The 143,359-nt window shown below is 50.8% G+C and overlaps 1 protein-coding gene across 8 annotated transcripts; it reads right to left on the bottom strand.

Annotated features, from left to right (window-relative positions):
- Window positions 1–79,481: 79,481 nt before the first annotated feature.
- Window positions 79,482–128,662, bottom strand: TLE3 (TLE family member 3, transcriptional corepressor). 8 transcript variants are annotated; one of them, XM_043919766.1, is made up of 20 exons: window positions 127,562–128,662; window positions 126,899–126,999; window positions 126,293–126,356; window positions 125,262–125,306; window positions 105,611–105,673; window positions 103,584–103,658; window positions 96,063–96,267; window positions 94,496–94,512; window positions 90,518–90,637; window positions 89,610–89,660; window positions 88,836–88,988; window positions 88,302–88,443; window positions 87,541–87,740; window positions 86,876–86,952; window positions 85,860–86,109; window positions 85,209–85,456; window positions 84,506–84,653; window positions 83,511–83,661; window positions 82,485–82,561; window positions 79,482–81,473 (listed from the first exon to the last, which is right to left on the bottom strand). In XM_043919766.1, the coding sequence occupies exons 1-20, from the start codon at window positions 127,583–127,585 to the stop codon at window positions 81,366–81,368; spliced, it is 2,319 nt and encodes a 772-aa protein (XP_043775701.1). In that variant the 5' UTR covers window positions 127,586–128,662; the 3' UTR covers window positions 79,482–81,365. The 8 variants fall into 8 exon arrangements, with proteins under 8 accessions (XP_043775701.1, XP_043775703.1, XP_043775702.1 ...); XM_043919768.1 differs by having other exon boundaries at window positions 87,556–87,740; XM_043919767.1 differs by having other exon boundaries at window positions 88,311–88,443.
- Between the last annotated feature and the right edge of the window lie 14,697 nt (window positions 128,663–143,359).

Below are 143,359 nucleotides of genomic sequence, written 5' to 3'. Positions count from 1 at the left end.
ACACCTGTTATCAGGTACTTTTATACTTCTGAGTCCCCTGCCCTGGGCCACTGTATTCACTCCAGAGTCTAGCAAGTACTTGAAAGTGAAAGAAAGTCAAAGTGAAGTCGCTCAGTCGTGTCTGACTTTTTGCGACCCCGTGGACTGTAGGCCACCAGGCTCCTCCGTCCATGGGATTTCCCAGGCAAGAATACTGGAGTGGGTTGCCATTTCAGTTCAGTTCAGTCGCTCAGTCGTGTCCTATTCTTTGCGACCCCATGAATCGCAGCACGCCAGGCCTCCCTGTCCATCACAAACTCCCGGAGTTCACTCAAACTCATGCCCATTGAGTCAGTGATGCCATCCAGCCATCTCATCCTCTGTTGTCCCCTTCTCCTCCTGCCCCCAATCCCTCCCAGCATCAGGGTCTTTTTCAACGAGTCAACTCTTCCCATGAGGTGGCCAAAGTATTGGAGTTTCAGCTTCAACATCAGTCCTTCCAATGAACACCCAGGACTGATCTCCTTTAGGATGGACTGGTTGGATCTCCTTGCAGTCCAAGGGACTCTCAAGAGTCTTCTCCAACACCATAGTTCAAAAGTATCAATTTTTATGCACTCAGCTTTCTTCACAGTCCAACTCTCATATCCATACATGACCACTGGAAAAACCATAGCCTTGACCAGATGGACCTTTGTTGGCAAAGTAATGTCTCTGCTTTTTAATATGCTGTCTAGGTTGGTCATAACTTTCCTTCCAAGGAGTAAGCGTCTTTTAATTTCATGGCTGTAGTCACCATCCACAGTGATTTTGGAGCCCAAAAAAATAAAGTCTGACACTGTTTCCACTGTCTCCCCATCTATGTCCCATGAGGTGATGGGACCAGATGCCATGATCTCAGTTTTCTGAATGTTAAGCTTTAAGCCAGCTTTTCACTCTCCTCTTTCACTTTCATCAAGAGGCTTTTTAGTTCCTCTTCACTTTCTGCCATAAGGGTGGTGTCATCTGCATATCTGAGGTTATTGATATTTCTCCTGGCAATCTTGATTCCAGCTTGTGCTTCTTCCAACCCAGCGTTTCTCATGATGTACTTACTCTGCAAATAAGTTAAATAAGCAGCTTCATTTAGCTCAGCTCAAATACAGCCCTATCCTGTGCCTCTGTCCGTGGTTCTGAAACTTTTTTTTTTTTTTTCAGTGCACTGAGACAAGGTTAGTTCTCCTAACACTGGGATTCTTGCTATTTCATCCAGGTTCAGTTCATTTCAGTCACTCAGTCATGTACAACTCTTTGTGACCCCATGGACTGCAGCACACCAGGCTTCCCTGTCCATCACCAACTCCCAGAGCTTACTCAAACTCATGCCCATCGAGTCGGTGATGCCATCCAACCATCTCATCCTCTGTCTTCTCCTCCCACCTTCAATCTTTCCCAGCATCAGAATCTTTTCCAATGAGTCAGTTCTTCGCATCAGATGGACAAAGTATTGGAGCTTCAGCTTCAGCATCAGTCCTTCCAATGAGTATTCAGGACTGATTTCCTTTAGGATTGACTGGTTTGATTTCCTTGCAGTCCAAGGGACTCTCAAAAGTCTTCTCCAACACCACAGTTCAAAACCATCAATTCTTTGGCACTCAGCATTCTTTATAGTCCAACTCTCACATCCACACATGACTACTGGAAAAACCATAGCTTTGACTAGTTGGACCTTTGTAGGCAAAGTAATGTCTCTGCTTTTTAATATGCTGTCTAGGCTGGCCATAGTTTTTCTTCCAAGGAGCAAGCATCCTTTAATTTCATGACTGAAATCACCATTTGCAGTGATTTTGGAGGCTAAAAAAATTAAGTCTCTCACTATTTCCATTGTATCCCCATCTATTTGCTGTGAAGTGATGGGACCGGATGCTGTGATCTTAGTTTTCTGAATATTGAGTTCTAAGCCAACTTTTTCACTCTCCTCTTTCACTTTCATCAAGAGGCTCTTTAGTTCTTCTTTGTTTTCTGCCATAAGGGTGGTGTCATTGGCATATCTGAGGTTATTGATATTTCCCCCAGCAATCTTGATTCCAGCTTGTGCTTCATCCAGCCTGGCATTTGGCATGATGTACTCTGCATGTAAGTTAAATAAGCAGGGTGACAGTATACAGCCTTGACGTACTCCTTTCCCGATTTGGAACCAGTCTGTTGTTCCATGTCCAGTTATAACTGTTGCTTCTTGACCTACATACAGATTTCTCAGGAGGCAGGTAAGGCAATCTGGTATTCCCATCTCTTTAAGAATTTCCCACAGTCTGTTATGATCCACACAGTCAAAGGCTTTGGCGTATTCAATAAACCAGAAGTAGATGTTTTTCTGGAAATCTCTTGCTTTTTCTGTGATCCAACAGATGTTGGCAATTTGATCTCTGGTTCCTCTAACTTTTCTAAATCCAGCTTGAACATCTGGAAGTTCACAGTTCATGTACTGTTGAAGCCTGGCTTGGAGGATTTTGAGCATTACTTTGTTAACGTGTGAGATGAGTGAAATTGTGCAGTAGTTTGACTATTCTTTGGCATTGCCTTTCCTTGGGATTGGAATGAAAACTGACCTTTTCCAGTCCTGTGCCCACTGCTGAGTTTTCCAAATTTGCTGGCATATTGAGTGCAGCACTTCCACAGCATCATCTTTTAGGATTTGAAATAGCTCAACTGGAATTCCATCACCTCCACTAGTTTTATTTATAATGATGCTTCCTAAGGACCACTTGACTTTGCGTTGCAGGATGTCTGGCTGTAGGTGAGTGATCACAGCATCATGGTTAGGTCCACACCATTTCTGTCTTTTACTATGCCCACCTTTGCATGAAATGTTCCTTTGGTATCTCTCATTTTCTTGAAGAGATCTCTAGTCTTTCCCATTCTATTGTTTTCCTCTATTTCTTTGCATTGATCACTGAGGAAGGCTTTCTTATCTCTCCTTGGTATTCTTTGGAACTCTGCATTCAGATGGATATATCTTTCCTTTTCTCCTTTGCCTTTCACTTCTCTTATATTTACAGCTATTTGTAAGGCCTCCTCAGACAGCCATTTTGTCTTTTTACGTTTCTTTTACTTGGGAATGGTCTTGATCACTGCCTCTTGTACAATGTCACAAACCTCCAGCCATAGTTCTTCAGGCACTCTATCAGATCTAATCCCTTGAATCTATTTGTCACTTCCATTGTATAATAGTAAGGGATTTGATTTAGGTCATACCTGAATGGTCTAGTATTTGATTTAGGTCATACCTGAATGGTCTAGTTCATCCAGGTATTCATTTCATAAATATCTTCAGTTAGCTTTGCTTATATAATAAACCATCCCCAAACTTAATAGATTTTTTAAAAATGGGGTTTTTTGCATAATTCTATGGGCTGCCTAGGCCATTTTTGTTTGGGTCATCCTGGCTGATCTGTGGTCAGCTTGGCTGACGCTGGATGAGCTAGGATGCCTCGCTCAAATGTCTGGTGATTGCCAAGCTGTTGGCTGGGGGCACTTCAGTATCTTCAGTGCAGTCTCTCCAGCATGTTAGCTCAGGCTTGTTTGTATGGTGGACTCAGTGCCCCGAGACTACAAGAGAAGGCAAGCTCCGATATTCAAGTTCTTTTCAAGTCTCTGTCACACTTGCTCATGTTCCGTCATCCAAAGCAAGTCACATGGTCAGGCTCTGAGTCTGTGGGAGGGGAGACCCCAAAGTCTCAGACACAGGGAAAAGAATAATTGTTTTTTTTTTTCAATTATTTTTATTAGTTGGAGGCTAATTACTTCGCAACATTGCAGTGGGTTTTGTCATACATTGACATGAATCAGCCATGGAGTTACATGTATTCCCTGTCCCGACCCCCCCTCCCACCTCCCCCCCCACCCGATTCCCCTGGGTCCTCCCAGTGCACCTGGCCCGAGCACCTGTCTCATGCATCCCACCTGGGCCGGTGGTCTGTTTCACCATAGATAATATACATGCTGTTCTCTCGAAACATCCCACCCTCGCCTTCTCCCAAAGAGTCCAAAAGTCTGTTCCGTACATCTGTGTCTCTTTTTCTGTTTTGCATATAGGGTTATCATTACCATCTTTCTAAATTCCATATATATGTGTTAGTATGCTGTAATGATCTTTATCTTTCTGGCTTACTTCACTCTGTATAATGGGCTCCAGCTTCATCCATCTCATTAGAACTGTTTCAAATGAATTCTTTTTAACGGCTGAGTAATATTCCATAGTGTATATGTACCACAGCTTCCTTATTCATTCGTCTGCTGATGGGCATCTAAGTTGCTTCCATGTCCTGGCTATTATAAATAGTGCTGCGATGAACATTGGGGTGCACATGTCTCTTTCAGATCTGGTTTCCTCAGTGTGTATGCCCAAGAGTGGTATTGCTGGATCATATGGCAGTTCTATTTCCAGTTTTTTAAGAAATCTCCACACTGTTTTCCATAGTGGCTGTACTAGTTTGCATTCCCACCAACAGTGTAAGAGGGTTCCCTTTTCTCCACACCCTCTCCAGCAGTTATTGCTTGTAGACTTGGATAGCAGCCATCCGGACTGGCGTGTAATGGTACCTCATTGTGGTTTTGATTTGCATTTCTCTGATAATGAGTGATGTGGAACATCTTTTCATGTGTTTGTTAGCCATCTGTATGTCTTCTTTGGAGAAATGTCTGTTTAGTTCTTTGGCCCATTTTTTGATTGGGTCATTTATTTTTCTGGAATTGAGCTGCAGGAGTTGCTTGCATATTTTTGAGATTAATCCTTTGTCTGTTGCTTCATTTGCTATTATTTTCTCCCAATCTGAGGGCTGTCTTTTCACCTTACTTATAGTTTCCTTTGTAGTGCAAAAGCTTTTAAGTTTCATTAGGTCCCATTTGTTTATTTTTGCTTTTATTTCCAATATTCTGGGAGGTGGGTCATAGAGGATCCTACTGTGATTCATGTCAGAGAGTGTTTTGCCTATGTTCTCCTCTAGGAGTTTTATAGTTACTGGTCTTACATTTAGATCTTTAATCCATTTTGAGTTTATTTTTGTGTATGGTGTTAGAAAGTGTTCTAGTTTCATTCTTTTACAAGTGGTTGACCAGTTTTCCCAGCACCACTTGTTGAAGAGGTTGTCTTTTTTCCATTGTATATCCTTGCCTCCTTTGTCAAAGATAAGGTGTCCATAAGTTCGTGGATTTATCTCTGGGCTTTCTATTCTGTTCCATTGGTCTATATTTCTGTCTTTGTGCCAGTACCACACTGTCTTGATGACTGTGGCTTTGTAGTAGAGTCTGAAGTCAGGCAGGTTGATTCCCTCCAGTTCCATTCTTCTTTCTCAAGATTACTTTGGCTATTCGAGGTTTTTTGTATTTCCATACAAATTGTGAAATTATTTGTTCTAGTTCTGTGAAAAATACCGTTGGTAGCTTGATAGGGATTGCATTGAATCTATAGATTGCTTTGGGTAGAATAGCCATTTTGACAATATTGATTCTTCCAGTCCATGAACACGGTATGTTTCTCCATCTGTTTGTGTCCTCTTTGATTTCTTTCATCAGTGTTTTATAGTTTTCTATGTATAGGTCTTTTGTTTCTTTAGGTAGATGTACTCCTAAGTATTTTATTCTTTTTGTTGCAATGGTGAATGGTATTGTTTCCTTAATTTCTCTTTCTGTTTTTTCATTGTTAGTGTATAGGAATGCAAGGGATTTCTGTGTGTTAATTTTATATCCTACAACTTTACTATATTCATTGATTAGCTCTAGTAATTTTCTGGTAGAGTCTTTAGGGTTTTCTATGTAGAGGATCATGTCATCTGCAAACAGCGAGTGTTTCACTTCTTCTTTTCCTATCTGGATTCCTTTTACTTCTTTTTCTGCTCTGATTGCTGTGGCCAAAACTTCCAACACTATGTTGAATAGTAGTGGTGAGAGTGGGCACCCTTGTCTTGTTCCTGATTTCAGGGGAAATGCTTTCAATTTTTCACCATTGAGGGTAATGCTTGCTGTGGATTTGTCATATATAGCTTTTATTATGTTGAGGTATGTTCCTTCTATTCCTGCTTTCTGGAGAGTTTTAATCATAAATGAGTGTTGAATTTTGTCAAAGGCTTTCTCTGCATCTATTGAGATAATCATATGGTTTTTATCTTTCAATTTGTTAATGTGGTGTATTACGTTGATTGATTTGCGGATATTAAAGAATCCTTGCATTCCTGGGTTAAAGCCCACTTGGTCATGGCGTATGATTTTTTTAATATGTTGTTGGATTCTGTTCGCTAGAATTTTGTTAAGGATTTTTGCATCTATGTTCATCAGTGATATTGGCCTGTAGTTTTCTTTTTTTGTGGCATCTTTGTCTGGTTTTGGAATTAGGGTGATGGTAGCCTCATAGAATGAGTTTGGAAGTTTACCTTCTTCTGCAATTTTCTGGAAGAGTTTGAGTAAGATAGGTGTTAGCTCTTCTTTAAATTTTTGGTAGAATTCAGCTGTGAAGCCATCAGGTCCTGGGCTTTTGTTTGCTGGCAGATTTCTGATTACGGTTTTGATTTCCTTGCTTGTGATGGCTCTGTTAAGATCTTCTATTTCTTCCTGGTTCAGTTTTGGAAAGTTATACTTTTCTAAGAATTTGTCCATTTCTTCCAAGTTGTCCATTTTATTGGCATAGAGCTGCTGGTAGTAGTCTCTTATGATCCTTTGTATTTCAGTGTTGTCTGTTGTGATCTCTCCATTTTCATTTCTAATTTTGTTAATTTGGTTCAAGAATAATTGTTTTTTAAATAATCTGCCACTTTTCCCATTATCCTGAACCTCCAAAGCACTCTAAATTTACAAATAATGGGATGACCCTCTGGTGAACCCATGGAGAAATGAATTTGCCTCTACACCTGTGTTAAGCTGAGTGTCCACTTGGCCTCTGCTGCAATCACTTTCATAACTGTATCAGGAAAAATTAAAAGTCTTTCTGAGCCCTCCTGCTAACATTCAGGGCCACAGTATCAGATCTTACTGTATCAAAAAAGAACTTTTTTTTTTCATTTCTAAATTTTTTTTAAAAGTCCTTCTGAATTGCAGATCTTTTCAACAATATTCAGCAACAATTTTTTGAGTTATGTGTGACTAGGCAATAAATCCTTAGTTACCTTCTTGCTAAGTGGTTTCTGTCGTGTCCCACTCTTTGCGATCCTATGGACTGTAGCCCTCCAGGCTCCTCTGTCCATGAGATTCTCCAGGCAAGAATACTGGAGTGGGTTGCCATGCCCTCCTCCAGGAAATCTTCTTGACCCAGGGATCAAACCCACATCTCTTACGTCTCCTGCATTGGCAGGCAGGTTCTTTGACACTGGTGCCGCCTAGGAAGCCCCTAGTTGCCTTCTTGGATGAATATAAAAGTACTCTAGAGTACAGCAAAGTTCCCTGGCCCCCAACTCTCTGAAAGGGAGGAGGTTATAGAGAGCGCAATCTCAGGACCAGATCCTTACAGAAATTCTCACCAAATCCCCATGACAGTCCCTCCTTCATAGTGTTGCCATCTCCACTTCAAAGAGAAAGAAATTGAGTTCGAGGAGATTAAGTTTCTTGGTCAAAGTCCAAGAGGTGACAAGTTGCATGGCCAGAATTCAGACCCAGGAGTTCTGACCTCAGAGTCTGTTCCATCAGCCATCACCTCAGGGCTGCAGAGCTCTTAGATTCAGGATCTGGGGCACAGAGGCTTCGCTTCCATCTCTGCCCCCAGCTCCTGTGTGACACCAAAACCCCCGCTATCCTCTTTGAGCTGCCGCCCCATCATCCCACGGACACCAGAATACCTGCACCTGCTAACCTTATCTCAGACAGGACAAATGCAAACATCTCTGGGCTGCCCCCTACCTTCTGGAGAGAAAGGTCAATTGGCCTTTATGGAGAGTGATTTGGGCAGCATTTTTCAGTTTTAAATGTGTGTTTGTGATCTGGCAGTTCTACTTCTAAAAATCACATAAGCGATATACATCTGCAAGTGAGTTAGAATATACGTATAAAGGTGTTCATTTCAGCATTGCTTATTATAGCCAAGAAAAGCCTAAAAATAATGTAAATGCCCAAATGGATTATCCTAACCTGTGATACCAAAAAAAAAAAAAAAAAAAACTATTTACCATTTTAAAAGGAAGGGGAAGACCTACTGATAAAAAATTAGCCCAAGATATATTGTGTAAAAAGAATAAAGTAGATCTATACAGGATGACACAGGAAGATCACTGAAATATATTTTTCAGTACAAAAACAATTTTTTTAATTTTTATTAGGTTAATAAAACTTACATGTGCTTATTTATATTGAGAGAGAGAGAGAGAAAATCATTTGTAAGGAAACATACTGAACTATTAACAATTTCTGCATCTAACAATGGTAAGAAGATGAAGAGCTGGTTTTTTAATTTGTTTTACTTTTCACATTTCTATGTTGTTGAACATGTTCATAATAAGTGTGTATTATATTTGTAGTGTAAAGAGAGACCAGAATTCTAGAGCTAGAAGAAACTTTGAAGATGACCACAGCCCATGGAGAGAAGCTGGCTTACTGCTGTCACAGAGCCAGCCACTGGTAGAGTCAGGCTGAGACCTTGACCTCTAGATGCCCAGTGCAGGCTGGTTTCAATCATAAGAGCAAGTCCTTTGAGAGCATATAGCCATAAAAGCAAAGAATCACTGAGGTAGCATGAAGGGAAAATCCTGGGCAAAGTGCAGAGAATGGCGTTTGGTCTTAGCTCTGTCAATTACCTACAAGGCAACATCACTTCACTTCTCTGAACTCTATTTCAGCATCATAAGTTGGGACTGGTGATGTCTATCTCCCACAGTTATTCAAAGCTTCAGATAAGAAAGGCAGAAGGTCCTGACAGCAAACACTTGAACTTGCACCCTATACAGGTCTGTGTTCAATTATTCAGTCTCCTTCTCTGAACACTGAACCTAGCAAAATGCATCTCACTTGGTTGTTGGAGAACTGAAGTGACGAAAGCATGTAGAACAACTGTCATAGTCTAGGGACTCAATATAAGAGCCATCGTCATGATATGAAAGCTCTGTGAAGACCGACTGGGGCTTTGCAGGGTTTGGCATTAGACCGCATGTAACAGGGTCTTGTGATAATTGGGCTGGCTTCTCCTTCTAGCTTCTTCCCATTCTTTCTCACCTCCCTGAAGTAAAGTGAAATGAAGTCACTCAGTCATGTCCGACTCTTTGCAACTCCATGGACTGTAGCCTACCAGGCTCCTCCATCCATGGGATTGTCCAGGCAAGAGTACTGGAGTGGGGTGCCATTGCCTTCTCCAGGGGATCTTCCCGACCCAGGGATCAAACCTGGGTCTCCCACATTGTAGGCAGACGCTTTACCCTCTGAGCCACCAGGGAAGTCCCTGAAGCAGGATACAAATCCCCTGAGCCCCAGTCTCATGGGAGAACTACTCCCCGACACAGCTGTTCCATGGCCCAAGTTCAGAAGGCAGCTATACACTTACAGTCCTCACAGACTACAGAGCCCCACTGTGGGCAGACAGACACTCTTGGGGTCAGGAACCAGAGACAGATTCAAATCCTGAATCAGCCCCTTACAGGGTGATTCTGCAAGCAATAGAGAACCACGGCCTGATGTGAGAGATTGGATTCATTTCTCTGTATATGAACTCATGTTTCTGTTCACAGCCTCAGAAATGGAAGAAAGGCAACCCTTCCCATGCCTCTTAGGATGGAAGAAATCTACACTGCATCTCTTCTTTATCCAGTCCAGAACAGACTAAATGAGAATGGGAGGTGGGAGACCGGTAGGAGGATACAAAACATCAGAGAGTCACCACTCCAGGGGCTCAGAGCGGGGCGGGGTGGTGGGGGTGCTTTTCCAACCCCCTCCCGATGCTCAGTGTAAACACTGCCCTGGATCTCTGGTCAGGCCTCTGCTCAGCACATAACCTTCATGCCCCTCCAGAAATCCTCCCTAAACACCCCCAGGTCCTGGCTTTGCCCTCCATTCTCAGCATCTCAGGCACACCAGAGGCACTGAAGTCTACAGGGAGGCCAGGAATTGCTGGGTGGCATGACCTGCCACCACCATGAAGGGAGGGATGCTCTCTGGGCTCAGAGGCTGACTCGGGTGGGGCACAGCTTGGCATGCAGCTGGAGCTCTGCTTTTTCAGCCTGAGCGCGAGCAATCCGTCCCAGTCACCGCAGAGCCACAAAGATCAGCCTCCTCCACACTTGCCACCAAGTCAACTTCTCCTCCTTTCCTGGACGCAGATGTTTGTCAAGGGCCTGCCATGGCCTCAGCCCTGTATGGGTCCCTGAGGAGCAGCCTTGCTCCCCTCCCTGCTTTCCAAGCACCCCACACTCCCCCACACATACACCCAGTACTATTAGAGCTTGTGACTCCCCGTCCCTAGGAAAACACGAGACGAACCATGAAACTGCAGTGAGTCAGTGGTTGGTGTGTGGTTCTGATTGTGAGCGGGGCGGGAGGTCACAGAAGGGGAAAGCCTGAGCAGTCCGGCCTCCGGAGCCCCAGGGTTGTGTCTTTCTGCAAAAGCCAGGCCCCGGGCTGCAGGCAAGGCTGGCATGATTTACGATCAAGGTCCCCATTGATGGTGTTCTATGCTCAGGTCTGTAAGTAAAGGTGGGAGGTGTGAGGACAGTCACAGCTGTTTAATCACTGAAGCCATAGCTTCAGACAACCATAGCAGAGACAACCAGTTCTAAGTGCATAAAGATAAACATATATTTAGGAGAAAAGAAGAAATAACAACTCTCTGAGTTTTCTGCTCCTATTCAGCCTTCACTTCTAAGTTTGGCTCCGGGGCTTTGCATTTCATTGCAAAAGTTTTCAAGAAGATCTGTTGCTTTGTTTCTATTAACGTTCTTGCCCCACCCTAGCACGTGAGGGCTGGAAAACCCCGCGAACACTCAGTACTTACAATGGGGTATGGGGAACTGGGACCTGACGGCTTATTAGAAAGCAGAGTCTCTGGCCCCACCCCGGACTTCCTGATCAGAATCCCCATTTGTTTATTTATTTTTGGCTGTGCTGGGCCTTTGTTGCTGCCCGGGTTTTGTCTAGGTGCGGGGAGCAGGGCCTGCTTCTAGTCATGGTGCACAGGCTTCTCATTGCGGTGGTTTCTCTCGTTGTGGAAGCTTCTCTCATTGTGGAACACAGGCTCCGGGCGCACGGGCTCCAGTAGTTGCCCCGTGACATGTGGAATCTTCCGAGACCAGGAATCAAACCCGTGTCCCCTGCATTGGCAGGCAGATTCTTAACCACTGGACCACCAGGGAAGTCCCAGAACCTGGATTTTAGTAAGTTCCCAAGGTGTTTCTGGGCACACTCTGTATGAAGGGCTGCCTCAGCTCCAGGATGGGGGTTTCCCTCTGTGGGATGCACTCACGGCTCGAGCAGACACAGCCGCTGATCTTTAGGAGGCATGAAGGTGAACATTCACTATTTTAACAGCTAACTTAACTGTCCATTTATAGCAAATGATGCATCATTTACAGAAATGGCAGATGGACATGAATTGGTGTGTTTTAAAAAATGAGTCGACTTAAAGGAAAAACTTACTGAGTAATAGCAAGGGGTGTTCAGACAGGATGACGCCTTCCGAGAGGGGATGAGTATGACTGTTTCCAGAAGTGCTGATCCCGGGCAGGCCCTCACATGGGTTGCAGCGAGGAGACAGTGGCAGAGAGAGAGAGCCGGGGACTTGCCAGCGAGACTGTGAGGACAGAGGCAGGACTGGAGCCCAAGGCCGCATCCAGCTCTTGGGCCAGCCCTGCAGATGAGAAAGGACCAGGGGTGGCTAAGATGCTGAACAGGGGTGTCAGACTGGAGTTCAGCCTGAGAAGAAGAAGCAGGGTGGAGAAGCCTGAGCCAGACACCAAGGAACAAAGGAGAGAGGAATGGATTCGAACCAGCCTCTTTAGAGAGTCCCTGGATAGGAGGCAGAGGACAGGCCAGTTAACAGCTACAGGAATAAACAAGGAGGCAGGACCTCTCAAGAGTTCTCCAGAAGCACCTGAATGAGGGCGGCTCTCTTAGCATCCCCACTTCACCACTGGGGTCAAGGCAATACCCACTGGCTCCGTTTCAAACACCACTGAACCCTACTTGGTCTAAAAGAAAGAAATCCTGCCGAGTGTTCAGTTGTTGGTGGGATGAGGGAGCAGGGCTGCACAAGCCCAGTCCAAAACACTCATGGTAAAGTCACCCCTCTGGGTTAAAAAACTGAGTAACCCAGTCAGAATTCAAGGAGAGGAGGGGAAGAACACACCATCCTAGCTCCTCTCCAGGACGGGCACGATCACATATGACTCCTGCCCTTGCCTAGCAGAGTTCTGGGGCTCTGGGTTAGGTCCAGATACAAACAGCAGGGTCCGGCTCAGGAGCATGGAAAAGTGTTAGTCACTCAGTCCTATCCAACTGTATGCAACCCCATGGACTGTAGTCCACCAGGCCCCTCTGTCCATGGGACTTCCCAGGCAAAAATACTGGAGTGGGTTGCCATTGCCTTCTCCAGGAGATCTTCCCAACCCAGGTATCAAATCCGGGTCTCCTGCATTGCAGATGGATTCTTTACTGTCTGAGCCACCAGGGAAGCCCCCAGGAGTGTGGAGACTAGACTCCACACTCTAAAAATCCTTAGAGGCCCTTGGTTAGGGGGAAGATCTGGGTGGTTTTTCTTTTAGCTCAGTAAATTCCCTATTTGAGACCAGGATCAGCAGACAAGGTGAAGATCAGAGCTGTCAGCTCAGCCTGTCCCAGCAGGATTTTACCACGTATTTTACTATTTCAGTGGTGCCAGATCAGGCAGAAGTTCATGGAGAAGATAGGTTGTAAAGTCAAGCACCCTATTATGTTGTAATGGCAGACTTCATCTGGAGAATTCCTGATTTTAGTTGGTATGGGAGACTGATGGCTTTAATGGCCCCAACTGGACACACACATACACCTTGTATCCTTAGCCATTGTCACATGACTTTGCAGCTCCTGTCACCAAAGAGCTGGAGGTGACGTCTGTATCCGTAAGTCTGGGCTAGCCTGATGACTTGCATTGGCCAGCAGAATGCAGTGGAAGTAACAGGTTGTCATTTTAGGGTGAAAGTCTCAAGAAGCCTCATACCTCTGTCACTGGCATGAGTGGACATCCAGGCTTGCCTGCTTAGAATAGAGACACAAGAAGCCAAACCCAAGTACCCCTAGTTTCCAAATTGCCACGGATGAGGTCATCCTAGATCAGCTGACAGCCAACCAACTCCAGACATAGGAGAGAGCCCACCAAGAATACCAGAGCCTCCCGCCTCCCTGTATACCTGAGAGCAATAAGCAGTTATCTTGCACCTCTGAGGTTTTGTGGTTGTTTGTAATGCAGCATTATTGGGTAACAGACAATCAAAATGGTTAGTTCATTTGTTTTCATCTGATAATCTGTCATGAAGAGTTGTGGTCCCTAATGCTCCCTCATCTCAAGTATGGATTTCAAAGAAAACTTAGCCAAAAAGGAGTTGGAAGAAAAGCTATCTGTTGACTTCTGAATTTTAAATTAAGGCAAAGACACTTTCTCTTCATTCAGAGATACAATATGACCTAAAGAATCAATTTTACTTTCATGAAACTTTCTTAAATCAATTGGATTCCCAGCTCATCTTGCTTCCTCTCAAAAAACCTTATTAAAATTATAGTAGAGAGGTTTTAAAAGGATAAGAACCCCCCAAACAGGAAAGATGAAAGAGAAGACCGTAAACAAGAGGTTTCAAGAAAATTTTGGAAGATGAGAAACAGCTGAACATCTGATGAAATGACTTCGATTTCAGCTTTTTCTCTCTCTTCAAGTACCTATCAGGGCTAAGTGAGAAGTAGCAAGCTGATTTATATACTAGAACCCTAGGAAGTCTCGGAAATCAAACACTAGCATTCCTAAAGGCAAAGGTGCTGGAAGGGACTGAAAATTACAGATGTAATTAGAAACTATACTTAACCACAGTGAAGGAGAAAAGAGAATGGAAAGATAAAATAGGGGAGCCAGCATAGAAGAGAGGCCCCCGAATAAACAAATCAAAGCCACCAAGAGGACAGTGGAGGGCAGTCCAGGATGGGAGCTACACAGTGGACTTGGAGACCCCCTTCCAGATTGGAGCAGAAGGTCGTGTTCCAGAGAGGGTGTCTCCATTGGGGGAGGGGGGTGGATAGAACTGAACTACTATCTGATATGTCTGACCATATTTAGAGGAGTTTTACAAATTTTTTGGAAAATCTAGAGATAAATTAGGATTCCCTGGTAGCTCAGCTGGTAGAGAATCCACCTGCAATGCAGGAGATCCCAGTTCAAATCCTGAGTCAGGAAGATCAACTGGAGAAGGGACAGGCTGTCCACTCCAGTATTCTTGGGCTTCCCTCGTGGCTCAGCTGGTAAAGAATCCACCTGCAGTGATGGAGACCTGGGTAAGTTAGTCTGGGTAAATTAGAGATAAGTTACTGACAGAAATATAGAAAACCGAGCAAACGACAAAAAAGAAGCAATTATTAACCACAGAAAAAAATTAAAGTTAAAAAAGAAAACCTAATCATAGTACACTACCAGCTCAGCCATAAATAATATTCAAGTTTCAGGTTGTCATAATTGTATAAATGTCGAACACTGATGTATTATCAAAGTTTGTGATAGACAGAACTGTATTGGGAGAGTGTGAGAAGAAAATGTGTGTATGTGTATGTGTCAGAAGGCTAAATTCTATCATGCAAAGCCAGTAATACTTAAAATGGAAAAATCAGAAAATATAGGTATGATCATATTATTTTAAAATATGGAGATAAAAATACAGAGAAAAGAGTTGAAGTGATTGCCTCAAGAAAGCAAGACTGAAGATGTAGAATGGGAACAGCTTTCTTCTGCTAGAAGCCCTGTCATAGCAGTTAGCTTTTTGAACAATGTATTGAGTTGGCCAAAAAGTTCATTCAAGTGTTTCCACAGGATGTTATGAAAAATCCAAAAAAACTTTTTGGCCTACCCAACCAATCGAAGACCACATGTATTAAAATTACAGATTATAATATACATTCATTAAGCAAACATTTGATAGTCACCTACAGAAACATCAGAGCAGGACATATCCCCCACTTCCTGAGCTAAGCGCCTAGTAGGGAAAACAGGCCTACTAAGTGTCTGTGACTCTATGGTACTGTGACACGACGTCACAGTGGCAACGATTGGGAAAGCTTTGTAGATTTCATCAGTTGTTCATCTATTTCCTATCTTCTAAAGTTTTCGTGAAATCTCTTGTTTGCTCTTTTCTCTTTCATCTTCTCCATTTGGGGGGCTCTTATCTTTTGAAAACCCCTCTATTGTAATTTTAATAAGGTTTTTGAGTGGGAGCAGAGATGAACTAGAAATCCAAGCTAATTCTGGGTGTTCTTCTTCTACTGTTCTGCTTCTCAACCAAAAAAAAAAACCTTAAAATCTCTTTACTGCTGTATCACCTCCTTAACACGGTTTGCCCAAAAGAAGGGCTGATATCCATCATCATCATAGCATATCAGCATAATGAAGGGAAGGCCCTCCCCATCTCTAAGATGTGCAGAAGTAGAGCTGGAGCAAGCTTCTGGGCACAGAGAGGTATCCAGGCTGAGCCCCAAAGGTCAGTAGATATTTCTCAAAAGGTCTAGGAACAGGTGAGTCGGGGGACACTGCCTGGTGAGAGACTGGACCCACAGACCCCAGGGGCCTCCATGGATGGGAGGGTCAGCACAGGCCACACAGAGCAGCCTGCCCTCTGCCATCCCTGACAGTTTTCTGAGAGACCGCCGGCAGAAGCAGCAGCTCCTGACCACCAGCCCTGACCGGGACAGCAGCAGGTCAGATTCAACATCCTAAAGCTGTCCTCTTGTTCACTTCAAAATCAGACATCCTCCAATTGCTCCCTCCTGGGGAGCTGTCAGGCCAGCTGCTTCCTGACGGCACCAAGGGAGGGGAAGCAATTCATCTGCTGGGTCTGACTGTGGCTAAATGAGACTGAAGGCAGAGCGGGGGCACCTTCTGCCAGAGACCGTTCACTCGGGGCAGCTACGAAGAACCTCAGAGAGGATAACAGGAAGAGAATGCATCGAAGGAAGGGAGGGCCTTGGAAATCCTCAAAGCAATCCCTCCTCACTTCACCATGGAGAAACCCAGGCACAGAGATGGGAATCAACTTACTCAAGGTCACACTGTAGTTTAGGGGAAGACTCTGACTTAGGGTGATAAAACCCAGCTTTTCTAGAATGCTTGTGGTGTGCTAAACCTTTATCTACATATACTCCCCAGAACCTGTGAGATAAGAATCCTTGTATACTATATGAGGATTTCCATTTTACAAATTAAGAAACTGAGGCTCAGAGACTTTCCTGGTGGTCCAGTGGTTGAGAATCCGCCTCCCAATGCAGGGGACGTGGGTTCAATCCTTGGTGGGGGGAGCTAAGACCCCACATGCTGCCGGGCAACTAAGCCCATGCCACGACTACGGAGCCCACACAGCGTAGCTGCTGAGCCCATGCTCCACAACAAGAGAGGCCCAAAGGCTGCAACGAAGAGCCTGTGTGCCACAGTGAAGACCCGGGGCAGCCAAAATCAGAAAATAAAGTAAAAATATAAACAATAACCTAGGAAAATAAACTTTCCATTAAAAAAAGAAAGAAAGAAACGGAGGCTTAGATGTTGAATTAAGTAGTCCAAATCAACTCGTACATGAGAAAGCTGGGACTTGAACTCCATATGACCATTCCAATCTAATTCCTCACTGTGGATCTTAACCATTGGACATACTACCTCTTGGAGTTAGAATCAAGGTCCCTTATTGCAAACGAGGGCCCAGCCTGCTGCCCCCTAATGCACAATCATGCCCAAACTCTGCTTGTTTATGCCAGTGCCCTCCTGCTCTGACGAGTATCAGTTTTCCCCTCCACCTCTGTCTCTCTTCCCCTTGAGTGTCTGTCTCCATCTCTGTCTCTGTCTCTGCACTCTGTTTCTCTGTGTAAACATCAGTGCCTATCTTTGTTCTGTGTGTTCCTATCTCTGGGTATGTATGTGTATCTGTCTGTCTCTCTCTCCCACTGAATAGCTGAGAAACAGAATTCCACAGTGGATGGATGGATGGACGGATGGATGTATGGATGGATGACGGACCGCATCCATCCACAAACAGAAGACATGGTAATGAGCAAGCACATCCCCACCTGAGCATCGCTGGCAGTTAAGTCTCTCAGAGCCATTGATCTGCCTCCCCATCTAATGCCCTCCCTCCCCAAGGCCTGTGCATTCCATTTCCGTCTTAACCCAAAGCTGCTTCCCTAGGGTTTGGTGGCTTGTATCCAGTTTTATTGTTGATACAGATCTTTATCTGCCCTGGGCTTATAACTGACATTTAAATTACTCTGCAAACAACGAATCAATATTTATGGATTCTCGGGCCAATGTATTTGCCAAACCTGATGTCCCATGTTTCTCCCAGGCCATGAGTCAAGGTCAAGACTTTGTCTAATTAGAAATGGGGGAACTGGGTCTGCCTCTAAGCAAAGGTCTCAAATTAGAATACACCAAAGCAGCTCCCCATTGGAAAGTCAATTCACTTCACAAACACTGGGCATTTCCTGTGTGTGCAAAGCACCATGTTAAACCTCAAGGAGAGACCAGAATGAATAAATCAGATCCCCAGCCTTGAGAGGTTCTCACACTAGGAGGAGACAGAGGCACACACAGGTTACTACAAGAAGACTGCACCCAGGGTTGCAGCAGAGATCCAAACACAGTCCGTGAAAGGAAAAAGTAATTCCAATAAGTGGAACTTCTTGGAGGACTCCCTGGAGGAGGAAGGGCATTCCAGGAGGGGAAAACAGCCAGCCAGGGTCAACAAGAACTGGAGGTACAGTACAGGTTTCAGAGCTGGAAGAAAAGGTTCACAGGAAAGAATCACAGAATGGTAACTGAAGGCCTGGTGCCTGGAAAGCTCTGGAAACCTACCTGAGGCCTGTGGCTTTCCTTCTGCAGGTAACGGGGAGCAATCACAGGTCTCTGAGATAGGGAGGCACCCCAGTAGAGCTGAGCCTCTGGGAGCTCCCTAGGAGCAGCAGGAAGCACGTGAATCAAAGGGAAGCAGGGCCTTAAACTGCAAGAATGGAGGTAGGATCTGTGAGATGCCCCAGTGTGGAATCCAGCATCCCAGGGCCTCCTTCCCGAGGGCATGGCAGGATGGCTTGGCCATTTTTTTCTCACTCTTTTAAGCATGTCTCTCCTCCACCTTCAGAAAAACAACAAACACGAGACTGATGCTCCTGGGCCCTCTTTGGCGCCGTGAGTTATAGAGGTGGCCTTAATCGTGGAGGCTAAACCGTTTATCACCCCAGTGAATTTAAGCTCTGGTTCCAGGAAAACAGACAAGCAATCGCTTGTCCCTGCATCAGCACACACACACGTTCCCAGGCAGTGATTTATCTGCCCAGCTGCCCCCACCGGCTCCACTGCAGAAACCCTGCCCTCAAGATAAAGCTTCCTGGTGGCATCACCCCCTGCATGGGGCATGGTCTGGGCACTTTGGCAGTGGGATGTGAGCTCCTGGAGTCTGGGGAGGTGGCCTTGGGATCGGAAGGAGCTACAGAGCACCAGTGAGGGGTCAGCAGGGCTGCTTCGCCACCAGGCTCTGTGGGGCACCGGAGTCCACCATGCACCCGGGGTCCACGAGCATGTTGTCAATCTTTTCAAAATCAGGAGAAATGAACATATTCATCTTTATAACACCACGGTCACAAAACATAATTTTCAGTAATTTTTTAATGGAGAGGTGGGGCCCATGAAGGCAAAAGGCCCAGAGCCCATGAAAGTCACACCATGGCCCTGCCACCCTGAGCTAGGCCCTGGGTTTCCATTCCCTGGCAGTGGAAATGGATAAAGTCAGGCAGAGCCAGGGGCAAATCCTACCTACATTACTCAGTGGCTCTAATTCCTGCTCTGTACCTCAGTTTCCTCATCTGTGAAATGGGCTGATGATCTGAACCTTGCAGATAGATTGAGAGGGCAGGAGATGTGTGTGATGTCTAGCAGAGAGGCACTGGTACCTACAATTATTGCCCAAACTCAGTTTACATTCTCTTTTCCCTAGAAAGTCCTCTCAAGTCTTGCCTTCCCATGCCAGGCCTCCACATGGCCTCCCCCTAAACAACTGTGCTATGGGCCACAAAGAGGCCCCAGGAACCTCAGCATCTCTCTGAAGTTTTCAGCTGGACCACACTCAGAAGCTGCTAACTGTGGAGAGGCTGTTCAGGTCAGGGCATTGGTCACTGGCTTGAGGGCAGGGACCATTCCTTACACTTCATTCTGTCTCCCACAGCATTAGGCACGGGGCCATACCCAGGAGGGCTCTCTGAACAATAATTGGTTGAGGATCCTTGTAGTTTTCTCTTGTTACTTCCACTCTAAACTCTAACAATTGATGTTCATTGGTTCACTCAACTTCATCCTCATGGCTGCACATGCAGGCCTGCCCAACTTGCTTAGCCTGCCTCATACCACTCTCTCCTCCTCCTGGCCACACGTAAACCTCAGGATTCTTGCACATGCTGTCTGCTCCAGCCAGACACAAACCCCAGGACCCTTGCACATGCTGATGCTGTCTACTCCTCCAGGAATTCTCTTCTGCCCACAGTCTGCGTGTCAGATTTCTCATTCATTCTTCAGGTATCATTTAGACATCACCTCCACAGGCAGGCCTTCCCTGACCACCTCGCTAAAATGGATTCTTCCATTGTTTCTTTTAGCTCTGAGCCTAAGTTCTCCACATGCTTAACCCAAATATCTTGTCTGCCATCTCTCTCAACACATATAAATTGCTTGAGAGCAAAACACTTGGCCAATTCAACTCATTCCTGTGTTATACAATACCTAGCACAGTGCTGGACTCTGAAGAATGCCTGCAAATGAATGACTGAGTGGATGGATAGATTAATTATCTCATTAGGAAGTATTGGGTGCTCACTGTATACTGGGCAGGCACTGAGGGGCCAGCGGAAGTAGCTGTGACTCAGCAAGGTGACTCTCACAGCCTGGAGTGGCCGGGTGTGGCAGAAAGAGCAGAGCATCCCTGTGGGAGACTCAAATGATACCCAGACAACTCACTTACAGAGCTGATCCCCCAGGGGGGACACAAGACATCTTTAGGGCCTAACACAGGCCTTCCGTGCGTGAAATGAAACACTGGGATTTCCATCAAACTTTACCAGAGCCTTAGCCTGGTAGGATTATCACATACTTTTTTGAAAGAATTTGGTTTCACTCATTCAGACAACAAATATGCATTAAGCTCCTCCGATGTACCAAACACCGTGGTTAGGTGGAATGTTCAGTGATGAACAAAAGCAGTCACTGTGTGCGGAGTGAAGAATAGAGAAGGACACATAAGCTAAAAATATATATTTTTAATAATTAAAGTGGCACAGTGGTAAAGAATCCTCCTGTCAAAGCACGACATGCAGGAGATGCAGGTTAGATCCTTGGGCTGGGAAGATCCCTTGGAGTAGGAAATGACAGTGTTGCAGGAAGGGTGACCCCTTCCAGGGCCCAAGAGTGGGCTCTTATCTAACACTAGGAAATGAATTGTCCGAGAAGACATATGCGCAGACAAAGCAAGAGATTTTATTGCGCAGGGGCCCCCGGGTGGAGAGCAGTAGGGTGAGAGAACCCAGGAGAACAGCTCAGCTATGTGGCTCCCCATCTCAGGTTTTATGGCGGTGGGATTAGTTGCCGGGTTGTCTCTGTCCGACCATTCTGACTCAGAGTCCCTCCTGGTGGTGCACACATTGCTGAGCCAAGGTGGATGCCAGTGAGGAGGATTCTGGGACGTGGTCTCACACGGGGTGCCTCCTTTTGACCTTTCCCAAACTCTTGCGCTGGGTGGTGGCTTATTAGCTCCGTATTCCTTACCAGGACCTCCTGTCGTAAAACGACTCATGCAAATGGTTGCTATGGTGCCTGGCCAGGGTGGGCGGTTTCAGTCAGTGTGCTTCCCCTAACATCAACCCACTCCGGTATTCTTGCCTGGAGAATCCCATGGACTCTCTCCCATGGAGGAGCCTGGCAGACGACAGCTCACGGGGTTGCAAATTGTTGGACACGACTGAGCAACTGAGCACACATGCACAAAGTAGGGCCAGACATCTAGAACATCAGTTCTAGAAGGATCTCAGACATTCAACTAGTACGCATCAGAACCGCCTGGAGGGCCTGTGACCCTCTGGGTTATTGCTCGCCCAGTACTTTCCACCTGAGATCACTAGACCACCAGGCGGTGTAAAAAGAGGGGGGTGTCTGACAGCAGGGGCAGAGGACACATCAGAGGCATCTACATGCCCCACTTCAGTGAGGACAGATCTTTGAGAAGGAGTTACTGCCTTGGGGGCCAGGGGTGCTCTCCATCCTCCCACCCAGCCCAGAGTTCTGCCAGCATGCGGGTGGGGTGGCAGGAGCTTCAGCACCTCTGCCCACAGCATCCGCTCCCTTGGGGCACACACAGATCAGGGAGAGGGTCTTGTCCTGCTTCTCAGAGACAAATGTTGCCTTAGTCCACTACCACCTGATGCTAAGAGCCGACTCATTGGAAAAACCCTGATGCTGGGAAAGATTGAGAGCAGGCAACAGAGGATGAGATTGATGGATGACATCATCGACTCAGTGGACATGAATCTGAACAAACTCTGGGAGATGGTGAAGGACAGGGAAGCCTGGCCTGCTGCAGTGCATGGGGTTGCAGAGCCAGACACAACTGAGTGACTGAACGACAACAGTCCACTGCACCTCTAGTGTGTATGTGCAGTCATATACGTGTGAGTGCAAATGTGTGTCTGTCAATGTGTGCAAAGGCGTCTGAGTGTGACTGCACGTGGGGCGCACAGATGCGATAGTGAGCATGCGAATGTGCATGCGTGTGGCTCTGAGTGTCTGTGAGTAGATCTGGATGGATGCGTGTGACCATGTGTGCGCTCAAGGCAGCGCACGTGAGAGTGCGCCTGGCTCCGGCCCAGCGGGGCCCCGCCCTCGCTCGCTCCCTCCTCCCAGGAAGGAAGCTGCAGGGAAGGGGCCAGATGGTCTCCTCTGACCTGCTATTTATCATCCCGGCAAAAGCTTATTCAGTTTAATGCTCTTCGGCAATTCATTTAAGGGCTCTGTTTGTTTCTGCTGATGAGGACTGTTAATTTGCACAGCGGTCTCATTAGGCCTAAACCACCAATTAATTCCTTTTGTTCTCATTAAATGGCTGATTCCTAAACATTTCGTGGACAACAATGGGCCGCCCCGGCCCAGGCGCAGCTGACAGGGCGGGGGAGCAGGTACGATGGGGACTCTCCTGAGCCCCCACGGCCCTGACACAGCCACCCGGGGCCACCCCGGCTGAGGTCTGTAAACCCCTGGGTCCTGCCACCCACGCACCGGGCTGCAAATCAGGGCCTCAAAGCCCAGCGCCTGGAAGGGTCGGACAAGCCAGGCTGAGCAGGAGCCTTTGTTTGCTGGAGGTGCCAGCTGGCTCCTTCACCGTCTGGAGTCCAGGGGGGTGCAGAAGTAGGTGGGGTGGGAGGGTGGTGTCCCCGCTACACAGAGATGCACTTGAGACCCCGCTGCACCAGCAAGATCACCCCCCACCACCCGAGTCAGGGGAATCTGTTTCCTCCCTGGAAAAGAAGGGCGCTGGGCTACCAGCAGGGTGTTTGTTTCCAAAGACTCTGAGCCGTTTTGTATTCAAATACAGCCTCTCACAGGGGCCCAGGACAGAAGCGCTTCTCTAGCTGGAGTCCCACCCCACAGTAGGCCGCCCCTTCGCAAGGCTCCCCCATCTCTCCTCTCCGTGTCTCCCCCTCCTCTTCAGATCACCCCTCCCCAACCCCACCCCACGAAGCCAGGACCCTTAAGGGCTGCTGGGTGCCCAGGGTGGAGGCCTCTGGACTCGCTGTTCTCTGAGAGTCCAAGGGCCACATTTTTAAGGAGCTTAAATGGCCTGGGTCTCTGTTCCTGCTCTCCTCTGTTCTGGCAGCTGTGTGACCGCCAACCCTGCAGGGTCACAGGGGGCTGGTGAAGGAGAAGAGGCACAGCAAGGCCGTGGAAAGTCCCAAGAAGGCACAGCCGGTTTACACCAGAGTTTGAGTCCCCACTCTACCACTGCCTAGCCATCATTTGGCCTCATCTGTGAAATGGGTATAACATAAGCACCTCCCTCCCGGCGATGGAGATAGGATGACAGGAGTCAGTATTGGAGTTCCTGGCACACAGCAATTGGCCCCAGTAAATGTTAGATAATAGCTAATCCTGATTCCTATTAACTGGACAATGACTTATCTGCCTTGCTTCCTCTTCCAGCCTCACTCCCCTCCTCCCTGCTCCCCACACTCCCTCACTTACCTCCTCGATCAGATCATTCCAGCTGCCTGGTTGCTCCCAGCTCCCCAACCCTAGGGCTTTTCTAAGTCAGCTCATTGCACACACACTGTCTTCATCCCCACATAGGGTTACCAGATTTAGCAAATAAAAGTGTAGAACGATATATTTGAATTTCAGAGAGATGACAAATAATCTTTTTGTTGTGACTCTTTGAGACCCTGACTCTTTGCAACCCCATGGACTATACAGTCCATGGAATTCTCCAGGCCAGAATACTGGAGTGGGTAGCCTTTCCCTTCTCCAGGGGATCTTCCCAACCCAGGGATCGAAGCCAGGTCTCCCTCATTGCAGGCAGATTCTTTACCAGCTGAGCCACCAAAGAATGCTGGAGTGGGTAGGCTATGGCTTCTCCAGCGAATCTTCCTGACCCAGGAATCAAACTGGGGTCTCCTGAATTGCAGACGGATTCTTTACCAACTGAGCTATCAGGAAAGCCCCAATCTTTTAGTACACATAAGTTTCAAATATCATATGGGTTGTACTTACCCTAAAATGATTAGTTGTTTATCTAAAATGAAAATGTAACTGGGCATCTTGTATTTTATTCTGGCTCATTGCATGTCTAGTGAACTAGCCCCAATCCATGTATAGTGAACTTCTACTTATTCTTCCAGACTCAAATCAAGCACCACTTCCTCTAGGAAGCCCTCCCTGATCCCCAATTAATGTAGCTGCCCCCTCTCCCCCGTCAGTGCTCTCATAGCTCCGTGGGCTGGATGACCTCGACCCAGCTCTGATCACACTTTTCACAATGTTTTGTGATCAGTAATGCACTTATCCATCCCTCCTACTATCTTATGAATCCCTTGCAGTGGTGGGGAGGGTATTTCATCTAGAATGCCTTTTTCCAAACCTGCTCCTCACTATCTCCTCCCTCCCCAGTGAGCACTGTACTCAGATGAGGAACTCTTTCTTATCCCCACCAGCAGACAAGGGAGGGCAGGCAGGAGGTGGGAGTGGGACAGACAGGCAGCTGCCACCCAACACGTCTGTTCTCCCGTTGCCTTAGTAACAAATCCCTGGGGCAACCTTGCACCCAGCTTTAAGACATTTCCCAGCCTCCTTTGCAGCTAGGTAAGGCCATTCACTGGGCTTCCCTGGTGGCTTAGATGGTAAAGAATCTGCCTGTAATGCAGGAGACCTGGGTTCAATCCCTGGGGTGGGAAGATCCCCTAGAGAAAAGAATGGCTACCCACTCCAGTATTTTTACCTGGAGAATTTCACGGACAGAGGAGTCTGGCTGGCTAGAGTCCATGGTCTCACAAAGAACTGGACGTAACTGAGCGACTAACACTTTTACTTTTCACTTTTCAAGGCCGCGCACTAAGTGATGGCCAATGAGAGTTGTGTAGGACTTCCAGGAGAGCTGGGAGGTGGTGACTTTGTCCTTTTCCTTTGCTCTTTTCTGCTGCATGGAATGCAGATGTGCTAACTGGAGCTTTACTATCCTGGACAGCAAAGAAATCTCCCTTTGACACAGAGAATGGTACTGTATCTCTTCCAAACCTATGCACTATAAAACATCCATAAAAAAACATGTTCTGAGAACAAAAGCTGCCTGTGGCTCTGCTTATAAGATGCCTGAATACACAAGAGGCCTGCAGAACACTGTCTTACAGTGTGGCAACCTCTCCACGGTGTGGACAACCTGCTCATCTGTGAATATATGGTTCCTGATTGGGCTTTAAGGAAACTAGGAATAATTCAAGAAAGCCCCATTGCAACTCTGTTGACACTCCCCGGCTCCCCGTAGCATTACTACTGTTACCTGCCTGACATTCCCCTCTTTCTGGCAACAGTATCCTCACTTCTTTGGGGAGCTCCCTACCTCTCACCTGCCCACCAGTGAGGCTGTCAAAGGGGCCACCCTCCAGAGCACCCACCCCAGCCACAGACGCCAATATAGGACTCAAGCTGGGCCAAGTGAGCCCTTCTCAAGGGTCTTTCAACTTGGGAAGAAGCTAGAAAGCTCTGGATGGGAGTCACGGGCAGTCAGGATGCTCCGTGTTGCAGAGAAAACTGGCAGAGGAACAAACGCTGACATGAGATGCGATACAAGTGGAGTTCATATGGGTGGTAGTGGTCTGCTGCCTGGGAGACCACTACCTTGTTCCTTCCGTAGGTCAGTCTCTCAAGTCAGTGAAGCCCTTCTTCTGCCCAGCTAGTTTGAAATGGATTGTCAGGAACCATAGCTTGGAATCCAAACGACAACTTCCCCAGTTGGGAGACCTAAGACCAATGGGCCTCTTCTGTGTCCACTCTGTATCAGCCTTTGGGAGAAGGAAAAGCAACACCCAACGAGCCCACCCACCTGGACCATCTACACACAACGCTATAGAGACCCCACCAGTGGAGGGTGTGCCTCAGAACACACGGTTAAAAGATCAGAAAGCCCCCAACCCTTCTCCATCCCACGGCTAGACTGAGCCAGCAGAGGGAAGCAGGAAGCAAAGCCTCAGCTGACCTTTGCTACCTGCTGGCGTGTGAACAATCTCCACCCAAGCCCCATCAAAGCTGCCCTGAGAAGGCAGGTGCCGCCTGCCCTCGCCACATTATTAGAATTCATTTCCATATGTTCATTTCGTCTTCTCTCCAGGATAATTGTTCTTCTGGGGCTCAGGGTGTGGGAGGGCAGGAGGTGCACTCCTGTTTATCAACTTACTAAATGCTTGCTTTAAATTAAAACCCACACCACATGCTGGCTCATCCGGGAATAATACGAAGACCGACTGTTCCCTGCCTTCTGCTCTCAGTGCCAGTTTGATTTACACCTGCTCTTCTCACTTGGGGACATCCCTTCTGGAATCACCCAGCAACAACCTAGTTCCTACAGCTCCCAATCCATTCTTCCCCTCTTCAGCAGAAGAGGACGCACGGACGGGATGGAGCCTTCGAGCCCTCTACCCTGGCAGCCCGCTCTGTTCAAACAGTGGGTCTGTTTCTATCAGTCAACAAGCCATTATTGTACCTTCTCTGTGCCAGGCTTAGTGCTAAACCCTTCACATACATTATCTCATCTAATCTGATCTAATCTTCCTAACAAACCTGATAGAGGTATGATCATCCCTTTCCCAGAGGAGAAAGCAGAGGTTCGGAAGGAGAGGCAGAATGACCCAGGCAAGGTCAGACAGCTGCCAGGCAGTGGAACCAGCACTCCTGCCTAGGACTGTCTCACTTTAAAGCCACACCCACCACACAGCTTGCTGTTGTTTAGTCATTCAGTCATGTCTGACTGTTTGCCACCCCATGGACTGCAGCACGCCAGGCTTCCCTGTCCATCGCTATCTCCCGGAGCCTGCTCAAACTCATGTCTATTGAGTCAATGATGCCACTTAACCTTCTCATCCTCTCCTGTCCCCTTCTCCTCCTGCCCTCGATCTTTCCCAGCATTAGAGTCTTTTCCAGCAAATTAGCTCTTCGCATCAGGTGGCCAAAGTATTGGAGCTTCAGTTTCAGCATCAGTCCTTCCAGTGAATATTCAGGGTTGATTTCCTTTAGGATGGACTGGTTTGATCTCCTTTCTGTCCGCATAGCTATTTATCATCAATCTAGTTTCCATTATCCAACTGCTCCCCTCCTGACCTGTGGCCACTAGGACCAGATCACAGTTGTTTTGTATGCATATTGAATCCACCCTCCTGGCCACTCATCTAGCAGGGTTTGATTAACAGGAAGAGGGATTCAGCTTCTGCCCCAATCTGCCTTACATTGACTGAAATGTGTCCATTAATCCCTTGGGTTAAGGCATGTGGTCCCTAGATATTCCCCTTTAAATGTGCATCTTCCCAATGTATTAGTTATCTATTGCTGCCAAACAAACAAGCCCAAAACTCGGTGGCTTTAAACAACCACTCTTCTGTTTGCTCACTAATCTGAGGGTCAGAGATTTGAGCTGGACCTTTCTGGGCAGGACTTCTGCTGGTTTCATCTGGCCTTGCTCACACAGCCACACTCATCTGGTGGCTGTCTGGGGCTGGACGATATAAGATGACCTTGAAGTGGTGGCTGGCACAGGTGATTGTCTGGAGCTCTAAGCAGGTGACAGTGGAAGCTGTAAGATCTCTTGAGACCTATACTCAGAAATGCCATAATATCACTTCCATTGTATTTGGTTGGTCAAAGAAGCCACAGGGGTGAAGAAATAGATTCCCCTTCTTGATGGGGTAAAGGGACACACACACAGAGATGGGAGAAATTTGTGGCCATTTGTTTGCAATCTGCCAAACTTGGGAAGGTTAGTGAATTAAGGTGCCTCTAAGCCAGGTTTTCTCCATCTGGTACTACTGATGTATTGGGACAGGTAACTCAGATGATTCTTTTATGGAGGGCTGTGCTGTACATTCGGAGAAGGCAATGGCAACCCACTCCAGTACTCTTGCTTGGAAAATCCCATGGATGAAGGAGCCTGGTGGGCTACAGTCCATGGGGTCACTAAGAGTCGGACACGACTGAGCGACTTCACTTTCACTTCTCATTTTCATGCATTGGAGAAGGAAATGGCAACCCACTTCAGTGTTCTTGCCTGGAGAATCCCAGGGACGGGGGAGCCTGGTGGGCTGCCGTCTATGGAGTCGCACAGAGTCGGACACGACTGAAGTGACTTAGCAGCAGCAGTGCTGTCCATTGCAGGATGTTTAGCAGCATCGCTGGCCTCTGCCTACCAGATACCAAGAGCACCATCCCCAGCCCCCACCCAGCTGTGACAACCGAAATGTCTGCTAACGCTGTCCAATGTCACCTTGAGGGCAAAGTCCACTGCTCAAAACCGAGGGCCCCCAAGAGGCTGATCCTAAAACCCCTCTTAGCAGGCCCCTTTGGCTCCTGTGATAAGCAGTTCTCAGTGCTGAGCAGCTGAGAAGTGGCCCTTGGAGAGTGGGAAGCAGGAGGTACAATTTGGGAGCCCAGCCCCACCTTCGCCAGCCCTGCTCAGCATGGGCGCTCCTAGTCGGGCCAGGGTCACCAGAGCGTGGTCAGTCCCGCCAGCCCACGGCAGGCAGAGCAGCCCTGATGCAGTGGCTCTGACTCCAGCCTGTGTCCTTGGTCCCCATGTGCTCACTGGGCTGTGGCCTTTCCTCGGCCACCCTCCTGGCTCACTTGGCAAGACCAGAGCTCGTCTAGCCGGAAGGATTGGACTTCACACTTGCCCGGCTTCTGCCAGCTCCCTCCCAAGGCGGGAGACGCTTTCTAAGTGGATAGACTACTGGAACCACAGACCTGTAGCCCATCCAGCCTGAGCAGCACCGTCACCTGAGATAGCCCAGCAGATCTCCAGGCACACGCAGCCAGCTACACGTGCTTTCACACTGTACCCAGGATCTGACCACCTCCCACTCCGCCTGCTGCTACCACCCTAGACCCGCCACTGGCACTTCTCACCTTTGTGGTCCTTCCCTGGGTCTCCCATTCTACCCTGGCCCCAACAGTCCAGGCTCCGCCTAGCAGCAGTGTGATCCTATTAAAACACAGGTGCAATCCTGGCGTGGCTCTGCTTGAATCTCCTATGGCTCCCATGTTCTCAGAGGCAAAGCCCAGGTCTTTGCTGGATGCAGCCTACGAGACCCTATGGGGTCTGGCCCCTGCTGCTCTCAGCCTCATCTCCCACCGCTCTCTGTCTTGCTCACTCTGCCCTAGCCATGCTGTTCACTGCTGCTCCTGAGACACACTCCTGCCTCAGAGCCTTTGCACTTGCCCCTTTGTCTAGCGAGCTCTTCCTCTGCACATTCACAGGCTTCCCCTTCATATCTTTCAGTTCTTTTCTCTAAGGGATCATTTCCAGGGCATCCTCTGGTCATCCATTCAAAAATATCAGCCCCATCACGCCTATTCCCTCTCTCTGCCTTATTCTCTCCAAGCACTAATCACATTCTAGCATGTGACCCATTTTACCTTATGTTGTTTATTGTCTATTTCCCACACTCATTGACTCTGTGATGCTATGGACTGTAGCCATATCCTCTGTCCATGGGATTCTCCAGGCAAGTATACTGGAATGGGTTGCCACGCCCTCCTCCAGGGGATCTTCCCATCCCAGGGATGGAATCTGCATCTCTTATGTCTCCTGGCAGGCAGGTTCTTTACCACTAGTGCCACCTGGGAAACACTTCCCAATGTATACATATATCAAAACAATACACTGTATACCTTAAAAATTAATAAAATTAAATACATTCATTTTGTCAACCATACCTCAATAAGGCTGGGCAGAAAAAAATCTAATGTTGGTTGGGCCCTCAGCCAACCTTCAAGAAACATTGAGCTAAGATGTGTGGCTAATGCAGCTCTACAGTGGACTGAGTCATTCTCCCTGACCATGGAGGGTGGTCTCACACCAGAAAGGGTCCATATGGAGGCTTCCCAAGGCAGGCAAGGCTGGTGGCTGAGCTAAGATGGATGAGTCATTTGCTGTGCCCATCACACCTCCTCTCCAGGGAGCTTGGGACAAATAGATGGGCCCTGGGACACCTGGACCATTTAAACAAGAGTGTTGGGCTTGTGGTCTGAAGAGGGATAGAGATCACCAGGATTTTACTCGGCTGTATCAGGAGCTCATTGATGACCACCATGTGGGCCTGGGGCCTGGGAAGGTGAAGAAACACAGCCAAGTTCCAGCAGAAAGCAGGGCCGTGCCTTCAGGACAGGCGGACACTATCATCAGAGGGTCCGTGTGTGGTCCCACGATCCAGCTCTACAGTCATGGCTTCCTTTTAGATGCTTGCCAAGAATTCAGAAAAGCTCCTTTGGACAGTTCCCTCTGCTTTTTCTGCAAGGCACTAACCACGGAGTTATTTAATTAAAACCTTTTGTAATCAGTTGCTTAGTTGAAAGTGAAGGTCTGCCCACTCACAATCCATTCCCACCTCCTGCTCCGACAGGTCCTTCCAAGAGAACAAATGCCTACACGCACAGAATCCCTTGCAGCTAGGGTCCCATGCTGACCTGGGTTCTACCGATTGATGTACTCATCTGAAACTCAAATTCAGAACAAAGGCAAGAGAGGAGAGAGACAATCATGAGGCTCCTATTTTGTAGAAGAGGCATCAGTGTTCTAGAACATGCAACACTGACAGCAGCTGCCCAGATGTGGCCTGAATGGGACATTCTCGGGGGCCTAGGAGCTCAGCCTAGTTAATGCCTGTTTCCCCGACCTTGCAGCAGTTCTAAAAGCCACTTTAATAATACATTTTTAACAAAACAAAATAAAAACAACAAACATAAAATTAAAAATAAAAGTTGTATATATAGATAGATAGATATAGGCTACTTAATACCCTGCATTAAGTCCCTTGCTGCATAAATAGCCAGAGAAGATTCAATTCCTGGAAGCTGAACCCTGATTGATTCAGTCATCCAATGCCAGAGTCTCCATGAAGACAGTCCACAGCTGTCTTGTCCACCACTGAATCTCCAATCTCCATCTGGAACCTGGAATATAGTAGGTGCTCAGGAAATACTCATGATGGACTGACTAGATGAATGCATTTCCAGGCTACCTTACAGTTGCTCAGTGAAGTTCAGAGAAGAGGGATGTCGCTATGGGGGGGTCCAACTTTCCATCCAGTGACAGCCTCCAGGGTCTAAATGGGACAGCTTGGCAACCAAGCCTTTCCACCTGCTGGCTTTGCCCCTTACTCACCCAGCATCATCTGCATATATGAGATTGTTGATACTTCTCCAAGCAATCTTGATTCCAGCTTGAGATTCCCTTCACTTCATGGAAAATAGAAGGGGAAATGGGGAAATAAAGTAAAACAGATTTTATTTTTTGGGGCTCCCAAATCACTGCAGACAGTGACTACAGCCATGAAATTAAAAGACACTCACTCCTTGAAAGGAAAGCAATGATAAACTTAGACAGCATATTAAAAAGCAGACACATTGCTTTGCCGACAAAGGTCCATACAGTCAAAGCTATGGTTTTTTTCAGTAATCATGTATGGATGTGAGAACCGGACCATAAAGAAGACTGAGTGCCAAAGAATTGATTCCTTTGAATTATGGTGCTGGAGAAGACTCTTGAGAGTCCCTTGGACTGCAAGGAGATCAAACCAGTCAATTCTAAAGGAAATCGATCCAGAACATTCATTAGAAGGACTGATGCTGAAACTGAAGCTCCAATACTTTGGCCTCCTGATGCAAAGAGCCTACTCATTGGAAAAGACCCTGATGCTGGGAAAGATTAAGGACAGGAGGAGAAGGGGACAACATAGGAAAAAGATGGTTAGGTGGCATCACTGACTCAATGGACATGACTTTGAGCAAACTCTGGGATATAGTGGAGGACAGAGGAGCCTGGTGTGCTGCAGTCCATGGGGTCACAAAGAGTTGGACATGACTGAGCAACTGAACAACAACCCTACCAAGCATCAGCCTCCTTATGAGAGCTGAAGGATAAGGAGTAAGGAAAGGAACCAATTCCTCTCCATCCCTGGTCCCTGCTCCTCCTGCCACCCATGAGTGATGGTTTGAAATGTTTGATTTCACCTCACCAAAAGTCTTCTTCCCACAGGCCCCTAAACACTTTACAACAAAACAAACCCAGCTAGGGTGGGTGCAAACTAGTTCTATTGATTTGCAATTAGAAGAATCAATTAGGAAAAATATTACAGCAGTTTCTAACCCCTGCCATTAAAAAAATCACTCCACTTGGAAGGTTCTGAGTGGTCACATCCTTCCCTGGGCTTCAGAACTACTCTCTGTGCCGCTGTACTCAGAGACACAGCCTGGGAAACCTCAGCTTTCCCTCTGGAGCACTTCCTCTGGTCATCTAGAATGATAATAAAAGCCCGACTCTCTAGTTCTGGCGCTCACCTGGTCCTCAGGCATGTCCCTTCATGCTTGCAAGATACCTGCCACAGCTCCAAGTATGAGAGGTGTCCTGTACAATTCTTGTGTTCTCAGAACACTCTGGGCCAGAGTGTCCAGAGGCAGGAAGCAAGAGGTCTCTTCTTGGCACAGATTTTTACCAACAAGGTAGCCACTTTCAGAAGGCCCCACAGAGTCTCTGCCCTGAGGCCAGAACTATCACAGAGCCCCTTCTTACCCACCACTGGCAGCGGGCTTGAGCAGAGAGGGACCCATACCACCCCTCGGGGCAGAGGCTCCCACTTTGCTCTGCCAGCAAGGATGGAGCAGAAGGGATGGGTACTGGGTAGGCCACTGGTGGGTGGTCCTCTGACTTCTGTGCCCCGGTGGGAAAAGCCTGCGACTGCTCATTTTCCCCAGGCCAAAAGTTGCTTAGGGAAGCCCACAGTCACACCCGGAGGCAGGCCAGAGTCCGCTCTTGGTCTCTGATCAGATCTCCTTCTCTTACATGAGGGAGCGCAATACTTCCAGGCGCAGGGGCAGGAAGTAAGCAACGCACCGCACCCCCGCCACCACTGCCCATCACACTTGACCCCCTCGATGGCATGAGCCACAAAGAAGAAAGGGTTACCCCAGATACGAACACACTTCTCCCAGACATCCCTGACAGGTGGAAAATACTTTTTGAGGAGCACTGAAAATTCCTCTTGTCCTAATGAAACGGCCTAACTTCCTTGCGTGGATGCCCCGCCCACCCTGCCTCCAGGCCCCGCCCACCCCGCCTCCAGCCCTCTCATGCCCTCCCAGGGAATGTGTCCCTGCTTTGGCTCCAGCAAGTCGGACAGTGTAAACTGTCCCCTGGTACATTAACGTCCGCCCAAGCAGTCATTAACAGAGTCACAATCAATTTCTCCAGAATGATTGCTATTGCACAGGGAACTTAATGGAATCTCAGGGTCATTTGTCACTTAAAAAAAAAAAAAGAAAAAGACGGGGAGGGGGGTGGGTAAATGGAAAGGAAGGAAAGCCCGCCGATAGCCAGCACAGGGCTGCTCCAACCACCCCTCTCATGGCGATCTCCAAGAACCTGTGATGGGAGCGCGTGGTATTCTAGCTGGGTAATCACCCAGCAGAATGGAGACGGAGGCTTATTAGGCAAATAAAGCATGATGGATGTTTTATTTCAAAAGTGGAATGGGGAGAAGAAGGGAGGCAGGGAGGGTCCTGCAGCAACAGCTGGATAAAGTGAGTCAGGAGGGGCCAGGTTCCCGGGTCTGGGCAAGGGGAGGGGGCACTGGGGACCCTAGCACCTAGCACCCTAGATGTAAGCAGCAGGAATTCTAGGTCCAGCTCACAGCAGTACCAGATCTTCTTTATTGAACAGGAAACCTTCCAATGATACTTTGGGCCCATATACACCTGTCCCAGGAGCTAAGACTTAAACCAGACCGGGGACAACACATGCTGAATACCTCTTGTTCCCCAAGAAAACCCCATGGGCTTATCCTCTCCCAGAAGGAGCCCTGCCCTGCCAGAGTACCCTTCTCTTCAGGAAGTGGGACAGCTCTGGGTTGCAGTGAGCTGCAGGGTGGGCATGGAGGCTGTGGCCATGGTCTTGGGCCAACCAGGCTCCCTGCCAACTGCCTGGACAGCGGTAACTGAAGGCTGTGAGAGGCGAGCCCTCAGTAACATCTTGGGGTGGCCTCTACTGGGCGCTGGGGGTTGCTCAGTGATGGCTGGAGGAGCTTGTTTCCCAAGGGCTCGGAGAGGCTGGCAGGAAGTCCTCTGCGGAGGGAAGCAGGTCAGTTCCAGCTGCCCTTGAGCACCAATCAGTCCCCGTGTCACCTCACTGAGTATGCCCCAGCCCCCTGCCAAGTACCATGGCCATCTGAAAGGTGTCATTATCGTCATTGCACAGATGAGGAAACTGGGGCTCAGAAAGCTCAAGGGACTTGCTCAGAGTTCCTTGGCAAGCGAGTCTGGGCAGAGGCAGACATGGGCCCTTAACTCTGTCTTGGGCACAGATGGCAGGGCCACCTTAGCAGGCTCCTGGCAGCAGTTCATGTTGAGTCCTTCTTTCCCTTCCATGTCTCCTTCGGGAGATGTTGGCCCGTCCAAGAGAAGGCTCCTGGGGCTTCTGCTCTCACATGTGTTTGTTCATTCAGTCAACTTGAACCGGCCAAGTCCAAGTGCCTGGCATGTGCACTTAAAGTTGAGCCAGACACAGGCTCTCAGGGGTCTGACAGCCTGGGAGGGCTTCAGAGGGGACTGGTGTGGGATCTGCGATGGGAGGCAGGGACTTAGGGCTTGGCTCTGCCACTGAGGGTCTGTGGCATCCAGGACAAATTCTCTAACTCCTTGGAACCTCGATCCCTCTGTCTGTACAATGTTCACCTACTTCCCAGGATTATTGAAAGAATTGAAAAAGATCTCAGGGCCACAATCCCTTATCTTAATTCCTTGGGGCCAGATGTATTTCTGGATCCAGAATATTCTTTTTGGAATTTAGAAAGGGAAGATCGTGGAAATATCACATACTTCATATCACTCCAGCATGATCTGGGACAAGGCCCCGTAATCAAATGCATTAACATTTCTTCAGGAAAGCGAATGAATATTCACAGTCCATGGGTAAATAAAGACTAAAAATAGTTGCCAAATGAATCTTTAAAAAGCTCTTGGTGTTCAGAGCGTTTGGGAGCTTAGGCCTGTGGATGAAGGGTCTGGATAGTAATGATAGTTATAGTTATTATTTACTGAGCATTTGCTGATTAACATGGATTAACTCATGGAATCCTCATGGGAACTCCATGAGAGCAGGGACCATGATTATCCCTGTTTTACGGTCAAGTCTGACAGACCAGAGAGGTTGAGTCACTTGCTGTTAAATACACAGATGCAAAAGGGTAGGGCCAAGTTGGACCCAGGGAGTCAGGCTTCTGCATGTGTGTGTTTGCTCAGGCTAGAAATGAGCAACTAATTACAACAGATTACTATGGATAATCTGCCAGGAATACCCTGGCAGTCTAGTGGTTAAGACTCTGAGCTTTCACTGCAGAGGGTGTGGGTTCAATCCCTGGTCAGGGAACTAAGATGGCACAAACCATGTAGCATGGCCAAAAAATATAAATAAATAAGTAATTTTTTTAAAAATTGAGAAAGGTGGAGGAGCTTCTGGAGGACTTCAGACCACACTAACTGATCTTCCTGATGTGACAGGCTCTCCTATCCTCCTTCTATCTGGGCTGGGAATAAAGCCGTGTTTCCAGACTACCTGTCCATTCTGCTTCACACACATACACACACACTCCCTCTCTTGCTCCCTCTTTCTCTGTCTCTGTCTCTCTTTGTCTCTCTCTCTGATCCCACCCTTTTGGCCTCCACCTTTCCAATGACCCCTCCCCCCACTCCCTCCCTACCCCCCCAGAAAATATGCTTACCCAGACTAAGGTGTTAGGAAGGAAAGCAAGCCCATGACATACACAGCACCTGGCCTCCTTTCCGCCTCTTCTCTCCCGCTGTGTGACACGTCCCCCTCCCCAGAGGCACCCACCTGCATTCCCCAGGGATCAAAAGTGGGCGTGGCTATAAGGTGACCCCAGGCAGCAAAGGCCCCCCTGGCTCCTGACCCATGCAGCCTCACATCTGCTGGACCACATATACACAGATTGAGGTGCCGGAGGCCCAGAGATCAGACCTTGACTCACACAGGCCTGAGTTTAAGTGATAGCTCCTCTCACTAGGCTGCTGACTGCTGACAGCCCCCTGAGGCCTCGAAAGAGTGGCAGATACCTCTCGGGAGTTGGGGCACATTCATGAGGTGGTGCTGGTGGTGAAGAATCATCCTGCCAATGCAAGAGACCTGAGAGATACGAGTTTGATCCCTGGGTTGGGAAGATCCCCTGGAGGAGGGCATGACAACCCACTCCAGTATTCTTGCCTGGACAATCCCATGGACAGAGGAGCCTGGTGGACTACAGTCCCCGGGGTCACAAAGAGTTGGACATGACTGACCATACACACACACACACACACACACACACACACACACAAACAAGCTAACACGGTCAGCTGGAGCCTGAGTGTCCAGCTTTCCTCCCCAGGAGACTTCCTGCCAGCTCCTGTGAGCACCAGGGAAACACGTTCCTCCAGCCTGAGCAACCCCGGGAGCTCAGCCCAGGTCTTCACAGGATGTTGCTCAGTCACTGTTGTGCCCAGCCAGCCACAGTCCCCATTCCCCTCCAGCTCACTGCAACCCAGAGCTGTCCCTGCTCCTGAAGTGAAGGGCACCCCAGGAAGACAGGACTCTCTCCCTGGGAGGAAATACCCCCGGGGGGATTTCTCTGGGCAATGAGGGGTGTCATTCAGCATGTGATGTCCCAATTTGGTCTATACCGTCAAAGTGATGGTTTTCTCCAGTAATTATGTACAGATGTGACAGATGGACCATAAAGAAGGCTGAGCACCAAAGAATGATGCTTTTAAACTCTGGTGCTGGAGAAGACTCTTGAGAGTCCCTTGGACTGCAAGGAGATCCAACCAGTCCATCCTAAAGGAAATCAACCCAGAATATTCATTAGAAGGACCGATGCTATAGCTGAAGCTCCAATACTTTGGCCACCTGATGTGAAGAGCCGACTCATTGGAAAAGACCCTGGCGCTGGGAAAGATTGAAGGCAGGAGGAGAAAGGGGCAACAGAGGATGAGATAGTTGGATGGCATCACCAATTCAATGGACATGAGTCTGAGCAAACTCTGGAGATAGTGAAGAACAGGGAAGCCTGGTATGATGCAGTCCATGAGGTCACAAAGAATCGGACACAACTTAGCGACTGAACAACCACCCCCTGAGACATGTGCGAGGCAGGCTCGGTAGTTCCCCGAGTCCTGACCTGTTAGCCCAGGGCCTCTTGGGCAGTGGCTCAGTGGTGCTCTTCAGAAAGCTGTGAGGCTGGCCTTGGGGACCAGCCATCACCTTCTCAAGTGATGGAGTGAGCTCAGGGCTGTGAGCCTGCAAGCTGTGGTCCCAGCCTTCTGTCTGCCAAGAGAAAATAGCTCTCTGGCAGGATGGTTGATGGTTCACAGTCCAGGTTGATGGTTCACAGTCCACAGTCAGGAGTCTGAGTGTGAATCACTTGAACAGCCTGAGTTCCACCACTTCCTTGCTGCATGACCTCGTTCATCGCTCTGAACCTCTGTTTCTTATCGGTAAAATGGGGAGGATGAGTTCTCTTACTTCAGAGAGCTATTGGGAGGATTAAACAAGATCAACGATTGAACAGCAAAGATATATTGAGCCCCTACCATGTATCAGCGCTGAATGTTTTGAGTGGAGGGTTCAGCAAACAGACACAGCTCTGGCCTCCCTTGAAGCTTTTAGCCTGGTCAGTGAGTGGACAGTCAGGGTGCAGTATAACAAAATATGATGAAAAGAACTTGGCTTCATAAGTAAGAGCTTGTATTATCTACCTTTGGGGGTGTGGCTGTGCTTATTTCACATTCATTTATTAAAAGCATTGCTATATATCAGTATTCATTATTTATTTGTGGGCTGTTATGAAAGTTAAGTGCATCCAAGGTGGCCCTAGTGGTAAAGAACCCCTGCCTGCCAATGCAGAAGATGTAAGAGATGCAGGTTCAATCCCTGGGTCAGGAAGATGCCCTAGCAGAGGGCATGGCAATCCACTCCAATATTCTTGCCTGGAGAATCCCATGGACAGAGGACCCTGGCAGGCTACAGTCCATGGGGTCACACAGAGTTGGACACGACTGAAGTGACTTAGCATGCATGAGAGTTAAATGAGATTTTATATATAAATACATAATATAACCATATATTTTGTGTATGCAGAATCTCAATGAACCTTCATAAAAACCTCATGCATTAATATTTTCTCCATATCTCAGATGAGGACACTAAAGCTTAGAGAGGTAGAGAGACTTGCTGAAGGTCACACAACATGTGGACCAGAGTGGAACAGAGACTCCAGTCCAAGTCAGCGTGCCCCAGAGCTGGTGTTCTTGTCTGTAGGGACACTGCCTCCTCTTAGCTCCAAGGCCATGATGATGTGAAAGGGTTCTCTGTAAATTACAGAGTCTTGGACAAGTGTAAGGGGTTGTTATGGCTCCATTCCCTGAGTCACATCTGATCCCTTGAACACTAGGCAGATGAACCCAGGGTGGGAGCCAGGGAGATGAGCCACGTGGGAATTCTGGTGGAGGGATTAGTTTCTCTTGCCAGTGGGGGTCACCTGGCATATAGAGGTGGCATCCTCCCAGTTGGAGCTTCTTTAGGGTTTCTTAAAGCCACTTAGCCTCAGAAGAGCCATCCCCAGAGAAATTCATGTTGTCCACAGAATCGCCTTTAGCTGGTCACTCTCTCCATCATTGCAAGGCCAGTTCCAATCCCAAAGAAGCCCCTAAACCCTAAATCTGCCATCTGGGAGGATGTATGAGCTTTAGCGAGAGACACACCTGGTTCTCAATCCCTGCTCAGCATTTCCCAGCTGTGTGACCTCAGGCAAGTCACCTAACCTCTCTGAGCCTTGGCTTCCTGGTCTGCCAGGTGGTAGAAATGTGTCTGCAGGGCTCTTGTCAGGATTGAAGGTAATGTCCCCCAAGCACCCAGGATGGTACCTCACACCATCAAGACTCAATAGATGGTAGGAGATAAAGTGGCTTGGGGCGAGGTGCCACCACATAGAAGCAGTGTCCCTCCTGGCTTATCTACTAGGCATACTTGGAAGAAATGGGGATGACATTGAATCCAGCCAATTAGGAGGATTTCTCATAAAATTTTAATTCTTCAATTAAAAAAAAGTGCAAAATGACATAGGTGAAGTATTTTTAAACTGTAAATTAATGATCTTTGGTTATAGCCATAATAATAATAATAGCTACCAATTATGGAATACAGAATCTGGACCAGGAGCTAAATACACAGTGCCCAGACCCACCCCTCTTCCGACACAGGGACTCAGGCATTTTGTAGGCCAGGAGAGCAGAGCTTGGTGAGGTCAGTGGTTTGCCCATCACCCCACTGACACCCTATGGCAAAGCTTCTCACTCCTGCGTTCTCTCTCCAATGACCAGGCATCTTCAAATACACTTACAACAAAAATCCAAAGAGCAAACAGAGCAAGAACCGTCTCTCATTCAGTCTAACTCTCTCCAGTCCCAGTTTAAATAGAATTGAATCTTTCCTCTCCAGTCCTCTCTTTCCTCAAATTAGTTCTGCTTCTGTAGCCTCAGGCTCCTCCCTGCAGCCCCTGAAGAAGGTCAGTAAAAGCTGCCAAGGTTTTTCTCCTGCATCTTTGTGAAGTCAGAAATCAATAGCCTAACTTCGCATGTATTCCCCTCAAGATCCCCCCTGACCCCAGATAGATGTGCTCTCAGGGCACCCTTTAGAGTCTTCTCCAGTCTCCTCTTGTCCTCATGACTCCTCTTCAGGGTCTAAAATAGACAAGACACTGCAGCTGGGGAGCACCTGAATTTGCGGATGCTGGAGCCAGGCTAGAGGTCCAGCCCTTGACTTGGTCCTTACGGTGTGACTGCAGGAGGGGTACTCAGTCTCTCTGTGCTTCGGCATCTCGTCTCATCTATAATATGAGGCTGATGATAATAGCACTACCTTCCAGGATTTTTGTGAGACTAAACAAATGCAAAGCACTTAGAACAGTGCCTGGCACTTAGGAAGTACTTAGTTATTTCCCACACCTTAAGTGTTTATTGTTACCCACGGCTACAATGATTTCCTCCCAATACCAAAGATGAGAGGCAGGGAGCTCCCCTTGACAAGGCCACGGACTTCCCTGGTGGCCTAGTGGATAGGGATCCACCTGCCAGTGCAAGGGCCACGGGTTCAATCCCTGGTCCATGAGGACTCCACACACCACAGAGCAGCTAAGCCCAGGCACCGCAACTACTGAAGCCCACACACCTAGAGCCCATGCTCTGCAGTGAGAGGCCACTGCAATGAGAAGCCTGCGTGCCACAGCTAGAGAGTATCCCCCACTCCCCACAACTAGAGAAAGCCTGCATGCAGCTACGAAGACCCAGTGCAGCCAAACATGTTTTTTAAAAGCTCAAGTCTATGTTGTGAAGTAATTAGCCTCCAACTAATAAAAAAATTAAAAAAAAAAAAAAAAAAAGTTAGCTGAAAACTAAAAAAAAAAAAAAATAAAAAAAAAAATAAAAGCTCAAGTCTAAAAACTAAATAAATAAAAGCTAGACACATTACACTCTTTAAATGCATCAGCTCCTAAAAGTGCCAAGCACAGTGAACGAGCTGTTGTAGGTTCTCAGTAAATGTCAGGCTCTCTGAGACCCAAGTTACTTTGTCACTCAATTAACTTAGAGCCCTTTTCCTTTTTGAAAAAACCATAATTCAATTAGAAACAGATTACATCCTAGAAGAGAACATAGACAAAACATCCTCTGACATAAATCGTACCAATGGTTTCTTGGGTCAGTCTCCCATGGCAATAGAAATAAAAGCAAAAGTAAACAAACTTACAAGCTTTTACACAACAAAGGAAACCAAAAACAAAATGAAAAGATAACCTATGGACTAGGAGAAATATTTGTAAATGATGTAATGACAAGGGATTAATTTACAAAATATATAAAGTTCATACAACTTAATAACAAAAAAGCAAATAATCCAATCAAAAAAGAAAAAATGAGAAGACCTGAATAGACATTTCTTCAAAGACCATCTACAGATGGTCAAGAGGCACATGAAAAGATACTCAGTGTCTCTAGTTATTAGAGAAATACAAATCAAAACTACAATGAGATACCACCTCACACCAGTCAGAAGGGCCATCACTGAAAAAAATCTACAGATAACAAATGCCAGAGAGGGTATGGAGAAAAAATAACCCTCCTGCACCGTTGATGGGGATGTAAATTGGTACAGCCCCTATGGAAAACAGTATGGAGGTTCTTCAAAAAACTAAAGGTAGAATTGCCATATGATCCAGAAATCCCACTTCTGGCCGTAAGTCCAGATAAAACTATAGTTCAAAAAGTACTTCTATGTTCATAGTAGTACTATGGAAACAACTTAAATGACCTAAATGACCATCCACAGATGAATGGATAAGAAGATGTGGTGCATATATACAATGGAGTATTACTCAGTCATAAAAGAGAATGAAGCAATGCTATATGCAGCAACATGGATGTACTTAGAGATTATGACACTAAGTGAAGTCAAAAAGAGAAAGACAAATACCATATGATATTACTTATATGTGGAATCTGAAATGCACCACAAATAAACTTATCCATGAAACAGAAACAAACACACACACATAGGGAACAGACGTGTGGTTGCCAAGTGGACTTGAGGTTGTCGGGGAGAGATGGAGTGGGAGTCTGGGATTAGCAGATGCAAACTATTATATATATGTATAACTGAATCACCCTGCTATGTACCAGAAATTAACACAACATTGTAAATCAACTATACTTCAATAAAATATTTTTTTAAAAAAAGAAGCAAATTACTTAATGTTTGAATCACAGTCTTCTTTTATCACCAAATCCTTCTCCTGGAACTTCAACAAGGTCTTTCTGCTCTGCACATCTTTGAGACTATTTAGCTGGTAAGATTTAGATCACACTTGCTATGTGCATCCAGCTATTTTTCTTTACAGCTTGTTTCTTAAATTTACCCTTCGGATGCATCTTTATCTACAGTGACTTCTGTTTAGAAATTGAGTATTATGAATTTCAAGGATATGATTAAAGAAATTCTTCTTTAAAAATAGACCATTTTTTAAAAAACAAATTACACTTTGATTGCCTTCAACAATGTGTTTCTTAAAGAAAATAAAACTTTACACTTTGGGGGACATATTTTTAAATGGATAGAATCATTTTACAAGTCACCCAGCGATTGACTCACCCAATGATCTCCCAGGGTAGCCTTTCTTTGGGGGACTTCCTTTCTCCTAAATGTTGCTGCCCACAGATACAGTATCCAGCCAACTTCCAAGGCCTATTGATTTCTCTTTAAATGTCCCCCTTTCCCAGGTCTTGTCCAGGCTTCCCCTCATCTTGAACTGTGACAAGTCCCTCCAGGGCTTCTCCTTCCCAACTGACCCCACATAATCAGTCTCCCATTTCTGGGCATCGGTTCCCCCCACAGCAACCATGGGTGGCTCTTCAGCCTGCTCCACCCCATCCTCAGCCCTCTAAGGTCTGTTTTCTGCGCAATCTCATTCTGGGTAGTTCTTGCTTTCCCAAGCCTGCTGAAAACGCTTGGAGGTGGGACTGTGTTTTAGGTGCCACATGGATCTTCCAGGTCCGGCAACTAACACAGGGTGAGCACACTTCCTGGTGATCCACGGAGCGATGGAGTCCAGGCTTCCAGATTCAGTTCAGCTGGCTCTGATTCTAGTTTGAGAAATATTCCGGGACCTGAGTTGCCAGTCTGAGTAACTAGGTGTGGTACCAAATGTCAGCAGCTAATTACTTTTAACCATTATTAATGGGTCTGCACTAATTATCCCCTGCATCTAGGCAAGATTTTACAGATGAGGCTGAGCACGAAGGAGGCGCAAAGGACTGTGCTTGAGGCCACAAGGTGAGTGTGTTGTCAGAATGGTGCTGAAACCCCTGGGGCCCTCCACAGGGACCTTGCCCCCAGAAGAGGGAATGGGGCAGAGAGAGGTGGCTTTCGGACTGCAGGGCTAAGAAAATGGGACACGGTTCCGCCTGGGGAGATGGAACGACTGTCTCGCCTGTCTCCTCCCCCACTCCCAGAATGCAATCTACCGAAACCTCTTATTAAAAGTATTCTGGAGGTGATAAAAGTGTCACCAAAGATTTGCTCATTTTCTAAACTGTCATTAAAACAAAATTTATTGTCAGGGGAAATATAGGCAGTGGAGGAGGAAGGGTGGGCAGGGAGAGAGGGAGGATGATTTAAAATCAGTCCCTTAATAAATTAAAGACATTCACTCACAAGATGGGGGCTTAGAGAGGGAAATCGCTAAAAGGTCATCGCTTTCTCCACGCCAGCTGGCCGGGTCCTCACAGACTGTCATATCCTGCAGTCTCTTCATCCCTACCTACGCTCCATCCCTCTCCTAACCCGACTACAGGGCCAAATCCTCCCTCCCTTCAGGCCCACCCCATCCCTCTCTCTCCTCCAGGGGTCTTCTCCAACACCCCACTGCAGCGCTTCCATTGCTCAACTATCTGGCTACTAACTGGAACCCAAATCTGCCTGGAAGTTTATGTGGCTGCTTCTTACCTGCGCTGAACTGTAAGGTCTTTGAAGGCAGGAGATCAGCCTCTAAGTGTCACTTGATTCCAATTCCTCCTGATGTCCTCAGGGGGAGGGGAGAGAAGGGTGTGACCTAATTCCCTTAGAATGAGGACAGTCAGCCATGAACGGGAACACAGAACCCAAAGAGTTCAAACCTTCATTATAGAGACCAGGAGCCCACACCTCAGGGGGAGATGGGACTCACCCAAGGTCACATAGAGAGGTCACCACCACTTCTCTGGCTTCCAACTCAGGGACCCAGGAGCCTGCTCAGGAGCTCAGAGTCTGGTTATAGCCCACCTGAGTCCAACGGAAGCCCCCCTCCACTCGCTAGCGGGGTAACCTTGAACAAGTCACTGAACTCCAGTGCCCCAGGCACCTGTCTGGGTTGTTGTCGGGACCAGCTGGGAGAATGTAAGTGCTTTGCTCAGTGATGTTGGTATTTATCATCGTCATTGTCATCATCACCCTCCTGATGAGGGGAGGGCCGTACACTTCCAAGCTGTCAGGGTTTCTGCCTCTTGTCTGGGCCCATGCCACCGCTCAACAAGTACCCCCTGCATCCACTGTGCCAGCATTTCCGGGAGACAAACAGGTGTGGCCCCAGCCCTGAAGATCCTTCAGCCTGGCAGGGGGAGACTGAGGTTCTGAACGTGGCGGTCACTGGGGCTGCTCAGAGATGTCCAGCCCTTGCTGCTTCGGGCCGGTGGCCGGCTTGCATTGTCCCACCCCCTGAAGTCAAATGGCCATGTGTCTTGCTTCGGCCAAGCAGGACCAGCCCAGAAGGAGGTCTCTGGGGAAAGGAAGAAGGTGTGGCTGGCGAGGGTGGGAGCGAGGGTGTGGGGTGCGCCGCAGGTGCTGACCCACTGAGAAAGGGAAGTGAGAGCAGGTCAGGCCAAGTTGCAAGCTGGGCCCTTTGGGATGCACTTTTGGGTCTGGGCCATGCCAGGAGGGGCCATGCCCCGGTACCCCTTCCCATCCCCCACCCCCTGCAATGAGGCCCCTCAGCGCTTGTCTGGAGCGAGGCTCAGGAAGAGGGGCTGGGGGCAGGGGAGAGCCTGTGGTGAGCACCAGGTTCTAGGACTGGACGCGCTGCATGCCAGCTCCGGGAGCTTGGCACACTCTCAGCCTGAGCCTCCGCTCCCCTCTGCCCACGGTCACGCTGTCCTCTGATTCCAGCATTCCACACTAAGGAGCAAGTGCCAGCATCCACAGGAGCAAATTTGGAAAATAGCTAGCACAGTAGGAATCCAGGTATAATAGCTCATTTCAGAACCTCTGGGGCATCTCTCTGTGCACACGCCTGGGCGGGGAGAGGGGAGGAGATGATGGAGAAGAGGATTTTACATCCAGAAGGAGGGATGGGAATAGAGAATTTACATGCAGGTCAGGCCAAAGAAGTCCAGAGAATTCCCTGGGGCTGTTAACTCCTGTGGGCTTCTTGGAGGAAGAGGAGCCTGGCTTGGGCTTTGACGCCACAGTGAGCATAGGAGGAGGGGAGAAAGGAAAGTGGGGGTGGGGTGCAGGAGGAGCCTGGGCGCATGGGGACCGTGGCCACTGCAGGCTGAACTTACCCTCTCTGAAGCCTGAGGAACCAGGACCCTGCGGGCATCCCAGCCTGGGGAGCCCCCTCCAGCCTCAGTGGGGGCTTTGTTCTCAGCCTCTGCAGGAGGCCTTTCCCTCCAAAGACCACAGCTGAGGAAGAGAGAGCAGAAGGTCCAGCAGGCTGGGTGCTTCATCTAGAAAGCGGGTCAGTGTCCACATGGAGGGAAGGAGGCCAGGTCAAGGGGCTGTGCCGGCTCCACAGGGTGTCCTGCCCCGGCGCCAGACCCTTAGTGGTGGTCCTGCTACTCCAGGCTCTCCCTGGGCCCCCCTCATTCTCTGTTTCGGGGTCTGTTCCCTGCTGACACTCTCTTTGCACGCCTCAGTGCCTCGCTACCTACTAGGGCGCTGTCTTTGTTTTGCTTTCTGTTGTTGTTTTTATCTCCGTTTCTCTCTCTGTCTCTTTCTGTCTCTCTCTCTCCTCTCTATGTGTCTCTGCCCTGCCTGCCTCTCTGGATCTTGCTCCCTCTGTCCCTCTCTTCACTCTCAGCCCTCCACCTTACCTCTCTTTCAGGCTCCCCTGCCCTGCTCCGCATGTCTCTGTCCGTCTGTCTGCCTCTGACCCACTCTCTGTCCCACAGCTCTACCTGATAGACACTGGGATTCCCAGCTACAGAGCTCTGCTGAGGTTGGGCAGGCCTCCTGCAGACTCCCGCCTGCGGGGAGCTGGCTCCTCTTGCTTTAATCCAGGGCTGATCTGACTTGGGCTTCTTTTACCTCCTTTGCCTTTGATCTTTATCTTTCTTTGAAACCCTATGTTGTTAGACACCTATTGACTTCAGATGTCCTCATCCTTCCCGGGTAGCAGCCGAGGCCACACTGAGTCAGGGGATCTGAGTGGGTTATTCCCCAGAAATCATGCGGGAGAGATCCTTTCAGAGCTTGTGTTGCAGCTGGACACCTCCGCCAGATTAAATGAGAGGTGACTCAGGAAGCCTGCAGCCCTGGGGTCCTGGAAGACTGTGTGGTTGGCAGAGGGGGACGGGGTGCCACACTGGGGACAGGATGAGAGAGGGGGACGGCATGGGACAGCGGGGTCTGCATGATCTGGGGAGCCAGGGGGGTACAGGTGGCACAGACTGGGGCAGAGCACTGTGGCATCAGAAGACAGACCTCCCTGAGCTCTGCCATCCCTTCCTGTGTGCCTTTGGACCGATCATAACTCCGGGTTTCTGTTCTCCCTTCTGGAGTTTTCGTCGCTCTCCTCTCTCGGGGATAACACTGAGTATGAGACTTCTGCATAGCAATATGTGTGAGATACATGTGCCGGTGGATCACCTGGAGCATCGCAAGTGCTGCGCTTGGCTTCTACCTTGCCCTCCTTGAGCGTGCCTTCATGCAGGGCCAGGCTCATGGCTGCCACACGACATCCCCGCCACAGAGACAAGGCCCCACTCACTGCCCCACTGAAGCGGGGAGCCGAGTAGGCACAGGGATGTTCACGTTCGCAGGCTCAGCCCACAGCCCTGCCCTGTGAGTTGGGACCTCGGGACTGTTCTCCCAGCGGCTCCAGGGCTCTCACATCTGCAGGTTTACTCCCCAGGGGCCCCAGGGTGCGGCAGGCCCAGCAGAAGTAAGGACAAGTATAAAAGCAACAACCCCTGTCATAAAGCAGCCACCTCGTGGAGAGCCTTGGAGCCTCTCCCCAGACATCCCTGTGCTCACTTCCCATGAGACCCTCAAGGTGAGAAGGTCCCAGATGAGTGGCCAGACTGACTCAGGTGACCTAGCTGGTAAGGACCAGAGCTGGGTCTGAACCCTGGTCTGTTGAAGCACGGACCAGCCCCCGGTGGGTATCCCAGGAGACCCCAGAGACTGGGACTCAGCTTGGGGGGCTGGCGCCTGGGACTCTGAATATCAGTCAGCCCTGGGGAGCTGTGACACAGGTGGGTTCCCCCAGTCTGAGAACACCCTTCCCCAACATCTGCATGGAAGGCAGTGACCCTCGCTCAGCTGTCTCCCCAAAGAGGCAGAAGCTTGGTTCACAGTTACTCACCCTGCCACTTACTGGGGGCAATTTGGGGTCAGGGGCTTATTAGACAAGCTGGAGGGAGACCAGCTGGGCCTGGAAACATGGGCGCTGTATCTGATGCTGGGGTGCCCCCTGTAATTCACTCTCTGGGGCTTCCTTGCCTGGTGATGAAATGATTGAGAGCCACTAGCTATCAACCCTGAGTGGACACTGAAGTAATCTGGGGGCTGTTAATAATGTGATGCCTGGAAGGACTTCTGACAGTCCAGTGGTTAAGACTCCGCGATTCCTCTGCAAAGGATGTGGGTTTGATCTCTGCTCAGGGAGCTAAGATCTCACGTGTGGCACAGCACAGCCAAAAAATTGGAGGAAAAAAAAAATTACGCCTGGAGCCAGCCTGCAGAGAACGCCATGTGATTCTTCTAGGGTGTGGCCTTGGCTCTTGGCATTTGTTAAAAGCTCCCCAGAGGATTCTAATGTGCAGCTAAGTTTGAGAAGCGCTAAAGCAGGCCATGAGGGTCAGCTCTATGATGTCAGAGCTTGGAACTGAGTGGAGAGCAGGTGTGACACAAGAGGTATTGTCTGCATGTGGGTGTGAGTCTGTGTTTGTGAATGTGAGTCTGTGCGTGGGCTGGGGTGTGTCCATGTTTGGGTGCGTGCATGCACGCTAAGTTGTTCAGTCGTGTCCGACTCTTTGCGACGCTATGGACTGGAGTCCGCCATGGCATCCTCCAGGCAAGATTACTGGGGTGGGCCGCCATGCCCTCCTCCAGGGGATCTTCCCGGCCCACTGATCTGAACCTGTGTCTCTTAGGTCTCCGGCCTTGGCAGACAGGTTCTTTACCATGAGGGCCGCCTGGGAAGCCTGCGTCCATGTTTATGTGTATGTAAACCCACGTGTGCGTGTCTGTGTATGTGCATCTGTGTGCATGTCTGTGTCGACGTGTGTCTTGTGTGTGTGTCTACGTCTCTGTGTATCAAGGGAAAGAGACCAAGCGGGCAGCTCGTGGGGGAACAGGAGGGGCTGCAGAAGGGAGGAAGGATCCCTGGGATATGTTTCCTCACTCTACAGACAGGACCCGGCGAGAATAAATGGTTATTCCAGGTCACAGGCCCAGGCCTCCACAGCACCATATCCGCACCCCCAGACTGAAAAGACGAGGAAAATTCAAGCTGGTCTGTGGCTCCAGGTCTTGTTGGCTCAGGCGAACCTCTGTGTTGCTTCTTCACCTGCTGCAAATCGCTAGGCCCAACCTAACTGAGCCTGTTTGGCTGACCTGGGAGGGCTGGGCCAGCCTTCCTCAGATCTCTGAAGCCGCTTCACCACCAGCAACTGCTTCCCACCGCCCACGCCGGGCAAGACTCCCAGGCCAGCCAGGGCCTCCTCCTCCCCTCTGGGTATTTCACCATGTGCAGGATTCAAGCATGAGGAGCAAGCATAGACCCCCACATTCCAGGTGACCTCCCCAACATCTTGGCGCTGAGGGTTGAGATCCGGAGCTCACCCCATGGTTACCTGGAGAGACCCTGGGAGCTGAGAGTGCTCTGGGTCAGGGCCTGGAGGCACTGCCTCTTACCAGCTGTGCCAACGGGGCACAGGTGAGCCCTGCTTTCCTCACCTGGCAAATGGGCTGGAAGGACCTGCCAAGCGTCGGGGAGCAGGTTGGCTGGAGCACAGACAGAAATGCAGGTGAAAGTACTCAGCAGACGACAGCATTGGCACCCGGACCAGATGATTCTGGACATCATGGGAGGCGGGTTCAACCCCTCCTGCCCCCTAGATGTCTTTCACACTCGCCGCCGATACCTGTTGTTGCCACCATTGGGTCCTACCTCCTGTGTGAGGGGTGTTCAGAAGGTTTCTACTTGGAGAGGGCAGGGGCAGGGACACACCCATGTGCCTGGCTGTTGGCCCTGCAGCCGGAAGTGACGAAGGAGGCAGCAGCTCCCGCAGGCACCGGGGCCTGGAGGCCTCGGGAGCAAAGGCCAAGGGAGGGGGCGGCTGGTCTCCCTGAGGCTTTCTGGACAGCAGGGGTGGGGTGCTGGCATGAGTGCCCTGGGCACCTGGGAGTGACTGGTGGGGAAAGGAATCTTGAGGGGTCAGATTCCTTTCTGTGGGGACCACGTGAGTCCAGGGCTTGCTTGACCTATGGCAACTGTCTCAGTGGAAATAACCCAGGATCTGGAGCCTGACAGATCAGCACACATTTCTTAACCTCTCTGAACATCATGTTGTCATTAGTAAAAGGGAGATAAAGAACAATTCGATTTTGGAATCATTTAAGGATTGAAATGCTTCCCACGTTGCTCAGTGGTAAATGAATCTGCCTGCCAATGCAGGAGGCACGAGTTCTATCCCTGGGTCAGGACGATCCCCTGTAGAAGGGGATGGCAACCCACTCCTGTATTCTTGCCTGGAGAATCCCACGAACAGAGGAGCCTGGTTGGCTACAGTCCATAGGGTTGCAAAGAGCTGGACACAACTGAAGCAACTTAGCACGCATGCACAATTTTGTTGGGGCCTTCGCACAGGCAGACTATATATTCTCCCCCATATTGAGGTATTTACTCCATCCTTGCTGTGTTATCTCCTCCAGACTGGAATGCAGTGCAGCAGACGGGATATGGGGTTGGTGGTCAGAAGACCTGGATTCAAATTCTGCTCTTGCACTTGCTGGCTGAAGGACCTTGAACAAGTCCTCTGGCCACTCAGAGCCTCACTTGTAAAATGAGAGTAAGGAATGGAACAACAGTCACTAACTCATTAAGTTGCCATTGAGGATGACATAAAGCTATATATTGACAACAGTACCCACCTGTCCAGCACTTACAGATGTGCCAGCATTAGTTCAATGGACCCTCGCTACAATCTCATAACTATCCCTACCTCTATAGGTGAAAAAAAACTGAGGCTCAGTGTGAGTAAGCAACATGGCCAAGGTCACCCAACCTTCAAATGAAGGCACTTGAACTGGAACCCAGGCAGCTGCTACTTCCCTACTTTATTGGGTACAGAGTCTAAGCACATTCAAGCTGGAAGAAGCCTTAAAGCACACACGGCCCGACCACATGTTTATTGATAAGAAATTGCCCCTTCACCTTGACGTGCATCAGAATATCGCTGATGAGTCCCTGTGTCTGACAGGTCTTTATCAGCCTTACGGCATCTACAAAGCAAGTTATGGTTCCCTTCAGAGGGCACTGAGACCCAGAGAAACCAAGTGACCCGCCCAGGGCACATAGCATGTGTGAGGCCAAGCTAGGGGTCTAGCACCTTCCGCAGGCTCTGGCTGCAATGCCCTATGCCATATGTTCTTGGTGGGCTTTGGGGCTTTTGATGCTGGGTGAGGGGTGGTTAGTGTTTCTGAGACTTCTTTGCCTTTCTAAAAGCATGCAGGTTTGACCTTTGACACTTTGTGGTCTAAGTTCTGATGAGACGTGGGCAGGACTTCGTCCTCCCCTTTCAAGAGCTGGCCTGATGTGGGGCTCTACATAGTAATGGCAGCATTCCTGCTGTGTCCATCCCAGTGCCACACACAGCCAAGATAGCACAGGGGCGTAGCACACACTGTTGATTGCCCGCTCAATACTCATTCAGATTTGTGCTCAGATATAGGCATCCCCAGCCCCAAGTGACAAATCAGTTATGGTAATCCTTTTCTTCTGCCAGTGATTGGCTGGGCAGTGGCCAAATGACCCACTTCCAACCAACACAAGGGAAGGGAAAATCTACCGGGAACCTCTAAGGGGACATTTCCCTCCCTGAATAAAGAGGCACGTAAGAAAAGAGCCCTTCTGCTCTCCCTGTCTCAGCTTCACCTTCCTTTCTGCTGACAATGCTCTTGGGTGAATATATGATGCCTGGAATCATGGTAACTCTTTTGTGACTATGAGGCAACATCTGCTGAAGGTGGTAGAGCAGGCAGATAAGGAGAACCTGGATGTACTGACGATGCCGTTACCTGATACCTTGCTACTTGCAGCCAGGATCATCCTAATTGATAAAAGGAATGATGATGATGATAACAGTAACAATAGGATCTAGTTTGTGAAGTGGACACTCTGAGAGCTGTTTTATGTGTAAGGAAGCTGAAGTTTAGAGAAAATACTGAGTTTTCCCACTTTATATAACCACCACTAGCAAGCAGAAGAAACAGGATTCAGACCCAGGTCATCTGGCTGCTACCTCTGTGCACCAAAACACGTCACAATCCTATCGCAGAAAGAACTGGGCTCCACAGAAAGGACATCAGAGAAAATGGTGATATCTACTCTTCTCCTAGAGCTGTCTCTAAATAGCCCCATTTCCAAGGATTCAGTGAGCACTCATGTTGAAATGTGGCCTGTCAGTCAGACCAACGATGTGTTTCAGAGCTGGTAAGAATAGAGACAATGGAATTGGATGTCTGTAGAATGAAACCAAGCAGGCCCTTCAAAGACTTGCCTTGTCTTTAAAGATCTGGGATGCTCATCCCATCCCATGAAAAAGAACACATCTTCTGCTTCTTCCAGTTGGGGTCCTTCAAGGCCAGTTCAAGTGCCCCTTCATCCAGGAAGCCTACTCTGACTGTCCTGAGCAGACCTGTGAGATAATGAGGGACAGGGAAGGCTTCTTGTTGTTGTTCAGTAACTATGTTGTGTCCGACTCTTTGCAACCCTACATGGACTGTAGCACGCTCGGCTTCCCTGTCCCTCACTATCTCCCAGAGTTTGCCCAAATTCACGTGCATTGAGTTGGTGATGCTATCTAACCATCTCATCCTCTGCTAATGTCTTCTCCTTTTGCCTTGTTTGCCCAGTTCTTGTCACGAGCAAAGCTTCCAAAGCTGATTATGTATACACGTACCCTTCCTGCCGGCTGAGCATGAGCACTTGGGGGGTAAGACTGCGTCTCCCCCACAGGTGACCACCCTGTGCCTAACACAGTCCAGAGTGCCCAGGAGGAGTTGAGGAAATGCTTGCCGGATTGACATGACTTCATCAGTGCCGACTACATGCTCTGTAAGGACAGCCCCCCCGGTCCGTGTCCCACATGGCTGCAAACCCACCCCATGCTCAGCTGTCTTTGTCCACCAAAGGGTGCTTCTTCCACCAAAATCTGGGGTATTCATTGTGGGGCGCACCAAGGAGTGCAATGGTCATGTGACCCTCAGCGGGAACCCACAACATCAAACAGCCCAAGAAAGACTGCCTGGAGGGACAGGGACTTGACCTTGCCTGGAAGGGTGGGCAAGGGCATTCCTTAAAGGGAGCCCTGCGTGAACAAAGGTGGAGAAGTGACCCCATACAGGCGAGCATAAGGGACCATCGGGTTGGGTCCAGAGAGCTTCCAGGCACCAAGAAATGGCAGTTTTCTTCTCTACTCCTGCCAGGCGACACCACCTTGTTGATCCAGGCCTGAGGAATGTTCTAGAAGCTGACAATGTCTGTTCCCTCTGGCCTCACTCTTCCCTGGAACATAATGGCTTGTGCTTGAAGAGCTTTGCAGGGGTGGGGCAGGTTAGTGGGCAGGGGGGTTGGGGGGGAGGTTTGGATTCCTTAAATCAGCTGAGAATAAAGAGCTTCTGGGGGCTGCCCTTAAGCGGCCCCTCTCCATGGGTATTTTTAGTCACATTTAATTTGGCAACACTGAGCACTTTTGATTTCACAATGATTAGTTAGAGCTTGTGTGTGCGCTGTTTTTCTTCTTCCCGCCCGCCTGTCTCCCCCAAGGGGACTGGGTGTTGTTTTGACTTTTATGTGCTACAATAAAAACTTTCATTGTAGCAAAATGTTTGCTCGTCAAAATTAGCTTGGTTAATTCCAAGGAATTGTTTCATCTTGGCTCCATAGGCACCAGGGATCTTTTTTACAAGACGAATTGGCCACCAGCCAGCTATCTCCGGGACAATTCCTCTGTAGTGTTCTTCCCCCTGGAATTTACCTTTAAAGAGGAAAAGACCTGCCTTTGCTTTCCAACAGCTCCTGCAAACACGTTACCAAGTTCATGTGCTGGGCGCCAGGGCAGGGAAAGGAGGCCAGGCGTGTGGGTTGGGTAATGTTGATTTTAAAGTCACGGAAAAGAAAGAAAACCCGTCCCCCACACCACCATCCCACCCCGACCCGGGCACAGAGACAGACACTCATGGGTGCAATCCAGGCATGAATGCGTGTACAGACACACACACACACACACATTCAGATATGCCAGGTCCAAACCTCCACCCAGAGATGTTACATGGCCGGGCACACTCACAAATATACAGACACACCAGGCATAGACACTGCAGACAAGCGAGCCGGCCGGGGGCACACAGGAAGACAGAGATGCAAAGAGACGCACAGACCCCACTCGGTGGTCCAGGTGGGGGACTCCGGAGCCATCCTCGCTACACGCTGGCAGGGGTCAGCAAGCAGGCGGGGCCCAGAGATGACCCGCATCAGTGAGGGAGCTCTGGGTGCCACCTCCACACCGCGATGGTTATCCTGGGGCTGGGGGCCAAGGCCCTCCTTGTTCCGGAGGGCATGAACTCAGGCACCACAGAAAGCCAGCTCTTTTGAACTGAGAACACAGGTCAAGGCAACTCGCTGGGGCAGCTCTCCCACCCACCTCTCCCCTACTCCCATTGAAGTCTGTGAGCAGAGGAGGTGGAGGCCTGTGAGTTCAGCTGCCCACCATTAGGCGGGAGTCTGCTCAAACTGTCAGGAAAACAAACTCCTGAGAGGTAATGGGAAAGGTGAATGTGCAGTCTGAGCAGGGCAGAGGGAAGGGGAAAAGACAGGTGGGCGGGGAGGTGAGCTTGGCTGACCTTAGGATGGATCCTGAGCTGACCTTGAACCACCTGGGTTATTAAACGACACAGCCCCTTCCTCCCCTCTCCTCTCTGCACTGAGTGGGTTTACAGACAAACAGATCTGGGAGACAGACAAAGTTACTATTATCTGAACACCCCTATGTGCCAGGCCCCGTGCCTGGCATTTCAAACAGTTGAGCTTCATTTACTCCTCCAACAATCCTACAAGGTTGGCATCTTTATCCCCATTTTGCAGAGTCAGGGTAATGAGGATGGGGCTCAGTGTGGGCTTGGACATACCTGCTGTCTCACTCCTGCATTGGATGGATGAACCATGAAGCTCAGAGAGGTTCAGAGACTTGCCCAAGGCCACCCAGCTGGTACTGAGCAAGCAGGATTTGAGCTCAGGACTGACTCCAAAGCCAGTTTGGGGGATAGGCCTTTAGGACCTGCTGCCCTGGAAACAAGATGGCATGGTCAGGGCCCCAGATGGCAAGCGCTGGCCGCAGTGTGGGTGGCAGATGGGAGGGGAAGATTCACTGGGCTTCGGGGTGACCTGGTCTAAGAGGCTGACCTAGCGACACAGCGGCAGCAAGGTGGGTAGGAGGGGCAGGGAGGGTGGCATTCAGTTAGTAAGTTGGCTGAGCTGCGCCCGCACGGCTAGACACAAAGGGCGGCCGGACAGGAGCCGCTGCCCTGGCTAATAGAGCCCCTGGTCATGCGGCACTGTCATTCTCCCCTGCCCGCCCGTGCCTCCTCTCCACCCTCCCCTGCAAATCCTGTCCATGGAGAAATGACACAGCTGACATCTTAAGCGGAAACTGGCCTTCAGGCCATGCATTCATTCCATAAATTTTTATCAGCTGCCCATCCTGTTCCAGGCACCAGGGCTATAGCAGAGAAACAGAACAGCTTCTGCCATCCAGCGCTTGCAGGGGAGACAGACAACCATGGACAAAACAGTAACGTCCAGCAAGGATGAAGGTAACAAAGAAGCAGCAAGAACCAGAAGGGGTGATGAGTGGTGAGGGGAGGGTGGGACCAAGGGGAGAGACTGAGGGGCTGAGCCCAGAAGCTCTCTGGGAAGAGCAATTCCAAGCCCTGGGATCAGACTGGATAGCACCACCAAGGCAGGAGCAAACTTGGTGGCTTTATGGAGGCCAGTGAGGCAGAGCTGAGCGAGCAGAGAAGAGTGGGGGAAATGAGCCTGGAGAGGCGGCCAGAGTCAGGGCATGGTGGGGCATGGTCAGGGCTCCTGAGGTCGGCCTTCATCTGTAAGGCCCAGGAGCTGCTGGGAGGGTGGCTGACAGCATCCCGAGGGGAATCTGGCCTCCTCTGCAGCTGCTGGTGCTCCTCAACCTAGAGTCTCTGTAGCCAGAACTTTGGGTTCTGTTTGGCTTAGAGATTAAGTTCTCCTTCTCGGTCCCCATTAGAGAAGGGGTTTGCAGAAGCTGCTGGGAAATTCCTGGTACACTGGGGCTTCCCTAGTAGCTCAGCGGTAAAGAATCTGCCTGGGAGCTGTGACTACTGAACCCACGTGTACACCTACTAAAGCTGGCACCCTAGGGCCGTGCTCCTTAACAGAAGAAGCCACCACAATGAGAAGCTCTGGCACCAAATCTGAAGAGTAGCCCCCACTCGCTGCAACTAGAGAAAATCTCACGCGACAACAAAAGCTCAGCGCAGCCAAAACAAATTAATAAAAAATTTAAAAATTCTTGCTACACCGCTGGATGCCAGCCAGGCCTGAGGACCTCGACAGGCATCTGGCCCCAGGACCTCGCTGGGTAGGGAGACAAGAAGAGCAAGACCTAGAGTGAAGTGTGCTGGCTTCCCCTGGCCAGCTGTGTGGCCTCGAGGAAATCACTTGCCCTCTCTGAGTCCCAGGTTCCTCCATTGTCAAACAGAGAGATGTTCCACTCCAGAGGTGTGCAGATCAAATAAGCAACAGAAGTCAAAGAACACTGTAAAATATAAGAATTTCGCACACACGGAAGTTTTTACTTAAAATTATTTATTGCCTGTGTGGGGACAGAGTGGTGATGGCCATGGAAAGGAAGAAGTCTTTGCTGGGAGGGGCTTGGGCCCCCCTCCCTGCCAACCTCCCCATTCTCCCCACCCTCTGGCAGGGCCACTTCCAGAGTCTCTCCTTCTGAACAATGGAGAGGCTTCACCTAGACCTTGAGGCCCAGCCCACAGGCAGATTTCTCACCCAGGATTTCTGATCAGGCAGGTGCTTCTTGCTCTCTCCAGAGAGGAAGCTGCAGTCGGAAGAACAAACCCGCCCCAGGAGCCCAGGCCCTTCCAGTGACCAGGATTCAGAGATGGGAGGATCAGCTGATGGGACTCACCAGGGTTCTCCCCAAACACCCGAAAGTCTGCCTTCACCCCACACCCTGTTTCAGCTTTGGGCCATCTCCTCTCTGCATTCATCAATTACTTTTTAATAAGTCTGGGAGGAGGCCCCTTGTTCTCCAAGTCTCTCCACCTGCCTCACTCACCTGGGCTTGGCCGACCTTGGCATTTACCTGCCCTCCAAGGCTTCTGGTCAGATGTCAGCCCTTATTAGACCCCTGAGTAGTCATATCTCTGGCCAAGGAGCCATCTGCTTTTCATTGTGAGGACACCCTGGACCCTTTGCATGGATGCTCATGGTAGAACTGGGGTTCTTTCTTGGGCTGCTTTTGCACTCTTGCCTTCCTGAGAAAAGAGTTCTTGTCTTCCGGGCCCAATTCTCCTTTGCTTCTGGACCACCTTTCTCCAGACCCATGCCCACTTTCCTTCACCCACCAGTTTCTCTTAGAGGGTCACCATCTCGGCGGCCTGGCCTCCCACCGAGTGAAGCTGCTTGTGACACCCAGCCAGCCTGGACAGGCTGTGTGAGATGATGGCCGTCACAGCTGCACCGCTGGGCCCCGGCCAGGCGGACCCAGAACAGCTCAGTGGCTGAGCTGAGCCCTGCCGGCCACGGGCACCTGTCGGGGCCAGGAGAGACGAGCTTCCCAGAACCCTTCAGAAGTGGCACAAAGGAGGGACCAGGCAAGGCACGCACTTGGAGTCTTGCTCAGACCCTGCTCTATGAGCTGGATACCTAGTAAATCTGCCAGCCTCAAATGGGGCCACAGGAGATGCCTCCAGGGTCGCCACGAGGATGAAACCCTGACACTTAGCAGGGGTGAAGGGAATCTCAGAGGCTTTTTAGCTCCAGCTGCAGATGATTCTGTGACAACCAGGCGGGGAGCCAGGCTGCATCACATCTCCTGAAAAATCCACAGACTTCTAGTGGTCACTCCGCATGTGTCACGAGGCTCTCTTAAAGGGGACTCTCTGACTCCATCCCCAAGCCCCTTCCCCTGTGCAGGAGCCAGGGTGCTGGAAATGCTGCCATCACAGAGCACCCCTGGGACTCAAATGCTGCTCCCTTTAAGCAGCTCTTTTTATTTTTTCTTTTAAAGTTTTTAAATTTTATTTTTAATTGGAGGGTAATGGAGGCTTTTAACTTTTAATAGGAGGCATTACAATGCTGTGTTGGTTTCTGCCTTAAGGATACATATATCCCCTCCTTCTTAAACCTCCCTTCCACCCCTCACCCCATCAGTGGTTGTCACGAAGTACAGGGTTGAACTCCATGTGTTATATAGCAACTTCCCATTAGCTATCTGTTTTACACATGATAATATACATGTTTCAATGCTACTCTCTCAGTTTGTCCCACCCTCTCCTTCCCCAACTGTGTCTGCAAGTCTTTTCTCTGTCTGCATCTCTATTCTTGCCCTGCGAATAGGTTCATCAGTACCATTTTTCTAGATTCCATAGATTTGCGTTACTATATATTCGCTTTTCTCTTTCTGACTTACTTCACCTTGTATAACAGGCTCCAGGTTCATCCACCTCACTAGAACTGAACCAAATTCATTTCTTTTTACGGCTGAGTAATATTTCACTGTGTATATGTACCACACATTCTTTATCTATTCATCTGTCGATGGACATTTAGGTTGCTTCCGTGTCCTGGCTGTTGTAAATTGTGCTGCAGTGAACACTGGGTTACATCTGTCTTTTTCAATTATGGTTTTCTCAGGGTATATAAGCATCTCTTTTTAAAAGAAAAAGTTTCCAGTTGAGCATTTTCTCTCACAAAAAGAAGCCCCACCGCATCCTGGTCCCTGGATGGCAGGAAGGCACAGACCTGAAAGCTAAGATGAGTCACAAAAAGGAGCCAAGCTCAGAGTCAGAAGACAAACCTCACCAACTACCATAGGCATCGGCAGGTCAGCTTGGGGTGGCTACACACCTTGGAATCTAGGAAGGATTTATCATCCTTACAGAGGCAATTCTTGGCTGTTCACAAAGCACATTTTTAGGTACTCTTCTCAAACCTCTCAACCTAGAGAGGTAGGTCTATTTAGACCCATGGCTCAGACGAGGAAACCGAGGACCAGAGATATGGACTTTTCCAACATCACCAGCGTATCAGCGGCAGATCTAGGGTCGACCCAGCTCTGGCTCCAAGCCTAGTGCTCTGCCCATTCTACTACCACCTGCAGCACCAGGAACAACCATGGTGAGCAGCCCAACCCCAATGCCACTGCATTCCCCTACGGGGAAAACTTCAGGGGGCTCAAAGCCTAGGCCAGCAACTATCTGGCTAAGTCACAGTAGTTAGGATTCTAACAGGTCCAGGTAAAAGCCCTGATCCCTGGGAGAAGTCTTTGATACCCAAAGTGAAGGAGCGAAGTGCCCTGTGGGTCGGGACAAAAGGAAGGCAGGCTAGGTTCCCGGAGAACAGAACCCGCCCCTCGCCCTGGAGCAAGCAGCAGAGCTGCTGGTGGGCAAGCCCCAGACTGGGCTGGCAGGTTGCCCATCAAGCACTTTGACTGCAGCGGGAGGTCTGTGCCGGCCCCAGTAAGGAGCAGCATCAGAGCAGCTGCTGGCTGAGCATCGGTGGCTCCTATAAGTCACCCGTGTTGTGGGGATGTCTTAGTCCCCCGGAGCCCCACAGCTCAAGGATCCACACGGTCTTCCTAATGAGACAGGAGAACCGCTCCACTTCAGCTCAGAGGCCCAGCACAGGCAGTGGGCGTGGAGAGGGGGCTGCTACGCTGCCGGGTGGTGGGTGTGTTCACTCATGTGTGCAAATGCAAGGGGGGTGTGTCTGTGGGAGTGATGAGTGGAGAGAGTGCAGCTGTCCATGGGAGCCCTGCGGTATGTCAAGGGTCGGGGCCTGCGGCTGTTTATGAAAGACAGACGCTGTGTGTGTCTCGCTCGCCCGCCCCCGGGTCTGTCACAGTGTGCCATCTCCCCGCTGTGCAGCCCCAGGCAAGGCGCTCAACCTCTCTGTGCCTCAGATTCCTCTGCTGGAAAATGGAGCTGGTACCAGGCTCGTGCAAAGGACTTAGCATGACAGTGAAAGGGCCTGACGTTCCCTGTGCTGGCATCCTCTGTGCCCCCCCAGCCCCGAGCATCTGAGCTCCTCCTGCTTCACCAGCTGTTGGGAGAAGGAACTTTTGATCCAAGAAACCGGAACCACCCTCCAAAGAGAAGGTGAAAGGCGCTGGAAAAGGTGACACCTGGGGAATGTTGTTTACAGAGCACACTTCACGCAAGTCATCATTGTTTTCTCCGAGAAGCCGTTCTCTAAAGGGCCCTTGAAATACCTTACCAAAAAATACTCCAAGAACAATCCCTGGGACTCACTGGAGGGCTGCTTCAGACAAGGAGACTCACAAACCTCATTCATCCAGATCCAGAGGTGAAGGTGGGGCCAAGGCCAAGGACGAGGCCGGCTCCTTTCCCAGAGCTTGACTTTAAAGCACAGGGTTTGAGACACCAAAGCACCTATTTGTGAATGAATTGTATGTTGTTGGTGTAGAAATGTGCCATACTCAGTCACACACACACAACAAACTAAACCCGGAAACACAGTGCTTAGCGCACACCAAGTCTCCGTAACTGGCAGCTGTAGGCATTTGATCATGATTTACGTATTATGAATATTATGTGTGTGCCAATGCTGCTGCTGCTGCTGCTGCTTAATTACTTCACTTGTGTTTGACTCTGTGCGACCCTATGAACTGCAGCTAGACAGGCTCCTCCGTCCATGGAATTCTCTAGGCAAGAGTATTAGAGTGGGTTGCCATGCCCTCCTCCAGGGAATCTTTCCTACCCAGGGACTGAACCCAGGTCTCCAGCATGGGCAGGCAGATTCTTTACCACTGAGCCACCAGGGAAGCCTATATGTGTGTAAATGCATAGATGTAAATAATATATTTATTTTAATGATAATATCATTATTTAATAATAATATCATGCAGTAAAAAACTGAATGATGCTACCTGGAAGAGTGGGAGAGGCAACCAGGTGACACCCAAATTCATCACTTGGGAGGCACTTGGAGGGGAACTTCGGCAAGGCCAGACCTGCCAAAGCTACGCAGGAAGTCAAGGACAGGTCTAGAATAAACTCCTACCTCCTGACTTCCGGGGGCTTGTCTGTCACACTCTAGCCCTGCCCACCCCCGCTGTGGGGACAGAGCCCTTTGCGGGGGGCTCAGAGGGACCAGGACCCCCATACCCTGACCCACGCTGTCTCTGAGCTGGCGACCACTGGCAGCCTCACCAGTGCCTACCCTGGCTCAGGGTAGGAGACCTGAGAGCGCTGGGAGCCAGGAGACCCCAGGATCACATCAGCTGCCCGTCCGCCCATCCTGCAGAGAGGGACCCTGAGACCACCCCGGGAATTCTCCCTTCCCTGCTCACTTACACGTAGGGGCCACGACTTACCTATGGCCTTGGCCTCCAACTCGGAAGGGCGAGCAGCCCAACAGGGCCCTGTGAATCTGGGAGGTCACGGGTCACAAGTGACCCCCACCCACCCCTCGAGGGGCGTGGTGGCTGTTTCCCCAGAAGAGGCCTGGTTCCAGCACTCACTCTCCCCTGCTGAACGCTGTCATGTGGGGATAAAAAAGAGCTTTAAAGTTTCAGAGCCAGTTTTGCTTTTCTCTTGGGCCCCAGGGGTTAGGGAAAGTGTAGAGAGAAGGGTGTTTAAAAATCCATTCATTTTATTTGCCAGGGATTCCCCGGTAGCTCAGCTGGTAAAGAATCTGCCTGCAATGCAGGAGACCTTGGTTCGATCCCTGGGTCGGGAAGATTTGCTGGAGAAGGGATAGGCTACCCACTCCAGTATCCTGGCCAGGAGAATGCCATGGACTGACTGTACATGGCGTCACATGGGGTCCATGAGTCCCATGGGGTCACAAAGAGTGGGACATGACTGAGTGACTTCACTTTATTTGCATATTTAGCAGAGTGCCAACAGAATCAGAGGCACCAGGGTTTGAAACAAGGCAGCTCACTTACTAGCTGCTTGCGCTTGGGAGGTTCTTTGAGTTGTCTGAGCCTCAGTTGCCGCCTCTGTGAAATGGGGTAATAAGGCACTGCCTCCGAGCTGCTGGTAGAGGTGAGTGAGGAATCAATCACTCAGTACAGATGTCAGCAGCACTGAGATGGGGAAGCGGGCCACAGCTGTAACTACTTACCTGTAAAAGCCTGAAAGAATTTTCACCAAAATTTAAGCGGAGGTGGGGGTGGGGGTGGGGAGGTGGAGGGGGGAATGGACCGGGTGCGGCAGAGGAGGTTATTACTGAGGGGCAGGATTTCAGCAACTCCTTTTCTTTCTTTCCTTTTCTTCTGGCTTATCCGAGTTTTCCAAATATTCCACAATATTTCCTGAATTCATTGTCATTCGAAAATAATAGAGTGAAAAATCAACCTGCTCCCCGCTGTGATGCATGGCCGCCTCCATGCTAGGGATGGGGGTGGGAGAGCGGTGTGGGGAGGGAGCCCCCGCCTCCCCTGGCAGGGAGGAACCCCCCACCCCAGCGGGCCGGCCCCACGCTCCTGTTCGCTTGGGTTGCGCCTGGCTCAGACAATGCGAACACACAATCATTCATTATAACTCAATTACAGTGATTAAAGCTGGTGGCATGCAGAGGCAGGAGGGAGTGTTGCCAACAGAATTTACACTCCGTGTCATCAGCGAGAGGTAACAGCAGCTGACGCGGCCGCTCGCCTCCCCTGCCATCTGCTCGGCGCGGGGGCCGCCCGAGGGGCGAGGTGCTGCCGGCGGACCACGCGGCGGCGGCGGCGAACTGCTGACTCGGGCTGCCCCCGCGCTGGGGCCCCGACGGCACTGCGATCTCTGGGGAAGCTGCCCCTCCCGGCAGACAGCGCGGCCCAGAAAGCCAACATCTGGAATGGGGGGTGTGGGGAGGCGACGGTACCGGCTCTTCTGGGTTTGTGCCCGCCCCTGGCGGAGGGAAAGATGAGGGCAGGAGGAGAAAGGGACGACAGAGGATGAGATGGTTGGATGGCATCACCGACTCAATGGACATGGGTTTGGGTGGACTCCGGGAGTTGGTGATGGACAGGGAAGCCTGGCGTGCTGCGGTTCTTGGGGTCGCAAAGAGTCGAACACGACTGGTCGAGGGTGAGACTGGAACATCTAGGTTTGGCCCCTATGCTCCAGATGAGGAAACTGAGGCCCAGACCCATGAGAGATGGCACACAGGAAGCCAAAACTCACCTGTTTCGCTCTCCTAGGAACTGTGCAGAGAGGGAAATGGGAAAGTTGGGCCCCTAACCCTCTGGACTCCGGGGAGGGGGAGGGGCCAGACTTAGGCTTGAGACTTGAAATGATCAAAGGTGGTGGCAGGAGGGTCCCCAGGGGCAATGCAGGGGACTCTAGCCACAGGGCAGGGACGCTGGGGGTGTGAGGTGGGGTAGTGAAATGGCCATCAGTCAGCAGGCAGCGGATCAGACAGTGGTGGGCCCTGGGCAGGGTGACTCAGCGGGACTAGGAGGATGAGACAGGCCATGGCCTGGGCATGCATCACCATGAGGCAGAGCAGGGGACAGGACAGGGCTGCCTTTTTAGGGGCAGCAGTATCACCCCAGAACACCAGGCCTCCAGGTCTGTCAGCACCAGGAAGCAGGAACCTGTCCATTGGACCCACAGATGAGTGAGTCCCCTGTCTGGAAAAGTCTCCACTCTGAGCCCCTGTGGAGTGGGGGTAGGGTGGGGGAAAGAGAGCGCAGGGCTCTCATGCCCTGGTTATTCCGGTACTTGTTCAGCACGTTTTTCCAGCTATGCCAAGCTCTAAGGCCATGGTCACCACAGGAGCACAATGCCACAGCTAGAGCTCATGCCCAAATCCCACCACAAGTCTCGTTTGCTAAACTGTCAGCAGCTCCTTGGAGGCTTCCCAGGTGGCTCAGTGGTAAGGAACCTGCCTGCCATGCAGGAGACACAGGAGACAGCGGGTTTGATCCCTGGGTCAGGAAGATCCCCTGGAAGACGGCATGGCGACCGACGCCAGTATTCTTGCCTGGAAAATTCCATGGACAAAGGAGGCTGGTGGGCTACAGTCCATGGGGTTGCAAAGAGTTGGACATGACTGAGCACGCACATACACATACACAGCGGTTCCTTGGTTCCTCCAGGATACACCTGACCCCCCCAGATGCTCTCCCTTGAGCCTCATCTTTCCCCATTGCCCCAGGGCCTTTGTATATGCTGTTCCACAGCTCTGCCCCCTTTGGCCTTCCTCATCCCACTAGTCCTTCAGAGCCCAACATAGGCCTCCCAACCTCCAGGAAGCCATCCTGACCTTGAGCCAGGTAGGTGGCCTCCTCTGGATTCTCATCGCACCCCCACCCCCATGCTAGTCCCCTTGGAGCACTGACCACGGAATGTTAGGGTCCCCTGGGGACAGGTCTGTTTCCCACCTGCAATCCCAGTAGCAACTGGTGAGCAATGGCTGGGTCCTGTGCATTTCTGGAGTCTCAGGGCTGACTGGATAGAAGCTTGAATGTGGATGGGGGGCCCAAACAGGAGCTGACAAAATGGCTGCCTCCCAAAGACTGGCTCTGGAGAGCACAGAACCAAGCCCACAGGCCGGGACAGAAGTCACTGTGAGAGTGAAGGGGGAGCGGGGGGCTGAAGGGACAGGAGCCCCGCTTCTGCCAGTCCAGACCTCTCCCGCAGCCGTGAGGGCGGCTCAGCCCGTGTCTGACAAGCCCGCTCTGTGCTGCCTCTCTGGCTCCCAGGCAGGTCAGGCAGGGCCGGCTGATGGCCCAGGGTGAGGCTCGGAGCGGCTGGCTGCTGAGGCCAGAGACAGCGAGGATGGGGCTGCCGCCTTCCCTCTCCTGCACGTCCCATGTCAAGCCGCCTCGACCCTGGGCGGTCAGCCACCGGGAACCTCTGCAACATGGTACAAGAGAGAGGTCCAGGCGGGACCACATCACCCTGCCCAGGAAACACAGTCCCTGGAATTCCCCACATAGAACCAAAAGAGGAAGCTGAGGAGAGGTGTTGGAGGTTGGGGGGACGTGGTCGGGGAGCCTGCAATGCAAAAGACATTCAGAGTCAAGAAACCTCGGTTTTAGTTTCAGTCTTGACTCCGGCTGCGTGAGGTTAATCATTCGTTCATTTGGCAAACCAAGCTCCGGACACAGAGAGTCCAGTGTTCTGTGGAACTTCCATTCCAAGTCACTTGTGCTCTCGGGGCCTCAGTTTCTCCAGCTGCCGTGGGAGTCATGGACTTGATCTGGTTGGGGGAGGATTTTTTTTAAGTAAGCTGAAGACCCGTTGAAAATCATTGCCAACGATACGCAATCTCCTGAAATAAACCATAATTGAAAAAGAATATAAAGAAGGAATGTATATATGTGTATAATTGAGTCACTTTGCTGTATAAAAGAAATTAGCACGACATTGTAAGTCAGCTATACTTCAATTAAAAGAAAAAGAAAAAGGAAATCATCGCCCACAGAGCAAGAAAGTTTTTCCCTTTCTAATTCTCGAGGATTCTGATTAGGTCAAGGAGCAAGCTCCATTTGGATGTTGATGAGTCCTCGGCACCTCTCAAACGCTGCCCCATTTCCCTTTCCGTAACAAAGAGGGAGTCAGGAGGACTAGAAGAGAGGTGTGTTAGATTTGCTGACATTTAGGAGTACGGAGAACTTTTTTAAAAGATGAGTGATGCCCATTTAGGAGAATGACATAAAGCTTCCTTCTTAAATGCTTATATTTAAGCTTTAAAAGTGAATTTATTTAAAGAATAACTACGAAGTAACTCCCTGGCTGGTGGGTTTGAGTAAACCAGGTCACCGTGGATCATCAGATGATAATTTACAAATGACTGCAATTCCCTGATCCTTGGGTTCAGAGGGTGCTGCATCAGCAGGGTAGCTCTGCCCATGTTGGGGGCAGGGCTCAGAGGCCTGACAGCTGTAGGTCCTGAAACTGGGCCAGCAGGGTCAGAGGCAGGTACTACCCTGATAAAAGTGAGCCAACCGGTAACATCGGTCCTTGGGGCTTCCCAGGGACTAGGGAGTATGTCCCCAAACAAGCTTGAATGCAAATAACTTTCGTTGACACGCTGATCTACATCATGCACAGCACTTGGGGTTGGTTTCCAAACAGTGCTCTGCAGAGAGGGCCGCCTCTCCAAAGTGACTCAGGCCCGTGGGCTCCCTCTCTTCCTCCCTCCTCCCTCATACTTTGCGCCTGCCCACCTATAGCCCCCTCATGGGAGAGACTCAAGGTCCTCCAGGCAGGGGTCCCCAACCTCTGGGACCTAATGCCGGATCATCTGAGATGGAGCTGATGTAATAATAATAGAAATGAAGTGCACAATAAATGTAATGTGCTTGGATCATCCCGAAACCACCGCCACCCCACGTTGGGGAAAACTTGTCCCTGGTGCCGAAAAGGTTGGGGACCATTGCTCCAAGGAGCAGCCTCCAGGCCCAGCATAAGGGATCTGTAAAACCTTTAGCCATCCAGGAGCAAACTAGCTCATCACTACAGAGGGACGGGCCACTCAAGGACCAGTGTGTCTAAAATGCCTTTCCTTCTCTCAACCCACAGCCCCTGTTCATCCTTGAATACTCGGGACAAATGTGATCTCCTTTATGGATATCCCCTTCTGACCCTCTTAGAGCTGCCTGATCCTCCTCACCCCCATAACGTGCTGTCCATACTACTTATTAATAACACGATTTTATAACTGCTCCAATTGTTCAGGTTTGGTTTCCCCACTGATGAGCACACTGCTTGAAGCATGAACGATTCATCTTTATACTCCATGTCTGTCCCTAGCCTCTGACACTGGCTATGCTCTGTATCTGTTGAATCAGTGGGTGGGTGGGTGAGCTTGGCTTAAAGTTCTGAGCTAGTTTTCAGTTTCCATTCACTCTACTTCTCTATTGAAGGAGAGGGAACTCTGGGTGAAAGCATGGTTCCTTCAGGCATTCAGTAACTATTTACTAAGCACCTATCATGGGACAGGTACTCTGTTAGGACCCAGGAGTATAGAGCAAACCAAATTTGATCTGTTCCCTCAGAAAGTTCACAGTCAGGTTGGAGAATGAGGCAAGCAACGCATGGAGAACAAGAGAAGGATTTCAACATCATAATCACTTTGATGTAAACCACTCAATTTAATCTACTTTGGAAGGAAATTCAGATAGAAGATCAATGAGGTTAAGTAAAAACCTGCAACCCTGAATTTGAAGTATCAGTAGATAGGGAACCATATCAATATCTTATAATAACCTGTATTGGAAAGAATCTGAGAAAAAATATATAATACATATTATATATATATATATATATATATATATATGTATATATCAGTTCAGTTCAGTTCAGTCACTCAGTCGTGTCTGACTCTTTGCAACCCCATGGACTGCAGCACGCCAGGCTTCCTTGTCCATCGCCAACTCCTGGAATTTACTCAAACTCATGTCCATTGAGTCAGTGATGCCATCCAACCATTTCATCCTCTGTCATCCCCTTCTTCTCCCGCCTTCGATCTTTCCCAGCATCAGGGTCTTTTCAAATGAATCAGTTCTTTGCATCAGGTGGCCAAAGTATTGGAGTTTCAGTATCAGCATCAGTACTTCCAATGAATATTCAGGACTTATTTCCTTTAGGATGGACTGGTTGGATCTCCTTGCAATCCAAGGGACTCTCAAGAGTCTTCTCCAACACCACAGTTCAAAGGCATCAATTCTTTGGCACTCAGTTTTCTTTATAGTCCAACTCTCACATCCATACATGACCAATGGAAAAACCATAGCCTTGACTAGACAGACCTTTGTTGGCTAAGTAATGTCTCTGCTTTTTAATACGCTGCCTAGGTTGGTCATAACTTTTCTTCCAAGGAGTAAGTGTCTTTTAATTTCATGGCTGCAATCACCATCTGCAGTGATTTTGGGCCCCCCAAAAATAGTCAGCCACTGTTTCCACTGTTTCCCCATCTATTTGCCATGAAGTGATGAAACCCGATGCCATGATCTTAGTTTTCTGAATGTTGAGCTTTAAGCCAACTTTTTCACTCTCCTCTTTCACTTTCATCAAGAGGTTCTTTAGTTCTTCTTCACTTTCTGCAATAAGGATGGCGTCATCTGCATATCTGAGGTTATTGATATTTCTCCCGGCAATCTTGATTCCAGCTTGTGCTTCATCCAACCCAGTGTTTCTCATGATGTACTCTGCATATGAGTTAAACAAATAGGGTGACAATATACAGCCTTGATGTACTCCTTTTCCTATTTGGAACCAATCTGTTGTTCCATGTCCAGTTCTAACTGTTGCTTCCTGACCTGCATATAGATGTCTCAAAAGGCAGGTCCGGTGTTCGTTTCCAAGCCAAACCATTCAATATCACGGTAATCCCAGTCTATGTCCCAACCAGTAATGCTGAAGAAACTGAAGTTGAGTGGTTCTATGAAGACCTACAAGACCTTCTAGGACTAACATCCAAAAAAGATGTCCTTTTCATTATAGGGGACTGGAATGCAAAAGTAGGAAGTCAAGAAACACCTGGAGTAACAGGCAAATTTGGCCTTGGAGTACAGAATGAAGCAGGGTAAAGGCTGATAGAGTTTTGCCAAGAGAACACACTGGTCATAGCAAACACCCTCTTTCAACACACGAGAAGACTCTACACATGGACATCACCACATGGTCAACACCGAAGTCAGATTGATTATATCCTTTGCAGCCAAAAGTGGAGAAGCTCTATACAGTTAGCAAAAACAAGACTGGGAGCTGACTGTGGCTCAGATCACGAACTCCTTATTGCCAAATTCAGACTTAAATTGAAGAAAGTAGGGAAAACCACTAGACCATTCAGGTATGACCTAAATCAAATCCCTTATGATTATACAGTGGAAGTGAGTAATAGATTTAAGGGACTAGATCTGATAGACAGAGTGCCTGATGAACTATGGACGGAGGTTCGTGACATTGTACAGGAGACAGGGATCAAGACCATCTCCAAGAAAAAGAAATGCAAAAAAGCAAACTGGCTGTCTGAGGAGGCCTTACAAATAGCTCTGAAAAGAGATGTGAAAAGCAAAGGAGAAAAGGAAAGATATACCCATTTGAATGCAGAGTTCCAAAGAATAGCAAGGAGAGATAAGAAAGCCTTCCTCAGCGATCAGTGCAATTAAATAGAGGAAAATGATAGGATGGAAAAGACTAGAGATCTCTTCAAGAAAATTAGAGATACCATGGGACCATTTCATGAAAAGATGGGCTCAATAAAGGACAGAAATGGTATGGACCTAACAGAAGCAGAAGATATTAAGAAGAGGTGGCAAGAATACACAGAAGAACTATACAAAAAAGATCTTCACAACCCAGATAATCATGATGGTGTGATCACTCACCTAGAGCCAGACATCCTGGAATGTGAAGTCAAGTGGGCCTTAGGAAGCATCACTATGAACAAAGCTATTGGAGGTGATGAAATATATATATATATATATATGTATATGTATATAGCTGAGTCATTTTGCTATACACTTGAATGGTACACCATTGTAAATTAACTATACTTAAAAAGCTATCAGCAGATTTCAAGATGTATTTTATCTTTAACAAATATATAAACACACACATATCCTATCTCTGCTACTGGAAGGAGCTAAATACAGTGACCAATCCATTAGCATCAAGCTAATTCCCAGATTATGGCTTCTAAGTACTACTTCCCACTAAAAGGAACTAGGGCTTCTTGGAGAAATGACTGACTCCAGATTTCAGAGAGAAAATGTACAAGATGAGAATGTTGTACCAGTAAGCAACGAAGCTATCAAAGACCACCACAGGCATATCAAAAACACTCAGAAGGTATCTTCAAGAAGTTTTCTAAAATAAGATGATTTGAGAAGCAATAAGGATAGCTCAGTTGATAATGAATCTGCCTGCAATACAGGAGACCCTGGTTTGATTCCTGGGTCAGGGAGATCCACTGGAGAAGGGATAGGCTACCCACTCCAATATTCTTGGACTTCCCTTGTGGCTCAGCTGATAAAGAATCTGCCTACAATGTGGGAGACCTGCATTTGATCCCTGGGTCAGGAAGATTCCCTGGAGAAGGGAAAGGCTACCCACTCCAGTATTCTGGCCTGAAGAATTCCATGGACTATATATATAGTCCATGGGGTCGCAGAGTCAGACAAGACTGAGCAACTTTCACTTTCAAGGATAACTCCACTTGACTGAAATGTATCAAATATATACAAATCCACAAGTTAAAAGTGATATTTTAAAAGAAGAAAATCTTTGAGAATAATAAGAAACTAGCTTATTACTTTGAAAACTGAAAAATAAAGTAAAATAAGTAGGCATTTATCTTGCATTTAAACTCTACCTCAAGATAACCAAATGGTTCATGAGGAGCGGTTTCTTTTTAACAGCAGTATCCAAGCAAATAGATGAAGGAGTAATAAAATACCACATTTTGTACTCCCTAATGAATTCATGCATCTAGACAATGATCACGCGTGACTGCTATCAGACAGAAAGAGAAACATCTCGATAGTATGTGCCTGCTAATGGGTCAATGAGATATTCTTGTCGTTCCCTCAACCCCCCCACCTCCCAGTGAAATCTGGATCTAATCAGGCTCCAAGATCTAACTACAATTTAGTGATCAGCACAATTCAGACTATGAGAAGCTCTGGGGACAAATAATTTTGTTTTTTCAATACATTAATGTGTGTATGCATGTGCAGGTGTGTCAGAGAGAGAGAGAGAGAGAGACACTGAAATATGAAGAAGGAACCTATAAGACATATCAATTATAATCACTCTGTATGGACTTTATTTGGGATCCTAGTTCATATATACAATGTTTAAAAACAATCAGACAATTGAGGAAATTCAAATGCAGAGTGGGCATTTGAAGACGTTGAATATTACTGTTAATTTTGGGGGTGGCTTAGTATGAATATAACAGCTATATTTTTTAAATAAATTTTACTTTTTGGAGATATTGAAATGTTTACTACTTAAATGATGAAATGTCTGGGATTTGCTGCAAAATATTCCAGTGGTCATGTATAAATAGAAGGGATGTAGGGATAAAACAAGGTTAAACCTGAGCTGATAACTGTTGATGCTGGATGATAAGTATATGGAGATTCATGATACTGTTTTCTCTACTTTTGTATGTTTGGCATGTTTCCTAATAAAAAGCCAATTGGATTCAATCCATGACGTCTCTGCATGAGATAGTTGCCCGTGCAATCTACAGAATCATTAGAATCACAAAATATCTAGGCTGGAGAAGACCCAGGGATTGCTCACCCAGCCTTCAAGCATGGCTCCATAGATAAGACCAAGATCTGGAGAGGTCTGGTGACATAGCCAAGGTGACATGGTGAGCTTGGGGCTGTGCTCCTCGGCCTCTGGGCATGTGCACCTATCCCCCCACCCCACGCCCAGAGTTCCCCTCTTAGTCACCAGAAACTATGGTGATTCCTTATCAAGTCCTGACTTTTCTGGCTTGCTTTCTTTAGTCTTCAATTATGAAATATTTCAAACATATAGAAGATATTATGATACTACTAAAACTACCACATAGATTTTTTAAAATTTATTTATTTTGTGTTGCACCGGGTCTCTGTTGCTATGTACCAGTTGTGGTGAGCAGGGGACACTTTTCGCTGTGGTGCACGGCCTTCTCACTGCAGTGGCTTCTCTTGTTGTGGAACACAGGCTCTAGGACACGTGGCTTCAGTAGCTACAGATCCCAGTCCCTATAGCACAGGCTCAATAGTTGTGTTGCGTGGGCTTAGTTGCTTGTAGAATCTTCCTGGACCAGGGATCAAATCCATGTCTGCTGCATTGGTAGGTGGAGTCTTATCTACTGCACCACCAGAGAAGTCCAACCACATAGATTTTTAAGATGTGAATATTTTGAGATTTTCTTCAGAGTTTTTTTTGAAAGGTAACAGAATGTGATGATGGATAGAGCCAAACTCCCACCTTCCTCTCCCTTCCTTCCCTCCTCACAGATACCAACATCCTGGTGGCAGGCTGTGTTCTTTCCACTTGCGTTTTTATAGTTTGATGTGTATACTCAAATTTAGAATTGTTTTGTGTGGATTTATATTTGACATAAATAGTATCATATCATATATTTCCTTTTGCAACTTGCTCTTTTCACACAACATTGTGTTTTTGAAGTTTATCCAAGTTGATGCATGCAGATCTAGCTCATACATTTTAAAGCCTCCATACAATTTCTTTATACAAAAATGTATAGATTTTTCTTTATTCATTCCTCCAATAATGCGTTATTGCATTACTGGTTATTCACAGTTATTTTTGCTGCTTCAAACAATGGGGCAATGAAAAATCTCTGCATGTATCTCTTTGTGTAAGAGCTTCTCCACCCTGTGTACTTGGAAGTAGAATTATCAGGTCATAGGGCTGTGTTGCTTCTACTTTGCTGTTGCCAAATGCTCTATGAAGTGGGTGACCCAGTTATGCTCCCACAAACAGTGTCTGACAATACTAGTCATTCCACATCCTCATGGAAGCTGCATGTTATTAAACACAAAACTTGCCAATCCAATGGGAATGAGTTGTTCTCTTTTGCTCTGGTTTTTGGATTTGCATTTCCCTGATGAGTAGTGAGGACGGGGCACTTTCACCTGTTTCCTGGCCATTTGTGTTTCTCCAGTGAATCACCTGTGTTCTTCCCATTTTTCTGGGTTGTTTACCTCTATGTGCCAATTTAGAAGAATTCTTTACATATTCCAGATACTACTTCTGTGGCAGTTATAGGTGTTGCATTTGTATTTTTTCACGCTTTGTAACTTTATGGCATCTTTTGTGGTACAGGTGTTTTAAATGTTAATACAGTCAAATTGACCTCTAATATTTTCATTATAGCTCTCAATTTCTGCATTTTGTTCAATGATCCTCTCCCTACTCAGATTTCTAAAAGTTTAAGGATTTTAATCCTGCTGGAATTTCTTTTTGTACGCTGAGTAAGGCAGGGATCCATTTCCGCTCCATAAAGATGGTCTATTGTGGTATATTGTCCCAGAACTGTTTGCCAGAAGAGCTTTTCTTCGGTAATACATAATGGCTCCTAGGTCATAGTCACATTTCATCTCTATGGAGACTTATTTATAGACTCCATTTTGTTTCATTGGTCCATTTATCTATACGTGCACCAAGAGCTTATTTGCCTGCCGACTGTAGCCTTAAGTCCCTAATAAGTCTTGTTTTCTGGAGGACAAGCTCTCCTTTCTTTTTCCTCTTCAAAATTATATTTGCTATTTTGAGTCCTTTATTCTTCAGATAAATATTAGTCTTAGTTTTTCAAAGTACATAGAAATCATTTTCTTGGGTTTTGTTTGATATTGCATTATAAATTGATTGCTAGGAAAGAGAGCTTTAAAAATGATGCTGAATTTTCTTATCAATGAATATGGTATAGCTTATGATCTGCACAGGTCTTTTAAAAAATTATTTCCTTCTGTAACATTTAATGTTTTTCTTCAAAAAGGTCTTGTGTAGTTTTACTTAGTTTTACTCACAGGTCATATTTGTTGCTATTTGTAAAAGCATTTTTATTTCTTTACATTATGCTTTGAAATTGGTTATTGCTTATGAATTGGAATGCTATTGATTAATGAATATTGATTTCAGATCTAGCAATGTGGTTAAAATCTCTTATCTGTTTTAGTTGTATACTTTCTACATATATAGTCATACTAACCATAAATAGTCATAGCTGTTTCTTTCATTTCAGTCATTGCATTCATTTTTTTTTATTGTTCTATTTTGTCCAATTGCATTGGGTAGAGCCTTCAGCCCAATGTTGAATAGAAACAGTAATAAGAGCATTCTTGTTATGTTGCTGACTTTGAAATCATGCTTCTAAAACTTAATTTTTATCTATTATTGGGTTGCTGCTCATCTGGTGTAGCTGTCCATCATAGAATTAAAGACATTTTCTTTTATTCCTTGTTTGGTACGTTAAGGAAAATCATGAATATTGAATTTTGTGAAATGTCTTTATCTATTTCTTTTGATTGATGAAACTAGATCTTCTAGCTGTGTTCTTCAATATTTGGTTGTAGGGTTTTGTGATTCAATTATGTTGTTCAAATCTTTCATATCCATATTAATTTCTCTCTCAGCAATCTAAGAAATCTACCAATTTCTCTTTGTTAAAACCTCCCATTTCTCTTTATAAAATTCTGTCCATTTTTTAAAACTTATGTAGTGTTCTGAACTTGGGAGCTCCCCCTCTACCTTTAAAGTCTTTTATCTATGACATTAAACGAGTCCCATTTTTTTCATGCTAGGCTATCAAAATTGTTTTGTTTGCTTTTTATTTTTGGCTGCACCATACAGCTTGCAGGATCTTAGTTCCCTGGCCACAGAGTATTGAATCCAGGCCCTGGCTGTGAAAGTGCTGATTCCTAACCACTGGACCTGCAGGGAATTCCCTGTTTTGCTTTGATTTTATCCAACATGTCTGTCTGTCCACATGGTTAAAGGGAATCCTAATTAGCTTGCTGTTTCATTTGCCAGTATTGGACATTCCACACCTGCTTTTTCGGAATCTTGTCAACTGTGACCAGCGAACACTTGCACAGGTAGCTTCCCTCTGTGATATCCAGGAGAGACAAGACCACAGCCCCGTCTCCCTCTTGCTTCTGTCCTCAGTGGTGCAGGAGACCTCAAGGGTCCGCTTCTGAGCCATCAGCCCTGCGCTGGCTGATCTGCTTGGGAGGGGAGTTCACAGTCAGGGTCAGAGTGAGCATACTGTGGAGCTTTCTGGGCATTGATAGACGTGCCCTGATGGATGTGAGGAAGGCCTAAGCTGGGCAGGGGATATTTCTGTCTTCTGTCTCTCCTTTCTATGTTCTTCATCTTGAGATCACTCATCTCCTGCTGTACTTGTGGGGTCAATTCTTTCCAAGTTTCTGAACCAATCCTAATGATCCACCACCCACCCACTCATCCATCTACTCATTCATTTTCCCAGCCAGCCAGCCAGCAGCAGTATCATACAAATACTATAAGCTGTGTGATCTTGGAACTTCAGTGACATCATCTATAAAATGAATATAGTAATAGCATTGACCTCTTAGGACAGTTATGAGTTTGGGATTACACAATGCTTAAAAAGAACTGGCAGACACATACTAAGTCCTCTATTAAGAACAGCTATTATCTTCATCCCACACTCACTGATTCATTCAACTAGCATTTCCTGAGCATGTACTACATACTAAGGACCAGAGATACGAGACACAATCCCCGTTCACTCCCAGGCAGACATCAGGAGAGGATGATACCATTAAAGTAACAGCCATGATGCAGCATGCATAATACATTCCAGGAGAGCTGGCAGAGGACACTCCAACAGCACAGAGGAGACACAGCCAGTTCAGATGAAAGGAGTTGGGGGCTAGGGAAGGGCTCACTGGAAGTGAAACTAAAGCTGAGTGCTAAAGAGTGAACAGGGGCAGGGGGGGGCGGGCGGTTCAAAGAAAGATGCAGGGCATTCCTGGCTGGAAGAGAAACACATAAATAACCTAAAATCAGAGTGTGGCCTCTCAGGGCATTGGAGGCATGTGTGACTGGTGTGAAAAGGTGACTCTAGAGACACAGAGCTGCACCTGGGAACCAATTAAGGAGCTCAGACACAGTGCTGAGCACAGGGCCATCGAGGCGCTCCAAGCAGAGCCCCTCCAAGAGCCTGTCCACGGTGGGGACAGATGTACAGCTTAATGTCCTACACAACTGTTATCCACCAAACTAGGGACCCAGATCATGTCCAATGCTCCAGTGCACAGAGCCGCAGGTCTCTGCATGTCAGTTGAGGTGGGACCTAGAACCTGGGCTCAACACAGGCAGTCTCAACCCTCTGAACTGCAGCTCACCCCCTAGTATTTCCTCCTCGTCCCCCTGCCCCTCCTGGCTCAGGTCAGAACCCGGCCTCTGAATGTCACTCCTCCTGAGTTTCACTAGCCTGCTTGGCCTGAATCTGAGCCTGACTTCGGCACAGGAGGGGACGGGCCAAAGAGAGGCTGCAGGAACTGGGACTTCAACAAGCTGGAGTGTAGCTCAGTTCAGCTCAGTTCAGTTGCTCAGTCGTGTCCAACTCTTTGCGACCCCATGAATAGCAGCACGCCAGGCCTCCTGTCCATCACCAACTCCCGGAGTTCACTCAAACTCATACCCATCAAGTCAGTTATGCCATCCAGCCATCTCATCCTCTGTCGTCCCCTTCTCCTCCTGCCCCCAATACCTCCCAGCATCAGGGTCTTTTCCAATGAGTCAACTCTTCGCATGAGGTGGCCAAAGTATTGGAGTTTCAGCTTCAGCATCATTCCTTCCAATGAACACCCAGGTCTAACCTCCTTTAGGATGGACTGGTTGGATCTCCTTGCAGTCCAAGGGACTTTCAAGAGGAGTGTAGGGAGGTCAGGGCAAAAGGGAGAACTAGGTGGGCTGAGGGAGGGAGATGGAGGAGGATGTGCCTCTTACTCCGGGCCTTAGCACATGCTGTTCCTTCCACCTCGAACACTCTCCTCCCCACCTCCCTTGGGCACGGCACCTCTTTGTTCTTTGGGCCTTGGTTCGGCTCACTCCTTCCAAGAAGCCTTTGCTCTGATTCCACTCCCTGGGTAACATCTCTACTGTGTGGTGTGGCATCTTTTGGTTTGTGCCTTCACACATCTCATCCAAGTTATAGGCATTAGCATTAACCTGCTGGTATCTGCCTTCCTTTTGGACTTTTACCAGAAGGTAAAAGAATCTGCCTGCGATGTAGGAGAGCGGGGTTTGATCCTGGGTCGGGAAGATCCCCTCTAGAAGGAACTGGCAACCCATTCCAGTATTTTTGCCTGAAGAATCCCATGGACAGAGGAGCCTGATGGACTACAGTCCATGGGGTTACAGAGTCGGACACAACTGAGCAACTCACACACACACACACACACGCACACCTCATGAAGTGGCAGTTGTCAGTTTATGTGACTGTTTCTCCCGGCTGGCTGAGCACACTGCAGAGAGGGCAGGCATTGTGTCTTACTGATCTTTGCATCCTAGCACCTAGAACTATGCCTGGCATATGTTCGGTTCTCTACATAGAAATGTTGGTGGGATGGATGGGTAGATGAAAGGATGACTGGAGAGATGATTAGATGAGTGGGTGGGTGGATGGATGGATGGATGAGTGGGTGACTGGTGAATGGATGGAAACATGGGTAAGATGGGTGGGTGTGTTCTAGAATGTTCTCAAGGCAGGATACTGGTTTCCATGACTCTTGTCGGCCATGGCCCTTCCAAGAGGAATTTCCTCACCAGTCCTCTAAAAGAAGAGGCAGGAATCCTCATCCCCTAGATGCTAATCCTTGAAACAGTACCGTTCAGTCCTGCCCACGAAGCGGCTCCTTCACTGAGGATGTGGTATGGGTTTAGGGGAAGGGGAGGTGTGAGTCGCAATGTTGGCTCAGGCTGTGTGACTCACGGTGAGTTATGTACCCTTAATGGGCCTTCACTGTCCCATCTATCAAACTAGGGGCCAAGGATAGATGTCTCTTCAAATACAAAAGTTCCAATTTTGGTGTAATATTTAAAAACACTTCACGAGTTCGGTACATTTTATAGAGTACATTTCCTACTGTTGTCACAAAAACATCAAATGATGCCTAACCGCGCAAATGAAAAAAGGCTCATCATGTTTGTTTGTTATACATTAAAAATAGTTCATTCTCAAACACTGTGTTCTTGAAAAATAAAAATGCACACCCCATCTCCATGGGAGAGTCCATGGCCAGTTTATAACATTGAAGTCTTGCCAGTCATGCTTCCAGCTCCAGCTCTCTGTATCTGTTCCTTCCTGCAGACCCTGTGATTTAGGACAGTCACTGCCTCTGCTGGGGTCGGGGCAGTGACTCAAAGAGGCCTGAGAGTGAATCGCTCTGCCACTGTTACAAATGGCCTGGACATTTGCACAGTCTGATGTGACCTGAAACCACGAACACTGTCTTCTGACGACCATGTCTTGTTTGTTTCAAAGATCTTGCTTTGAGCAAAGGCAGCGTGACCAAGCTGGAAGAACTTCAAAAGTCAGCCCCTTCTCTGGGCTTCAGTGACAAGCCTCAGGACACCCCACTTGCCCTGAGAAACAGGATAAGCTCAAGCCAGGGAAAGCTCAGCCTTTATTCACTGGTGCTGCCCTGGCTCTATGATGTCCTGGGCACTGTCTTCGGTCAGTGAAACCAGTCTAACTGTGTGGACAAGCAAACAGGAGCACTGAAGAGTTGCAAATGCTATGATCAGTATGAGCCTAGATTTTTGCAGGAATGGTTAAGGGGTGACTTTGAAAAATGCTTGGCAAATGGGACTTCCCTCGTAGCTCAGTTGGAAAAGAATCGGCCTGCGGTTCAGGTGTCCACCTGCAATGCAGGAGTCTTGGGTTCGATTCTTGAGTTGCTAAGATCCCCTGGAGAAGGAAATGGCAACCCCACTCCAGTATTCTTGCCTGTGAAATCCCATGGATGGAGGAACCTGGCAGGCTAGTCCATGGGGTCACAACTCTCAGACATAACTTAGCAACTAAACCACCACAGGAAAATGCTATCAAGGTTTTCTACTACTTTGTTGACGAGGAGGCAAGGGCAATCTTGGGGGATTAGAGATGGAAATCAGGTTGTACACAGTATTTGGGTCCCTCCCTAAAGATTTGAAGAGGCCTCCCAAACCTTCAAGTGCAGAGGAATCACCAGCAGAGTCGCGAGAGGTGGATATGGCTTTAGTAGGATTGAGTTGGGGCTGAGAGCCTGTAAAGTGGAAAGTGAGGGAGGGGAGCGGTGGTGGGTTGGGAGGCGGTAGCGAGGCAAAGACAAGCATGCGCAGTGAGAGGCTCACGGTGGAGAGGCTTGTGAGCTTGTGTCAGGACAGTCCCAGCGAGTACAGGCAGCCAGGCGAAGGATGTGTTCCCAACTGCACTCTCACAGGTCAGGTGTCTTTCCTTGGTCTCCACTGGCCTGAACTGAATCTTGGTCATCTCCCCATGCTTAATCGTGCCCATAACCTCTTGGTACAACAGCCTTTCTGAGATGGTCTTCCCCTCTCAGCAATGGGCCTGACATTGGCCTTTACTCCCAGGAGCCAAAAGTGGAGGGGAGCGTTCCAAGACATTCTTCCCTTCTACCCAAGGGGACCTGCAACCCTCAGGCACGCAGAGAATGTTCTGGCCGAAGTCTCCCCCATTTGGTCCCTCTAGCCCTCTGTGGTGAGGATCAGACTTTGAGAAGCAAGGAAAGTGTGGTTCAAAGGGGTTTTCCTTTACTCAAGTTTGTGCCACGAGTACAAGACAGAGATGTCAGCCGAACACAGCCCCAGATGGGCCTTCTTCCTACATGCTGGAAGCTTCTCTTCTGTAAGCCTGACAGGAAGCCCAGCTCCAGCTAAGTGACCCCAGTATGTGCAGTCCAGCTGTCCTTTTGAGGCTTAGAATAAAGACTGCTTTATCTGGATGGTCACTCCTTTTTTCAAATGTTCAATCCCCTTTCTTGAATGAAGTAACGGCAGACAATCGTTTTTGTGCGCTGATTTACAGTGACTTTGGCAGGAGTTGGAAACCACATTAGTCCCACATTCTGGAGATTTAGCTCATGGCTGCATGATGCCCAGGAACCTGGGAATCCCCCCCCCCCCCGCCCCCAGGCCAGTCCTGCCTCCCCGAGGGCATTGCCCCCATTTCCTATCCTTTCTGTAAACCCCTCCAAAGTGGGGTTGCCTCGCAGCATCTGAAGTTAAGCTTAAAAAAGACGGTAGTGGTTTTCAGGGTCCTGATGGTCATAGACACTTTGCAATTTCTCCGCAAGTTCATCACATTTCATTTTTTTCCCCCAAAAAGTTGGGCAGTGGCAGTTATACAGGACACCGTTGTTAACTGTGGACTTCACCTCTGGGAACTGTCCTGAGGAGACCCGCCTTAAACTGGGGAGACAGCGCATGACTGGGGTCATGCAAACACTGCCTTTTTAACTGTCCCGCATGATCACTTTCTAGGAGCGGGGGCAGCATGGGAATGCTTTAAAAAAGCAGTGCTCACATTTACGGATGACAAGCGAAGTCACCCAGGACGTGGGCTGACAGCACCCCACCCCTCTTCTTGGGGGTGTGGGGGGGGGGGGAGAATGGAGAAAAACTACTGGGTGAGGGGGGCAGGGGGAGGAGGAAGAATTAAAACACAACAATCAAACCAACCTTTAAATAGTAACTTTTAAAAATATAAAAACAGGTCATTACAATGACTTTTCATTTTCTTTTTTTCTTCAGGAATCAACTTGTCTTCTACCCTCGCCTCCCTTGCGGCAAGAGCCTTAACAACAGGTGGTGGCTGAGCATCTGAGACCCAGAGAGAGACTGAGAGACAGGAAGAGAGACAGACTCTGGACACCCCTCCCCAACCTCAGAAAGGTAAGGGCACCCACCTTGCCCTTCTCTTCGGCCTCCGGAGCCAGGTAGGGGGAGGGGCTCACCTGGGAGCAAGAGCATTGGAGAGGGGTACACTGGGAACCCCCCTCCCTTCTCACCAGACAGAATCACACATTATAAAATAAGCCATAAAAATGCAGTATAAAAATTATCTTCCATATGCTACATCCATGGAGAGCCCACCACCAGGACTCGTAACAGCCTTTAGCTTTTCCTTAGAAGAAAAAAAAAAAAAAGACCAAAGGAAAAACAAAACAAAAAACAAAATCCTAATACCTCAGAACATTTTGGTACCAAAAAGTGGCACCTGCAGGAGCTGATATTCTACCTGTAAGCTGTTTGGGCTCCTAAGAGAGACAGGAAGCCAGGAGAAGTCAGCACGGTGCACCCCCAGAGGAACCCCTTAGACTCCGTCCTGCAGGTTAAATACACATTTTCCCTCTAAGGAGACAGTAAGGGGTCAGAGGCAGGAAAGTGGGGAGAAGGCATTTTATGAAAGGACATCACTTCTAATTCTTTTTATTCAAATTAAAAAAAAAAAAAAAAAAAAGCACCCACATCAGTTGCTATTTTTTTCTCTGGTAGCTCCCTGAGCTGAGTTGCTATGCGTTCCTCTAACTTTGTGTCCTTTTCAGGCAGGTTGTGTCCGAAGATTAAGTAGGGCTGGAGACAGAGTGCCTTTGAACTTCCATTTCTCATCACGACAACCAAGTGTGCACCAAAGAGAGATGGAGGTGGGGGTGGGGAGGGGGAGACAGACAGACGGACAGGTTCAGACGCCTGAGAGGGGGACCAAGAGGCTAAGTAAGAGGCAGGTGGGACTCGGGAGGCCACAGAAAAATTCACCGTTGTTTCTGCTGCCGTCAGCCTGGACGGGCACCCATCTCAAGCTCTGCCTGTCCGTCAGTCTGTCTGGAGCTGGGTCCTGACATGCCTTAAGACGATCCCCAGGTCCACATGGAGACACGCTCACCCAGGGGGTACCTGATGGCTGACCTGGCTGCCTCCTCAGCCCAGGCGTCTTCTCCCTCTACCACTCCCTCTTCATTCTGCCCGCTCCCTGCCTCCCCTCCCCAGATGGGAACTTCTGTTTAAAAAAAAAAACAAAAAACAAAGCCACCACCACGAGTGGATTACAAATACAGCAGGCGAAATACACGGCTGGCGTTGCCGGTGGGAAGGGGCCTCCTCCCCCGCGGACCAGTCCGAGATAGGAGTCTGTTATTTACACTTTTCACAAACCTTGTGCGCTGCACAGTCGGGGACGTGAAACCCTCCCCCACTCCCTGGTACAAACGTGTGGTCCACGCTCCAGCGTCCCCGAGGCGGGGCAGGGGGACACATCAAAAGAAAGGGGAAGGAGAGAGATTCACGAGGGTGTATGTGAAGAGCCAGAGCCACGAGCCTCCAAATAAATCTATGTGCAGCCTCTGCCAGCATCGTGACGGGAGGAGGAGGGGAGAAATCCATCGGAGTCCGTGAGACACAGGAGTCCATGCCCAGGAGCCCCGGCCGTGACGGGCGCGCCCTCTCAGCCCGCCGGAGCGCGGTGCTGGGCCACTGGCTGCCCGTTCTCCGTGTCTGCAGGGTCTCCCTGGCACAGCCGAGTCTGTGTCTCCCAGAGCGTGACAGCCCCGTCACAGTCCTTGCTTAGTAGATGACCTCATAAACCGTGGCCTTCTTGTCACCAGAGCCTGTTACAATATATTTGTCATCCGCCGAAATGTCACAGCTCAAGACCGACGAGGATTCCTTAGACTGCAAGAGGAGAGAGAAAGGACAGAAACTCACTTTTTGGGTACTCAGCACTCTCTCGGTGCTCTCTGAATTCACCCGCCCTCTGCCCAGCCTGGAGCGCACGCTGCGAGGCCTTCAAACACAGCCCTTCCCATTAGAGGGGCCCCTTCTACCTGCTTCCCCATAAGGAAAAGCTCATTAACTGGGCCAGATGTGATCTTTACAGTCAGCTCCGAGCAGCAAAACAGAGCACTTGAGTGTGAGCTTTGCATCCCGAGTTTACAAACAGGAAGAAGCGTTTCTGAGCTGGGAGCCGGTATCAGTGGGCCAGGCCCTCAGTCTGGTGAGCTAAAAAAAAAAGGACTTGCACCTAAACTTTGAACATCCAGTGTAACCAGAGACTGTTGAAAGTTACATGTGTGATGCACCAGATGCCAGATCTCCAGACTGCATCAAGAGTGTCTTACTGACTCGGAGAGCAAGTGCGTGTGACTATGTGTATGTACGCATGACTTTGTGTGTGTGTCTCTGTGTGAGTGTATACAAGTGAGCGAGGGAGAGTGCAGCATCAGGTCCCAGGTTTTGAAAACTCACAAAAAGCCTCTTCCCCCTCTCTCACCTCCTTCTGGATCCTTCTCTGGCCCCATACCTCAACTTACTTGAAACCAGATGACACAGCTCAGAAAAAAAAAAAGCTTCCCAGTTTGCTCACATGCCTGGTGCACCTCCTGTGAGGGCTCAGCGTGCAGGCCAGAGCCAAGAGCATGTTTTTATTCCTCCTTGCTCTAGAAATCCTACAAGAGCCCCTGCTAAAAGCCCTCGCCCCAATCGGTCAGACGCCACTAGCAGCAGAGTATGGGTCCCGCTGATGTGCCCAAGTCCAAAACCGCGCTGCTGAGAAGCCGTCTTGGACCCCCAGCAGGTGGGGGTCAGGGCAAGTCCTGCTCTGCATCCCCTATCCCTGCCCCATCACCGTGGCCAGGCCTGGACTCTCAGCAGAATCAAGAGGGGCACTTGGAGGGCGGGTAGTACCTGGAATATGCTGGCTCCATACGGAGTCCTCCAGGCGTTGAGAAGGTTATCTTTCCCAGTGCTCACAAACCACTTGCCTGCAGGCAAAAGAAACATCAGGTTGTGGGCGGCTGCCCTCTAAAGCAAGACCCGCCCCACACATGGCCAGCCATCATGGAAACGCAGTGTGACCCACTAACCAGCGCTGGGCTGACTCTTCCCTTGTGAGAAGCGTTTTGTAATCAAGACACCCACCCCACTACCCTGCCACACACACACAGACACACGGACACTCAGATACTGCCTTTCTCTGCAATCAAGGGGAGGGGTGGGCAGGCTGGGACAGAGAAAGGCAGGATCTGCAGTTAATCATAGGGATTACACTTCCCCAGAAAATTCTTTTTAAAGCCACCAAGCTCAACTGACCCATCTCGATTCTACTACTGAAAGATGGCAGGAGGTACTGGGGATGGCGAAGCTCCAAGCGGCTGGAGATCCAGCCAAAGGCGGTGGGTCTCTGCAGGAATGTCACCAGAGCTTCGCCTGCGTTAAAGCTCCAGGGCTCCCGAAGCCCTGGGGGGTGCCTGCTATTCCTTGGTCCATAAAGACCTATTGGGGCTCAGAGAGGCTGGGACCGTCCTAAGCTACACAGCTAGTCAGTGGGCCGGCACAAACTCCAGTCCAGAGCTGTGGCCACCGAAGCCCACGGTCCAAACCGCCTGGAGGCACTGCCCGCGGGGCTGGGCATACTACCCCTCTGCCCCGGCCAGCAAGGTCTGGCTCCGGCCTGGCGTCACAGGCGTCCGGTACCCTGAGGCAGTATCTGCATCCTCAGATGCGGGGCGGGATGGGGGTACTGGTCTGGGTCAGGAGGCTGGTGCTGAGACCGTGCTCACTTAGGGGGGCTCCGGCCCTCGTCTGAGCTCTGAGCTGCGTCCCTGCACGGAGGGCTGGCCAGGCTCCTGCTCCCAGGCCCCCGCGCCCCAGGCCCCCGCGCCCCAGGCGCCCCCCAGCCCCTGCTGCCCAGGCCCCCGCGCCCCGGCTCACCGCAGTAGGCGAACTTGAGGGACAGCACGCAGCTCTCGTGCAGGTGCAGCTGGTACTTGTCGGGCTTGGTGTGGTGCAGCACCTCCACGTTGCTGCTCTCCATGCCCACGGCCAGCCACTCCCCGGTGGGGCAGTAACCCAGCGAGAAGATCTGCGCAGGAGGGGAGGACAGAGATCGGCATTCTCCAAAACCACGGTGGGGGCGGCTGAAGGGGGGCCAGGACGGAGAGGAGGGGTGCTCCTCCACGGCCCTGCTCAGGAACCCTGTGGGCTGTCTTACTGACTCCCTCCCCCGGCACCTCCCCACCTGTCGTGTGCAATGCGAAGGCCCCCTCTCTCCCCCTCAAGGGAATAGTGTTTTATCCCCAATCAACTTCCCAGGTGAGGAAGCTGAGGCTCAGAGAGGTTGCTGACTCTAGAAAGTAAAGTAGCAGAGCCAGCATTCAAACTCAGGGATGACACAGATATTTCACTTTCAAAGTTATTCTCTAAGTCTCAGTGACTTTTACCTTTCCTTAAGAAAGATATGAGTAAATAAAACACTAATGTATTAAACATGCAAGATTAAAACATTAACACAAATAATACAATAACAAAAGATAGTACCTAGGATTTATAGAATGCTTTCTATACCCAGGCTTATAGCCAAGGCTTTCAGAGGGACCATTTCAGGTGCTCACACCAGACCCATGAGGTAGCTATGACTATTCCCATCCCGTGAATGAGAAAACTGAGGCCAAATGCTCGATGGCAGAGGAGCTGGGAGTCAAGTCTGAGCAGCAGGGGCAAGTGCGACCAACTCCAAAGCCTTGTGGATTCTATTTCATGGCCACTTCCTCCAGGAAGCCTTCCCAGATGACTCAGGTTGGTCTCAGGTCCATTTGCAGTGATTACGTGTGAGGACCCCTTGTTCCCCTGAACCAGCCCCTGAGACCCAGGGAGGGAAGGCCCCACGCTGCTCCAGTGGATGGGGAGGCGGGGTCTCAGGCGCACACCTGGGAGGTGAAGTCATGCTGCTGCAGCTGCCGGCCCTCCCGCAGGTCCCACGAGCGCACGGTGTTGTCCAGGCCTCCCGTCCACAGCTTGGTGCCATCATGGGAGATGTCTATGCAGCTGGCCCCGTCCGTGTGGCCCTGGAACTGCCTAGGAAGGCCAGGCAGGGGTGAGGGTAAGCCCCAGGGAAGCACTGACTGCTATGTTGACAGCTGTCCCAGGGAGATGCCAACTCTGTCCCAGAAGAATAGTAAACTGTGGTCCACGGTCCCCCAGGGCCTCTCTCCCACTCCACTCGAGCATCTCGGCCAGGGCCGGTACTTGCATGAGCTCACAGGAAGGCAGGACTCAGACCCAGCAGCTTTGCTCCTGAGGCCCCACACTTAAGCTCCTCCATTCCGGGCTGGACGCCTCTTCTTCTCCCCACGTTTCTCCGAGTCTCAACTTATCTGAGAGTTCTGCCCTACCAGGTCTGCTCCAGGCCCCCTCTCCCCAGAGCTTTGTGCAAGCTCCTGATCCACAGAGCCCTCCCTCGTCTGCCTGTGCTAGGCACCTGGCACAAGCCATCATTTCACCTGGGTGCCCTTGCCTGTGCCATCCTGTCCACACCCCAGCACCTCAGACAGGCCAGTCACAGCCACGATGCCAGACACGGCCAGCACGGCCTCCCCAGGATGAGGACCCCCGCTCCCTCCTGTGCCTCACCTGACCAGGGTCTGGTTGTGCAGGTCCCACACGGCGATGTTGCCGTCACTACAGCAGGAGAAGCAGACCTTGGCATCAGGGCTGATGGCCAGGGCGTAGCAGGCCGGAGCCGAGGACGTCAACTCAGCCTTGATGCGTGGCGTGGGGGAGGCCAGGTCCCAGATGGTGAGCGTGCTGGCCTCGCCGCCCACGATGAGCGTGCGCCCGTCGGGGAGCAGCTTACAGGAGCGGATGTAGTTGTCCCTGTTCTGAAGGGGGAGGGGGCAGCGTTCAGCACCACCCACCCCTCCTCCCGGGGAACTGCGAGAGTCCCGTCCAGCAACACCGAGCACCCTCGCCACGTCTGCTCACTTTTTGCCCTTATTCGCGGCCACCAGGCCGACCCCACTGCTCACTTGTGACTTTTTAAACTTTCATTTCTTCACAAACCCCTGGAGACCAGCATCATCTCCCCTTACAGACAATGAAAGCAGGGCTCAGAGAGGTTTGCCAGGTTGCCCAAAGTCTCCCAGTCGATACAGGGCTGCCCCTGGCCAGGTCAATGGGGTACCGCCCCAGGCCCCAGCTGCCCCGCTCTTCTATAACAGCTAGAAGGGATGCCCGCTCTCCTATAATAGCTAGAAGGGATGCCCGCAGCCCCGGGATCCTCACCAGGCAGTCCAGCTGGGAGATGGGGCTCTTGCTCCCTGGCTGGCTGATGTCCCAGATCTTCACGCAGCCCTTGCCTCCTGTGTAGACGTGGCGCGTGGGGTTGCTGATGGTCACCGCACACACCACCTCCCCGTGGCTGAGTGTGTTGATCTGCCGGGCGTGCCTGGGGATGCCAGGGCCTGCCAGGGCGTCGTGGGGGAAGGGCACAGGCTGCATCTGCCCATCGGCGCTCACATGGAAAGAGTAGGCTCTGAAAGAGGGAGAACCACGTTTCTGCCATCTCCAGTCCTCTAACAGTTTCCTGACTGGCCCTATCCCCTACCTGGCCTGCCTGCCTCCAGGTGTCCCCTGCCCTGATCTTAGGAAACATGGTAACCCCAACCTCCTTGACCTGGCTCCACCAGGGCACAGACAGCTTCATAGTCCTGCCTTGACTTCTGCCCCTGCTTATAGATCCTCGCTCCAAACCAGGCCACTGACCCCTCATTGCCTTGGAATACCCTTTCCCACCATCTATACAATCCCTAGCACTCTGACCCCGGAAAGGCCCCAGCTTGAATGCCACCCCTCCTCTAGGAGCCAGTAGTACTAGGGAAGAAAATCTGTTTGCTCCCCCAACCCTAAATGAATCACAGGGTACACATGAGAGCTGGGGTGAGCCAGTGTGGCCCGCCTGCTGTTCCAGGTCACACGAGTGCCACCTCGGCTAGAACCCACAGGAACCCCAGGGCAGGGAGGATCCATGGAATCCGGATGTGAAACGTTCCTCCCTTCTCAGAGCCCAGGGATCACAACCTCAACCCCAAACCCCCTCCCCTTCCTCTTTCAGAGGGAGCCTGGGGGCAATCAGGAGTGCATCCAGGCAGCCATCAATGGGATTGCAACCTGGCTCAGGGGTACCCCTAGAAGGGCAGACACGTTTCCCCAGGGGAGGTCCATCAGGGCAGGGGATGGGTGGGTGGGTGGTGTGCTCTCTGCCCTCCCCAACAAGCAGAAAATAAGTAGTCAAGGCTTACGGTTTTCCACCAGGAATGGAGGCGAGGCTTGAGGGCAGGCCTGTGGCCCGCATGGGGGGGTGAGGGTCAAAGCCAACCTGTAAGGCAAGACAAGGCCAGCCCTTAGTGAGGGGTGCCGCTCTCCGTCCCCCACTATACAACGCCCCAGCCCCAGCTTCCTCCCCCGCCACGTCCTGTCCCACCAGCACCACACGGCCTCTTCAGAGCCCGAGATGGTGAGCAGAGCAGAGCCCCCTGTTCCAGCGACAACAAGGCCCGGGCCCTCTCAGTAACAGCAGACACACCTTGGTATAACACACGGGCAGCCCCACGGGCCAAGCCCCTGCCTTGTGAAATCACCGTGGGATTTCCCACCCCAGAGAGCCCGGAAAGACGGGTGAAAGCCCACTTCCCAGATGGAGAGGGGCAGCCCAGGGAGGCTCTGTTGGTTGGGGTCCCATGGTGACAAAAGGGCGGGGGGTGGGAACCAGGTCTGTGACCCCCAAGAGTGTTCTCCTCTGGTTCCTCATGAACACTCTCCCCCAAGGCAGCTGCCTGGTCACTGGACCCAGAGGGCACCCTCTGCACATAGGAAGGGTCTCTCTGACCCACTCCAACTCCCCTCCAACTCCTTTCCCAGCCCCCCCCCCCGCCCCCCACAAAAAGGAGCCAAAAGGTCTACGTACAGCTCCAAAGCTCACCATTGGCGATCGGCCATAGGCAGCAGCGGCGGCGGCCGCAGCCGCGCTCATCTGGGGCGGGATGTTGTGGAGGCCTGCGTAGGCGCTGGGGCTGGTGAGGGAGCCGTTCATCTCGTGGTGGCTCATCATGGCAAAGGGCGCGGCGTAGGAGCTGGTGATGGAGATGGGTGTGCGCAGGGCCGAGGCTGCAAGGAGGCGGACGTAAGCTGGCATGTACCGCCAAGGGGAGAGGGTCCCACCCCTTTCATCCAGCAAAAGCCCAGGCCACCAGGCTGCCTCTGGCCCAGAAGCAATCTTTCCTGTGTTCTCAAGCTATCCACTCCAGGCAGTCCTGCTGGGCTGAGCTCACCTACCAGAGATCCCCATATTCACATCCAAGAAAGTCTGAGGTGAGAGATGTGCCCGCCTTTTTTTATAGAGCAGGACTCAGAGTCCCAGAGAAGAGCATTTTTCAGAATCTCACAGAACTAACAATAAAGGCAGACAGACACTGATGGTGTCCCGAGCTGTCTGAAGCTCCTTCCACACGCTGATTTCAACAGTGGCCCCAGTAAGCCCTGACGTGAGTGTTGAAGCAGCAGGCCTTCACCTCGGTGTCAAACCTGACCAAGTCCCGCAGAGACAGGCCCTGGGACAGCCCTGACTCTGACTCCCTGCCTGGTGCCCTGGCCCATCTGTGCAGCTCCAGCCCCGGCCCGCACAAGCCCTCCCCTCAAGCACAGTCAGCTCAGCCCCATTGTGCCTACCCATTATACCTATCGGGTCCATGCCTGGAGGTTTGCCTGGCATCGACCGGAGCCCCGGGGTCGTGCTGGTGCCAGGAGTTGGGGCATCATTCCGCGGGGTTGGCGTGTTGGACTTGAGTCCAGGGGTGGAGGATTTGTCATTCTGCAAGGGGGAAACACAGAGACCAAGGGAAGCTATGAAGATTCCTTTCTCCAAGAGCTGGGCACCACATGAGGCCTAGTTCTCAAATCTTCTGCCACACAGCCCCTCCATTCTTGCCCAATCTTGTTTGGCAGGGACTGTGCTCATTGCTCCCATTTTACAGATGCAGCAACTGAGGCTCAGAAACAGTAAGCACAGGGTTCAGCCTGTGAGTGATATAGGCAGGACGTGAACCCAGGCCAAGCCCAATCCATGTGCTTTCTGCTCCACCCCTTCACCTTCTAATCAGCAGCACTCCAGGTCCAGCCCTTTTCCCAGAACTTTTTCCCTCTGCCCCAACCCTCCCCAGCCCTCTCCTAGTGTCTGCGGTGCCAGGGGCAGACCCCACATACATGACCAAGGTCTTTGGTCTTGGAGGAGGGCGTGCTGCTGGAGGAGGCCACCGAGGCGGGGCTGGTGGGGGCGTCCTTCTTCAGGCCACGGGCCTTGTCCAGCCCATTTTCAGGAGGGGAGTGTGCCGGGCTGACACGGGGTGTCGCAGGGTCCTAAGGACACAAGTAAGGCAGAGATGTGCTAAGAGCTATGACGAGCCTGAGTCTTCTCTGGTCCCACGTGGAGGCAACTGGCTCTTAACGACCTAATCTGACCCCCTTCTCATCCCAGAGACGGGGGGACAGAGGACAGAGTGGGTGGGTACGTAGAACCTGCTCAAGATTGAACATGAGTTCAGGACTGCATGCTGGGCAGCTGGCCCTCTTGACTTCGTGTAGATCCTTTCTAGCTCCTCATTCCCAGCTGAGGCTGACCCATGGGGCTCACCACCCCCAGACCCCAGGGATGGTGGGGAGAATAGAGCTGACCTAGAGGACCAGGGGAGCCGGCCCTCCACTGGGATCTTCAGAGGTCTCTCTCTCTCTCTCTCTCTCTCTCTCTCTGGAGACCCATCCTAGTAACCCAGCGATGTGAACGACTCCCCAGCCACCAAGCAGCCAAGCCCTGTCTTCCTCCTCCTGACCAACCTGATGCCCCCCATCCAAAGGCCTCAAACCCGGCTGGGGCTGCCGATAATGCTGCAATAGCCGAGACACAACAGCTCCCACCCGGGACAGGAACCACCTCCAACTCCCCACACAAAGAGCCACCCTGCGACCGGGAACTGCCCTCACCTCATTGGAAACGTCCACCACCAGATCATCACTCTTGTCCCCATCACTGTCCTGCATGGAGAGAGAAGCCAATGAGAGACCACACCCACCCCAGACGGAGCCCAAACCATCCCATTTCCACCAGCCAGGAGCTGAACTTCAGCCAAACCCCAAAGTCCACACTGTCCCCACTCAGCCCCACCAGTGGCGGCCTCCTCTTTGCTGGTGCAGCCTCCTGGCCCCGGGGTCATTCGGCTCCCACAGCCACTGGCAGCCTCACCCACACCTGCCCCATTATATTTCTAAGCTCCCTTTAACTTGTCCCTCTGGAGCCAGACACCTCTCTCCAGCTGGCCTGACATCCGCCATCATTTCTAAGTGCGCTGGTCTCATTCCCTCATGTCCATCACAGTGTGGGAGGGGTGATTAGCCTCGTCTCCCAGAAACGCAGCTAAGGTTTTGGCTGAGTGGTATGCCCAAAGCCCCAGAGCAGCCAAGTGGCTGGACAAGAAGGGCTGGGCCCAAAGGCACTGGCTCCCACACCGCATTGCCCCCTGCCCTCTGCCCAGCCTGGCACACGCAGAAACCATGACCACCTGCAGGGTTAAAGTATGAGAGAGGGCCCCTAGAGCAGACCACAGATTCTGGGGGGCCGTGATGGTGGAACGGGGTTGCTGGCCCATCTAGGAAGGGGCCCCTAACTCTCCCCAGACCCCACAGAGCCCAGGGAGACCTCTCTGCTCACTCTCTGGCTGTGGCCCACATGCTCAGAGCGCATGGATCTGTGCAGGCTTCCCATGCCCAGGCCACCTGCCCTCCCCCGTGGGCCACCTCTCCACCCCCACATGGACCAGGTCCTGGGGCGGGGGAGGGCTCTTCCTTCAGTCCGGCCAACCCCACACAAACCCCCGCGGAGCCCCCAGACATACGTATCGGCTCAAACTGTCCTTCTCCTCTGCTTTCCGCTTCTTGGCTTCCATGCTGTAGTCTGCAGATCCCCGGTGCTTCTCACTAGCTCGCAGGCTTTCCGAGGGCGACACTGAGTTATTCTGGAAGCAAGGGGGAGACTTAGCGTGAACATCTCATTCATGCATCAATATAGCTAAGTGGGGTGACCCAGAAGGTCAACTGAGGTGTCGTGTGTCCTGCGGGTCTTGGCTCCATCAGAGCCTCACCAGGGAGGGACGCCTTCCCAACTCCCCAGATTTGGTTCCTCTAGGAGAGGCCCTGAGAGCATGACAATTCTCTTTTGTAGCAACGCCGCTGCTGTTAGATAATTAACCTGGCACGAGCCGTTGGCCTCTGGCCTATGAGCCTGTATGCTTCATGAAGGTGGGGGTTGCACCTATCTCCTCTTCCACCCATCTGGCCTCAAGGAATGGATAGCTGAATTTGTACGGAGTCTTGAAGACGGATCTGAGCTGACAAACTGGGGCTATGCAGAATACTTCATCTGCTAAACCTGACAGGCAGGGGAACTGCCAGGCGCCAACAGGCCTCCCCAGTGTAGGTACGCAATGGGGCACTTTGTGTGAATGCCCTTCTGTGATGGCGTGGCCTCCCGCAACCTATAGAGAAACACCAGGGTTGCAATGAAGCAGAAAACACAACGTCATGAAGCCTCTCCCTCCGAAGATGGCAAAAGGCATAGAAGGCAGGTAGAATTCCCCTCCCCTCTGTGACAATGGCCAAATCCAGGCCCCGAGACGATGGGAAACGTGCCCAGGGTCCCCCAGCGGGAGGCAACTTGAAGAAAACCCAAGGTTTTTATGCCTGGAAAGGACTCAGGAGCTCTCCCTTCAACTACAAAGCAAGTGAGGATGAGAAGAGTTTGAAATTTAAGGCCTGGGAAGAGGGAAGGTGGGCTAACAAGGTAAGGCAGGAGAAACACCCGCCAATGGGTCTGAGGATGGAGTGGCCTTGGAAGTTGAGAGCTTCTCTCAGAGAAGGACTCCAGCTGGTGGTGCGATGGGTGACTAGGGACGACAGGCATCACGTGGCCTCCAACACCGGGCAGGGAGCAGGCAGGGAGGTGCGATGGGCAGGGGTACCTGCCAGCAAACCTCTATGCCAAGTGAAAGAGACCACAACCCCCTCTAGGGGACCACTGAGGTTTGTTCCTTCCTAAGAGACTACACTGGTGGCTCAGTGGTAAAGAATCCACCTGCTAATGCAGGAGACACAGGTTCAACCCCTGGGTCAGAAAGATCCCTGGAGAAGGGAATGGCAAACCATTCCAGTATTCTTGCCTGGAGAATCCCATGAAGGGGAGGAACCAGGCAGCTGTAGTCCATGGGGTCGCAAAAGAGTGGGACATGACTGAGTGACTAAACAAGAATAACACAACAAGAGACTGCACCACACCTTCCCCCGCATCACTCAGCACCCTCTTCTGGGTACCTGCCCTGGATCAGGCCTGGGGATGCATGCAGGTGTGGACGAATGAACAAGATGCAGTCCCTGCCTCTCCAGCAGCTGACCACTCAGCTGGGGCAGGGCAGGGAGCAAAGTCCAGTCCACCCTCATCCCCATGCCCGGGGTGTGTGACAAGCCTACATGGGGACCTGCAGGGATGAGGAGGAGGCCCTCCAGAGGCAGACGGAAAGTCTCCGCACTTCCCCCAGAGGCAGGGGCTGGTGTTCTGGGGGAAGCGGTGCGGGAAGGAGCCGCAGAACTTCATTTCCTCCCCTAAGCCGGTTTCTGGGCAGCCCTTCCCTGCCAAGCTTCTGCCTGAAGCAAATTAAAATGGCAGAGTTATCAAGCCTTGAAGAAAATATGGAGGTTATAATGGAAGTGCAGCTTCAACCTTCCCCGCAGCTGGGCAGGCGCGGCAGCGGTGTGCGCACAGCCGCAATTCAATTAGCCGCGGCGAGCGCCGGCAGAAAAATCACCGTCATTTCATTTCATTTCCTCCGACGGCAGCCACCCCGTGCTAAGCAGAAAACGCTCCCAGCCCCTCTGCTCTCGCGTGGGGAGCGAGGAGAGGGGGCGTGAGGCCGCTCCTGTTTCTCCCCACGACCCAGGCCGCGGCTTGGAGAACAGCGGGTTCTTTCTTCTGCAGTCAGCTGCAAACCCTCGCTGCTACCGGAGGAGAGTCATGTCAGGCGTTTAGCGGCATCGATCCAGCCCGCCTCTGGCTGGCAGGCGGCCAAAAAACTAAGTATTTTTTATTGCTTCGGCTAGGCAAGGAAATATGAATGAAGCTACCTCTAATTGGACTCCAGACTAACCCCTCTGGGACAGCTTCCAGCCCGGCCAGTCGGCCCCCCTCCCACTCTGACATGGCCCTGTCTTTCCTGCCAGGGCCTCCTCATCTGTTGACAACCTGGTTTCCAAAGGGCTTACGTTCGTTTCCACTCCCCCCGCTCCGCCCGACACCACGGCTGCGCGTACACGTGTAAGCCCCTACCGCCTGCCCCCCCGGGTGACCAGCCCACAGCCCTCCCGGCCAAGGACGGCGACCCCATTCATTTCCATCGAACTCTCCAGGGGCCCCTCTGCCCTGAGTTTCAACGTCGGCGAGCACTGTGAAGAGCCCAGATCTTGTGGGCTCCTCGTGGGATTCTTTAGCAGAAAGCATTCACAGAGAGGGCGCAAAGCCAAGGCCAAGAGAGATGATGAGGACGTGTGAAGGCAGTGAAGGGACTGGGCAGCCACTGCTCTCTGTGGCAAGTCCATGGTAAGCAGGTAAGCTGGGTGCTGGATCCTGTGCTAAGATCCTGGGTCCTGTGCTAAGTGGGGTCTTCCTAACTAAGCAGAGAGGCTGGCTGAGTAGGAATATTCCCATATTACAGATGGAGAAACTGAGGCCAGGAGAGGCCAAGACGGCTACCCAATGTCCCATGAAGCCGGGACCAGGCTGGGCCGTGAGGTGTCCAGCCCAGCCCTCTTCCTGTCTAGGCAAACTACCTCTCCAAAAAGGCCACCTCCTGGGATCAACACGAAAGCAATCAAAATGGATTTGCAGCCTCAGCTGTTCCTTTCTTATGCACCTAGCCATTCCTGGGCCCAAATGGCCTGGATTTCTGAGCACACGGGGCGAGCGGAGAGGGGACACACGTGAGCACTGCGGCTGATGGGAGGTTTAGAGTCAGCCCAGTGGAGGGCTGGGGAGGGGACGTGGGTCGAGATGGAGAAGCCACCCGAGGAAGCTGCTGTTTAGATGGTTAGTTAACTGCCTGACCTTCCAAGTCCTACTTAACACGAGGTAATAACCAAAGCCATCCTAACAGATTAGATGGCCCCAGATACAAGGACAGCGATGAGGAATAAAATAGCTTTGCTAATCGCTGGAGGATTTTTTTTATCCAGACTCCACTGCGCTTATTCAGAAGGCTTATTCACTTGAAACAGAACCTCTGAGCCTCAGTGTGATCAGAAAGATTTACGGCAAATCTCAGAGCTGGCAGACACGCAGGCAGCCTGGCCTTAATGCTCGCTTGCTAGCACTTCTTAAACCAAGTTAAAGCCTGCAACAGGGAGAAACCTCAGGTGTTGGGAGGAAAGGAAGAGGATACAGGATCATATAGGAGACAGCCAACCTGGGGGACAGGGAGGCATTCTGGCCCCAAATGAGAGAGGGACACCAGGGTCCCGAGCTCTGGGGTCAGCCCCGTGACTCCACAACCCGCCTTGGAGGACTCAGGGCTGGCCGGCTGACCTCTCCAGTAATCACCTCTTATATGAAAAGGGGGTTAGTTACAACTCACTTAGCCCAAATCTTCATTTGACAAATGATGGCCCTAAAGCCTGGAGAGATAAAAGCTTGCCCAAGTGAAGGTCAATCAACAGGTGACGACAGCTCTTATTTCATGACAATACCTGCCCCTCCCAGGAGCCCACACAGGGTACCCCCTCTTCCCAGCACCCCAAACGCACCCAACAGGCCCCAGAGTGCCAGCACTTACCGCACTGGATTCTCTCTCTTCGGGGACAGAAGGCCAGGAAAGGAGGAGGGTCGGGTCCCACAACACAGAGAAACAAAAAGAAAGCAAGGTCAGTCTCGTCCAGCTGGCTTTACGCTTTGCTAGCTCACGGGTTTTAAAATGGGCAGTGGCCTGGCTCTCTGAGTCACCCCGGGTCAGCCAAGGCAGGGCCATTAGGTGACGTCTCTCAGTTTGGAAATTAACCGCCCCAATTCCATCGCTTTGCCGGGCCACCAGGCCTGGGTGGGGCTGCAGGGGGCTCTCTGGCCTAGCACTCCCTGCCATGCTGAGAAAGGTGCCAAGATTACTGGTCAGCAGTTTTTAAAGCCACAAGCTTAGGAAGTATCGTGCTATGTAAAATATCTATAGGATCTGAGAGTTGAGAACATTATTGTTTTTTTTTAAATTAATTATGGGAATGGTTTTTTGGTATGGTGTTTTTATTAATTATCACCCTTCTCTTTCTTTGCCAAGAAGCCCCTGGAAGCAGAGGCCTCTGATTATCTGCCCAGTCAAGCACTAGCTCCCTGATCTTCCTGTCTGCTGCGGAGAGGCCCTCTTCCTCTGCCGGGAGGATCATCCTAAGGCAGAGACAAAAATCTTAGTCTCAGTTCCCAGGACCTGCTACCACTCTCCCCAGTCCCGGCCTGGGCAGGATGGTGACACTCCAAGGCCCCGGTGCCCATAAGGCATTGGCATGTGCCCCAGTAAATATCTAAGCGTAAATCAAACCATCACATGGTACACCTTAAACATAATGTTACGCGTCAATTGCATATCAATAAAGCTAGAAAAAAACATCTGAGGGCAGACCACACAAAGTGGTCCTATTTGCAAAGGGTCTGCTAGGAAGCCAGGCCCTTTCCCATCCCGATAAAACTAAGCCGTCCTGATGCCCTAAGCTTCCTTGTGGGAAGGGCTGAGTGAAGGGTGGGGGGGGTGTTCTTATTCCCCATCTTCCTAATCTTCTCCTTGCAGCAGCACCAGCACCGTCTCTATGTAGTGTATAGCCCCCTAACAAGTCTTTACTTGAGAGTCAACTGGGTACCTTTTCCAAGGACCCTCTATGGGTTAAACACCTGGGAACTTGGCCTTAGTCCTCAGAGGGCTAATGATCTCTGTGAGGATAAGACGTTTTCCAGGGAAGGATAAATGATGATGGCAACAGAGGTCTTGGGACTCCGACTCTTAAACTCCTCTGGGAATTTGAAAAAACCCTCAGCTTGGCCAGGAGGGCCGCCTGAAAGAATGGGACTGGGGCTGACCCTTGGAGAGTGGGCAGGATGTAGCTAGGAAGATGAGAAGGTACTCCAGGATGAAAGGACCAGATGTCTTCCAGGGCAGAGAAGAGTGGGTACACTTCAGGGATTGGGGGGGTGGGCCTGGGGGATGGGGCTCTGGTTTCCACACACCAGGAACTTCACTGATGGATGGCTCCAAGGCGTGCTAACTCCTGGTCCTAGGGTGATAGCATTCGCTGTGTCTGCCCACAGCAGGGCCTCTAGAGCCTCTGCCCACACCCCAGCCGCGCCCCGGCCCCGGGTCGCACCTCTGTGGTCCAGCTCATGGTGGTTCTTCTCGTCCTTCACTGACAGGTGGGCCTGGCTGCCCAGCGCGCCAAGCGCCAGCAGCCCTGAGCTGCTCCCCGTCACTGGGGGGATCCCTGGAGGCTGGAGGCCTGACGGGTGGGGTGGCAGCTGGACCGGGGGGCCGTGTGTGGCATGGGAGAGGTGCTGCGCCTGGAGCTGCTGTTGCTGCAATGAAGTGGGTGGTGAGCACGGCCGAGCCAGGAGGGCGGCCAAGGCCCGGGCCCTCTCGCTCCTCCAGGAGGCAGCAGGGGAACGCGCACCGCCCCCCTACCCCACCCCAAAGCTTCATCCCCAGCTCAGGCCACATGCTGTCATGCTGGAGGAAGTCTGTTAATGGACTGCAATTTAGACACAAGATTTATGATGGCAAACACCACCTCCTCCCCAACCAGGACAGAATTTCTCAATGTATGATTCCCAGCCCAAGATAAATAAAGCATGCATTTAAAAACCACAGTCATCAGGGCTCCCTCTCTGTGGAGGGCGATCCACTTTTAAGCTCCCAGCGGTCACAGTTTTGCTCATGCTCACATGCCTGCAAACGTCAGCAGCCAGCGTCTCCCACCCTTAACCCCGACCCTGGGGAAGACTCCCTAATTCTGAGGAATTCCACGCCTGCCTTACAGAGCAAGAGCAGCACACAGCAGAAGAGCCCTGGGATCAAGAAGAGTTTGGGGCCAGAGGAATGAGAACCCACGTCACTAAACAGGAGAGCAGACACAGGGTAACAAGAGGGGGGCTTTGGAATTAAGACAGATCTGGATTCAAACCCCAGCCCTGGCACTTACTAGCTGGGTGACCTCAGGTCACTAAGTGATCTCTCAACAATAGCGAACGTTTACCAGAGGGCTTTCCATGGGCCCCCTTCTCCCCTACTTTCCCCAAATCTAGACATGTATTAATTCAGTTATCATCAATAGATGGAGAAGGAAAAGGCAACCCACACCAAATTCTTGCCCGGAAAATCCCATGGACAGAGGAGCCTGGAGGGCTATAGTCCATGGGGCCCCAGGGTCAGGCATGACTGAGCACGTACCACGACGACTACCATCAATAGCAAGGACAATAATCCCTAAGCAAGGATTCTGCTCCGGGGACGTCCCAAACACCTCACTCAAGCACTGGTCTCAGAGTCTTCTTTTCCCCTCGTCCCCTTGTTCTCCCCCAGCAGCCAAAACAAAACACCCTTTATCAATCTTAAGACTATGTCAAGAACCATGGGCACCATGCTGCTGACTATACCATGACCAAATATTTCATAGAGATTGAAACATTTCTTAGGAATGACTGGGGCCTAGGGTTAAACACACGTCTTTCTCTCAACAAGCACGAGGGGAGGGAATGGAAATTTACTGAATGCCTGAATGAATGCCTGGGCCCTTTCCAAATATTATCTCTGACCCTTTCAACTACATGGCAGAAGGATTGTGCCCACTTTAAAGACGGCGAACTGGTACTTAGGGGCTGGAATAGGGTCAACTACCAACATCATCCAAAGAATGTTCCTAAGGAGACCCCCTGCCCCAGAGCACGAAGAGTTTATGGGGGTGACAGACAGCGAAACCCTGACAAGCTCACCTGTCAATGTGAACCGTGGCTCTCTGGCCACTGCTGACAGACAACAAAATAGAGTGAAGGCCCACCGTTCTGGATGGACACGCGGCTCCAAGAGGCAACACGTGTATTTGAGATCAGGGATTAAGAGCTTCCCAAATGGCTTATCAAGTAAAGAATCTGCCTGCAATGCAGGAGACACAGGAGACTTGGGTTCAGTTCCTGGGTTAGGAAGATCCCCTGGTGGAGGAAATGGCACCCCACTCCAGTATTCTCACCAGGAGAACCCCCTGGACAGAGAAGCCTGGTGGGCTACAGCTCATGGGATAGCAAAGAGTTGGACACGACTGAAGTCTGAGCACAGAGAACACGTTAAGAGACCTGCTCTTCCTCAACTAAACTGCGAACTGCCAACCTCATGCACCCCCAAATTAATGATCCCCACTTTGCAAATGAGGAAACTGAGGTACTACACTCCTAGCCCTGCAGGGCTCCTTTTTCAGTTTAGCGGGAAAAGGCTGGGACCACAGCCATCGCTCAAGACCTGGGATGTCTCTTGGTGGGAAGTTTATGGAAGCTGCTGGTGGGCACTGGTCCGGGTTGCAGCCTGACCCTCAGATCTGCCCTGAGACTCCAGGCAGAAACAAAGTGGAGGTGTCTATCCTAAAGCCATCCACCTCCCAGAGGCAAGGCCCATGGAGATGCAGCTGGAACAGTTAGTTGGGACGAGGAACATCAGTGGGGCATCCTGCTTCCTGAAAGGTGAACCAGTGAACCAGCACCAGAAACTTGGAACACAGTCTATAATTGCAATTGCAGTGGCTGTACGGAAGACACTGGCTTTCAAAGTTGTTTAGCCTCTAAGAGGGAGAGGGTGGTTTTCTGCAGTGGCCCATGAAGCAGGTGTGTCTTCTTTGCAACAGAGGAAAGGCAGCTTCCATGTACTTCTCATCTTCAAGCACAAGAGCAGGACCCTCTGCACAGCCAGAAATTTCCCCGAGGTCTGCTCTGGATGGATGGAAGGCATGGTCAGGAGCAATCCAGCAGGCTCCAGGATGCAAGGACAGACAGCCGACCTCCCAGGCTTCTCTCTCAGGGCGAGGACAGATGCCAGGGCTTGTCGGGTCAAGGGTCTGCTGACAAGCATCCTGGTTTTGACAGAGAGTGAGAAAAAAAAACCTTCTCGGCAGCGGGGCAGCTGGCAGTGTTCCACCTGTCTCTCCATCCCCGTGTCGCAGGCAGGGCACAGCCATCCTCAGGCTGCATTCCTGTCCCCATGACACTTATCCGACCTCAGAGGACGAGGGGAGGAAACACAGCGACATCCGAGTGGGAAGGTGACAGGGTTTTCAACTGGGGAGAAATGGGATCGAGTCCCCCACCCGAGAAGGTGCTGGGCTCAACTCTGCAGCAGCCCGTCTCCAGCTTCCACTGTCCCCTCCAAGACCAGGATCTCTCTGTCCACGAAGTGAAAGGAAGTCAACAATCCCCCTCAAACCCCCAAATAGCGGGCAAGGCCCCTGGTGAGCGCCCCGCCTCTCGCCTTTCACAGTTCATGCCAGAACAGCAGCCTGTCAAGAGAACACGTTCTGCGGGCAGACGTGTGTCCCTGTCCTCCTCATGGGTGCCAAGTGCCCAGGTCCTGGGCTCACGAACATATGACCACTCACTCACAGGGGAAGCGGACGGGGAGGCCCTTGCTGGCCAAGTCTGTGTAACTGGACTGTGCACATCATGCTTCATGCCTCTGCTACCTCATTTAATGCTTCGCTTCTCAGGCTCATGATTTGGGTTAAACCCAGTGAAGTGGTCTTAAGCCTTTCCAGGGCCGAGACCCACTGAGGATGTCCTAGCTGTATAAGACGGAGACGTCTCGCCTCCAGGGGAGAGGAGGGCAGCCCTGACCTCTGCCTGGTCCTTCTACTTCCTGCCCACACAAGTGGCCCCCCAGCTCCAGGCGGAATCATGCCTCCGTGCTCTGCTACAGCTCGGGGGGCTTACAACAATGCTGTTACTCCATTTCAGAGACAGGGACAGGCTCAGGGGGATGAAATGACTCTGCTAAGCCAAAGAGACCAGACCCAGGACTGAAACCCAGCCTGACTTTTCTCTACCATGGCCCCCAGCTGAGAGAAATGGATGCATTCATTCTAAGGTACCCTTTCTGCACCATCCGTCCCCCTGTCAACCGAACCCAGCTCATCAGCATTGCGGAGGGACTGCGAGAACCTCAGGACTGGCTTCAGCACACTCTGCAATTTGTGACAAGCTACAACCTACCTCTTCCTCTCCCCTAGCTAACCTGAAAGAAAAAAAAGTAACCACCGACAAGGACCCACTGTATAGCACAGGGATCGCCACTCAATATACTATAACCTAAATGGGAAAAGAATTAGAAGAATAGAAAGATGTATATGTATAACCGAATCACTGCTATACACCTGAAACAAACACAAAGTTGTAAATCAACTATACTCCAGTACAAAAAAAAAGCTATCAACACTTTATAACATCTCTTCCACTAATAATTTTCAAGGGAATACAGCCCAAACTGTCAGTGGGCAAGTGGGGTGAGTTGGCCACTTGACGCAAAGAGCCAACTCATTGGAAAAGACCCTGATGCTGAGAAAGATTGAGGGCAAGATAAGGGGGTGGCAGAGGATGACATGTTTAGATAATATCACTGATTCAATGGACATGAGTTTGAGCAAACTCCGGGAGATAGTGAAGCACAGGGAAGGCTGGTGTGCTGCAGTCCATGGGTTTGCAAAGAATCGGACATGACTGAGCAACTGGATAACAACAGCAAGTGGGGTGAGCGCCCCTCCACCTGCCATGTTCAGAGACTTTGAGCCAGCGTGGAGCAAACTGAAACGCAAGGTCTGGAAGTGGTGGGCACCATCAGCTCACTGTGTCTAATCTGCCTAGGGAGACCTTTTGCAAGTTGCTGACCAAGGGACAAAACTCTGCCCCCGGCCACCATGCTCAGGAATCTTTTGACTGTGTAAGGATCCCCTAATAACCTGGATCCAAGAAGAGAGGGTGTGGATCACGTCTGCAGTAACCGGGTTTTGTAGGCCCTTCACGAGCACACACACACCTTCAGGCCTGCCTTCCCCAGATGGACATGAGTTCCCAGTGGCCCCGCAGACCAGCAAGCCTGGGCCTCCATCAGTCCCTCCCTCCCCTCTCACCTCACACCAAGTTGATGCTAGACCCTGGCCTCTCTCACCTGGAAGGGAGACCCTAGAAATCCTCTAACCCGTGTGATAAACACGCCCCTCACTGCAAGCACGCCAGTGATCAGGCACGCCGCATACCCGATCTCTCACCTCTCTCTGACATAAGCCAAGATGCGAAGGCAGAATCCTTCCACGCCCTGCCCAAGAGAGCCCCAGATGACTGACTGAAGCGGGCACATCATCCGACACTTGCCCAGCCCTTCACCTTTCCACAGGTGGAGAAACAGGCCTGGAGGACCTAGGTGACTTGCCCGAGGTCCCCCAGCTCCCAGACCAGGAGGCCAGGCCACTCCTCCCCGCCGAGGGGCAAACCCAGCTGCCATGGGGCAGGCCCAGCTGCTGTCCGGGCCTCCTGGGCCCTCCCTCCACTGCCCTTTACCGCGGGGGCAGGACTCCGGGCCCCTCACCCCCTTCCTCCCCATCACTTTCCTGAGTCAGCCGGTCACAAGCCCGCTCTCCCGCTCCCTCCTTCACAGGATGCCCCGGCTGGAGAGAGCCCGTCCATAATTCCGGCCTTGTGAGGTTCTGTCAGGCGCAGCGATTAGACGACTGCCCGCTTAATGACAGGGCGACGGCTGCGTTCACTCAGAGCTGGAGAAGCAATTACCTCGAAAATGGGGGTCACAGGCCCCACTCGTTGGCTTTAATTGAATTCCAATATCTGCCTCGAGCTGCCTTGACCTAACGCGTAGCTTCCTAAATACTCCTTGAAGGAAGCAGAGCTAATCCAAGCAGTGCTGCTTCTCTCCAATTCCACTCTTTTCTTAGAACTTTTATAAAAAAAAAAACTACTTTCATAAGAGGATTTTAATTCCAAAGGGGGAGGCGGTGAGGGGGCAGAGGGGACCCCACTGTGGCCACAGCAGGGGCAGGAGAGCTGGGCCTACAATATGGATGGTGGTGAGGGGCTGGGAGAGGAGAAACTTCAGAGAAGGCACCTGCCACCCTGCGTCCTTGTCCACCACTCTCAGCACAGCCATGCAGCTGTGAACCGGCCACTGAGGAGGACGACACTGGCCCCACACCAGGGCTGGACTGGACAGGAGGTGGCAGGGGAGGAGCCCTGAGCCCAAAGCCAGCCTGGGGCGTCTGGCCTGACTTTGCTCTTGAACCCTGTGTGACTGGCTGTCCATGAGGCACTCCCACACCTCCACAAAGCAAGGGCATCAGTTGATTCAGTGGTTTTCCACCTTGGGCCTTTTCATGCACTGCTGCCGGTCCCCCACTGGGACATTTTGCAATGTCTGGCAAACATTGTGGGGTGTCACAACTGTGTGTGGAAGTCACCGGCATCCAGTGGGTGGAGACCAGGGCTGCTGCTGAACACCCTCCCGTGCATCCTCACAAACCATCCGGCCTCAAAGTTCATGAGCCTAGAGGCTGCAGGACCCTGGGCTAGGTGGTCTCCGAGGAGACCTCAAACTGTACAATATTATAGTTTCCCTGCTGGGGGCTCTGCCTCCCAGATCACCGGCTAGAAAGAGTTACCACCCACTCATGTCTTCCTTCCCGGCCTCCTCTCCGTTCCTCCTGCACAAAGGTGAGGGTCTGCCCCTCCCCCAGCACTGCCAGGATTCAGACCAGGCTAACGCTCCCCTGCCCAGCCCCCTGCAGGCAACTCAGACCAGAAGGACGGAACCCCGTAACCATTACGGGTCCCACTGACATGATGAAGGGTGAAGATCTACCAGCATCGCCCTGTCACTCCGACCCTGCCCTCCCAGCAGTCCTGGCCCAAAGAGATGAGCTGGTCCACCCCTCTCCTGTAACAGACACAGAAACTAGGGTGTGAAGAAAAGACAGGATCTGCCTGAGGTCCCAAGGGGAAGAAATGGAACTAGCACAGAGGGCCCCAGGTTTCCCCCCCCAGAATCAAGAGCCCAGAGACAGCATTCATCCCACCAAGCCAGAACTTTCTGCACCTTTAGTTCCACCTTGAAATAATGACTGTACTTAAGGACAAGAAGAGGAGTGAAGACCAATCAAAGGGCTAGAGAGACCCTAGCCAACCAGTCCACCGCTTCCCAAGCCGGACTACAGTGCAGAATGATCTGGAAAAACACAGATTCCCAGTCCCACCCCAGACTGATGGAAAAGACTTCTGAGGGGGGTGCCCTGGAATGTATATTGTTCTGAAGTCCCTTTGGGGACCCACACTCAGTCAGGGAGACCTGGCCAGGGGTCCGTGATGGATGCTCAGCCAGGCAGCTCAGCGCACGGGACAGCAAGGCCCAGACCCGAATGCCACAGCACGCTTCACAGCACAGAACAGCAGAGACAGTTCTGACCTCAGGAGGCCCAAGAAGGGCAGATCTTTGCCAGGGAAGGGACAGCCCCCCCCCCAGGGAGGTGGGAGAAATCAGGCTGGCCTCCAAGGTGATCCCAGAGCCCTCCACCCCTCCTTTGTTGGAGACACCAAAAGCCAGGGTAGGATGGGGCTGATGAATTTAGGGGTGGATTGGGGTGTGCAGATACCCCTTTAACTTGGGGCCTGAGAGGCAACTGGGGAGCCACTGGAGAAGATATCCAGGTGGGGCCAATCCCATGAGATGCGGGGGGCACTGGAGCCCTGGGGCCGCCATTCTTTGAGGCCAGCTGAGGTCAGGGTCTGTCTCTGGTTATGGTAAATGAGAGGAATAAAAGGGCTATACACACGGTGAGAGGCAGATTGGGGAGTCCACGTACCCCGATGATGGCGTTCAGCTCTGTCATGGTGACCTGCTTGGCGCGCTCCACGGCCTGCGCCACCTGCTGCTGGTGCTGGGGGAGCAAGGTCTGGTCAGCGGTGGGGCCTCCCTGCCCAGGAGGCTTGGGGGTGGGGGGCCACACGGGGCAGGAGGGCCACAGTCCTCGAGGAGGGCCACAGTCCTAGAGGAGGGCCACAGTCCTAACAGGAGGGCCACAGTCCTATAGGAGGGCCACAGTCCTAGAGGAGGGTCACAGTCCTAGAGGAGGGCCACAGTCCTAACAGGAGGGCCACAGTCCTAACAGGAGTGTCACAGTCCCAACAGGAGGGTCACAGTCCTAGAGGAGGGCCACAGTCCTATAGGAAGGCCACAGTCCTAGAGGAGGGTCACAGTCCCAACAGGAGGGTCACAGTCCCAACAGGAGGGTCACAGTCCTAGAGGAGGGCCACAGTCCTAGAGGAGGGCCACAGTCCTAGAGGAGGGTCACAGTCCCAACAGGAGGGTCACAGTCCTATAGGAGGGCCACAGTCCTAGAGGAGGGCCACAGTCCTAGAGGAGGGCCACAGTCCTAGAGGAGGGCCACAGTCCCAACAGGAGGGTCACAGTCCCAACAGGAGGGTCACAGTCCTAGAGGAGGGCCACAGTCCTATAGGAGGGCCACAGTCCTAGAGGAGGGCCACAGTCCTGACAGGAGGGCCACAGTCCTATAGGAGGGCCACAGTCCTAACAGGAGGGCCACAGTCCTAACAGGAGGGTCACAATCCTAGAGGAGGGCCACAGTCCTAGAGGAGGGCCACAGTCCTAACAGGAGGGCCACAGTCCTAACAGGAGGGCCACAGTCCTAACAGGAGGGTCACAGTCCTATAGGAGGGTCACAGTCCTATAGGAGGGCCACAGTCCTAACAGGAGGGCCACAGTCCTAACAGGAGGGCCACAGTCCTAACAGGAGGGCCACAGTCCTAACAGGAGGGTCACAGTCCTAACAGGAGGGTCACAGTCCTAACACCACAGTCCTAACAGGAGGGCCACAGTCCTATAGGAGGGTCACAGTCCTATAGGAGGGCCACAGTCCTAACAGGAGGGCCACAGTCCTAGAGGAGGGTCACAGTCCTATAGGAGGGTCACAGTCCTAACAGGAGGGTCACAGTCCTAACAGGAGGGTCACAGTCCTAGAGGAGGGTCACAGTCCTAGAGGAGGGTCACAGTCCTAACAGGAGGGTCACAGTCCTAGAGGAGGGTCACAGTCCTAACAGGAGGGTCACAGTCCTAACAGGAGGGTCACAGTCCTATAGGAGGGTCACAGTCCTAACAGGAGGGTCACAGTCCTAGAGGAGGGTCACAGTCCTATAGGAGGGCCACAGTCCCAACAGGAGGGTCACAGTCCTAACAGGAGGGCCACAGTCCTCGAGGAGGGCCACAGTCCTCGAGGAGGGTCACAGTCCCAACAGGAGGGTCACAGTCCTAGAGGAGGGTCACAGTCCTAGAGGAGGGCCACAGCCCTATAGGAGGGCCACAGTCCTAACAGGAGGGTCACAGTCCTAACAGGAGGGTCACAGTCCTAACAGGAGGGTCACAGTCCTATAGGAGGGTCACAGTCCTAACAGGAGGGTCACAGTCCTAGAGGAGGGTCACAGTCCTATAGGAGGGTCACAGTCCTAACAGGAGGGTCACAGTCCTAACAGGAGGGTCACAGTCCTAGAGGAGGGTCACAGTCCTAACAGGAGGGTCACAGTCCTAGAGGAGGGTCACAGTCCTAGAGGAGGGTCACAGTCCTAACAGGAGGGTCACAGTCCTAACAGGAGGGTCACAGTCCTAGAGGAGGGTCACAGTCCTAACGGGAGGCAGACCAGGGCCACTAACCAAAACAGGACACGGGGGATGGGGAACCCTTTAAACCCTTTTCAATGAGCATGTACGCCAGAGGAGGTTGTGTAAAGCCCCAGGTTGTCGACTTCTGTCCACATGAACGGAAGGACAGGGGCCGCTCTGGCAAGGCACAGAAGACAACGCAAAAGAAGGTCTTACCTCTTGTGACAGGAAAGGCATGATCTGTGCTAAGATCGTGTTCAGCCTCTTTGCAATCTCTGTCTGCAAAGGGAAAGAGGCTGCGTGAGGCTCAGGCAAATAAATCAAGTTGCCAAAATGTCAGACTGTGGAAGGGCAACCCCCCGCCAAACCACAGGCCCTTGACAGGCTCCGTCCTTCCACCCTCTATGGACCTCCTGCCAGGAGGCCTCGTGGAATCCACAGCGTGCAGCAATTCCTTCCAACTCCCTCCAACCAACCCAATTTCCAGGAGCTCCAATTTCCTATCAGAGGTGGTCTCCATGTTTGGTTCAGAGTATACAGTTTGCCTCCTCTGGAATGGAAACCCTAACCAAAACAATGCAAAGCTAAACAAGAACAACCCCCACACCACCCACTGCGGCGAAACCTTTCGTAAGAGCGGACACAGCGCGATGAGAAGGAATTGCTATGCCCAGTGGCCCCACAGGCAACTGCAATTCCGACTCTCAGACTCCCAGACACATCAGGAGGTGGGGGAAGACCCCCGGATGCATGTGCCAAGTGCTCCCTGGGGCCAGTCTCATGCCCAGTGATGTACAGCTGAGAGGGTTTCCCTCACCCCCACTTTCCACCGCTGCCTCTCCCCGGCAGACCAATCCCTCACCCTTCTAGTGCTGTCCAGCCGGAAATCCCACCATCCTTCTGGGGAGATCAAGACTTGCCTTCTTGAAGATGCTGCTCAGGACATAACTATCGGAACCCTAGCCTTTCATCTAAGTTGATCACAGAAAGACAGATCAATTCTCTGCACCACCCCTAACACTACAGAAAAGATCACATTCAGAAAAACATCAACTGGGGACTTCCCTGGTGGTCCAGTGGCTAAGACTCTGCGCTCAGAATACAAGGGGTCCAAGTTCAGTCTCTGGTCAGACTAAATCCCACATGAGGCAATGAAGACTGAAGACCCTGCATGTTGCAACCCACATCCGGCATGGCCAAAAGAAAAAAAATTTTTTTTTAATTAAAAAGAAGAAAGAAAAACATCAACTATTTTTGCCATCCATGTTCTATGTGAGCCATCTCAAATGAAGACTGGTTTAAAAAAAAAGAAAAAAAGAGTGGGGCTAAATGGTTAACAGTCCAGACTGGAAGGCTGAGGACCACTGACAGACAAGTCTCAGAATTGCTTCTCTTATCTCATTCTGAATCCCAAGGCTGCTGGGACTGAGGTCCCAAAGCTGGCTTCAGAGCTCTCATCAGCACAGAGCAATCTTTCAGAGACAAAACCATGACAACAGCCTTTAAAAATCTGTGATCATCTGCATGTCAAATGACTCCAGATGAGAAATCCTTGTGCATTTAAAGTAAAAGCAATGCTGTCTGAAGGCTTACAAGCAGACCCTGGCCCTAAGGAGAATTCGTGGGGCCAGGCCAGCATCCCTACCTACCCCAACCCATCCCCAGCCACTGATGAAGATGCCTCTGGTTGGTGAAGAGATGGGTCTCGGACTAGGAATCTGTGGGCTTTTGTGGGCCCATGTCCCGGGGCTGCTGGCTACAGTGCAGGTTCCAAGAGACCTCTTGTCCAGAGCATCAGGGGCTCCTGGGTGGGGATCACAGATCACAGCTCTCTCCTGGAAAACTCTAGATGGGGCACTGGGGGTAAAGCAAGTCTTTGGTGCGAAAGACTGTCCCTCATATCCTGGACCAACCAGTGCCAATAATGGTCCCCACGTTTCCAAACTCATCCTTGGCTGAGTTCCAGGGGACTAACAGCCGCACCTGTACCTTTGGGTACAGATCTTTACTTCAGCAAAGACATTGGACAGTAGCGTTTGTCACAGCATCAGTGCTATCCACAGAAGTGCTCAGTCGTGTCTGACTCTTTGCGGCCCCATGGACTATAGCCTGCCAGGCTCCTCTTGTTCACAGGATTTCCCAGGCAAGAATACTGGAGTGGGTTGCCATTTCCTCCTCCAGGGGATCTTCCCAACCCAGGGATCGAACCTGGGTCTCCTGCATTGCAGGTGGATTCTTCACCACTGAGCCACCTGAGAAGCCCTGCTATACACACTTGGGGCTAGATAAAACTCTGCTGGGTGGGGCTGTTCCGGGCATTGTAGAGTTTTTAGCAGCATCCCTGGCCTCCTCCCACTAGATGCCCATCATTCATACTCATAAGGCTCCTGGGACAATTACCAACTATTGTATAAATTATTAATCTCGGTAAGTGGAGAGCGTTCTCGTCCAAAACAGGGTCCCTTCTCATTTCTTTTCACTTTTTCTTCTCTCACATTGATTGATAGTGGGAAAGGGAGATGAAATATAAGAGTCAGAATTGTATATGTCAGGAATTCTAGAAACAATCAGCTCAGTCCAAACCTGTACAGAACAACATAAACACTCACCTATCACATGTTTATGTGCCAAATAAGACTAGAAAGTTTTATTTAAAACACAAAGCGAAGAGAAATAAAATAAATCATCCTCACCAATGAGCTTAGGGAGCTCACTGGTCCAATATCTGTTACCTCAAATGACTGGCATAGCAGGGACTGGTACATGATAGATGCCCAGTAAAATCTAGAGACAATAAGAATCTCACTGGTTTCCCTGCATGTGTGTTTCAAGACTTCATATTACAGAGTCCCCTGGCTGGGGATGTGGGCCTGCTTCAGTGTGGGCAGAACTGGGGGGAGGGGCAGTGGTGGGCAAAGTGCTGACCTACAGCCAGGAGGTGGGGTGGGTGGTTATCAAGGAGTCCTGTGTGTGCATGCTCAGGCGCTTTAGTCATGCCTAGCTCTTTGTGACACTTTGGATTGTAGCCCACCAGGCTCCTCTCTCTGTCCATTGGATTCTCCAGGCAAGAATACTGGAGTGGGTTGCCATGCCCTCCCCCAGGGAATCTTCCCCGACCCAGGGATCAAACCTAGGTCTCCTCCATCTCCTGCATCAGCAGGCAGGTGCTTTATACTGTCACCACCTGGGAAGCCCATAAAGGAGTCCTAGCTGTTGCTTACTTCCTCAAGCAAACAGGTCAAGTGTCAAGATTCTGGTAGCTAAAGGGACAAAGTGAGAAGTAGCCAACCTTCCCCTTCCCCTTGCCCGCATCTTTTAGCAAACATGTGGCCACAGGCTGCCTCCAGGTGGAAATCTTCCCCTGCTGGGCCTGGTCCAGAGCCCAGCATCCTCTGGTTATGAGGAACAACCTGCCGGGATTCATGTAGCTCTATCTGGTTCCAGGCTTGGCCTCCAGGCTACAAGGTGACCATGGCTGGGTTGCTCAGAGCAAGTCCCCTCTCATCTCTCCTTTCCACCACAGGGAACAGTTCTTGCCTCCCAACCCCACCCACAAGTCAACCAAGAGTCAGCAGAACAAGACATGGAATGTTTCAGAGGCTTGGGATATCAGCCTTCAGGCTCTCTCCTGGGGTCCAGAATCAATGAAGAGCAGCCTCTCTGAGAGGCAGAAAGGACTCTGGCCCATCATGGGTCAGGACTATATAGGGTTGGGGGGTAGGGGAGGGAGGTGGTGTCACCCTTGGTCCCTATTCTTGGTTCTGGGGATTTTTTTTTCTGGGGGGAAGCGGGGGTGGAGAAAGCATGTAAATCCCATCCCTCCCAGCTGAGACTGTCCCCTGCCATGGGCGACACCGCCCTCCTGGTCTCTCCACCACATGGAAGCAGGAACTGAGCCTTAGTTATCTCTAAACCGGTGGCTCAGTGGTAAAGAATCCTCCTGCAATGCAGGAGACAAGGGAGAAGTGGGTTCCACTGCTGGGTTGGGAAGATCCCCAGGAGAAGGCAATGGCATCCCACTCCAGTACTGTTGCCTGGAAAATCCCATGGATGGAGGAGCCTGGTGGGCTGCAGTCCACGTGGTCGCTAAGAGTCAGACATGACTGAGCAACTTCGCTTTCACTTTTCACTTTCATGCATTGGAGAAGGAAATGGCAACCCACTTCAGTGTTTTTGCCTGGAGAATCCCAGGGACGGCGGAGCCTGGTGGGCTGACGTCTATGGGGTCACACAGAGTCGGACACGACTGAAGCGACTTAGCAGCAGCAGCAGCCAGTATTCTTGCCTGGGAAATCCCATGGACAGAGGAGCCTGGCAGCTACAATCCACGGGGTTGCAAAGAGTCAGACACGACTGGGCAACTAAGCACACAGACCAATCCAAACCTGAGCTCAGCATACACCAGAGGGTCAAAGAATGAACAGGCAAACTGTTCCCTAAACGACTTTAATTTTTTAATGTTTATTTTTTTGAGGGTGGTGACTGAGGATGGGAAGCTCTGCAATACAAAGTTGGCCTGACAGAACCACTCTTAACAGCAATAATAATAATAGCTAACATCCACAGATCCAGCTGTTCTGAGCATTTCACATGTGTGAGCTCACAAGAATCCTATAGGGAAGGCACTTTCTATAAATCTCCAGTTTTCAGATGGAGAAACTGACGCCTGGCAATTAAGCAACTTCACTAAACGACTTCCTACCAAGAAGCCAAATTTCGACATTTTGAGAGCTCAGAGAAGCATTTTTGAAAGAAAAACTACTGTCAGGGTTAATAATTGACAGCATTTCCGATTAGAACAGCTGTTAAAACAGCATTTGATCCAATTCAAACAAGCTCTAAACATCACTTCCAAGAAAGGAAAGAAAAAAAGAATCAAGACGTGTGACTTCAACAATCAGGACAGGTCACAAATCACAAATTGGAACTAGAGCCTATGTTGGAAAACTCCTTCTGGCAATGCCAGGCATCCCGTTATCAATATGGCAGCTGGGGCTCGCAGGGTAGACCTCCACCCTTCTTCTCTCCATCTCGGCCTCAGCAAAGCCACAGCCTTTGAGTCAGAGCCTTGGAGGAGAACCTGGGGGGAGGCGAGTGCCAGGCTGCCGGAGGATGGCTTCCTTTGGAAAAAGGTGTTTGGGGAGCCTGGTGCTGCCTTTCAAAGTTTCTTTTCAAGTGTGGTTCAAAGAAGGCAGCTTTGCTGGTGGAAAAACATCATTCCTCAGAAGGAACTAATCTACTCAACACAGAGAAGCGTGCACAGAGATCCTGCGAAATCCGGAGTCTGCGCTCCCAACTGGCTCTGGCTGCAGAAGGAACATCTGCCCCGCGTCTCCATCGAGACTGTTAAGCAAATAAATGTCGGAACACAGGCTAGTAGGGGGCGAGTGTAATTTCCCCAAGAGCTGTCTGCTCACTGTGCCTTAGGAACTCCCATTCACACAATCATCTCATTGTAGCTGGAGCATCCTGCTATCAACAGAGGGCTTTCTCAAAGTACACTGCTCCAGTCACACCCAGCCACTCCTGTTTGCTGCAGTTCCCATCCTTCTGACCTTTGACCCAGGACACTTAAGGGAGCTGGAACCTGCCCTGGGCCCACACCCTCAGCAGCCTCTTGCTCCTGGCCTGCAGCCTTCAGCCCGTCTTCGGCTTTTCTTTTCTTTAAATGCCTGCTCAAGAAACAGCTGACAGCCACTTCCCCCAGACCATCTCTCTGGTATTTAAACTGCCGGTACCGATCAGGTCTAGAAAATGCAGACCTCATTCTAACCTCAGCCAAATACAAACAAGGAGCGGGAGGAGCCTGACTGCTTTAGAGTTCTGAACCCTGAGCCACACAGAAATGACCTGTGTGGCTTTGGGCAAATCCTTCCCCTCATCTGGGCTTCAATTGTATTGCCTCCAAAACAGGGGGACGATAATAAGACCCAAGAGCCATCGTTTATAGAGTCTGAGATTACTAAATGCTCCCAAGTGGCTCTGTGACACAGGGATTCTTCCAGAAAGCTCAGAAAAATAGAGCCGAGCATGAGTTTAAAGGACGAGCAAAGAAGAGGCAAGCCACCTCGAAATGTGGATGGACCTCGAAATGTGGATGGATGCTGAATGGTGTGGACTAGACTGGGGCTGGCTGGGGCTTGGTCCCCAGGACCAGTCTTCACGGCACGCGAACCATTCGAGTGTGTCCATCAGCCAAACTGCCCAGAACAGTCACAGAGCAGGCAAAAGCAGGGACATCCTATCCTATCCTATCTGTAAGCGTCCTGCTGCTCCTGTCTGGGTTCTTTCCATGATTCAAAAGGAGCTGCAGCCAGCCAGTAAAGGGCTCCTCAAGGTGTTTCATTCAGCAGGAAAAAACTACTGCCTCTTTGTGAGGCAGCCAAGGGGCCGCTCCTGGGTTCCTGCTTTTGCTTCTAAAACAAGGACTTCTTCACCGGACAACCATGCAGGCTCTTGGAAAGAGCTGTGTGATTCTGGAGATGCGTTTGTGGATGTGTGTGAGAAAGATGAGCTGAGGAAAAGATACCTCCATGAGACATGAGTTATATTCCAAGCCACATGGAATGCTGGCTTTCTCGCCAGCTCCATGTCTGACAAGCCATGTGACCTCTGAAGAGTCACACCCTGGTGGCTGGGCCTTCTTGCAGCATGTATGTCTGGGGTGGCCACTTCAGCCTGCTCTGAGGTTTCTGAATTTGAATCGGGTTTTACCTAGCTCTCCGACTTAAGTCCTGGGGTGTTCAAAGCGAGTCTATCTCACCTTGAAGTAACATCACAGGGGCACAGGGAGAGGTCGGAGGCCGTGCAGAAGGTGGAAGCGCCAGCGGCCAGGTGCCAGAGTCACCCAGCAATCAAATATTAGAAGATTCCAGAACAATGCATCCAAGCAATTTTACTTTAAAATATCCCATTGCATTTCCTAGGCAATTCTAAATTGATAGGCCCTCGATTATTGGACTCCAAGATGAAATTCCTTGCCAGGCAGTTTCTCCTCGGACCAAACTCAGACAGCACTGAAATAAAATAAGTGGGTGTTTTATCAGCAGAGAGAAGGAAGTCCAGGGAGGGATGAGGCCTCCAGCAAAAGCCGGGGCGGGGCTCCCAGGCCGCGCTCCATCCCTACCATGTACAGGCTCAACGAGAGAACAGTTCCACGGTTTCTTTAAGAAGAGGGTGAATAAATGACCCACTTAGCAGCCAGGGAGATAATGACCCCTGCTCCTGGAGGGGCCGGGGAGGTTTACATCACAGATCACTCAATGATAGGTGAGCCTCCTTAAAGGCCCTTTTAGCACTGACATATTGATCAAATTATATATAACTACAACGCCATTAAATATTTATGCTTCCGAGGAAGCCTGCTGAATTCTTTATGCCGGGAGGGCTTGGAACAAGAAAAGGCCAGTCCTGGTATGACCCTGAGGCTCTGTCTCCTGGGGGAGGGAAGGGACGCTGCCGGGGGCTGGCATCTGACTGGCCCCCATGCCCTTCACACAGAATAAGGATGGCAGCCCTTATCCAGCAAGGGCAGATGAAAGGCGAGGGAGTCTTGAGGACTAGGTGTGACGTGCCCCTGCCGTGTGCTCCGCTGAAAGGAATCTCACCTTCCTTTTCTGTGCTCACCAGAAACCTTAGACATTTTCTGCCAAGAGTCCAGGGAAGAAGGGAATTGGGAATACGGCTGCTAAGTGAGGAAGTAAGGGAGTGGTGTGAGGTGGGGATGGGGGGTGGGAGGGACAGAGTTAGTGTCTAGGCCACTAACCCTAGAAGGAGTTGGCAATGCGATGTCCAGAGACCTGCATGCCTGTCCCAGGGTGTCCTGCGCTAGGACCTCAGCTTCTGTTGCATAAATGAGGCTGATTTGGGTTCAGGGTAATAATCAGTGCTCTCAAAACCAAATTCGGTGCTATGTGCAAGCGAGTACCCTGTCCTGGAGAGCATTCAACTCCAACCCTACAGACACACACGGGTGGACACCACTCCATGGGAGGGACCTGGAAATCTGACAGCCAAGTCCCTCTCTGCCTCTAAGACTTTCATTTCTCAGACTCTCGGTTTCCATCCACCGGGCTTCCTGTTAACAAGATCCAATAATCTTTAAATATTTGTTCACTTTAATTTCTTGGTTTCTAAAACACATTAAACTCTGCCCGCCTCCCACCCCTACTCCAGGGAATGGTCCTCAAAGAGCCTGCTTGTGTAGATGGAACAGGGAAAGTCTTTTCAAATTACAGCTTCTCCCAACACTGTCCATTCATCCCAGGTAGGACCAACCCACCAACCTTTTCCCCATCTCTCCCTCCCCTCTCCATCTCTCCCTCCCCTCCCTCCCCTCAGATAACCCCCGGCCCCCTCCCCCACCTTCCCAGACTCCATTGGCCAACTCCTGCCAGGAGGAAAAATTCTCAATTCATCCCTGTGGGGTTGCCATGGCAACCCCCAGCCACCTAATCCCCCTTGGAACATTATGCAAATCTCCCTTTGCCCCTCAACAGGCTGTAAAAGTCACATTACCCTTGCAGAGGCAGCTCGTTAAATTTTGGGGGTCTCCCTGTAAGGTCAGTGCTACAAATGAAGCACTGGCTATGAATTTTAAGGATGGGGCTCTCTGGGAAACCTGGGGGGGCAGGAAGGGAAAAGCAGGATGTCAAGAGTATTCCTTAACAGACTGACTGCGGGCAGAAACAGCCCCATTTTACCCTCACCACCAAGTTCACAACCTAAGAGCAAGTCCTTTTCCTAGTTTAAAAGTGTCAGAGGGGCCTCGCTTCCCCAGACAAAGATGGCAGGAGTGGTGGCATTTCATAGGCCGTAAAAATCAAGATCAGGTATTTAGGAACTTGTTTATATGATCGGCTCCCTCTCAGGCTGGCCTCCCCTCCCAAACCGCCAGCACATTCAACATCTCATTTTACAGATGAAGAAAACAAGGCCCAGAGAGGGCCTGGCTGCCCAAGGCCACACAGCAAGGCAGCGGCTCCAGAGCCAGACCTCCCTCTCCTCCATCACGGGTTCTCAAGCAGGGCAGCTTTGGCTCCCCCGGAGACATCTGGCAATGTCTAGAGACATTTTGGAGTGTCACAACTGAAGTACTGCTACTGGAATTAGGAGGTAGAGCAATGCTGCTGAACATCGCAGGACAACCCCACCACAAAGAATTATCCAGCCTCCAACTGCCAACAGTGCCCAGGGTGAGAAACCCTGGTCTACGCATCACTGACACTCACATTTCACTGAATTTGTAAAAGCACTGTCTGAGGACTTCCCAGCACTGGAACTGAAGCCCTGACGTACAGGTGGGTCTGGAGGTGGGCCAGTGGGCAGACCACAAAAGACCACACCTTGATGTGGCCTCTGGATAAAGATCATTGGTCCAAATGAAACAAGCCTAGTTCCCAGTTCTGAACCCGCCCCTTGTCAACCATGAGACTGCAATCCAGTCACTTAAACTCTTGAAACACCCGTGTTCCTACTGTGAGGTGGGGCTTAAGGTGTCTACATATGCTGGCATGGTGGAATCAACCAGTCCCAAACGAGAAAGGGCTCTGGGAAGTCCTACGACAGCAGCAACGCCAAGGAGCTGGTCCTCGCTCTCTGAGGCCCTGGCAGCTTTGGGCACTGTCCCGCTGTGAGAAGCCCTGTTGAGGTCTCCCCACACACGAAGGAGGTGCTATGCTGAGCCGTCAACAGACATCATCTCACATCATCCTCAAAACACTCTTAAATGCACAGGCCCATATACGATACCGCCGGCCACAAGTGGCTGGTGAATGTTCACTAAAGTTCAACTTAAACTCAGCTCCTCGGTCACAGCAGACACATTTCAAGGCTCAAGAGCCCCATGGGGCTGGTGGCCACCATACTGGACAATAAGACAGATACTTCCACGACTGCAGAAAGTTCTATCAGGCAACACTGCTCTAAAGACAGGCAGGCATCCTCATCACCTCCGTTACAAATTCAAGTTTACAGAGGACAAAGGGGCTGCCCCAAGTCCCACAGCCAGTAGACCCAGATTGAGGGCTCAAACCTAAGTTTGTCCGACTCCAAAGCCTGTCTCTTAGCCACCAGGACAGGCCAGCTCCCAGATCCTGGTACTCTGCCCCTAACTTCCCAGGATCCCCCCTTTGAGAACCAACTGATTTCTGACGAAGAAACTCTGATTCCACTGGCACCTTTGTGATAAAGGGTTTACCAACGACCCATCACCTGGAGGCCTGGTAAATGCCCAATGTTCCTGCAGAACCAGAGGACTGAGAAAGGGGCGTGGTCAGAGGGACACAGAGGGAGAGCCAGGGAAAGGTGGTCCTTTGAGAAGCGGGGGTTGGAATCAGGTAAGAGATGAGAGGGAAAACCAAAAAATGGCTAACAAAGGGACTTCCCTGGTGGTCCAGTGGCTAAGACTCCAAGCTCCAATGCAGGGAACCTGGGTTTCATCTCTGGTGAAGGACCTAGATCCCACATGCCACCAGCTAAGTCCCAGCACAGACAAATAAATAATAAAAAAATTTTTTTAAAAAGGCTAAGAGAGATGATTATATCCACACATACACAAACACTACCACCTTAAGGAATTCTTGCAGGCTGAGCTCCATGGTGCCACACACACTTCCCAGGTGACACGGCCAGAGCCAAGCCAACAGGGGGAGGACCCTGGCAAGGGCAGGGTGCCTCTCTGGGGCTCTAATGCTCCTCATTTCTGGCTGGCTTTGTAGAGAGCTGTTCCCCTGGGATGAAGTGTGAGGTCCTGGGAAACAGCGTCCCTGACCTCAGTCCCTCCAGAGTCGCGCCCTAGGACTCCTGCTCTTAGGCCAAGCAAGATGACGCCAGACTGCAGCCCTCTCCACGGGTGATGGAGCTCTGAGGAAGCATCCCCGTCTCTTCTCAGAGGAAGGCTTTAAGGAGATGCTAAAGCACCCAATGCCCGATCAGGCCCTGGCCAGCTCACCACCTCCATCTGCCCCATCTCATCGGTATTGTCTTCCCACCAGACTATTCAGCCCTTCAACTGTAGACCATTTGGTATCACCTGCAGCTTCTCCCCGGCTTCCCCACTGGCTCAGCAGTCAAGAATCTGCCTGCGATGGAGTAGACGCAGATTCACTCCCTGGATCGGGAAGATCCCCCAGAGGAGGGCATGGCAACCCACTTCAGTATTCTTGACTGGAGGATGCCATGGACAGAGGAGCCTGGCGGGCTACAGTCCATAGGGCCACAAAGAGTTGGACGTGACTTTAGCGGACGCACACAGCTTCTCCCAGGCCCGTGCGTCTGCCTGATGTCTTCCTGGGCAACAGTGCCTGTACCGGGCCCCACCTCAGCTGGAGGACGGACTCCTGTCCTGGTTCCCCAGTCTACGCTAAACTGCCTTGCTCCTCCCCAGCAGATATCACCACTGATTCCCAAAGCACCTGCCAGGATGTTCAGTTTTAAACCAGGAGAAGAACAGATCTGTTAAGGGCTCTCCCTTAAGAAGTCCTGGGAGACTGCGTAGGGGCCCCTCCTCCAACCCTTCCTCACATAGTCCTCACCTACTGGCTGGGTGGTGAAGGTGTCTAAAACCAAAGGAAGCCTCCTCAGCTGACCAGGCAGGAAGAATCCCCTCCCCTGCCCCTTGTTGCAAAGAGTTGGAAAGAACTCTTTTTGCGTTTGAGGGAAGATGTAGCCTTCCAGTGCAAACTAAAAAGTTCTCATTCAGAATTAAAAGAAAAAAAAAAAAAAAGTCGAAGAGCTGTGAACAATGGTTATCTAGGATTTAAAAGGACAATGAGATAAGGTCCCAGCACTTGGAACTCCAGGCCCATATAGACAGATAGCTAAGGCATGACAAGCATCATTGACTAAGTTACCTCCAAGCTATTAACCCTTGCTTCCTGCTGCTCAGGTCCTCCTATAATCTAAATCCAGCATGCTTTCCCGGCTCTTCCCCATTCCTTATCCCCTCATACCTCTCCTTTATCATCTTTCCCCAACTATCTGGTTCTTCACCCCTCTCCTTTCTTCCCCTCTCACACTATCCTGTCATGTGAAAGAGGAAAAAAAAAAAAAAAAAGGCACTTAAGCCTATTAAAGACACGTTGAACTACAGGTTTATGACACATAGTTCTTCCTACAATCACAACTTTCGCAGCCACAGGCCTCTCTCAGAAACCTGAGAAAGCCTGGCAACCTTCCCAGAAGGTCTGTGATGTTATACAGGGTCAGTGAGAGCCCCCCCCCAAAACTGGAATGTAACAATCCTGGTCTGTGCATGCTTATGCGTGCTCAGTTGCTAAGTCATGTCTGACTCTTTGCGACCCCATGGACTACACAGTCGATAGAATTCCCCAGACCAGAATACGAGAGTGGGTAGCCATTCCCTTCTCCAGGGGATCCTCCGTACCCAGGAATCAAACCGGGGTCTCCTGCATTGCAGGCGGATTCTTTACCAACTCAGCTACCAGGGAAGCCCCATAGCCCGCCAGGCCCCTCTCTATCCACAGGATTTCCCAGGCAAGAATAATGGAGTGGGTTGCCATTTCCTCCTCCAGGGGACCTTTCTAACCCAGGGATCGAACCTGTGTCTCCTGCATTGGCAGGCGGATTCTTTACCGCTGAACCACCATGAAGCCCAACAGTCTGAGTCCTCCCCCAAAATACACACTGTGCACCCACGACCGGCTCAGAAGCCTCTGTGAATACAAAATGGTCCTGTCCCTCGCGGCGCCCACAGCCTCACTGCTGCTCCACACGCTCCCCTCCCACCCCAGCCCCAGTTTAAGAACACAGCCCGGTGGAACCATCAAGTATACAGGTCATCTTCACACCCCAGGCCTTTCCTGCCACGCTCTGACACTGTCCTCCTGGTGTGTGTTTGTCCTGGACCCACATGCCTGTGACTTTAGGTTTCTAAGACAAAAATGTCTTATCTGCTTTGCAAACAAGTGCTCCACAAATGCGAAAGCCTATATTATAGTCTCTAACTACAGATCAGAATTTTCAACAAAGGCTTTCTCTTGGCAGCGCTTAGAGGTGGTGGCACCTGCCCCAGGACCCCACCTGTGTCCCTTGCATGGCGGGTGAACAAAACGGGGCCCCTCTAAGAAGACAAGGCCACGGCCACAGCCAGACTCAACCCCAACGGGGCTCCCCGCTCACCTCAGCCCCACTGCTGGGAACTTTGTTCTTCCTTCACCCTGTAGCGGGTCAGGGAAGGTTTTGGTTATAGCAGTGAAGGGAACCCCTTCTCAAAAGGCTACTGCACCATCAAAGTCATGACGTTGGTGGGGTCAAGTGGAGGGAGGTATCTGTTCTCAGGCAGAATCTTCAGGGCTGAGTCAATGAGTCCCCCTGTTAGTCCCCGAAGCTGGGATGAACGTCCCCTGCAGAAGGCAGGTCCCTGCCCTACTCATCCGCATGATTTCCAGAGGGACCTCTGTACAGAAGGGCCTCCTAGTATCTGGTTTCAAGGGCTTAGAGGGTTCTAATCTGACTCCCCATAGGCCGACCCCTTTCTCCCCTAGGTGGCCTCTGCCTGCTCATCCACGGTGACGAGGTGACATGTTGGAAGCCTGCCCCGCTCCATCCTCACGCTCAATGGGCAACATACTTAGCCACCGAAGCACTCTACATCACTGCTGGGGAGAATTGCAACTACCCCTGTTACCTCTTCCAGAAGACCCTCAGGGGAGGCACCCCACCCCCCCACCGCATAGCCCACAGGCTGCCTGCAGTGGATCACACCCCAGACCTTACTTCTGTGGTGGCAGGAAATTCCCCCTTCCCTAAGTTTCTCCTTAGCCTCAACTTGAGAGGGAACATTTCTTTTGAAAGACAAGAGGGAAAAAAAAACAAAAGCCAAGGGAGAAAAGCAAGGAGAGAAGGGGAGAGAACGCATCTTGGCTGTGAGTCTCCGAGAGCATTTGTTGAAAACAAGATATTGTCCCTTTAAGCATATAAAAACAAGGCCCTTGAGCGCGCAGTTCTCACTCTGGTACACAATTATGGGTGCTTCCAGCTGTCTAGCACTACTTCAAGTGCTCTCTTAAACCAGACTGTCAATGGCATGTTGAAAGCTATTTTGCTGGCTTGCTATCATTAATAGCAAAGTGGAGAGCTGGGCTGATGAGAATTAAATATGGGGGAGGGGGCGGGTCATAACCAGTCATTACAGAATTACCAATATGAGCGAGGAGACAATGCCACTTTGGGGGATAAAGTTCAAACCAGCAGATGATGGTGGGGTCGCCGGCAGGGGAGGGAGACAGACTGCAGGGAGCGGCCCCCACCCCACCCCCAGCCCGACAGATGGACGCGGGCCAGCCTTGGAGAGCCATCTGGGGACGGAGGAGCCACAGAGCAGCGAGTGTGAGCGCCGAGAGGCCTTGGAGATCACTTGGCTGCAACATGTCACCACCTCGCCTCCCGCCCCAAGTGGAGTCCCTCCTCCCCTCCCCCCGGCCAGTTCCCAAGACTCGTGGACTTGTGGCTTCCGGGACACACAGCGCTGTGTTCCCAACGGCTGCTGCCACCCCCAGAGGAGCCTCCGGGGGCGCCCGCCTAATGAACACGGCCCTCCGGCTCAAGTAACAGCCCCTCGGCACAGTCTTGTCCGGTGTACTCTTCTCTGACCCGACTCCCCTTTCCCAGGAAGAATGAGCCGCTCTGTCCCCGGGCGCTCCTCCCGTGACACTGGCCCTGTTAGCGCTTACCTCACTGCATTGCAATGACTTATTTAGATGCCCGACTCCCCCGAGGAGGGAAGGGTGTCTGTGAAACCAGCCCCAGCCCACACCCAGCACATCCCAGGCCCCTAATGCTCCGTTTTGGGAATCAGTCCAATCCCCTCATTTGACTGATGAAGAAACTGGATGCTGAGCCAGAGGAGGAAATAGGAGGAAGCCCTGAAAGAGCAACCCCCACCCCCACCAACTCACAAGGCTCGGGGAATGGGAATTCCACCCTCTGACACCACAGTAATCCTGAGCAAAGAAAAAGCAATGATTTTACTGAGCACCTATTATGTGCAAAGCACCCATAGGAGACCTCAACAGAGGGATTCCCCACAGATACTGAGACTTTCTGCATGCGGATCAGTGGGACACCCCACTGAGGTCTGGCCTGGACCACCTTTCCCCGGTATCCCAGGATTTTGTACAAACGAGATGAAAAACACCTTCCTCACACAGAAAGAAAAAGGGAATCCATCCCTTGACTGACTGACTCCAACAACAAAAAGGAAACAGAGGATCTCTGACAGACTAGCCGCTTCCTGTACGAGGGGAAGGAGGAAGCCACAGACAGAAGGTAGCTAGTTCCGTGCTGCTCCAGGAGCCCCTGGTCCGGCAGGATTCATGAAGAGTCTTCAGTAAGGAGCCAGGTCCCCACCCGGGACCAGTTCCCATGATCGGTGGGGGCCACGTGCCCATCTCCCAGATCACCTCAATAACAGTGTGGATAAGAAGGAAACGAGCCAGAAAGCACACAGACCCTCACTCTGACAGCTCCATAAACAAGAAGCAATAGGTCCAGAGAAGGCTGGAATGGATGGCAGCCTTGAGGGTCCGGGGGCAGGTTCTTCCCAGGTGGACAGGACAGGGTGAAGGGAGCTTTCAACTTGGTGGACTCCAAAGAGGAGCGAGGGAGATACCCTACTCCACGGCTGAAGAGGATGAGAGGAGAGACAGCTCTGGAGAAGAGCAACAAGGCAAAAACGTCAGAAGGAGGGGGGGTCCCGGATGCCAGTATTCTGACCAAAATAAATGATACTCAAAGGTATTTTTTCTTAGCTCAACTCAGATGCCACACAAATAGGGACTGCCCTAGTATGAAGAAATACGTCCCCTTCAATTTGAGTGTCCCACCTTCTCCCCACCAAGACTGACTCGGACTCCCCGGCAGAGTTTTGGTAACTTCATCACTTGCTGATCCCCTCTCGCTCCTCACACCTTCACAGTGGCCACAGAACTTCAAGATGTTATGTCTGAAGGTCTTTCAGCCCAAGCCCCTTTTTATGTGGGTGGGAGGGCCCAGAGAGGGGAAGTAATAAATGAAAACGTTCCATCTTCCTTTTCAGCCATGTCCATGGCCAACCCCATGGCCATACCCATCCTCAGGTGAAAGATTCACAGGTTTTATCACCTTACCTTACCTGTGAACCTATCTCCGGGATTGCTAGTTATTCATTGTGTTTATTACCAGGCGCAATGAATCATTAGTTGTGCAAATGGCTGGTGGTTCAGAAGAGGACCCTGGGCAGGCAGAGACGATTCAGCTGATACGGTTACACAACCCGAAATGCGGGACTTTGGACTTTGTTGTCACCAGGTTTGTAGCCTTAACCTCCTGAGATAATAACGCAGAAAGAAGCAACAGTAATTAAAGACACAGAGTGCTATTAGTTAGTAAACGAGCACTCTTCATTTCTTGAGTTTTGCTAAGAGAGCTGGGCCGGGAGGGAAGGTGGCAAGAGCAGCTCCTCTGGTAACACTGGACTGGATGGATCTGGAAACCTCAGCTCCCCTGCCTGGGCCTCAGTTCCTTCATCTGGACCTTGAAAGGTTTGCAGGAGAAGCCAAAGGGCTCTCCCAGTTAGAACAGAAGGTCAGAGGAAGGGCTGCTTGGTGATGGGAAAGTGGGGGCGTGACACATTCCTCAAATCAATAGGCCTCCAGTGCTCTTCTAAAACCTCAGTGATCACCAGCAAGGGGTGAAAAGATAGCCTGAGCCAGCTTCTCAGAGCATCAGTGCCTCAAACCCTATGCACTACAATTGCTCTGAAGCGCCTGTTTCTACGCTGGCTTTGTGATTTGTGGCTGACACTGGAGAGTGTCAGCCTCTGTGGGAACAAGATGGGAACTGATGAGCTGGCCAGCCATCATCGACTCCCTGGCCTTGCTGAATCACCCTTGACATCCTGCCTAGAAGCAGAGGCTTGGAGGAGGTGGGTGACCTCTTGAAATCTCAGGCCAGGCCCATGATTCTGTAATCTCTGCTTTGCCACAATTAGGGAGGGAAACCAAGAAGGGGAGGAGAAACCATCGACTGTGTTCTCTGGGATTCATTCGACAGCTTGGAAAAAGAACACAGAGGGAGACAGAGAAACGGCCAGGAAAGGAGCCAACCACAGTGAGTTTAACCTCTCAGTAAAATAAAGACTAGTTGGTCATACCTCATCAGCTGCCCTCTGTCAATACTCAGGTCCATCTGGCAGAACCTGAGGTTCCCAACTAACAGGCATTTCCCACTGAGCCAGCAAAGAAGGGCTCTGGAAAAAAAAATATGTGGTGGTGTTGTAAGAGGGGTGTGTGTGCGTGCGAGTGTGTGTATGTATGCATGTGTGTGTGAGCTGGCTGAGGGCTGCCACACTTCCCAAGGTGCTAGCTCTGGAGATCTTCTATTATATAAAAGTACAGACATTCCCCACCCCCACCCCTGAGCTCCAAGATGAAGAATCCAGCCTGTTTGTTCCAGGCAGATGTAATCACACGAACAGTCAAGTCTAGAGGGCAGGACACTGCATGAATAATTCAAGCACTCCAGTCACTTGATTGTGTGTGCAGATAAAACACCAGTCAACCGCTAAACAGGTCAGCTGATAAACTTGTTTGCTCAGGCCTAACCACCATCCGCCAAATGCACCCAAGACCCACACTACAATTAGTGGCCGGTTTTCTTCTGCAGAACCCTAGCAAGCCTAGGGAGTGGCCAGCCCCAGGAGGTCAGGACTGCATTTCTCAGAGCAGGGTTTCTTCACCTCCTTGCCTCTTTGTTCCTACACAGCCACAGGGCGATTTCACCCAACTCAGAGGTTGCCGTAAACCCAGCAAAGGCACTGTGCTCAGAGCACAGACAGTCCTGCTGGGAAGCAAGTGGGAGCTGAGGCTCCAAGGCAAAGGTGAGTGGCAAACAGGGTAAAGTGCTCGGTCTGGAAGCCAGAGGCCCTCATTCAAGTCCCACCTCTGCCCTCCTGGCTTCCCTAAAGCCTCAGTTTCCTCACCTATAAAAAGGGGGCAAAGAACACATCTATCTCCCTCTGGCAGCTGAGAGGATTAAATGAGATCATGTCACCAAACCTCAGGCATTCTCCCCCTGAGAACCCCGGGTCTGGGGACGGGCCAGAAGCCCCAGATGCACACAGCTGCTTCTTATGTAAACCTCACCACTGAATGTGCTGGGAAGGTGAATAACTCTTCCTGGGTTCAGAGGGGCCCAGGACTCCAGGAGCAGCTCCGCTCCAACAGCCAAGATGGATCCTTTGTGCGAAAGAACCACCCACTTACAGACACAGGGCACACCACCCATGCAGACCTCAACATGCAATGACATATTACACCTTAATTACGAAGCTCTTAGAAGAACGGCTGCTATAAATTTTAAACCTGGGTGCAATCATCCTCTTTAAACACACCCAAGATAGCAAGCACTGAGGACAAAAAAAGAGGGGTGGAGAATGGGAGAAGGTGGCATCTTGCATAGCAACCCAAGGTCCTTGAACACCTGGGACCCCCGTTCCACTTCACACATTCTTAATGAACCAGTCGGATCCAGCCAGTTCCACTTAAAGTAAGGCAGTCTCTAGCCCATACTCCCGAAGACAAACATCTTTCCTTACAAACTTGTGTCTGTTTATGATTCTTGTGGGTCAAGAAGTTAAAGCCTGGTAGCCTTTTCCCGTGTCTCCCTAAAAAGCTAATCCCTGACTGCCTCCCCAGATTCCTCAACAAACTGAGGCCCCTCTCTGGCTGCCCTTCAGCCAACACTGGGGTTCCCTCCAGGAGGGGGAAGGAAACTAGATTCCAAAGGCTCTCTGTGAAGCCACTGGAGCGAGCAGGCAGGAATCTACAAGCATTCCAGAGGTTACCTGCCCTTCTCACCTGCCCTGGGTCCTGCCCCCTTAAAAGAGCAAAATTTAAACCTTGTAAACCACTGTTCATTTAGAGCAGAAAATCCATTCAAGTCACGGTCACCAAAGGCTAGAATGAGTCAACAGCCTTCTGAGATTTCAAGAACACCAATTGTTAAAAAGAACAACCGGCCCGCGCCATTTCTCCCTGCCAAGTCAACGCTAATCGCTGGCCAAGCCAAACTATAGGCGGCCTCTCCTCGGAACACAAATATACAAACAGGCCTCTCCCACAGCCCAGCCCAGCGCCCAGGAGGAGTTACTGATATGCACTGAGATAAAGGTGTTTGTATTTGCCCGGTTTGAGGTATACTGTTATTAGAAGAGTGACAATACGGGGTAGTTTACATATCCATCACACACCAGCTAAACTGGTTTGACTTCAGGATTTCAAAGCTGAGCTCAACCCCCAGCCATCTCAGAAGTCCTGGCTAGGCTGCTCCTGGCTTGTTACTTCACCTCTCAGCTTCACCCTAGAAAATGGGAATGATCAAGGCAGCCTTTACATTAAGATGGACATGAGAAAGTTGCCTCATATACGCAAGGTACCGGGCTGTAATTCATCCTTCATTTATATTTTTAAGTGGTAGGTAGCCTGTTTCCTTAAATTTTGACAGCTCAGCCTGGCTTTTAAGACTCTTGAAGTTTAATCTTATCAAGGCAGAACATCACATTTTTGCGCATGCGCACATACACACACACATATACACATACACACACCCTCCTGCCTTTCCTTATGTAAATTCTACATTAAAACAGATTAAAGCAGCCAGCTACATCTGGGTTACAGGAGTCTGTAAAGCGGATTCTGAAGGAACAACTTTCCCTTTGCTCCTTACCCCTCCACCAAGATCCAAGACCAGGACAAACTTCACAAGCTCGGATGCTAAAAGCTCAACATGTCTGAGAACTCAACCAAGCCTCAGACCCTGCCTGTCAAGAGCTGGATCTGTAATTAGATATATATCCTAAAGCACTTACCTGCTTGTGCATCTCAATGTTCAAACCGTAGGACATCTCGTAGTACTAAAAGTAAAAAGAATTGCCGTTAACGCACACCACCAAAATCTGTGTTCCAGAATCGTCTTTGGAGAAGGTTTTGGCCAAAGGGTACTTTTAGGATACATTTGCTAAAGAAGTTTAAGTCAAACCCCAAAGCCAGCTACAAAGGGGCTGAAAAGTCATATGAAGGACTCAGGAGTGTTGTTCTCATCTCAACAGAATACCCTAATGTGCAACAAATAGTGTAAGAAGAGTTGGGCCCTCCCTCCCACCAGCCCTGCCTGTGCCATATATCCTGTTTATACAACGTTCGGGTTCAACGGGGAATCATGTGTACACTGGGACCGCTTGCCCTATGAGAGTTATTCAGCAATGTGTCCAAGGTCTCTTATGTGGAGAGCAATGCATGGAGTCCCACAGAAGGGCCTCCAGTGCCGTCCTCACCATCAGAAGATTAAAACTTGCTGGAAGAGACACTGGGAAAAGGGAGGACACGTCTACACACTGCCCCAGGGTCCATGAGATTCTCAGTGGGGTGATCCCTAAGTGAGCATGGAGGCAAAAGGCTCCTCCACTCTCAGGAACCCCTGGGGAGAAAAGAGGGAGGGGGAGAGATCTTATGTCCCACTCTGGCTAAATCCCAGGGCTGCAGAGCAGAGAAGTTTCTACACACTCCCAGGAGGTCTCTAAGAACGATTTTTATCCAACCCCGATGTGGGCTGATCCAACCCTATCTTGCTAGTGAAGACAGGACAACCAGCCCTCGGGGAAACCTTCAGAACACAAATCAAAGGCGCACAAAGGTAGTGTAGGAGGAGGAGGAGGGTTGGGTTTCTCTTTCTGCCCCTCCTCTCACCCACCCTCCTCCAAGTGGCCCGGGCTGACGGAGGCTGGTGAAAAAGGGTCGGATGGCACACTCGGACTACACCCGCTGCGGGGGCTGCCCCGCGGAGGCTGAGCAGGGCTCCCCAGGCCCACGCCACCCTGGCCGGGTCCCAGCCGCCTCTCACCATCACATAATGGCGCTGCATCTCCGTCTTCTCGTTCGCCAGCTTGTCGTACTCCACTTTGAGGCTACGAGGGCAGGAGGAGCCGGCTCAGGCCTGGTGCCTGCACAGCCTCCTCTGGGACCCCAACCCCAGGGCGTCTCAGAGCCACTTGGCCACTTTCCTGACACCCACCCCCGGGGGTACTCCCCTCATCCCGCAGCCTCGGGCCGAGGGGGACGTGGGTCCCCGACACAGGCAGGGGGAGTGTAACAACTTGAAACTTCCCGCGGCCGAGCGAGTGAACTTATCCGGGGCGCGGGGTGGGGTGGGGGCCGGGACCCTGACGCTGGCTCGCGGCCCCTTGCGACCCCCAGAACCCGGAGCGAGCCGGCTCGCGCCCGGATCCCTCAACTTCCCTCACCCCGGGAGCCGCACGGGGAGCCGGGAGGCTGCCGGCAGCAAAGGGTTAAGGCGCCGCGCTCGGAAAGGGGAAACAAAAGGAGGAGGCCCGGGCTGCCCCGCCGCCCCGGGGTCGAGAGCCCGCTCAGTCCCCGAGGGGTGGTGGCAGGAGCCGCGGCGGGGACGCCCCCGCCCTGCCAGCCCCGGGGCGGCCCCCAGAGGCCTTACCTGTGATATTGAGCTTGAAGGAACTGGAATTCGTCTTTGATCCTGTCACAAGACTCAGCCACCGTGAATTTAAATCCTGGCTGCCCTGGTTGATGGGGAGCCTGAAGCCGGCCAGGACAAGACAGGGGAGGGGCGGGGGCGTCAGACCCGGCTCCAAGCTGCCCAGGCCCCTCAGCGGCTTTCCCCGGTTTCCCCCCGCCCCCACCTCAGCCAAAGGGGCCTCCCACAAAGCCCAGAACCTTCCCAACAAGTTTCTCCGGTCCCCGACGGGGAGGGGGGCGCCCTAATCTCTCCCTCTCGGCCGCGGGGCTCCTATCCCTTTTACTAAGGGGCTCCTATTGCCAAGTAAGACGGGGACAGAGGAGACAACGAGTGAGTTGGGAGACTCAGGCGAGGGGGCGGGGGACAGCATGAAAACAAACAGTTCCCCAACAACACTGGGAGCCCCTCACGCCATTAGGGCGGAATTAACCTCCTCTCTCTACGGCGCCCCCCCATCCCCATCCTTTGTGTGAGCGCGCGCGCGCGCGCGCGCACACACACACACACACACACGCACACATACCATAAAGGTAGCAACAAGCAAAATGGAGGTGCCAGATAAACTGTCTCCTTTACCCTGCCATGATAGATGCTTAAATAAACCGAGTTGCAATTACTCACCGGATGTCTGCCTTGCGGATACATGGCAGGGAGGGGTCGTGATTCCGAGAGCGTGGAAGCGCAGAGAGCCCGGGCCGGGGAGGTGCGGGGGAGGGGGGAGCCGAACCCGAGCGGGGGGCGGCCGGGAAACCGAGAGCTCGCCCCCGGCCCCCCCAGCCCGATCTCGCACCGAAAGCCCAGAGTCCGGCGCCCGCACCAAGCGGAGACAAAGAGCCGAGGAGCAGGCGGCAAAGTCGTCGGCGGGCGCGGGCTTTGTGCACCTAGGGCTCCGCGAGCTGCGGCCGGCCGCCTTCCCCCCGCTGCGTGGAGCGCGTCAGAGCCGGGGGCTGCGCGGACATCGTCGTCTCCCCGGCGGGTCCGGCGCGGGGTCCCGAGGTCTGGGGGCCCCTCTTGGGGCAAGCGCGGGCGCCCTCCGATTCACTTAGCGCGTCGCGCCAGGAGGGGGGCGCGCCAGGGCAGCCCCAGCATCCAGGGCGCACGGGTCCGATCCCAGGGGCGGCTCTCGGCGAGAAGAGGAAGGAGGCAGGCACCGAGGTGGCGGCTTGGGGCCGCAGGAGCGCCGGAGGGTGAGGGCGGGAGCCCGGCGCGGGCGCTTCGACGCCCCCCCTCGGAGAGGAAAGCCTGCTGTTCCGTCTGCTACTGCCGCCGCCGCCGCCGCTGCAAGCCCTTCCCAGGGCCGAGGAGGAAACTCCGGGTTCAGTAGGTGGGAATCAACCGCCCTGGCATCCTAACTCCAGTAGGCACTAGAAGCCGACGCAAGGGTGTCCTCGCTGTTCCTAGTCCGAGCGCCGAGTCCCCAGCGACGAGCGCTCGGTGCCGCCACCGCCGCCTCGGAGCGCGCAGGCAGAAGAGCGCTGGAGGGGAGACGCAGCTCGAGACCCGGGAGCTCTGCGGCTTCCTTCCTTCGCCTCGGCCCGGCTCTCCTCTCCGCGCCCCGACACTCCCCACCCCCCACCCCAACACACACCCAGCGCGCGCACACACACACACACACACACACACCAAAAAAGTGCCCCGGACCTGCGGATACCACACACAGACAGGCGAGGGGGACGAGCACGAGGTCTGAACTGCCGCGAGAGCAGTTCCAAATAGGGACTGAAAAGTAACAAAATAATGTGGCAGCTTCGCCCGGCGCTGGCCAATGGGAGCGCGGGGCCCCCACGTGGGGCAGCTGGACTCGGCTTGCGACTGGGCGCCGCCGGGCGCGACGTCACAATGCCCTCTTGTGTCTAAAACTATGCATGAAAAGTAGCAATCAGGCCCTACCCGCTGGTGACTTTCGCATGGGAGTGAAAAACAGCGCTCCTCAGATCAGGAATTAACCGAAAGACATACAATAAATAGATATATATTATAGTCCAGGGCTGCTGGGTTTCCCCCCCCCTCCTCTCTTTTTTTTTTTCCCACGATATACTAGCAAATAATCATTTGGCGGGAGGGGGAAAGAGAGAAGACAGAGGAATAACAACAAAAGAAAGAGACAAGCTGTACAGTCCTCAAAACCTGTGGCTGGTAGCAATGTATCAGTTTATTCTGCAGTGGCGGTGAACGATTCCTCCCTCTAATCTCATTAGGTCTGCAAAGCAGCCCAATTAGATACTATAAAACAAACAGAATCACTTTGTCACTTTAATGTTTTCACTTCACAAGATTTAGGACTGATAAAATGGTGGCTCCCAAAGTTGCCTCCCACCTTAATTTTGCTCGGAACTGAGAGTGTCCCTTTCTTTGCCCCTTCTCCTGCCCACGCCCCCGCCCCCCGCGGTCCCCAGCTTTTCTTCTTTGTTCATTTGTCCTTTACGGAAAGCCAAATAAACAGCGTCTTTGATGTGCGGCGGCTGCCCGCGAGGACAAGTCGGAGGAACTTGCTTGGCGGGCTACGCAGATAGAAGGGCCCGTCTGCTCGCGGACACCCCGCACAGTCCGCGCTGTCCCCACTCGGGGGCTCCTTCCCGGTGGAGACCGCTACGCCTTCGCCGCAGCTGCCCAATGAGCGCCGGGGCCAGGGAAGCGGAGTCGGGAATGCGGTGGCGGCCTTACCCCACCAGCCCGGGAGCTTCGAGTTCCGACCCGGTTTTCTCAGCCTGCCCCCGGCAGTGTCACGGCGTCGGCGGAAGCCTGCAGAGGGGCGCGTGTACGAGCCTGTGGGCGTCTCGGCCGCCAGCCTCGACGCCCCGGGAGGCGCAGACGCTCACCCGCCCCCGTTCGCTCCTCTCCCACCCCCACCTCCGCGCCTCCGGGACTCCCAGCGCGCTCGCACAGGCCACTCGACTCCGGGGCCCAGTTTGCCCGCAAACCCATAGCCTGCATCTACTGCGCTAGGGGTTACGTCAGGGCAGACGGGCCGGGGGAACGCTGCCCTCGAGCGTCGGGAGGCTGGGGGGCCCGCGCCCTGGGCCGCAGGGGCACCGCCGGGTGGGGGGCCCGGGTGGACCCTCCTCTCCAACATCTCCGCGAACCCGCACGCACCCGGGGGCCGGCGGCGGGCCCGGGATCTATATTTTCCCCTCATTAGGAGCTGGAGTTCGCTTTTGCATTTTAATGAGGAGCTGAGAGCGAGCGGGCGCTCGGAGGCCGGTGCGCTGGGAGTTACACGTGAGCGCCCGCCTCGGAGTTGAGCCTCCCCGCGTCCCCTCCGGCCGCCAGTCCCGAACCGCGCTCCTCTCTTCATTTATTTATTTTCCTAAATAAAAACATAAATCGTGTGCGCCACGCACTGAAGAGGGGGGTGGGGAGAAGCCCAGCTCGACAGATGCGAGCATCTGGCCGCAGCATTCATTAGACACAAAATGGCTCCTCTTTGGAGCTTCCTTCCCCCCTCCTCCTTCTCTGCCCTCCCCCTTACGTCACGGGTGGGCGCACCCGCTTCCCACCCGCCCCGCCCCTTTCTCGCCCCTGCCCCACGTGGGGGCCGAAGACCCCGCCCCCTAGCGAGGCTCAGAAGACCAATCAGAGACGGTTAATGGGAGTCTCAGTTACTGATTGGTTAAATTGCCGAGCCCTGTCAGTCGGCGACCAAGGCTGTCAGTCAAAACCACGCGGGGTGGGGGAGCGCTGACAAATGCCGAGGCTTCTGAGCCTCCCGCTTGCAAATAGTGCTTGGAATGGCTGCTTAATTAGCTTTGAATGGCTTTTCCTTCCAGCTCAAACAATCTGTCACTACCATGTGGTATAAAGGAGCCATGCATAAAAAAGTAAGCAGAGGCTAAATATCAATTTGATTTTGTGTATCAAAGGAATATTTTATTTTTCTCCCTAGTAATGAAACGTATCAATTTAAATAATAAAAGGTAAAAACACACACAAACCAAAAAAAGAAAAAAAGAAGAGGGGGGAAAAAAGAAAGAAAAATGGGAAAAAACCAAACTCCACGGTTCTCCGACTTCTGTGCAAGCCTTAAACAGGCAATTTCTACGGCCCACGTTCAGGAGGAAGCCTAAAGAGAACCCCCCCCCCCACCTCTTTCAAACTTGCATTAAGTGTTCTGTTGCCGTCCAGAAGTCTAGGAGGAGTGATGGGGGAGGGGTGGCCCGTAAAAGGGGAGGTGGGGGCGAGGAAGGGGGCAAACTTTAAAGGGAGCTCTTTGAAGCTGCTAATCAAAGTGGAGGGGGTTTTTAAAACCCCATAAACTTGGGGTCCCGCAGCAGGTCTCGATTTGGGAGCTGAGAGGGAGTGGAGGCTGGGGGGAGAGAGTGGCTGTGCGTCTCGCCCGGATTTATTAAACACAGTGCCTTCAAGATGCCCAGGATGCGGCGCCTGGTCCGGCCTTCCCTCTCTCCGTTCTCACTTAAGACTGGCCTCGATGGCGTCCTCCCGCAGTTGGCCGACAAACCTGGCCCCCAGGTCGGGTCCACGCGGATCGGGGCCAGAAGAGAGGTCTGGAGTTTGCTGTGGCTTCTGCCTGGGCGACCACTCTCCTAGTCGTTGAGCCAGTGCCCTCCTGCCGGGTAGACTCAGGTCGAGTTCACCTGTGAGCCTCAGTGCCAGCCCTGGAACCTTGGAGCCCTTGTGTGATCGACCTGGTTTTGAAGAGAGCCGCCTTCTCGGCAGGATTCCACTGTAGGACCCCACCACCTAGTTTGAAATGATAGTGGCGCCAAAACCCTTTCTATGTACAAGGCAGGACACTGCTACCCAGGCAATCCCGAAGGAAGCGGCGTGACTGGTAGCCCTGTTTTATAGAGTAAAAGAGAAGACCTAGAAAGTCCAGTAATTTGCCCCAAGCTGGGCATAGGTGTCAGGATTCGAGTCCAGGGCAACCGGTTCAACAGCCAACTTCAGAGTCCTCTTTGATAGCAGGAGCTATCCCCGGGGGATATGTGCTAAAGGAAAGGCATTCACTCATTCATATTCATTCATTTATTCACACAGAGGGTCTGGCAGTGAGGTCACAGGCCCAGCTCCCCAGCTCAGGGCTTCCACTGGCTCCTCACAGAGCATCATTCCCAAGTCTGCTGGGTTTCTGGCCTCCAGCATGTAGAGGAGCTGCGAGGTAAAAGCAACTAGCCCAGCTCCCCTTTCAGCTCGCCACCTCTTTACCCCCCACCTTGCCACCCCACAAATTAGGAAAAACACGGAGAAAAATAATTTTTTATGCTGGAGGTAGAAAAGAAAAAACATGTATACGACACCCCGCCCAAAGCGCTTGACAATTATTTTTCAAGAAGGAGGGGAGTGGAGAGAGAGAGTTCAAACGTCTCTGTCTCCAGTTCTAATTGGAAACGTTTCAACTGTTTATGTTACAAGAAGTGTCAGGGTCATTTGCTACCGGAGAGCTGACTTTTCATTGGCTGCTTAATTGAGTACCTCTGAGTCCACCCCACGTGGGAGAGGAATTCCTGGCACACACATATACACACACACACACACACACACACTCACACACACACACAAAGTCACCCGGTGAGACAGAAAGCCCGGCCTGGATTTGCAGAGCGGAGGTTCCCCAGCCCTTTTCTGGGGGGGTGAGAGGTGGTTGGTGGGCAGTTGTTCACCAGCTCCAAGAGCTGCTTTTCTGGCTTTTAAAAATTAACTGCCAAGCATTTTAGATAGAGTGTTAATAAATGGTTTCTCCTTTTCCCAGGAATCAAAGGACTTGACTCAGATCAGTCACAGGGCTGTGGCCTCCAATTTGAGGAAGAGCTCAGTACCTTACAGCTTAGATGGTAAAGAATCTGCCTGCAATGCAGGAGACTAGGGATCCATCCCTGAGTCAGGAAGATCCCCTGGAGAAGGAAATGGTAACCCACTCCAGTATTCTTGCTGGGAAATCATAGATAGAGGAGCCTGGAGGGCTACAGTCTGTGGGGTTGCAAAGAGTCAGACACCACTGAGCCTACACTTTTACTTTCAGTACCTTGGGTGGGTTTCAGATCACTCCCTGTTCCCCCACAGCCTCCACTGGCTTTGATTTTCTCATGGTCTGTCATTGGGACTGCACAAAGGGAAGAGAAATCTTTCTCTGTCCTCTCCCATTTGGCTGATTCTGTAAGCCTCCTCTGATGGTTGGCCCTTGACTCCATTGCTAGGGCAGTTCTGTCCCCTCACCTTCACCACCCCCATCCACCAGTCATCCCCAGCCTTCCTCCATAAGTGAGCACCTCCCCACAAAGGAAAAGGAAAAGGAATTTTTATTTATCTAACAAACTCTTACATAGTGCTTAACTCTGTCCCAGACAGTGTTCTAAGCACTTGACAAATATTAACACACTTAATCCTCTCACAGTGAATGAAGTGGGTACTATCAGTATCACCCCTGTTATACAGGGGGGTGGGGGGCAATTGACATGCCATGTACAATGACTTGCCCAAAGTCACTTCAGTGGCTGATGGACTTGAACCCAGGCAGTCTGGCTCCAGAGTCTTCACCCTCACACTCCACTGTCTCCGCAAGCTTGACTTTCCTGGGAATGCAGATCAGGGCCACAGGTCAGACCACAGGAAACAGGAAGACCCCGAGGAAGTCCCGGACAGAGCCCCTATAGAGCTCATTCTGCAACCACCTTATTTCAGGGAAGGGAACTAGCTCTAGGAGGTCGGGGGACTTCCCAGGGTCTCCTTATCCCCTCTTCCAACTCTCTGGCTGGTCCCAGCTGTGTGACCTGGAGGGATGTATTTAACCTTGCTAAGCCTCCATTTCCTCATCTGTAAAGTGGAGATAACAGTCCTGTCCACCTCAGAGAGCTCTTCCGAGGATGGATGGAGATAATGCATGCGATGTACTTAGTACAGAGCCTGGCTCATTAAGTGATCAATAATAGCCATGTTGGCCATGATGATGATGCAGAACCATCGAGTTATTCAACTCCTCACACATTTCCTGAGTGCCTACAGAGGTGAGGGAGGTCTAGTGTCCCAACCCTTGCTGGGAATGATTCAGGCAGTAGTCAAGCCCAGGTGGAAACACTGAACTCACTGAAGCTCACCCGCCCCCCACCTTGCCCCGGCCCCATGCCTTACCCCCCACCAAGGTCATCAGGCCTTCCCCTCTCTCTCTGGAATTCCCATTACTTATCATGGTCCTATGATGGCCTTGGATATCCCTACTGCCCAAGGACCCTTGCGATATGTGTGGGAGGGGGAGGGCCAAAGGGAAGGGGCAATTCAAAGCTAAGCTTTGGAGGGTTGGTGGGTGGGGAATTCTGGAGACAGAGAAATTCGATAAACAGCAGTGGAGTCCACAGCATTTCTGAGAAGACAAGCCACAACGATGAAGTATATTAGGATAAAGTAGTCTGGCTCTGCGGGAGAACAGGAGTTGTGAAAGGGGCTCCTGGGAGGGCTGCCTGGGAGGGTGGAGCTTGAGCTTAGCCCAGAAGGATGGACAGAAGTTCCAGTGGGTAAAGGGGACCAGGATGAGCAAATGCTGCTAACAGGGACCCGTCCCCCGTAGCCTGTGCCTAGGTGCTTTCTGCTTCCTTGAATCCTTTCCATGTTTTGCCACCTGACAAAGTCCTTTAGCTCCCTTCCCTAAGACCCCTGCCATCGTCCCCACTTGTATTTCAGGCTCCAGTGAAATGTCTCTAAAGTCTCCTAAGGGCAGAAGAGAGGAATCCACTCAGTACTGCATGGCAGCCCCAGCCTAAATCAAGAGGCCTGAGGAGCTGCCAGATCCTGGGGAAGACCCAGAAACTCTTATGGTCTCAGTTTCCAGATCTATAGAATGGGAATAGGGACCCTTAATTGCCTACCTGGCAGGAGTTTACAGAAAGTCTACTCTAAGACCTTTTTGGAGGTACCAAAATCTAAGGGAAACCTTTGAAACATACACAAGCACAGACAGCCTCTAATTCCAGGCTGTACGTAGGCCCTAAGAACTAAATAGGGTCTATGCAGGGGAGCAGTATTGGGTAGAAGGGATGGACAGAGGTGAAATCGGGGAAGCTGCCTGTAGAGGGTGGTGCTTAGTGTGGCTAAGTGCAGAGGAAGGGGAAGAGTTCCAGACAGGGACAAAGGTGGTCAGCCAAGACATCCTAGAGAATGCTGGGGATGGTTTGCTTTGTTTGATGGTGCAACTGGCAGAGGAGGCCACCATGTCTCTCCAGAAATCTAAGGAAGCCAGGCAATAATTTAATGAGCCCCTGGTGTCCACCTGGGACTCTGTACAGAGGAGGCATGGAATGTGTTTGTTCATCTGTCTTTAGGAGAAGTGTAAGACTGGAAACATTCTCCCAGCATTCCATCCAAAGCCGAGTTCCACTGCATCCCGCTGTTCCCAAGGCGCACTTCGCTGACCTCCATTGACTAAGGGGGCAGGGTTTCTGTGCCTCATGCCGGAACTGGGTAAATATTTATTGAAGTGATTGGGCGTCCTAATTAAGAGATTTGTGCCATTTCTTTCTTTCCTTTTTAAGGATTCAAAGTGGAGGCTTAGGAGATTAAGAAATATTTTGCTGGTATTAATGCATCCAACTTCACAAGGGTGAGGCTCATGCCGCAAGAATTATACAGGCCAGCAGAGCCAGCAGTGGGGAGTGCTCTGGGTCGGGCTGAATGATTGAGGGAGGGGGACTGTCGCCACCTGGTCTTTGATGGTGGGTGCAGATGTAAGAAGGAGAGAGGAGACGGTCTGTATTTGCTTCAGAGCTTTGATGTTCACTTCCAAATCTGGTCTCAACTTTCTATCCTTTTAGTAAATGAATTGATAAAAGTGTGCTTGTCACATACAGGCCATAACAGTGAAGAGTTTGCTTATTCAGTGTATTCATGTATACCAGTGGTCCTCAACCAGGAGGGATTTTGCTCCTAAGAGGATGTTGGCAATATCTGGGGACACTTTTGGTCATCAAAATTGAGGGTAGTCATGCTACTGACATCTACTGAGTACAGGCCAAGGATGACTCTAAACATCCTGTGGTGCACAGAACAGCCCCCAACAGCCAAGAATGACCGGGTCCCAGAAGCCTATCACACTGAGGTCGAGGAGCCCTGCAAACCTGTCTCGCCTAACTTTAACAAGCAAGGGAGCACTCTCTGCTCCTCTTTGGCAGGTGAGCAAACTGAGATACACAAAGGTATCACGTGTGTAGGACATGAAGAAGCAGTTGCTGAACTCAGACCCTCTATCTTCAAACACTGAATCAAGGTCTTTAGACTCCTTTCCGACTCTTTTCTCTATTCCTAGTGCTCTCTTTACCAGAAAGTAATTAGAACCAACTGGCTCTGGCATCCTCCCTTGTGTAGAGTTTAAGCCATTTTAAAGGTTGCCCTACAAATTAGTAATCATGTAGTAGTTCTAATAAAGTCTCTCTATGAAGGGCTGGCTCTCAACAAGGTCCTGGATTTCCTGGTAGCTCCTCCAAGTGGGGACATTAAGCCTGGCCCCTCTGGCCAACTGTGTTACACTGGGAAGTAGTCAGGAAAGTAGATGTTGGCTCAGCTCTGAAAGAAATCCAAGTGGAAGGCTAAATAAGACGAGATTGTGTGGAGTTCAGCGAGGGAGGGGTGGGCCAGTAATGATGTATGTACGTATTCTTTGGCTTCTTTGGAGGTTCCCTTCCTGGAATGAAGGTCCTGCAGGAGGGAGCCTGGAGCAACTTAAGAAGGGTGGACCAGGGCAAAACTAAGGGTATAGAGGAAAAAGTGCTGGAGACTCTGAAGGTCCAGACTGCTGGTAGACCCAGAATTCTGGAAACATGGAGAGATGGGGGCAGGAGAAAAGAGAGGGGGGCTCCTGAGGTAAGAAAGATGGAAACAAGGCAGATAGACCATTTCAGATTTTGAGGTTGGAGTAGAATTGTAAAAAAAACTCATTTTGAAAGTCTGGGGGACCAATATTGTTTGACTCCTGACTCCCTGCAAAACATCTGTAGGAAGAGGCAAGGTACAAACAAAACCAAAGCTGTGTTTTCAGCTTACAATACTGTCATATATATGGTCTTGCAGGCAAGACACAAGTCACAGTGAACTAATGCTCCACTGCTGGCTAAGCTGGGGCCTGGAACTTTCTAATATATCATCTACTGTATTACCTTGGTGCCCCCCACCCAGTGCTCATCATTCATTCCAACTTCCTTACTGGCCACCTTTCTATGCTGCAGAGACTGACAGCTAAACATCACACTTCTAGACTCCTTCACTGCAAGGGCTGGGAACAAAAATACATTTCCACAATTCGTTGCTCTTGAGCAAGACTGGAAAGCAGCAGTAGGGCAGAGACCATCGCTGGCTACCCCAATCATCTCTGACTGGGGATGTATTTGTGGAGATGGTGGCTTTTTCTGCACCCATGTTCCAGTGTCTAATCACTAGCTTCATAAATGTCAAGAGTAAGTTGGTGGGGTAGGGGTGGCGGTACAGATTTCTGAGCTCTGACTCTTGGTAACAACAGGTATTTACCAAGCCAAAGATACTAGAGGTCTCTGTCTATTTCCCCATCCTCCTGACTGTGCCAAGCAGCCCTCCCCACAAGACTCCTAGAGGAAAACATGGGGGGAAAACCTTCATAACATTGGATTTAGCAATGATTTATTGGATATGACACCAAAAGAACAGGCAATAAACACAAAAATAGACAAATGGGACTATATCAAACTTAAAACTTCTGTGTGTCAAAGGAAACAGCCAACATAGTGAAAAGGCTGCTTATGGAGTGGCAGAAAATATCTGCAAACCATATATCTTATGAGGGGATAATATCAAGATTATCCAGGAACTTGCACAACTAAACAACAACAAAATAAATAACTGGATTTAAAAATGGGCAAAGAACTTAATAGGCATTTCTCCAAAGATATACAAAAGGCCAACAAGCACAGGAAAAGATATTCAACATCATTAGTCATTAGAGAAATGCAAACCAAAACCACAACGATATATCACCTCAACCTCATTAGGATGACCATTGTATTAAAAAAAAACCAAAAAACAAGTGTTGTGATGATGTGGTAAAAGTTGAACACTTGTACACTGTTGGGAGTGTTAAGTGGTATAGCCACTATTGGAAATAGTGTGGAGGCTCTTCAAAAAATTAAAAATAGGGAGGGGGGTTCAGGATGGGGAACACATGTAAATCCATGGCTGATTCATGTCAATGTATGGCAAAAACCACTACAATATTGTAATTAGCCTCCAACTAATAAAAATAAATGGAAAAAAACCTAAATATTAAAAAAAAATTTTTTTTAATTAAAAATAGAATTGCCATAGGATCCAGCAATTCCACTTCTGGTTATATATCTAAAAACCATTGAAAGCAGGATCTTGAAAAGATATTTGCACACCTATGTTTATTGCAGCATTATTCACAATAGCCAAGAGGTGGAAGCAACCCAAGTGTCTACGGATGACTGGATAAACACAATGTGATATATATGCACAATGGAATATTACTCACTTAGAAGAAAGAAGGAATCCTGTCATGTGCGACAATGTGGATAAAACTTGACATTAACACTAAGCAGAGTAAGCCAGTCACGTAAAGACAAGTATTGCATGTTCCCACTAAACGGATGTATGTAAACTAGTCAATTTCATAGAAACAGAAAGTAGAATGGTGGTTGCCAGGAGGTGGGGGGAGGGGAAGTGGGTACTGAGTTTCAGTTTTGCAAGACGAAAAAAATTCTAGAGATCTGTTGCACAACCATGTGCATTTAGTTAACACTATCAAGCTGCACACTTAAAAATGGTTAAGATGGTAAGTCTTAGGTGGTTTTTACGATAGTTGAAAGAGACAGCCACCTGGCAGACAAGTTCTGTGGGGCTGGAGGTATGCTGCCCAGAGGTCCAGTCCCAGTCCTCTGCTTGAGCCCTTCAGCGGTGTCTCAGACGCTAGTTCCTTCCACTGGATGCTGTCTGTCACACATCTCGAGTGGCTTCTGTTCCCTGCACCTGACTTCCGCCGCGCACCCTACTGCTTCTTTCAGCCAGCCTCCTGACTGTGCCAACCACAGCCTGACTTGGGCTTTGGCGCTGTTTCATCTTTTCTTGCTGCTTACCTGTTCACAAGAAGAATGATACTGAAAATAATGATGAGTCAGGGCCACCAAGCCTGAACATAAACAGATGAATCTGTGCACCCTAGAAGAGGGTACATTCTCCTATTCAGAGCCCTAGTGCTGTTGGTAGACAGGTGTGGGTTGCAATTCTGACTCTTTTGCTGCTGCTTTTCATTTTTTGCTGTGGAACCTTGGGCAAGACACTTGTTTTGCTAAGCCTCAGTTTCCTCATCTGTAGAATGGGGATAGTAATGGTCCCTTCCTGACAGGAGGCTGTGAGAATTTAGTGGGATAATGTTGGCTGGCAGCAAGCTTTTGATGACTGTTAGTGATTCTGAATGAATGAGGGCATGTCAACTGCTTTGTCTCAATATTTTCAGACCCCTTAGCCTCTTTATCTAAATCCAAACTTAGATGCTTTTCTACTAGAGCTAGATTCTCTGCTCCAAGAACTTAAAAATATATCTCACATTAGTGGGAGACCTGGAAAGAGGGGAAGCTGAGGGCTCAGAAGCCCAGATGCTAGAGGTCTGTCTTAATCAGAGGGCCCCTGGAGTCCTTGCAAAGGGAAAATGCGACGATGGTGGGTTTTCGGTGGGTAATGGACATGTGCGAGTGGGTGGGTGAGATGGGGTTGGGGACTTGCTCACCCAGAGCTAGCAAGAGCCAGACATGGATGCTATCCCTGCCCTCCTGCCTGCAGCCTCCTACCCTACAAAGACCAAATCCAGGAACTAGAGCCAGGTGTTCCCCACAATTACAATTCAGGGATCCCCTTTAGCCAATGAGGAGCATTACCATTCCAGCCCAATTAACAGCAGCCTCATAACTCCTAGGGCTTTCTAGGTGGTGCTAGTGGTAAAGAACCTACCTGCCAATGCAGGAGACGAAAGAGATGTGGGTTCGAGCCCTGGGTCAGGAAGATCCCTTGGAGGAGAGCCTGGCAACCCCACTCCAGTATTCTTGCCTGGAGAATCCCTGTAGACAGAGGAGCCTGGTGGGCTGCAGTCCACAGGGTCGCAGAGAATCAGACATGACTGAGTGACTGAGCACATACGTCCTAACTCCTAACCAAGATGAGACTGAGGCTAGAGCAAACAGAGGAAGACCGAGGCCCCCGTGACTATGACCAGGGGACAAGGCAGGAGACAGGCTCTTCAGACCAGTGTTACGTTATTGGTTGAGATCTCCAGAATGGAAGGCTAGAGCGGATCTGATTATCAACACAGAGGGGACACTGTGAACAGAGTCTCCCTCCCCCATGGTAAATCAACAGGACTGACTTTGAAAAGGGTTCTCAGAATGGAGCTGAGGGGAATTGGAAGAGCATGTAACTTGCAATTGGATAATTGATAGCCTTGAAGGCCAGGCCATGTGACCTGGCCTTTATTTAGGAGATGCTAAAATCATTGACTACTAGGTGTCAGGTCCATGCTAAGCTGTTTTCATAATCATCTCATCAAACTGTTTAACCTCTGGGTCATGGTTGTAGGGTGGGCCGTGGCCAGAGTCCCCTGGGACCAAAGCATCATGCCTTAGCTGTGGGGAATTTGGGGAGCTCCCAGAACTGCCTTCAGCAGAGGACAACCCCCTTGCCCAAGCTCACACCCCATCAGGCCCCACCCTACCAGGGAAAACCAGAATCCAAGGAGGGTGGGCTATAGGAGTATAAAAACCCAGTGCCCCAGTCTCAACTTGGACAACTCTGAAAGGCTACCCAGCTCCAGCTCCCAAGCATCCCTGCAGGTTGACTGAGACCTCTGTGTGACGTTGTCCCAGCCCTGTGGCTTCTCCTCTGCCCCTTCTTGCTCCCCTTGCTTAGGTATCACCCTTCAGTAAACCCCTCAAACTTTCTCCACTTTATAGCTGTGGGAGGTAGCGAGTAAAAACACAGGATACTCACTGAAATTTGAATCTTGGTTAAACAAATAATTTTTTTTAATATAAGTATATCCACAGTGTTGCACAGGACATACTTATATTAAACAAAATCCTTCATTTATCCGAAAATCAAATTTAACTGAGCATCCTGTATTTATCTGACAACCGTGCTCCACCTGAGTCTTTTCTTGGGTGAATCTGACCTATAACAAAGCCTGTGAAGCAGTGCTCTCATTGCCCCGTTTTAGAAACAAACTGAGCCCGAAAAGAATTACAGTCACATACGTGACCCCAGTTATTACCTGAGGGTGGAACCCCAAAAACAGCAGACTTGGGAGCTGGAGCCACTGGAGTGGGTTGGGGTGGCGGGGCAAAAACTCCTCGCTCATTTTCGAAGCCCCACCTCTCACTGGGCCTGCAGCTCTGGAGGAGATGGTTCCTCCCCGGGTTTTCCAGCGAGCCTTCCCAGGGCAGAGCTGAACAACCCGGGAAGAACATTTTAATCAGCCACCCCAGTCTCTGCCTCTCTTGGCCTTTGCTTTCATTGTCAGAGTCTGTGTCAATAGCTGGAAATCCAGGCAGCAGCACAAGTAGACGGCTTGCTCCTTCCTAAGCAGAAATCTCACAAAGGGCAGGGCTCCCCTCTTTACAAGGAAAACAAACAGGTCTCTAGGCTCCCAGGGGGTGGGGGTAGGCTTGGGGGAGGGGCTGAGGACAGGCAGCTGGCTCAGCCCGGCCCAGGCTTCCCACTTCCATCTGGCGGGGGGAACCTCGACTGGCTTCCCCTCTCCTCTGGAGATTGTGGCTGGCTCAAGCCTCTGACTCACTCAGCTGAACCACAGTGACTTCACTCTGTCCCTCTCTAGGAGCCAGTGTGACCTCTAAGACAGGTAGCCAGTGGGAGTTTGATATAGGATGCAGAGCACAGAAGTTGTGTGACAACCGGGAGGGGAGGTGGAGTGGGGAGGGAGGTGGAGGAGGTATCCGGATGGAGGGGACACAAGTATGCCTATGGCTGATTCATATTGATATATGGCCAAAAAAAAATCTCAATATTGCAATTATCCTCCAATAAAAATTAAAAGACAGATCTGGTCTGTCCTTCCCCTGCTCAAAACTCTCCCATAGTTCCCCATAGCCATAGGCAGTGTAGACCAGGGGTCCCCAACCTCCGGGATCTAAGACCTGCTGATCTGAGTTGGAGCTGATGTAATAATAATAGAAATAAAGTGCACAATAAATGCAATGCACTTGAATCACCCTGAAACCATCTCCTCACTTCCATCCGTGGAAAAATTATCTTCCATGAAACTGGTCCCTGGTGTGAAAAGGGCCAGGGACCACTGGTGTCGATCACACCTCTAGCCTCTGCCCATGTGTGCCCTCTACCTAAATGCCCTTTCTTCTGTGTTTGAGCTCATGGAACTCAATCACTCTTTAAGGCCCCCTCCCCCTTGGTCAGAATGAATCACTCCCCTAGGGCTCCATAGCATCCTTAAACTGTGTCTGATGCCCTCACCTCAGGATGCCCTGCCTAATGGTTAGCTGAGCGTGTGGGTCTCTATCCCTCCTAGGCTGTGAGCGTCACCTGACCTTTGTACAGTGATGGCCAGTGTATGAGGTCATTTTCACACTCCTGCTCCCTTGCAGCTCCCTCAGTTAAATATCACAGTCCCCATCCTAAAGATGATGCTGTAGAGGCCTGGAAGGTTTCCCGGTGTGCCTGTGACTGCTAGCTAACAATTACGGAACAGGACTCAGCTACCCAGATCATCTTGGTCGCATGCCAGTGCCATTTCCATTAAAGGCTGGACTTAACGATCTTCAATGCTAATGACACCTACTCTATGAGTAGGCACATAGTAGGAGCTCATTAAATGCTGAATGAAATGCAGCAAGGCAGAGATTTTACAAAAATATCAAGGAGGGGGTCACTTGGAGATGTCTAACGGCTCTCAATAATGCTGAGAGAAACACCTTCCTCTGCCGTCTCTCCCCACCCCCATGCCTGCCAGCTCCCAGTAGAGTGTGGGGTTGGTAGGGCAGAAGTCCCACTTCCCGTTCTGCCCCCTTCCTCTTTAACTGGAATGCTGGGGCTGGGTGACCCGGAGGTCAGCCTCCGGGCGTGCAGTAGGAAGCTATCATCATTGTGCCACCGACGGTAACAACAAGAGGAACTGGGATTGGGACCCATACAGGCCAGGGGAGGGGGACATGAGGGTGCTTTCCACTAAAGGGGAGGCCCCAGCATCACCAGCCCACCTGGGGAAGAGGCAGACCTGAAATCTCCCACCTCCTGTGGGCTGCTTGCTCAGCTGTCCCTGCAGATAGGACTTGGGGGAAGGGCTTCTACCCCAAATCTTTCCTATGAACAGCTCCCTTGGGGAATCATGATGATGCCACCTTCCAAGGACACCCTCCACTATCATCTCCGCCTCTTCCAGGGTCAGGTGGAGTTGGCGGTAAAGAGGGAGGGAAG

This window comes from Cervus elaphus, chromosome 12, assembly GCF_910594005.1.
Source record: "Cervus elaphus chromosome 12, mCerEla1.1, whole genome shotgun sequence".
Lineage (NCBI taxonomy): Eukaryota > Metazoa > Chordata > Mammalia > Artiodactyla > Cervidae > Cervus > Cervus elaphus.
This window is presented reverse-complemented; position numbering and strand designations above follow the sequence as displayed.

Coding starts and splice junctions, on each gene's coding strand:
- TLE3 (XM_043919762.1), bottom strand. CDS start 127,585: ATGTATCCGCAAGGCAGACATCCG. Junction 127,000..127,561: donor ATCCGCAAGGCAGACATCCG/GTGAGTAATTGC, acceptor GGCCGGCTTCAG/GCTCCCCATCAACCAGGGCA. Junction 81,474..82,484: donor ATGGAGCCAGCATATTCCAG/GTACTACCCGCC, acceptor CTCCTCTTGCAG/TCTAAGGAATCCTCGTCGGT.